The following is a 144179-nucleotide window of genomic DNA, read 5'->3' as shown; positions in this document are numbered from 1 at the left end:
CCTTATACGAAATTCATGTGGGCCATACCATTTAAAATCATGTGAAGACATGTCAAAATATATAAGATCACTTGGTGGGGCCTACCTGAGTTTTGGATGTTGCTGAAACTTGGTCTGTACCGTCATTTATATGGGACCCACATAATGGATGGGCTGGATTTGTGAACCACATTTTGATGGGCCCCACGTCCACCCCCATTCGGGTGGCCCTATAACAGGTTAGACGTCAAATAAACATTTCGGTGGGCTCCCTGCCCGGGCAACCTGATCAACAGGGTAGATGAAAAATAAACATTTCAGTGGCCCCTCGTCCACACGACCTATCCATGGGTTGTATGGAAAACAAACATTACAGTGAGCCCTATCTAGGCCCACGTGACCTTATGGGTAGATTGGATAAAAATAAAATAAAATAAAAATAATAATACAATGGGCTCTACCCTAGCCCACATGACCCTATGAATAGTTGGGTGGAAAAAAAAATAAACATTATAATGAGCCTTAGGTTGGGTGGAAAATGAGCATTTTGGTGGGCCCCACTTATGTAAGTATTGTAAACCACACCCTTTATTAGTGTGGGCTCCATCATGATGCATGTGTTTCATCCAACAGTCCAACCGTTTGGAGATAAATTAAGGCCCATTATGGAGGCCCATCTTCGTGCATTAGTGGTCCTTGTTGAGGCCCACTTTGATTTGTACTAGGCCCATATTATGAGGCCCATTGAGGCCCACCTTGATATAGATATGGGGCTCATGTTATGTAGCCCATTTGATGTAGTTGGGTCCTTGGGTCAAGGCCCAATTAGATGTACAAAAGGCCCATTACAATATGTGATTCATGGAAGGCCATTCCTTGGGAGCGATGTTGGTTTGATGTCCGCATTATAGCTCTCCCCAAGGCCCACTGATAGGCCCAAACTTGTGGTAAGTAGGCCGTCTAGGCCCATCTCCATTATACCTAGAACCCATCTCTTTATACATGTTTAGTATAGATGCATGATTCATGATCATTCGCATCATCTGTATGCCTGATGAGAGGAGTGACCGATCATAGCATATGCCTTGGGGCAGACTATTTATGGGCTCCCTGATAGGCGGAGTTGCCCATATAAGTGTATGGTACATACAGGACTGTTGCATGACTGATAGTGTGACTCATACACTTGCATTTGTGTGATTATAGTTATCATATGCCCTAGCGACATCAGGGCCATAGCCTCCATAGACACATCGTGGATGGCTGGGTTGGATACCGGAAATGTTTGGTTCTAGCATACGGGCGCCATAGACGTCCCTGGGTGAAAATCCCTAAACCCGATGGTACCAGAGGATGACTCCAACGTCGAGACCGAGTGGATATACGAGCGCATGAGGGCCGAATACCAGGAGGCCGCGTCTCCCACTGTGTCGTGGTCGGTTGGAAAGGAGTGTGGCCTTACTCGCCCGAGGGTAGGGGGCAATACTAGGCTGAGTTTGACCAGCTCGCGAATGGGTCCGCTATCGACGTGCCGGATAGGTATTGGCAGACTATTGGTTAGGCGGATAGTGAGGTTTCTTACGCTCACTTGGACTGTGCGGCTAGGAGAGCGACAGTGCCATTTGGAGTGTATTGAACCCCGGTGATTATTCAGAATGAGAACTGTACTGATACATGATGAGGATTGGCATGCTTGAGTTGCATCTCGCATCGCATGGCCGTATTATGGCCGATAGCATTCATATCTTGTACCGCATAGCCTTGGTACGGCTGATTGCATTCATGTGCTCATTACCATGATTTCCGCATTACTCTGACCTTGCATTTTTAGCACGTTTATATTGCGCACACACTTACACCACCCTCTAAGCTTTCTATAAGCTTATGCACGATTGATGCGTGCAGGTGACGCCAGGACGCAGTCGCAGCCATAGTCTCGCTGTAGTTGGAGCGTGCAGCTGAGCTTCTGGAGTTTTGCTTCTTTTGTTACATTGTATTTCCCCTTTCTGTCGCATTGTACTAAAAAGTTTTTGATCATAGTGGATTTTGTGGTGGTGTTCTTGTGGTTATTGTTTGTGGGTTATGCTTTTGTTATGCTCATTATGAATCAGACTGATGATTTGAAATCCTCCTTGTAGTATCCCAGGATCGGAACCTGGTGAATGGGTGTCGGGATCCGAAAATGGGGTTCTACGGAGGCTGTCGGCGCCGGATTCGGCGATCGAGAATTTTGTGAGCCCGGTTTCCGAGTTCGGGGTGTGACAAGTACTACATGCAAGGTGTTTGATCCTTGAGTTGAAATATTGGCAACGCATTATCATCATGATTAGGGGGCAAATGAGAGTTGACTGAAGCATGGGAGAGCATCGATCAAGCAACCCATGACAACATTACAAAAGGGCTCAATTCGACAAGTAAGTTGTCATTTATAAGAGTACATGTACACTCATTCCTTGTGTAAGATTGAATTTAGAGCTGAATTGCCAAACTCGATTAGGTTCTTGTGTGGGACTTTGGTTCTTGTGTAGGCCACCGGACACAGGTGTGTACGTGTTAGTATTCAAGGGAGCCTCCGCCAGGAGTAAACGTAGGTCCTTGGATTATGACCGAAGTTGTTGGTTGGTCGATAGAAAACAACTCAAGTCTCTTGTGGGAGCCTCCATCGGGAGTATACGGTAGGGTCCTTATATAAGATTATAAAGGTTAGAGGTGAATCTGATTTAAAATCTCTGATAGTGAAATCCGATACACTTATGGGTTGAGTGCATCCGCCAGGAGTGGAGTAGAGAAATCAAATCATTATACGTGCTTGTATTTGGGTTTTTCTTTGTGTACTTATTTAATTATACTTATCTGATGAATGTTTAATTATATGTATGCATGATTAGATAAGTACTATGAGTTGATAGGTAGCACATCCCATATACATATGTACACTATCATTTATAGACTAGTTGCTTGAATGTTATATCATTTGTAATTATGTGATTAGACATCTATTGGCTTAAAAGCCTTAGAGTTAATTGTCTTGCTAAGTTTAATTTGTATATTAGTTTAAGTAGGAAATTGTGTTTAAAAAGGCATAAATTTTATTTGTTTCTAATCACCCATTCTAGAATATAGCCTTCATTCTGTAACTCTACCAAGCTTCCGCGCATAGTTGTGGTATCCCACCATGCAATTTCACTTTTAAGTTAATTTAGTGAATATCTTAGTGTAGAAAAGAAGTAACTTTATATATGACATTGTCGGTTTAGTCATCATTCAAATTTAGTCTTACAAATTTTGTTACATGTCAGCTAAGTCAATTATGTCAATAATTTATAATGTGAGGTTTGTATTTTTAGTAAAGATTATATGTTTATTTATTTTTCCATGGAGAAAAAGTTAATCACAATTTTTTCATTAGTTTACTTTGATATATCGGGTTCAATTTTCATTGCTTATAATGGTTTTAAATATTTTGTCTCTTTTAGCTGTAACGCCCCAAATTTCAAGGGTTAAACATGTACTCGATTCCCAATATTCCAGGTGTTACTTATGCTTTTATAGAAGCATGAATTAATTGTTCTTTTAATTTGATACCTGAGCAATCATTGAACTAAGCTAAACAATTATATATATCTGAAATAAACGTATCTAAAAACAAGTAACAAAGCAGCATACACAATATACATCTATCCAGAGCATGGGGGCATAGTTGGGGTCCAATATACAATTCCAAAATAAATAAATAAAATGTGTCATGACCAAGTCTATCCAACAAAAAGAATATCAGCCTAATCCAATCGAGCGGTGAGACAACTACAACTGCCAATCGGATAACTGAACGTAGGAGAACTCCTCCTATAGATCTATGTACATGTCCTCCAATGCGTCCGCCTAAGTGACCCCTGCATTTACATCAATGTTTGATTGGTGTTTTAAAACACGGTCCCAGAGTGGGAGTGAGTGATCAACTTAGTGGTTCCATTAATTCTAAGTTACGCATGTTATTAACTCAATTAGCGCAGGTAATGATAAAATAAGTAAACAAACACTTCCTATCTAATCTTGTTAAGTGCATGAATGTTATAATGAAATAATGCATCAGCCTTATAATCTAACACTCCCTCAACAAGCGACTTCCATGCCTATTTCACATTTGCCAATACTCCCTCACCCAACGACTCTGACTCCATTCATAAATTACATATCCTAGTAAAATGTGGCTCGTCACCAACATTACCAATAGGTGCAAATGATATACGTGATTAGCCAGCTAGTTTTTAGGTCCCATTCATTCAACATAATGGGAAAACTATTTTACCGCCATTATATCAGGGTCTCATCCGAATCACGAGGCTCATAGGGGTAGTAACAACTACTCACCCGTGTCTTTTGATCCATTTTTGGGTTCATCATCCCATTCAATCACACATGGTGGGCAGGTTGACTTCTTTACTGCTCAACGGTCACTAAAATGAGGCTCTTCACCCAAACATAGGCCGATAACTTGAACATGGTGTCCCATACCACCATGCTCAGTTTATTAGTCTTATAGGATTGTAGCACTAACGGTTATAAGTCGATTCATTCAAGGAGAACAATGGTATCCTAGATTCAATCAAACGTTATCGAATATTATGAATACAACATGATCAACCACACATTAGGCTGATTTGATTGACATGTGAGAACTTTGGCGTAACCGGCATTAGGTACAAAGCATCTCGTGTAGTCCAGTTACTATTAGTCATCCGTGTTTAACCCCGGTCAATCGAACAAGCCTAGGGTGGCCAACCCAATGCGGGTCACCCCTTAACTCACGCATTTGAAGGTTGACCTCACAATACAATAGTTCTACAAATTAATAGAAATACTAAGTAATCACTAAATAATCTTGTCTAAGTTACGCAGAACCCTTACATCAGAAATTTTATTCATTAAGACATTTCATCAAACATTTTAACATTAGGAAACAAATAATGATAAGATTGACAATGATAAATGAAATCTAGCAATTATATGTAACACCCCGTACTTTTTAGTACTCGGGTGTTACTAGGTATACCAAACTCACTAACTCAAATCTAGTTTGTTTATACATTCACCTTCATTCTAGCCTAAATTGAAGTATTGGATTTAGTCTTCACCCATGGATCAAGCCATCCACCCGTTAACACTCTAGATTGACTCCCACTCCAAAACAAATCTTAGAACATCTGACCTTTAAAGTTTAAAAATCAGTAGTTGAATTCAAGATCAGCCATTAGACTCATCTAAATACGTTAAAGGATGCATGCACAGTTGGAGACCTATTCTGAAACAATTCAACCATTCAATTCAAGATTATTCAATCACTGAGATATAAGGTCATCTAATTACAAAAATAGCGGCTGATTCCCCTTTAAATTTAATTGCAAATCTTTATAACCGTTGGTGATCAATACAACTAGACAATTACTCAACAACTTAAAACAATTCAGCCATTAGACTTTAGCAACCGTCCATTAAATCCTGAAACCAGTCGTTAGGTTAGCTTTATAAACCTATTTAACCGCACAATGAGCCATCTAACCATCCAACATGGGCCATGAAGCATTCAGATCATCCGAACAAATTCCTAGGGCCCTTTTAACCGTCAATGTCCATGTTGGAACTAATCTGACCGTTAGATTAATGGAAATTAACACAGTGAGATCATAAACCCAGTGTTATGGCCCACCTTAGCTTTAAATCTGCCGAATCTTGAGTCAGAGGGCCTTACTAACTCCTCTAAAGTGAATGGATGGAGTGGATTCAAAATATACATCACAGTGGACCCCACACGAGCTTTGAGTGCACCAGGAACTGTACTCCGCAACACACCAAACTCGTCAACACGGTTTGACCGTGTTGACCCGTTGAAAATCGGAAAAGAGGATTTTCCTCTTCTTTCTTTCTTTAGTTTTCCCGCTAGCAACGACGTTTGAAAAAATGCTAATTCATGTTCCGATTTTAGGCCACCATCTGAGATCAGATGGATGATCTGAACCATTCATCTTGGAGAGCACGTAGATCTGACCAAAACCTAGCTCCTCCCACACGTGGAAGCATGTGTTCATGCACACGATCATGAGCACAATTCGGTCATGTGCGGTCATTCTTCCAAAAATGGAAAGCTCCGTTTCTTCATCGGTTTGCCAGGTTGGCAATCCGATCAAGGAGAAGCCCTTCAATACCAGCCGACCACCTAGACAAATTTGGACCGCACAATCTAGCCGTTTTAGGGCTTGTACAGTTGTGTAGAAAGGCGGAGGGAATCTTTCCCTTTTGAGGTGGATTTATCCTGGCCATTCGTGAGCTTCTAGAAACTTTTCTGAAGCATCAATAACGTCCATTCTAGGGCGAGCAACAACCTATCTCACGAAAATGTGAAACTCGGCGAGAAATCCTCCTCCACGCGAGAAGTCGCTGCGGCCGAAAATATCAAGATGGTCATTAGTAAAAGGATTTTGGCAGCATTGCAGTGGGTCTCACTGAACTCATTAGACTCATCCAGTCTGTTTAGAAGAACCGGATCAGAGGATATGGCCATAGAAGGAGATTCGCCATGATCGAACCCATCATCTCCTTCATCTGACTAAAAACACCCACCATCTCCAATGGGCCCCATCTCCCCATCAGAGCCATTCATCTGATGGATCATGGTATTAGAACCACATTTGTAGCATCAGATTGCAGCCATGCAGTCCAATCTAGGCATACCATCAGAAAAATCCCAGCAGTTTAGAGCCGTTAAGCCTCAACTAATCCTAAAGATTAGTAGCGTCTGAATCCTCTAGAAGAGGATTAATCTATTCTATAAATACCCCCTTCTTAGGGCTTCCCTTTTCGAAAAATGGAAAGTCATAAAAGGAGAGGAAGGGGCGCCGCACCTAACTGCCACACCTAGTCGAATCAACTCAGTCTGAGTTGTTGTAAATCGGGATAAGTCCAGTGTCCCATTCGAGCTTTCCATCAGAGAGAGAGAGAGAGAGAGCAAGGAGGAAAAGAAAGAAGAATATGGAGAGAAAGGAAACAAGAGAAGGAAGAGAGGCTTCTCGCGCTGAATCGGATGGGTTGGGCCAAGTCACAGGTTAAGTTCCGTCCGAGTCTGGTTTGCATCGAAAATGCTGCTGGACATTCCAGCAGAAGAGAGAAAGAAGAGAGTGAAAGCAGAAGAGGAAGAAGAAGAAGAAAGGGAGAAGAGAGGTGCAGGTGCATCCCTGTCACACTGTTTATGCCGCACTGGGTTGATTCACCTCAACCGGAACTGAGTCAAGTTGCCTGGACTCAGTTCAGGTCATATGTCAGGAGTTGCTGGTCGTGAAAGAAGAAGAAAAGAGAGTGCAAGAAGTGAAGGGCGTGCGGCTGTCGAGTCCGGCCGCCTTGACTCGATTCGAGTCAAGTTCGAGTTAAGAATCTGGATTAAGTCTAGGTCATGTGTTGTTGCAAGGAAGAAGAAGACGAAAGAGAAAGAAGAAGGAAGATAGAGAAGAAGAAAAGAAGAATAGAGAGAAGGAAGGAGGAAGAAGAGGGGAGAAGGCACTGCCGAGTCAACTCGGTTATCATCCCACCGAGTTTTGTAGGGAGGCCAACCAGATCTGGTCGACTTAGCTATGGAACGTCGGTTGGGGCTAACTTGGTTTAAATCGAGTTGGTGCCGAGTCGTGTCTAAGGCAGCTTAATCCACATCTAAGTGAGTCATCTCTTTAAAATAGTTTCTATTTGAATTTAATTAGAGTTTAATCTACATTAATGGTTTTAGATCCTGTAATTAGATATAGGGATGAAATTTCTAAGAGCTATTTTACTTGAAATCCGAATTGGGTCATGTTCGGTAAATCTCTAATCTCCTATTGAGTTGGAATTAGTGAATAATTTAGTGTAATAGACAGTTACATTTTGATTTAATAAAATTAGGCACCATCTTATATGATCTAATCCCATGTTCAAATCTAGTTTGAACAAATCTTAGATTATCTAATTGTTCGATTTTGGGAATTCTTGTTATGATCCAATTTGAAGCTCAATTTGAGTCTTTTCAACATTAGATCGCAACGTGACTTGTAAGGTGAGGATCACCCTTCAAGCTTTTCTACATCTTGATAATTAGCTTGCTCATTCACCTTTGTTTAATTACTTTATTAATTACTAATGTGGTTTGTTGCTTTTAGTAATTTTGATTTCTTGTGATTATTGATAAATTAGATTTAAATTCAATATTTGAATATGCAGTAAGATCTAGATACCTCGATTTTGATTTGAAATGAATACTTTGGATATGCATATGTTATATCGATATTATACATGATTTAAGTTATCATTCATGATCACTTGATGGAATGATGGGAGGTCCTAGAATTAGTGGCCACTTTGTCTAAATAAATTAAATGGAACACTTGATGTGGACTTATCATCTTATGGAACGTACATTGCCTAAGTGACTTTTGGGATAATCTATTTTTATTACATCCTTAGAATGGGTTGTTTGCCCTATGTGGCTTGATTTAATAATTGCCCTCTGTGGCTTTAAGGAATCGTCTTCATATAACCTTGCGATGGTAAGTTCCACTTGTAGAACTATAATTGGCCACTAGTTGTGTAGGTTACCTTTAAACATCCTATTTGTTACTCTTATGAGTTAGGGATGGTGGAATGGGATACTATACTTGAGCTGTCGGCCTATGCTGAGTGACAAACCCCCCATAGTGACCTTTGAGCTTTCTTAAAATGATTGTTTGAAATTGGAATAATAATGGTTAGACTAATCATGCATTTTCATAGCATATGGTCTTTTCCGGGTAGCTCCTTCTCCTTTGACGTACCTTTGAGTACTTTTCCGGGTGGCTAGTTCTCCTTGGGTGATCTATATTTTATGGTCTTTTCCAGGTGACTAGTTCTCATTAGGCGTACCTTTGAGTATTTTTTCGGGTGGCTAATTCTCCTTAGGCGATCTATATTTCATCATTTTTTTAGGTGGCTAGTTCTCCTTGGGCGTACCTTTGTGTTCTTTTTCAGGTGGCTAGTTCTCATTGGGTGACTCCATTGCATATTCTTCTTTGGGTGGCTAGTTCTCCTTGAGCGTAACTTGAGTACTTTTCCAGGTGGCTAGTTCTCCTTGGGTGACTTTTTACCAGCTGAATGTGCATCCCCAGGTCTGTGAGCATGTGCATGCATCCATGTATTTAAACAAGATTATCTTATGTAATTTATTTAATTAATGCGTTGTTGATGAACCTTATCTGATTTCTATGATAATTATTGTGTAATATTTGTTATACACTGTCCCTGATAATTATGCTTAATCATCTTGATGATACGATAAATCATGGGGGTTACAATTCACTGCGATAGCCATTGACGCTATCAAACCGTATTCAGTGTGCAGGAGACGTAGATTATGTGTATGATGATATTCATGTGGAACTGGAGGAGCCAGATGATCTTAGGACTCTCCATTTCTGACTTCATTTGTAATTAATTTTATGTTTTGTGAAAGTTAAGACATTGGTTTGTATAAGTTTTTGAGTAACCACTTGAAACCTTGGTTTTGTATATTTGGACTCCCTCTTATACTTGACTTGCTTCTGTCCAGCTAGATTACTAACTCTGATAAAAAGAATATATATATATATATATACACGTGGAATTTGGGTGTTTTCAAAGGTTAATGCTTGGGTTTTTGGAACACGAGTAGTGTACTTGGGTTTCGGGAACCAGGGTGTTACATTATATCATATGAAAACCTATTCACACCAAGAATTCATTAACTAAGGTTATCGATGGTTGATAAAAGGTAGCCTAGGAGTAATGGTCTGCATCTTGTAATGGTTTGTCCGACTTAGAGTTCTTCTAAGGTTAGGGTTTTAGGAAAAGATCGTCGAAACCTAAATAATTATACAAGATTTGTAAGATTTGGAAAAATCCAACCTAAATGATATAGACTTAAAAGTACGACTCAACCCTTACCTTCAATCACTGTCGAACAGACTCCGATGAAGGATCTATGGATGGTTAGTACGTCGATTAAAGAGGAGAATTACAAACCTTCACCTAATCGATCTCTCCGTCACTCTTCTTCTTCTCCTCCTCTTTCTCTCTCTTCCAATATTAGGGCATAAAAATTGTATGGAGAGAGGGTGTAAAAAAAGAGGCTATTTATATTGCCAAAATGGATGCAAATGACCCCAAAGGATGGATATTCATTATATTAACCCTATGGGAGGTCGTTATATATATATATATATATATATATATATATATATATCTATATATATATATATATATATATATAAAACAATGACTAGGCAAGACATATCATATGTTGTAAGTGTGATCAAATCACTTACAAGATCTTCTAGGGTTTCACATGTGAATGTGGTTATTTAGATTTTGTGATATCTTAAGGAGCATTAGGCTAAGAAATTTTATATAGATGGAATAATCACCTTTAAATTACCAGGTATCTTAATGTTGCTGGGTAGGTTTCTTGACTGATAGACAACCCTACTACTAGGTATTATACATTTGTTGTAGAAATCTGGTCATGTTAAAGAGTAAAAAGCAGAGCGTTGAAGTAGAATATAAAGCAATGGCTCATATCACTTGTGAGCTCATGTGGATCAAGAAATTATTATAGGAAATAGGTTTTACAATGAGTTTACTAATGCAGTTATTTTGTGATAATTAATCAACCTCTAATGTTACAAATGATTCAATTTATCATGCCAAAATCAAGTATATTAAAGTTGATTGTCATTTCATAACTGAGAAGGTCTTTAGTGGTGAAATTTTTATGCCTTATGATCTGTCTCATGATCAACTTCTGGTGTGCTCACCAAAGTTTTTAGACATGGTCAGGCTGCATGTATTTATTTTAAGTTAGATATCGACAATATCTATGCTCCAACTTGAGGGAGAATATTTATGAGTGTGGATGTTGGTTGTAAGATTATACAACCCACTTAGATTAATGTAATAAGGAGTTGTCCATTGGTATGACCCACATATTATTGATTTTGCCAATACATTCCTTTATTTAGTCTATTATATGCACTTAATATAAACACATCATCTTGTAAGTTAGTGAAGGGTATTTTTGGAATATTTATTTATTTTACTCAACATCTAAAAGGAGAGAGAGAGAGAGAGAGAGAGAGAGAGAGAGAGAGTAGCCCTAAATTACTCGCTCTACTCTCTTTTTTTATCTTTTCTTTTTTCTCTCACTTGTACATAATTCTACATAAATTAAAACAAATTACATTCTTGGTTAATTTAAAAAAGTAATTAAGAAAATCACATGTAGAAAAAGGTGAGGAATTTTTATATCCTATGACTGTTCACATAGAGTCGACTCCATGAAAAAGTGGGGTCCATATGGTATTTATACGCCACCCAACATTTCCATCAACTCACCCCTAAAGTTGTAGAGGAGCCAAAAATAAGGTCGACCTAATAATTAAGTGTAACGCCCTGAAAATCGGGGGCGAACATCGGCCCAACTCCCGAGTTCCAATGCATCACTTATACAACATGGATGATGATAATTAAATGTTGTCCATATTAATGCATTTAACATGAATGAGATTATACCAAAATAGTATATCATACTCCGGAGACAGTTATATTACGCAAGCGGAAGACTGTGAGAAGTATATAAAGTATGTAAGTGATTGTGAGTCTCCCAAGTTTGATCATGTTACCAGGTCGAATAGTTACAAGTATTATTTCAAAATACAAAATGTCAAAATGTGGTGGTCCACTACAAAGTATCAGCCCTGAAACCCCATCGATTCAGAACAGTCTACGAAAACCCGCCTGAATACTGCATATATGAGAAAGCCTCCTCATCATCCTCAAAGTTTGGCTTCGCCTTGCAGGCTGCGCCATCACCTGAAACTACAACAGGGTCTAGTTGGTATTTAAAACACCGTCCCATAACGTGGGAGTAAGTGATCAACTCAGTAGAGCTATAAAGCAAAGGTTAACATATTATCAATTCAGTCAAGCAGTAATGATAAAGCAGCACAATCAAACATCCCTAAATACTCTGATTAATGCAAGAATGATATGAAATAATGATGCATGCTCTCGCCTACTCTCCATCAGCGACTTCATCTCACGATCGTGGCATGCAATCCTTCCTCAGTACTTGACTTGCTACGCCAAACACACACGTAATGTGGTGCATGAACATGATTACCGAGTTCTTATTAGACCTTCTTCATACAGCAAGATTGGAAAGCTAAGGTACCTCCCTTATATCAATTCCCAACGATGATCCATTCTAGGATCGTCAGTCCTAGTAAATCTCATACCATGTTATGGTTCTAGGTCACTGCAAAGGGCTCGTCACCTGATCAGTGCTGTAAGACCCGTATCTTAGTCCGTACCGCTCCGTTAGCTTCCGCGGTCCTTCCGGTCAAATTTCGGCAACCTTCGCACCGTATCCGACGTTTGCGCGCGATCTTAAGCCAGGTCCCACACACCGACGTCGGCTCGATCCGAAACCTATGTCTTGGCGACCGCGTCGTCGTCGCGGTTCCAACGCCGTGACTTGCGCACCGAACCGATACCCAGGCAAGAAGATGTCGATCTGCATTTATTCCGAAGAAACACTGCACGTTGCGGATTTCGAGAGAATCTCTACAATTAGTCACATCAATCAACCATTAATGCAAGCCTTACCTCAAGTACAACAACCCATTCCCTCCTTTTTCAAAAGTCTACCCTCTTTCCACCTCACCACTCCTCTTTTTTCCATTTTCAACAACAACCATACCCCTTTTTCAAAATTTTCAACCCAACCCATCACCCATCACACCTCACCCATCCATATCACCTCTCTCTCTCTCTCTCTCATTTCTCAAATCTCCAAGCAACTCAAGCCTCTCACGTCCAAGCTTTCCTCTCCCTCCCAAGTGTGGTCCACCTTCTCATCTTTCATCTCAACCATCTAAACCCCATCAACATCCATCAAAGTTGAAGCTAAGGAGCATTGGAGTCTAAGGGACCAAGAAGAAGGAAGATAAGGTGGGTGATTTGCCATTATTTTAAATTTTAGGGCCCACTTGTTGGTGGGACCCATTTGGATGTATGTGATTTAATCAAGAGGGCCCATAGTGGCGGGGTTCCTCTATCTCACCGTATATCTCTCTCTCTCTATCTCTCTCTTTCATTGTAATGGTGTGGATCCCACCGATATGTGTTACATCTACCCCGTCCATCTACATCAGACGGTGTGGCCCACTCTATTACAGGTGATGATCCACACCATCCACTGTTTGGATGGGCCCAATGCATCTTTTTATATGTATATATATATATGTTATATTTTATATAATATATGTATATAATATATAATATAATATGTATTTATATATATATATATATAATATAAGATATATATTATATGTATATGTATATATATTGGTGGGCCACGTCCACGTGGGACCCACCATAATGATGTGAATATGTAAGTCGTCCAGCATCCCTGGACGCTGGACGTTGCAAACAGTGAAGTGTTAACTAGTGTGGGTGTGTACTTAAAAAAAAGAAGAGAGAAAGAAGTGGTGGGCCTCTCATACAAGCCCCACCTTGATGCATAAGTCAAATCCAAGCCGTCCATACTCTTCCTCAGATTATTTTAGGCGTTGGGCCGAAAAATGATCTCAATCTGAACTTATGGTGGGCCATAGTATAACGAACAAGTTCCCTACCATTGAAATACACCCCGATGTTGCCGTACGTCAAAAAACTATTCAATATTGGCCTCGATAGATTTGTATCGAGCCACAGGGGCTAATGACTGGTGTGGACCTTGCTGATGTGGGCCCCGCCTGTGGAAAACCACAGAAAAAAGTTAATTTAAAAAAAAAAAACCAACAACAGCAGCAACAGCTGCCGCCACTGACAGCAGGCGCAGGCAGTGCCTGCGCTGGACCGTTTGACGGACGGACGGACGGGCTGGGCTCACGGCCCTAGCTGTGGACCCCACCTAGGTGCCTTTCGACCATCAACACCGTGCATTTGATGGGTCCCCACGGACCATCCGTCCATACCAAAAATCAGCCTTATACAGAACTCATGTGTACCACACCATTTAAAATCATGTGAAGACATACCAAAACATATAAAATCACTTGGTGAGGCCTACCTGAGTTTTAGATGTTGCTGAAACTTGGTCTGGATCGTCAGTTAGATGGGACCCACATAATGGATGGGCTGGATTTGTGAACCACATTTCGGTGGGCCCCACGTCCACCCCCATCCAGGTGGCCTTATAAACAGGTTGGACGTTAAATAAACGTCACAGTGGGCTCCCTGCCCACGTGACCTGATCAACAGGTTAGATGAAAAATAAACATTACGGTGGGCCCCTCCCTGACCGCCTGGCCCTCTGAACGGGTTGGGTGGAAATAAACATTTCCAGTGGGCCCCAGTCCAGTGGGCCCTACCCCAGGTCCACGTGACCCTTTGAAAGGGTGGTGTGGCAAATAAATATTACAGTGGGCCCTACCTGGTCCAAGTGACCTTATGAATGGTTGGATGGCAATTAAACCTTACATTGAGCTCAGGTTGGGTGGAAAATAAACATTATGGTAGGCCCCACTTGGGACCCACTTAAGTATATATTGTGATCCACACCCTCTATTAGTATGGGTCCTACCGTGATGCATATGTTTTATCCAACCGTCCAATCATTTTGGAAAATATTTTAGGGCCGTGTGATAAGGCCCATCTTGGTGTGTTTGTGGCCGGTCTGTTGAGGCCCACCTTGATGTATTGGTGGTCCTTGTTGAGGCCCACCTTGATTTGTATAAGGCCCATATTATGAGGCCCATTGTGATGTATGCAAAGCCCACGTGACCAGACCCATCTTGATGTATTTGTGGCCCGTTATTGAGGCCCACCTTGATATGTATATACGAGACCCATGTATGAGGCCCATTTGATGTACTGGAGGCCCACGGGTCAAGCCCCAATAGGACGTACATAAGGCCCAATGTAGTGTAATTCCACCATGGTATGTGTGTTGATTTTGTAATGGGCCACACCTTGGGAGCAATGCTGGTTTGACGTCCACATTGAATGGATAATGTTGGTTAAATGTCCGCATTATAACTCTCCCTAAGGCCCACTGATAGGCCCATACTTGCGGTAGGTAGGCCGTCTAGGCCCATCTCCGTTATACACAGAGCCCATCTCTTTATATATGTTTAGTATAGATCCATGATTCATGATCATTCGCGTCATATGTATGCCTGATGTGAGGAGTGACCGATCATAGCATATGCCTTCGAGCGGACTGTTTATAGGCTCCCTGATAGGTAGAGTTGCCCCATATAAATGCATGGTACACACAGGACTGTTGCATGACTGATAGCATGATTCATGCACTTGCATTTGTGTGATTGTAGTTACTATATGCCCTAGCGACATCAGGGCCATAGCCTCCACAGACACATCATGGATGGCTGGGTTGGATACCGAAAATGTTTGGTTCTAGCATATGGGCGCCATAGATGTCCCTGGGTGAAAATTCCTAAACCCGATGTACCAGAGGATGACTCCAATGTCGAGACCGAGTGGATATATGAGCGCATGAGGGCCGAATACCAGGAGGCCGCGTCTCCCACTGTGTCGTGGTGGTTGGAAAGGAGTGCGGCCTTACTCGCCCGAGGGTAGGGGGCAATACTAGGCTGAGTTTGACCAGCTCGTGAATGAGTTCGCTATCGACATACCGGATAGGTATTGGCAGACTATTGACCAGGCGGATAGTGAGGTTTCTTACGCTCACTTGGACTATGCGGCTAGGAGAGCGACAGTGCCATTTGGAGTGTATTGAACCCCGGTGATTATCCAGAATGAGAACTGTACTGATATTTGATAAGGTTTGGCATGCTTGAGTTGCATCTCGCATCGCATGGCCGTGTTATGGCCGATGGCGTTTATATCTTGCACCGCATAGCCTTGGTACGGCTGATTGCATTCATGTACTCATCATCATGATTCCGCATTACTCTAACCTTGCATTTTGAACACGCTTATATTGTGCACATACTTACACCACCCTCTAAGCTTTCTATAAGCTTATGCATGATTGATGCGTGCAGGTGACGTCAGGACTCAGTCGCAGCCATAGTCTCGCCATAGTTGGAGCGTGCAGCCGAGCTTTTAGAGTTTTGTTTCTTTTGTTACATTGTATTTCCCCTTTCAGATGCATTATACTCAAAAGTTTTTGATCATAGTGGATTTTGTGGTAGTGTTCTTGTGGTTATTGTTTGTGGGTTATGCTTTTGTTATGCTCATTATGAATCAGACTGATGATTTGAAACCCTCCTTGTAGTATCCCAGGATCGGAACCTGGTGAATGGGTGCCGGGATCCAAGAATGGGGTTCTACGGAGGCTGTCGGAGCCGGATTCGGTGATCGGGAATTTTATGAGCCCGGTTTTCGAGTTTGGGGCGTGACAAGTGCAGGGCTAGTATGTACTCTTGTTGTTACGTAAAGGCTCGTCGCCTCTACGCGGTCTTAGAGTATGCTCGAGGTCACTACAAAGGGCTCGTCACCTTATCAGTGTAGGCCGACAGCTCAAATACAGTGTCTCATATCACCGTATTCGTCTCACAAGGTTGTGTTGTTCACTGGACATTATAGGGAGGCTCGTCACCCCAACGTAGGCCGACAGCTTAACCATGGTGTCTCATACCACCATGTCCGGCTCATGAGACTTAGCAGATCGAGGTACCAAGGTTAAAGGGGTTTCCACTGGTGAGTTTGGTACCTTAGATTCAAGCAGTAGTGTCCATACATGGTGAACATACATTGGGTCAATCGGGTTACTTGACGAGCTCGACTGGTACGAGCGTATATCGAATTGATCGACATGAAGTGCACAAGCACTCCGTGTGGCCTAACCACTGTCGACAACCGAAGTATGGCTTGGACTCATTGAACACGTCCTGTGGGGCGAAAACAACCTCAGCCACCAAATCAAGGCCTGTTACCAATTACCTGGACTATATCATTGTCTCAAGCGCATTCAACTTCAGCAGATAATCATATGAGAAGATCAAGGTGGCAATGAATCAATAATTCAATTCATACAATCATTTAAGCATATTAGGAAATACAACTTAAACATGACTTCACACATATACATTCCATACCTAAACAGACACTATAGTATAAATAGCTGGAGGAAATCATACACATAATTAAGGTAGTTGAGAATCATATCTCAATAATCATATAAAGTACAATTTACTAACTACTAGTTCATTCGGACATTTTTACAAACACTTAGACTACACTTTTTAACATACACGACGTATGTTGGCCATAACATATATTGGGGCAAATCCTTTCGCCAAGGAGTTGTTACACATACAACTAGTATAAACACACACCAATTAATCATGGCAAACACATTTTCAAATTCCATACGTATATGACCCTTTCTACAAGTACATGGAATACACTAAACTCAATATATTTCATATATATCAGAAATGTGACACAAACATCGTATTTGGCATGTGAAATAGTAACCACGTCAGTAATAAATCATTAACTGACATTGAAAGCCTTAAAAACCATAACCTATATGTTTGTAGTCCACACCTTACGCCGGTAAACACGTAACGGATTCATTTTAGACAGTCTTTGTCAACGGCGGATTGACAACCTATAGCATGAATTAGGTTAGCTATTTCATAACTTACACTATCTGAAACCCTAAAACAGATTAGGGTTAGGTTTTCTTACCCAAGTACGTTGTTGGAAACAATAGATTTGTGATACAGATAGTGTGGCTAAGTGCGTGGAGCAACGAGATTAAATCCCAGGATGAATCTCCAACTCTCTCTCTCTCTCTCTTTCTCTCTCTTTCCTTTCATTTTCCTCTCATCTCTTTTTTAGGGTTTAAAATTCGTACGGAATATAAGAGAGAGGGTTTAAGGCCCTTATATAGACCTAGAACTGATGAAAATGGCCCCAGGGCCATGGTATACTTAGGTTATGTCCAAAGATCGACTGTTCCGATCCAACGAAGCACTTCTGGAGCCTCCTTTTTTGCGTGTGGTCGGACTCAAGCTCCCTAACATTGGATCTAGGTCAGGTTGAGTTTTCGCTCCGATCGGGTTTACAGATCGACCGTGGCGGACCAGTTTCAGTTCAATAGTCACCATCACTCGATCAGGGCCACAAGTACATTGCCATGTATGGAAAATTTTCCCTAATCCGAGGGTATATTTGGGTCAGATTCTGATGGTCTGAATCCTAATATTTGGCCCGCAAGCGACACGACTCAGTTTACTTAAATTCAGATTTTATTTCTAAAGATATTCACGTTTCTCACACACTTTGCTCCGGGCTCAAGTTGTGCATTTCTAGACACAATTAAGACTTAATTTTTGAGGGTGTTGTCAAGTCCAGTAATGCGTTCATAGCTATATAGTTTGCGGTTATCGGACTTTCGACATGCGGTTCAGGTCTAATATGGAATTTCGGTGTGCTCCCGAGAGCAACCGGGTTTAGGGATGGATTCTAAATTTCAGTGTAATGTAGCATTAATGACTCTACACGTTTCGGGTCTTACAGATCATATTTAAAGTGATTAGTGCTAATTTCATAAGTACTTTAGTTTAACACTTACTAATCTTAACCTAATTGCTAAAGGTTCTAGTCCTGGGTGATTTCCGCCTGAGGTGGTACTCGAGTCCTTGTACGAATTTTTTCGAGACGTTACATCAAGTAGGCCACAAACCACAGAAAAAAAGCTCCATTACCAACAAGTTCAGGGGTTGCGTCCTACATGAGGTTGAAATGGCTATTTTTGAAGCATTTAAGCATCACTATATTGCACATCTAATGCATGGGTTAGATGACATAAACACACACACACACACACACACACACACACACACACACATGGAGTGGTGGATATACTTGCACACATATTGTTATGGGTAAAATGAGGTTAAAATAAATGTATGAGACAGATGAGTCGAGTAGCCAGACTTGATGACTATGGATTGCTTGAGGGCCGAAAAATCACCCCGACCTTTTGTGCCGACTAATGACTTTGGAGGTCGGTCTTGTCTGGCGACCTCAAGAGATGACCTCGACCTCAGATATCGATCTCTGCCTCGGGTATTAAGCTCGACCTTAAATACCAACCTCGACCTCGGATATTAACCACCAGCTTGGAATAGAAATATCCTTACAATATATAAAGATAGGATTACCCTCCAAGATCTTCGCTAATGATCATACCGATTGAGGATATTCTTGAAGTTAGAGTCTGACTCCAATACAGGACCCTCAAATTAACTTAAATATGCAGATCACCTAGAAAGCCTATAAATACACCCACTGTTATGGGTAAAGGAACACAACAAATATCATGATTCTACTACGCTTATTGTGAGTTCATACGCCTGACTTAGGTATCGGAGGGTCCTCAGCCTTAACTGGCACCCCAGTGTCTTCTCTTATTTTTCATTAAATTGTAGGTACTCGGTGGCTCATAGGAGGTGAGGCAAGATCGATCAATTTTTTGCATTAACAGTTGGCACCGTCTGTGGGAACGACATCAAAGTCGTTTCCATTTCATTAAATTTCTGCAATGGCAAAAGGAAGAAAGAAGACACTAGCAGCCATCACCACGACAGCTCCCACACTAGTCGCTCACCCGACAGTCGAGCAGTCCGCATATCTCTAAGGTTTGCCTTCAGAACAAGATGCCGACTTTGCTCTTTCAGCACCTGTTCATTGATCCCGAAATCGAGGTGGCCGTTTGGTCTCTCTGGAGAATTAGGTCGAAGCCTTAACCGGCAATATAAACCGGTTAATTTAGATACTGGAAAGGCAAACCTGTCCCCCGACCACGAACTAGAGGCGGGTGCACTTACCGAGCAATCTCGACCTCCACAGGCTTCTCATAACTCATATGAGGTCAAGCAATATCCATAATAGCATAACCACACACCCATCTGTACCACATGAACTACAAAACTCGCTGACTCTAACTTGTGACACACCTTGGACAAGAAAAGATGCGGGAAAGCACTCGAGGTAATGGCTGAGAATGAGGTTCCCTGGGAAGCCAAGCTCAAGGAGATACAGGGTCATATCAGCGATATTTGACAGGCTTACCAAGCTTGAGCCCCGACCTCAGTTGAGGCCATGTTGGAGGAGATAAAGCCACTATTTACTGACGACATCATGGCATTTACGCTTTCACCGAGGTTCTGGATGCCACGGATCACTCCTTACTCCAGAATAGGAGATTCTGTTAAGCATCTAGAGTCCTTTAGGGTGTGGATGGAGCTACACGGTGCAACTAGTTTGGTGATGTGCCGCACATTCTCCTTGACCTTGTCAGGGGCGGCACGAAAGTGGTATAGGTAGTTGAAGCCGAGATCCCTCAACTCCTTCATACAGCTCAGCAAAGTTTTCATCACTCAGTTCATCGATGGGAAAGATAGGAGAAAGTCATTAACCCACCTCCTTACGATCACTCAAAGGGAGGATTTGTTGCTAAAAGACTGTGCCATCCATTTTAACACTGAAGTTGTCCAAGTCGATGATTATTCTGACCAGATAGCTCTGGCCGCCATGGTGGCTGGCCTTAAATAAGGAAAGTTCTTCTTCTTTATTGATAAGAACTCCCCCAAATACTCTCGCCAACCTACTTAACCGAGTTAAAAAATATTCCAATGCCTATGAGTTCTTTAGTTCATGAAGAGCTACTTTCTGTCTAGGATACGCGTCGATCGCAATATATATGTAGTGTCCTCGCTCAACTGTATCTGCTCCCATCTGATAATGTGGGAAGGATTGAGAACGTATTTCTTCAGCATGGATACATGAAATACGTCATGCACGCCTATGAGTGGTGTCTGCCTCCACTTGATCAAGTATCTGGAATGGGCCAATGAATCTAGGCGTGAGCTTCCCCTTCTTCCCAAACCGGAGGACTCCCTTCATTGGGGAAACCTTCAAAAATACATGGTCCCCAACCTCGAACTCTAACGGTCGCCATCTCGTATTGGTGTAGCTCTTCTGTCTGCTTTGTGCTGCCAAAAGTCGGCGCCTGATAATGTTGACTTTCACTGAAGTCACCTGAACTAACTCTGGGCCAATCAGGCTCTTCTCGCTAACCTCTGCCCAGCAATGCGGTGCCCTACACAGACGCCCATATAGTGTTTCATAAGGAGCCATGCTAATACTTACCTAAAAGCTATTGTTATAGGCAAACTCTGCATAAGGAAGACAGTTATCCCAACTGTCTTTGAAATCCAGCACACAGGCTGCAACATATCCTCCAACACCTAATTTACCCATTCTGTCTGCCCGTCAGTATGTGGGTGGAACGCGATACTGAACTTCAACTTCACACCCATTGCTTCCTAGATACGAGTCCAGAAGATAGATGTGAATCACGTGTCTCAGTCTGACACGATCTCCAAGGGAACTCCATGCAGACGATAATCTCCTGGATGTACAGTCTGGCCAACTCATCTGCTGAGTTTGAAACTTTAATCGGGAGGAAGTGAGCCGATTTCGTCAACTGATCCACGATCACCCATATGGAATCATAACCCTTCCTCGTCTTCGGTAATCCTGAGATAAAGTCTATAGAGATGAAATCCCACTTCCATTCAGCTATGGGCATGGGCTGAAGAAGTCCAGGAGGTTGGCAATGCTCTGCCTTGACCTACTGGCATGTGAGACAATGGGACACGTAATCTGTTATGTGGGCCTTCATGTTGTCTCACCGTACGATCTCTTCATATCGCGATACATCTTCGTACTTCTGGGGTGCATCGCCATCTTCGAATTATGCGCAGCCTCGAGAATTTTCTGCCTCAGATCGTGAAGATTTGGGACGCATAGGCGGCCACGGTAACGTAAGCCCCCATCCATACCAACTCTCCACTCGGCGTCCTTATCGTCGTTAGCCTGCTCTCGAAGCTCAGACAATCGTCCATCGCCCTTCTGGGCCTCAATGATCCTATCATCAATAAGTGGTCGCACATGAATGTATGCGACGCTCTTGAACGACTCCTCAACGGTGAGCTTCTGCTCGGAGTATCGCACGAACTCTACCATACCCCATTCTGCCACCATTAGCGGAGCCGCAAACTCTACGATTTTTTTGTGGCTCAACGCGTCAGCCACAAGGTTAGCCTTGCCCAGATGGTAGGAAACCTCGAACTTGAAGTCTTTCAAGGTTTTCATCCATCGTCGTTGCCTCATATTCAGGTCCCACTGAGTGAATATGTACCTTTGGCTCTTGTGGTTGCAAAAGAGCTCGAACTCCTCTCTGTAGAGGTAATATCTCCAGATCTTTAAAGCAAAGATGACGGTTGCTAACTCCAGGTCGTGCGTAAGGTAGTTTTCCTCGTGTTTTCTCAACTGTCGCGATAGGTAGGCAATAATCATGTCCTTCTGCATCAAAACACCACCTAAACCGACACGAGACATGTCCATGTATATCGTATACTTGACCCCTTGCTCTGGCAATACTAGCACAAGGGCAGACATCAACTTATCTTTTAACTCCTGAAAAGCTGTCACTGCCTTTTCATTCCAGGTGAACTTAAGGTCCTTCCGAGTCAACTGAGACAAGGGTCTAGCTATCTTGGAGAAGTCCTAAATGAATCGTCGATAATAACCTGTCAACCTAAGAAAACTCTTCACCTCACTAACCGAACCGGGCTGCTCCCAGTCTTGAACTGCGGCTACCTTGGCAAGGTCCACGGCTATCCCTTCCTTGGACATCACATGTCTTAGGAACTTGACTTCCTCTTTTCAGAAGTCGCACTTCTTGTACCATGCGAACAATTGGTTCTTCTTCAGAGTATCCAAGACTGCTCGTAGGTGTTCCTCGTGCTCTTTCCGACTCTTAGAGTATATTAGGATATCATCAATAAATACAATGATGAATCAAAATAGAAACAGCCGAAATACCCTGTTCATCAGGTCCATGAACATGGCCAGTGCATTCGTAAGGCCGAACGACATTACAAGAAACTCATAGTGTCCAAAACTGGTCCTGAAGGCCGTCTTCTGCACGTCCTCATCCCTGACGCGCAACTAGTGATACCCCGACTGCAAGTCAATCTTCGAGAAATACTTTGCCCCCTCAACTGATCAAACGGGTCATCTATCTTGGGCAAATGATACTTGTTCTTTACCGTCACTTGGTTCAATCTGCGATAATCAATATATAATCGTAGAGATCCATCATTCTTCTTTACGAATAACACGGGTGCTCCCCATGGAGACACACTGGGTCGTATAAAGCCTGCATCCAATAGTTCATCGATCTGTTTCCTCAGCTCCTTAATCTCACATGGGACCATACGATAGGTCGGAAGAGATACAGGTGTCGTACTAGGCACTAGATCGATGGTAAAATCAATTTCGCGCTGAGGGGTAGTTCAGGTATCTTCCTGAACACATCTAAGAACTCTTGGACCACAGGAGTGTCCTCAAGTGTTGGACCATGAACATCCTCTAGCATGGAAGCGTAACAACTAATGCGATAGGGCCACCTGACCTGCACTGGAAATGTAAAGGTCGTGCCCTCTGGTCCACAGGTTGTCACCACTCTAGTATCGCAGTCAAGCTTTGCCTTCATCTCTGTGAGTCAATCCATACCGAGAATGACGTCATAATGATGTAATGGGGTGACAATCAAGTCGATGAGCACTGTCCCGCTCCCTATGTCTATCGAACACCCCTTACAGATCCTAGTAGCGTCCGAGAAAGTCCCTATGGTGCGCACGATATGATAGAGACAGTGGACCCGGTGTCCACTAACAAGAAGACTGAAGTACCTTAGATATGTGTCGTAACATCAAAAGCCATAGGTGCTGTAGGTGTTGCCTTTGATGCCTCAGCTGTAAGTGAATGCACACGAACCTGCTGAAAATGGTTGGGCTGAGGTACCATAGGTCACTGAGGCGGCCTAGATCGAATTGTGGGTGGCCAGAATGATGGATGAGTTGATGCCGACCATAGAGGTGGTGCTGATATAACCTGGGGATACTGGCGGTTGATCCTCTGGGGTGGTGAGAAGCCGCTATCTCTTCTCCTGGTGAAGTAGTTCACCTCTGTGTGGCCAGGCCTCTTGCAATAGGTACACCACACATCAGGTCACCTCACTGGGGCAGGTGGGGCTATCAGCCTCGGCGGTGAGTCTACACGCGGCCTCTTACCGAGGAACGGTCTACTCAAAAGATCAGGTTGCGGCCTGGGAGCCATAGGTGCTCGCATACGGGATTGCCTGTCCCCGTCCTGCTCGGCCCGCATAGATATGCTCACTAGCTCAGCATAACTGGGTATGCTAGCGCAGCACATCTTCGAGCGGATCTCGGGTTGCAGGCCCTCAAAAAATCGTCGCATCCGCATCGGCTCATCCGCCAGAATCAAAGGGATGTACCTGCCCAACTCCGTAAATCTGTTCTCATACTCTGCCACTGACATCCCTCCCTGTCGGAGGTGAAAGAACTCACTCTCCTTCTCGTGGTGATGGGTGATGGGATAGTATTTCTCTTAGAAGCGGGTCTCAAAGGCTGCCCACGTCCATATGTGTCCGACCGCAACAGTACGAAGGACACTGTTCCATCATAAGCTGGCCTCCTTCTCGAACATGAAGGTGACCAACTCCACCTGCTCAGGCTCTGTGCAGTTCAGTGGCTTTAGCATCTTAGAAATGCAATCAAGCCAATACTCGGCCTCCTCGGGTCTGTGAGTACCTGTAAAGGTAGGGGGCCGCAAGCGCTGAAATAGCTCAAAAAGGTCGCTAGCACCCACATTCCCAGCAGGGGGCATGGGTGATGTAGGTGGAGCCACGCCCATGCCCTGGGCAAAAATCTCTGATATGGTGGTCAAAAACTGCTACTGCTGCTGTTATTGCTGTACCTACTGCTGCTGTATCAACAACATCATCTCTCCAACCTATCAGTAGGGGGAACTGACTGAGGTCCAGAAGGCATCGAAGAGGACGCATGGTTCTGCTCTAGAACCGTACAACAAGTGTAGGCCCATTAGTGGGGCCAGTGGCCGGTTGAGAATCTGGCATGGTGTCAGAGGGAGACGGGCTCGAATTGGGGTTCGTATGGCTCTCACTTAGGGGAGGTGCCCCGTCAAACGACTGGCCAATAGTGAGATGTGCCGTATTCCGTGCGGCCTTAGGTGGCATTCCCTATACACAACATAGGGTGCAACCCAGGTCAGATTCAACATGCCCACTAACTCAACCCCATAGCATTCACACATAGTTTTAAGAAACTTCTTGCATTTCATTTACGAAAATTGTCACAATTACATGAGATACGACATTACATGAATCATGATAGGAAATGCATATGAGCTATTACAAGTAAGGCTGCAAACATTAAAACAAACTAATAAACACAAACACACTTTCTACCTACAATACTACTAGGCTCATCAACATTTAAAACACGGACATCCTAAAATAGCAACCAAACAACCTACAGGGCAATGACATGGACGACTAGACATCTGAGTCTGGCAACGGAGGAGGGGAGCCCTTATCCTGCAGGCAGCACATGATAGCTTTTAAGGTGCGAGTCACCTTCTTAAACTTGTACTTCATGAGGGCCCAGGTATCAATGATCTCCTGTCGCAGGGCAGCCTAACCCTCCTCAAGTCGAGTTAAGCGAACTTCCCTAGAAGCCCGATCAATGTCATGCTCCGTTGCCGTAGGAGAGGAACTCTCATCCGTGTCCTGAGCCTCCACTTCTTCTTCCTGTTCTTCCTTTATCTCTTCTCTGCTTTCCTCCTTGCTTCCATACTCCACACTAGCCGTCTCGTCCTCACTCTCATTGAGTCGGGCTTACCGCTACCATGGTCCAATTTCCATCTGATTAAGAGTAGTTTCGTTGATGTAATGGGTCGGCACCGGCATTTCCGCCCCGAGTCTATAGCCAAACTCATGTGCAATCTTGCATATGAGTCGGCCGAATGGGAACGAATCAGAAGCTCTAGTGGAGCGTGCGGTAAGAACTATTTGTCACAGAACATGCGTAGGCACGCACAACTTCTCTCCCTTCCCCACTTGGTACAGGAAATCTACCATCAGACAGGTGCACTTGCTGCGGTTGCTCCACCTGGGGTACACGTTGTACGTGAAGATGTGGTGGAGCAGGCAAAAGTCATCAGTCATATTGGTTGCTAGGGGGCTATTGTTTGGATTCCAGTGGGCCAGTTGTCCACAAAGGAATCGCGTGCGGCGATCCCTTTCACGTGCACTCCTCAAATTCTTCTCACTTACATGGGTCTTGCCAAGTAGCATTCTTATGAGTCAGGCTATCAAGCCAGCAATTGTGGCCTCCCGATCTCTACTCACTGGGATCTTGAACTGCAAGGGCTCCAGTGTAGGCTCTCGAATGTGGGCGTAGAAGGCTCGGACTGTGCCCACATTTGCGCTGTACTCACCCTCGAATATGGGACCTCACCCGACCTCGACTAGGCGGTCCATCATCAGATATTGCCCAAAGAGCCTCTCATCCACATGAGTTTTAAAAAGGACCATGCGACTATGAAATCTCCCATGAGACATATCCGTCAAAAGGATCCTTTCGAGGGGAGCCCTGGGATCAAGCTCCCACTTGGTCCTTATCTCTCGATCGACGCTTACACTTGCGGTGGCACCTCTCGGCCTCCTTGAACGATTAGGGCGACTAGGCCCGACTTCATCCACAGGAACCCTTTTCTTTCCCATGATAGAGAGAATGGTGAAAATCGAGAAAAAGGCCGTCACAAGCTCAACTAGAGCCATTGGAGTGGAATGATATGTGGGGAATAGGATGGGTTGTTGGACTTGGAGGAATATGAGACACAAATGAGAGATTTATGCACTCAAATTGAAGGAAAAGAGAGAGATAGGAGAGGGTTTTGATGAACAATGATGGAGGGGTGTGTGTATTGAAGGAAAATGAGAAAATGGGTGAATGGAGGGGAGATTTGAGAGAGAAACAAGGGTTTTTAAAGAAAAAGGAAAGCTTGGAGGGGTGGGAAATGAAGGAGAGGAGCAAATGGGGTGTTTCAAACCATCCATACATGATTCGGTGGGCCACATCAGCACCGGCCCGCGTTGGCCGACCGCCCAATCGGCGAGGCCTCGCCAGTCTCTAGACATTCCGGCGATGGCTCACCAGTGGGGCGATGGCCTCCCCCCCGAGGGTGCCGAAAACATGTGGGGCCCACTCTGGGTCCCCCCGATTTGTACGGTTTGGCCCCCCGACTCCATCTTGAGTCATTTCGGGTCCTATCTCATGTACATTCACATTCTCTGGGTCGTTTGAGGTTGGAATGGGTTAAATCTTCGTTTAGACCCGTCGATTAACGGTCTAGAAGTGACCCGGGATCATTTCACGTGATCACGGGTGTGTACGGGCCCGATCTCAGCGATCAATTTCAGTGAATTTCACCGATTGGCGAAACTGGGAATCCTATGCCTGTTTCTACATTTTCTCGCACCCTCTTAGGTCAAATTACGTCAGTGTACATCGTGTGACCATAACCTAGGTCTAGTTTAATCCAAATTATGCTCTAATACCAACTTGTAATGCCCTGAAAATCGGAGGTCGAGCATCGGCCCAACTCCCGAGTTCCAACGCATCACTTATGCAACATGGATAATGATGATTAAATGTTGTCCGTATTAATGCATTTAACATGAATGAGATTATACCAAAACAGCATATCATACTCCGGAGACAGTTACATTACGCAAGCGGAAGACTGTGAGAAGTATATAAAGTATGTAAGTGATTGTGAGTCTCCCAAGTATGATCATGTTACCAGGTTAAATAGTTACAAGTATTATTTCAAAATACAAAATGTCAAAATGTGGTGGTCCACTACAAAGTATTAGCCCTGAAACCCCGTCGATTCAGAACGGTCTACGAAAACCCGCCTGAATACTGCATGTATGAGAAAGCCTCCTCATCGTCCTCAAAGTCTGGCTCCGCCTCACAGGCTGCGCCATCACCTGAAACTACAATAGGGTCTGCTTGGTGTTTAAAACACCGTCCCATAACGTGGGAGTGAGTGATCAACTCAGTGGAGCTATGAAGCAAAGGTTAATATGTTATCAATTCAGTCAAGCAGTAATGATAAAGCAGCATAATCAAACATTCCTAAATACTCTGATTAATGCAAGAATGATATGAAATAATGATGCATGCCCTCACCTACTCTCCCTCAGCAACATCATCTCACGATCGCGGCATGCAACCCTTCCTTAGTGCTTGACCTGCTACACCAAACGCACACGTAATGCAGTGTATGAACGTGATTACCGAGTTCTTATTAGACCTTCTTCATACAGTAAGATTGGGAAGCTAAGGTACCTCCCTTATATCAATTCCCAATGATGATCCATTATAGGGTCGTCAGTCCTAGTAAATCTCATACGATGTTATGGTTCTAAGTCACTACAAAGGGCTCGTCACCTGATCAATGCAGGGCTAGTATGTACTCTTATTGTTATGTAAAGGCTCGTCGCCTCTACGCGGTCTTAGAGTATGCTCGAGGTCACTATAAAGGGCTCGTCAACTTATCAGTGTAGGCCGACAGCTCGAATACAGTGTTCCATACCACTGTATTTGGCTCACGAGGCTGTGTTGCTCACTTGACACTACGGGTAGGCTCGTCACTCTAGCGTAGGTCGACAGCTCGACCACGATGTCCCATACCACCATGTTTGGCTCATGATATTTAGTAGATCGAGGTACCAAGGTTAAAGGGATTTCCACTGGTGAGTTTGGTACCTTAGATTCAAGCAATAGTGTCCATACATGGTAAACATACATCAGGTCAATCGGGTTACTTGACGAGCTCGATTAGTACGAGCGCACATCGAATTGATTAACATGAAGTACACGAGCACTCCATGTGGCCTACCCACTGTCGACAACCGAAGTACGGCTCGGACTCATCGAACACGTCTTGTGGGGCGAAAATAACCTTAGCCACCAAATCAGGGCCTGTTACTGATTGCCTGGACTATATCATAGTCCCAAGCACATTCAACTTCAGCAGATAATCATATGAGAAGATCAAGGCAGCAATGAATCAATAATTCAATTCATATAATCATTTGAGCATATTAGGAAATACAACTTAAACATGACTTCACACATATACATTCCATACCTAAACAGACACTATAGTATAAATACATGGAGGAAATCATACACATAATTAAGGTAATTGAGAATCATATCTCAACAATCATATAAAGTACAATTTACTAACTACTAGTTCATTCTGATATTTTTACAAACACTTAGACTACACTTTTTAACATACACGACGTATATTGGCCATAACATATATTGGGGTAAATTCTTTTGCTAAGGAGTTGTTACACATACAACTAGTATAAACACACAACAATTAATCATGGCAAACACATTTTCAAATTCCATATGTATATGACTCTTTCTACAAGTACATGGAATACACTAAACTCATTATAGTTCATATATATCTGAAATGCGAAACAAACATCGTATTTGGCATGTGAAGTAGCACCCACATCAGTAATAAATCATTAACCGATATTGAAAGCCTTGAAAACCATAACCTATACGTTTGTAGTCTGCACCTTACGCCGGTAAACATGTAACGGATTCGTTTTAGACACTTAGTCTTTGTCAACGGCAGATTGGCAACCTATAGCATAAATTAGGTTAGCTATTTCATAACTTACACTATCTGAAACCCTAAAACAGATTAGGGTTAGGTTTTCTTACCTAAGTACGTTGTCAGAAATGCCAGATTTGTGATACAGATAGGGTGGCTAAGTGCGTGGAGCAACGGGATCAAATCCTAGGATGAATCTCCAACTCTCTCTCTCTCTCTCTCTCTTTCTCTCTCTCTCTTTCCTTTCCTTTTCTTCTCCTCTCTTTCTTAGGGTTTAAAATTCATATGGAATATAAGAGAGAGTGTTTAAGGCCCTTATATAGGCCTAGAATTGATGGGAATGGCCCCAGGGCCATGGTATACTTAGGTTATGTCCAAAGATCGGCTGTTCCGATCCAACGGAGCACTTCTGGAGCCCCCTTTTCTGCGTGCGATCGGGCTTAAGCTCCCTGACATTGGATCTAGGTTAGGCTGAGTTTTCGCTCCGATCGGGTTTACAGATCGACCGTAGCAGACTAGTTTCGGTTCAACGATCACCGTTACTCAATCAGGGCCACAAGTACATTGCCATGTATGAAAAAATTTTCCTGATCTGAGGGTATATTTGGGTCAGATTCTGATGGTCTGAATCTTTATATTTGGCCTGTAAGCGACACGACTCAGTTTACTTAAATTCAGATTTTATTTCTAAAGATATTCACATTTCTCACACACTTTACTCCGGGCTCAAGTTATGCATTTCTAGATACAATTAAGACTTGATTTTCGAGGGAGTTATCAAGTCTAGTAATGCAGTCATATCTATATAGTTTTGCGGTTATCGGACTTTTGACGTGCAGTCCAAGTCCGATGTGGAGTTTCGATGTGTTCCCAAGAGCAATCGGGTTTAGGGATGGATTCTATATTTCAGGGTAATGTAGCGTCAATGACTCTGCACGTTTCGGGTCTTGCAGATCATATTTAAAGTGATTAGTGCTAATTTCACAAGTACTCTAGTTTAGCACTTACTAATCTTAACATATTGCTAAAGGTTATGGTCCTGGGTGATTTCCGCCTAAGGTGGTACATGGGTCCTTGTATAATTTTTCTGAGACGTTACATCAAGTAGGCCACAAACCACAGAAAAAAAGCCCCATTACCAACAAGTTCAAGGGTTGCGTCCTACATGAGGTTGAAATGGCTATTTTTGAAGCATCTAAGCATCACTATATTGCACATCTAATGCATGGGTTAGATGACATAAACACACACACACACACACGGAGTGGTTGATATACTTGCACACATATTGTTAACACACACTGTGGTGGATAAACTTGCACACATATTGTTATGGGTAAAATGAGGCTAAAATAAACGTATGAGACAGATGAGTAGAGCAGCCAGACTCGATGACTACAGATTGCTTGAGAGCTGAAAAATCACCCCGACCTTTTGTGCCAACTAATGACTTTAGAGGTTGGTCTTGTCTGGCGACCTCAAGAGATGACCTCGACCTCAGATATCGATCTCTGCCTCAGGTACTAAGCTCGACCTCGAATACCAACCTCGACCTTGGATATCAACTACCAACTTGGAATAGAAATATCCTTACAATATATAAAGATAGGATTACCCTCCAAGATCTTCGCTAATGATCATACCGATTGAGGATATTCTTGAAGTTAGAGTCTGACTCCAATACAGGACCCTCAAATTAACTTAGATATGCAGACCACCTAGAAAGCCTATAAATACACCCGCTGTCATGGGTAAAGGTACATAACAAATATCATGATTCTACTACGCCTATTGTGAGTCCATACGCCTAACTTAGGTATCGGAGGGTCCTCGGCCTTAACCGGCACCCTAGTGTCTTCTCTTATTTTTCATTAAATTGTGGGTACTCAGTGGCTCATAGGAGGTGAGGCAAGATCGATCAATTTTTTGCATTAACAGTTGGCACCGTCTGTGGGAACGACATCAAAGTCGTTTCCATTTCACTAAGTTTCTGCAATGGCAAAGGAAGAAAGAAGACATTGGCAGCCATCACGACGACAGCTCTCACACTAGTCGCTCACTCGACAGTCGAGTAGTCCGTATATCTCCAAGGTCCGCCTTCAGAACAAGATGCTAACTTTGCTCTTTTAGCACCTGTTCATTGATCTCGAAATCGAGGTGGCCGTCTGGTCTCTCTGGAGAATTAGGTCGAAGCCTTAACCGGCAATATGAACCGGTTAATCTAGATACTGGAAAGGCAAACCTGTCCCCCGACCATAGACTAGAGTCGGGCGCACTTACCGAGCAATCCCGACCTCCACAAGCTTCTCATAACTCACATGAGGTCAAGCAATATCCATAATAGCATAACCACACACCCATCTTTACCACATGAACTACAAAACTCGCTGACTCTGACTTGTGACACACCTTGGACGAGAATAGATGTGGGAAAGCGCTCGAGGTAATGGCTGAGAACGAGGTTCCCTAGGAAGCCAAGCTCAAGGAGATACAGGGTCATATCGGCGATATCTGACAGGCTTACCAAGCTCAAGCCCCGACCTCAGTCGTGGCCATGTTGGAGGAGATAGAGCCACTATTTACTGACGACAACATGGCATTTACACTTTTGCCGAGGTTCTGGATGCCGCGGATCACTCCTTACTCAAGAATAGGAGATTCTGTCAAGCATCTAGAGTCCTTTAGGGTGTGGATGGAGCTATACGGTGCAACTAGTTTGGTGATGTGCCGCACATTCTCCTTAACCTTGTCAGGGGCGGCACGAAAGTGGTATAGGTAGTTGAAGCCGAGATCCCTCGACTCTTCACACAGCTCGGCAAATTTTTCATCACTCAGTTCATTGGTGGGAAAGATATGAGAAAGTCATTAACCCACCTCCTTACGATCACTCAAAGGGAGGACGTGTTGCTAAAAGACTATGCCATCCGTTTCAACACTGAAGTTGTCCAAGTCGATGATTATTCTGACCAGATAGCTCTGGCCGCCACGGTGGGTGGCCTTAAATAAGGAAAGTTCTTCTTTATTGATAAGAACTCCCCCAAAAACTCTCGCCAACCTACTTAACCGAGTTAAAAAATATTCCAATGCCGGGGAGTTCTTTAGTTCATGAAGAGCTACTTGAGAAGAAGATAACTCGGCTAAGGATAGGAAGCGAAGGGAAGAAGGAGAGCCATCTGCTGCTAATGCCAAAATAAAGAAAAAAGACGACCAAGACAAAGGCCAACATACCAAATGACATTCAAAAAGTCACTTCCATTGGTACACTCCTTTGAACACCAAGTTGGAGCAGGTACTTAAGGAAGTTGGATAGAGCAACAAAACCTGATGACCGAGCTGAACCAATCAACCAAGCTCGGTAATAAAGGTCATCGGCCAACCCTGACCTACTCGATAAAGGCGACCTCCCTCAAAGGGAAAAAGGTGCTCGGGACACTACTGTTATTTTACTATTTACTATGCTCATGCATTCTATAATAAAAGAACTTCCCCAGGTTAGGGGAACATAATTTCTTTTAAATGATTTCTTGACTATTCGAACTATATAACTGACTATGAGGACTTTCCTCAATGAAAGGGAAGAAAGTCTTCCACCGAGTTCTACAATGAAAGAACCTCCCTAGGTCAGGGGACTAGAATTTCTAAAAACTCTTGACTATTTGAGCTGTACGATCGACCAAAAAGGACTTCCCTCAATTTAAGGGAAGAAATTCCTTAGTGCTCAATCTACTACAACGTCTACTATTTGACAGTTGACCTATTAATTCTACCGTGCACGACTTATCACTACATACTCAACTATCATATCTACTAAGTCATCATACGCGACCATCACACATAAATGTAACAAAATCAAGGAACATACATGAAACGAGCTAACCTTCTCATACATTAGTTTAAAAGTTACTTCTCAATCTCATAAAGTATAGAGCTCAGAAGTAGGGGGCTACTGTTATGGGTAAAATGAGGCTAAAACAAATGTACGAGATAGATGAGCCGAGTAGCTAGACTTGATGACTATGGATTGCTTGAGGGCCAAAAAATCTCCCCGACCTTTTATGCCGACCAATGACTTTGGAGGTCGGTGTTGTTTACTAACCTCAAGAGATGACCTCGACCTTGGATATTGACCTCGGCCTTGGGTACCATCCTTGACCTCGGATATCGATCACCAACTCGAAATAGAAATATCCTTACAATATATAAAGATAAGATTACCTTTCGAGATCTTCGTCGAGGATCATGCTGATCGAGAATATTCTTGAAGTTAGAATCTAACTCCAATACAAGACCTTCAAATCAACTCAGATACGCAAACCGCATAGAAAGCTTATAAATACACCCGTTGTCATGGGTAAAGGTACACAATAAACATCCCGATTCTACTATGCTTACTGTGAGTTCATACGCTTGACTTAGGCATTGGAGGGTCCCCGACCTTAACCAACGATCCTAGTGTCTTCTCTTGTTTTCTATTAAATTGCAGATACTCAGCGGCTCATAGAAGGTAAGGCATGATCGATCAGATTTCTGCATCAACATATATAAACATAAATAAAAGTTTAAAAATTTAACCAACTTAAGTAGAACACAATAAGTCAGATTTTGGGTCATCTCCCAGTGATGCAAACCGTTTATATGACAACTTTCACCTTGTATTATAGAAAATCAATAAATACGTTTCCTCCATTCAATTATTTCAATCCTTTGGTAATTTAACTCTTTTGCTTTGGACTTGAACCCTCATCGTAATCTTTGATAATCAAAGGGTTCAAATATTAAACTTAAGGTTTTTTATTATTTATTTTCCGAGAAGCCCTTATCAAGAGTATCCCTGTCACATAAACAGCTTGGGTCATTAGAAAAACCCAAATCCGACGGCTAGAGTCCTAATGTTTCTCACTGCAATACCTCCTGATGTATTCGAGCAAACATCCAAGAGAAAAAAAAATACAATCCATATCAAATAAGTAGTGCATGCAAGTAATTGTATACATATCAATATCTTTGTGTACGTGTGGTTAGTTGGCTCCAGGCAATCTTGATCAATGCATGATAAATCAGTTTCTTCTATTATATATTTGGAGAGAGAGACTCATTTCCTACTGGAAGAAGACATGGCAAGATTCATGATAGTTTACTACCATTTTAAAATGGTGGTGGGTGACTGGTCTCTGTCACATGTGGCACTCATGTTCAGCTACCCTGAATATCCAAAATGCAGGCACAATATTTATGGAGCACATCTCTAAAATGGCATTGATTAAGAGATCCTGACCATATAATTGATGGCTATAAAATGAATGGCTATAAGTAAAATAGTGAACGGTTTAGATTCAGAGATGTGACGGTTGGATAGCTATAGAGTAAAAGGAGTCAAGCCCACTAACTATAGAGTGAAAGGGGATTTATACTCTGGGAGATTGTGATAATTGATGCTCAGTCACATAAAAATATAAAAACCATATATGTGAAATACCTTAACTGAAATAACTGCCCAAATTGTGGGGGCCACTGTAGAGAGGTTACCATCCAAAAATCAGATCGGTTGAACAATCTTAACCATTCATTTGTTTCATCTCAATCATTAAAGGTCTTTGAATGGACTGTTTAGAGAATTAAATTTGTGTAAATTTTAATATATGATCCACATAAAAGTGTCCCTCACCATTTGACCGGTTTATTTTATTTAATTATATGCTGCATTTATGATTTTGTAGTGCCTGAGTAGCGAACACCACACTCCGCCAGAGTATCAAAGATTTCCCAAATTAAAAAAAGGGCGCCCGAAGGCGGCCTTTATTATTCAGAAATTTACCATTGTAGACGCTACCTTTTATCGAGCGATTTATGAGGCATCCAAAACATAACTTACCAACTTAGACCTTGTATGTACGGACAGCAATTTTGAGGACGAAAATACCCATCCTTTTCACTGCCGTTGCCTTCACTTACGTTGCCTTCACTCCCTTTCCTCACTCCATTTCCACTAAAAAAGAGACAAAAAACCCTTTTCTCCAGCATGAAAATCCCTCCATTGGATCACACCATCCTCTCTATACATCAGCATTTTCTCATCTCCTGAAAATGGTTGGTCCACTGAAGAAAGCATGCACCACAGGTATATTTTAATATATTGCTTGTTGGATGGAGCTCAAATCTAGGCTGTTGGTTCATCTATGTATACATCATCCGATGAACATGATGGATTATAAATAAAACATCATTGTGGGGCGTAGTAAGCTTTCTACGGTTGAATCACTGTTTCCTTTCATATGATCCACCTGATATTTGGATATACTACGATATTGGGATCAAACCCTTAATATAGATGGAAAAACGGATGAATGTCATGGATAATCCACATACATTCAAGGTGGGCACAAATCAGTTAACTCAGTACGCTCTTATCGTACTATTCAAACTAATTTCAAATTTCAAGAGCTCTTGGTCTATTTGACCTACTTCTCGGCAATATGCTCGAGTTGTCGCCGACATTCCAGTTCATGATTGGTTGAATTCCCTGAGTAATTCATGAATTTGACAGACAAATGATAAATATATGACCGGGAACATCCACACATTCATGTGATGTTACGAAAAATTTATGAACCGCCTTGTCATTTTCATTAATTGCTCGGTTAACTTCACCGAAGTACTCGTTGAATTTCATGTGAAGCTCGTTCAATTATGTGTTAGGCTAGTTCAATTTCATTTCAAGTTCAGTAAAATTCATGTTACCCTTGCTGAATTTCATGTTAGCATCGCTGAATTTCAAGTTAGCGTTGCTGAATTTCATGTTTGCCCCGCTCAATTTTTAGGTTGCGGAGCACAAATTTCAGTTTGCCTCACTTAATGTTAAGTTTGCCCCGCTCAATTACTAGTTTGCCCTGCTCAATTTCTACGTTTTCCCACTCAATTTCCAGTTTGCCCCGCTCAAATAATAGGCTACCTTACTCAATTTCAAGTTTGCCCTACTCAATTTCCAGTTTCCCCCACTAGATTTCCAGTTTGCCTTGCTTAATTTCCACTTTGCCTTGCTCAATTTCAAGTTTGCCCTGCTCAATTTCCAGTTTGCCCCACTCAATTTTCAGTTTGCCCCACTCAATTTTCAGTTTACCCCGCTCAATTTCAAGTTTGCCCCGCTCAATTTCTAGGTTGCCCCGCTCAATTTATAGGTCGCCTCGCTCATTTTCTAGTTTGCCTCACTCATTTTGATAGTTTGCCTCGCTCATTGTCTTATATACATTATTTGATATACCTTATACCATTTCATGTTTACCTCGCTCAAATTTTAGTTTGCCCCACTAAATTTTATGTTTGCCCCGCTCAAATTTCAGTTTGGCTCATTGAATTTTATGTTTGCCCCACTAAATTTCATGTTTGCCCCACTTAAATTTCAGTTTGCCTTGCTGAATTTCCAATTTGCTCCGCTGAATTTCATGCTATCCAGTGAATTTCATGTTTGCTCCACTCAAATTTCAGTTTGCCTCACTGAATTTCCAGTTTGCTCCACTGAATTTCATGTTTGCTCTGGTGAATTTCATGTTTGCCCCGCTCAAATTTCAGTTTGCCCCACCGAACTTCATGTTTGCCTCGCTCAAATTTCAATTTGCCCCGCTGAATTGCATGTTTATCCTGCTGAATTGTCAGTTTGCCTCGCTAAATTTCTGGATTGGGAAGACGATGGTTGGCTACGTTAGGTTGATCATCCTTGTAGGTTATGGGCACATCCAGATGATGGCCACCAAATCAATGGTCTTTATCACTGCAAACATTTAACACTTGCTAAGCATTCCTCCATTTGAGCTCTGGATGAGCCTCATTTGGTTTTGGCTCATGCTGAAAAAATGAGTTGGCCAAATGGATGGACAGTGTGGATAAAAATGAGTTTCTGTGACGCTAAATTTTCAGTTTGCCCCGCTCAATTTTCTAGTTTGCCCCCCTCAATTTCTAGTTAGCCTTGCTGAATTTTCAGTTTGCCCCATTGAATTTTTAGTTTGCCCTGCTCAATTTTCTAATATGCCCCGCTTAATTTCTAGTTTGTCCCGCTGAATTTTCAGATTACCCCACTGAATTTCCAGTTTATCCCGCTAAAGGAATTCAGGTTTTATGCTTTGTTTTTCTTTAATGAGGTTATTGACTCAGTTTCCTGTACATGAACATGTACCATCGTAGTTGGGACGAAAGACTAAAAGCAGATGTCATGTATGTAAATTCCTAATGAAACAGCTAGCAACATGTTAGTTATATAAGGATACTATCTCGTACTTGTTGCTTAAACGTATAGCAAGCCTGGTTTCTAAAATACAAAATTCAGAACAGTTAGAAACAGATAAAGTGTTGGGTGCTAACTTCCTATTACCAACACATATACATACACATACATATACAGAGTCATTTGATACTTAGACAAAAGAAGTTGTCATGTATGTAAAGTCCTAACGAAATAGCTAGCAACATGTTAGTTATATAAGTATACTCTCTCATGCTTGTTGCTTAAACTATAAGGTGCTAACTTGCTATTACCAACTAGTGTAGGGTGCTAACTTACTATTACTTACCATGTTCAAAATATCGGTATCGCTACAAGTTTCGCTAGCTAGGGATACAGAAACAATATCGATATCGCCGATAGTATCGCTGATAACCAGAAACCACGAAAAGGTGTATGACATAAAGTAAGTAGATACTTACAGGCTTACCAAGTTCGTTATAAGACTTATCTGATCGCTTATATAACCTTTCAAGCCTTGAGTTGTAAGATCCTTGTTGACCTTAAGATCTCTTCCATAAATAAAGGATATGACAGAAAATAAATATCCAATAGTCATAAAAATGAACTATAACACCATAACAAAACGTAAACTGATAGTGTGAGTGAGTGTAACCATTTGCATCTATCAAAGAGAAAATAGACAACAGAAAAAAGTGCAAGAACTGAATACATAGAAATGATAATTGAAATGGAACTCACTTCTTAAAAGCATGGAACTAGAGAGTTATAACTACTACATTTACAATCTGGAAGGATTGAAATGATAATTGAATTTCAGTCCTTGGCTGATTAGCTAGCTCATATGGTCTATTATAAAGACTAGTCTAATTGATCTGCAACTCTTCGATATTGTAAATAGTATATCTTACTTGTCAGACTTATGTTTACCTATGTAGTCTTGTGTATAGGCATGTGGGCTATTGGGTGACTGATCAAGAATATAATGCTAAAAAAAAAAAAAAAAAAATTATCTGCTTCTTAAACTGTTCTCTCTTATCTGAGTTTCCTTCTTGGACAGAACTTAGAGGTCTATAACCGCAAACTGGTTCCTTTACCTTAAGACAAATTAAAGTTGTTACTAACAACTTCGATCTTTCAAACAAGATTGGTGAAGGTGGTTTGGGACCTGTTTACAAGGTATTCTATATACACACCAGCTATCCTGATCCATTGCATTCAAACTGAATGTAGGCATCTTTTCCTCATCAAAGTCATTTAGAGAACTTTATTACCCTAATGCAGGGCTTACTATCAAATGGTAACATATTCAACCATCCAACCTTCCATCCAAACATGCATCGACATTGCAAAATATCAACAATACATGATATTTCAACAAGAATTCCATCAATAATTGAAAAAAATGAAAGATTGTGGACTCAATATCACATATGTTGCGTAGTAAAATCATCATCCAAACTCTACTCTCACAGCACCAATAAATTCACCGATGAACACGTTCTCCCCAGGTCCATATAACATTAAGTCTGCGAAGGCGCCGTTGGGCAATAGAATTCGGAACTTGAACACTTCCTCTCCCACTCATCGGAGGATTCTACTTTGCCCCACTTAATTTTCAGTTTGCCCCACTAAATTTCATGTTTGCCCCGCTCAAATTTCATTTTACCCCACTGAATTTCATGTTTGCCCCACTGAATTCCATGTTTCTCTCGCTTAATTTCAAGTTCGCCCCGTTCAATTTCTAGTTTGGCCCGCTCAATTTTCAGTTTCCCCCGCTCAATTTCATGTTTCCCCCATTCAATTTGTAGTTTGCCTCGCTAAATTTCATGTTTGCCCCGCTCAATTTCATGTATGCCCCGCTCAATTTTCAATTTCCCCTGCTGAAGCTCATTATTTCAAATTTTGGATTGTTGGACCATGGACTCTACATGAACACAAGTCTTAACTCTTCAACAAATGCTTGATGGCCAGGAACTATAATTCCTATACAAACTAAGAGCCAACATGCTTAAAACCCTCGCATTTTAGGTATAAGACTCAAGCAACAAGATCAAGTGACAGCATGTGTCTGAATTTCAATAGGGTCACTTCACTCTTTAAATTAGCACAAGGCCCAATCCAGCAATCGTGAGGTTCAGGCCACTGCTAATGAATCACGAAACATGAACCAATACCATGGAAATATGAACAGACCAGCGAACTGTGGTTGAAATGTCACCAACATGAGTACACTACAAACGTGTAAGAGATAAAACCTAACTTGTCCATTGAAAACAAGTAGCTTTGACAAAGATATGCACCCTACTTGACATAATAATTAATGATAAGGAACCCTTTCCTTTTAACATGAATCTAGACCATGATACATGCACATACATCAAAATTAATCAAAGAAAATCAACTTGAAAATTACAATGTAGGCCAAGTCATTGCAAAACCCAGCCTAGTTATGTATGTCATTTACATCTTATTCCAAATTGTCATTGAAATAATAAATCTTCCAGGATGCTTCAAATGCAGTCTTGGGCAAAGTTTTCCTGCATACTATCCTGTTTTGACTGCAGCATCAAATGACATGAACGCTAAAATAAAGCAGATCTAAAAATTTGTGGGTCACAAAGGTTTTGAATCAAGCTATTATTTGTGTTGTCTTTTCATCCAAGTCTTTCTGACCTTATCAATAGGATAGATTGCAAATAAAAATTTCAGTGGCCCACAAGATGTTTTTAATGGTGGGTATTCAATCACCACCGTTTCCTGTGGTGTGGTCCACCTAAGGTTTGGATCTACTTCATTTTTCGAAGCATGCCTTAAAATGAGCCATCAAAATAAATGGATGAGTGTGTGTGAAAAAAATATTCATACATAAAAAAAGGAGTTTGGGGGGGTAGCCATAGGGGGGCCGCCAAATCGGTGTGCCCCACTAGACAAGCTAGCAAGTGGAAGGGGGGCCACCAATTCGATGAGCCCACCCCGATTCGGGTTCGATTTTGGGGGGAGTCTACCAGACTGGCTTACGGTAGCTAAGGCTATGGTTATAATCCGTAGCCATAGGTGTACTTTGACAAGTAAGGGTATTTTCATCATCAAATTCACTATCCGTGCATGCAAGGTCTAATTTGGTAAGTTAAGTTTCGGATCTATCATAAAAGATGCTGGATAAAAGGTGGCTGTCTAGGGGGTAAATTTCTCTTTATTATTGAGTAATATGATACTCGGGTTGCGGACGATGCTTGATACGCAGGCACTCAGAAAATGTACATGCAGCACATATTAACTGAAATAAAACTGAGTAGACTGTGCAGCCCACTGTCTCCAACTGGATTTTTTTCATTTTAACCGTCCAATAAATGTCCATCAATCCAATATGCAGATAATAAAAAAAGCTTGAATTTTAGTTAATGGTACATCTACAACGGGTACCATAATTTGGACGGATTGATTTGACTAATTGTATCCCAGTGTTCAATTTCTAAGTGCCAGTGCATCATCCATCACACTCTGCCAGAGTATCGAAGTTTCCTATTCAATTGTTTCCCACCCTTCACATTGGCTAAGGCTAAAAGCAAAAGGAGACATGTGGCTCACACAAAAGGGGTGATAAAAAGAATAGATGGATCAGGTTTTCCTTTTTGGGGACATGATATGGTAAAGCCGGTTGAACGGAATAGGATGGAACCATTTCACCACATCAAACTTGCCACGTTGAGGTATCGATTAGGACCGTTCATTTACTAGGCATCATCATGGATGAACGGCCCATCACTTTTCTTCGCTTCTTTTTCACCAAAATATCTATTGCTAAACTTTAAATGTTTTCTACCGTCTATTTAAAGGCCACAAACCAGATGATCAGGACCTGCCAATTCATGTGTATTTTCAACCATTTTTCATCCATGGTAGGGGCATTTAGATGGACGTATCAGATTGAACATTTACTGCCATATCTGCTGTGTGGAGAGATGGCTTTACCATATACATTCCCTTCCTTCGTCTCAGTTTTGTGTAGAGCCTGCCCGGACGGGTGAACTGAAAATTGGGAAATGAAATTAGTATGTAAAACTATGATTCCTGTGTAAAATTAATTCCCTTCCACCTTTCATTTCATCCCTTTGGATTTACATGAAATTGTAGAAATTTAATAAAAATATTTTGATGCCTGGCAATGCTCATGAGCATACGTAACCAATTATATTTATGTGCCATTTAATCCATTTATTTAAGGTCGTTTGGATGCTTGTAAATGAGCCAAGTTGTAAATGATTTATACATTTTATATATAAATAGCTTTTTTTGCATGTATATTATTTATAATATTTACCACATCTCATTTACAAGCATAAAATTGGAACATTATTTACAGGCTCTCTATTTACAACATAAGGACTATAAAAAAAAAAAAAAAAAAAAACAAAAAAATAGCCTTATTTATAAGACTTGAACAATTTACAAGTTATCGAAATATAGAAAATCATTTACTTGTACATCATTTATAATTTAGAGCCAAACATTACATGCTGCAAATAATTTAAAATCATTTACGTGCATTCAAGTGACTCCGTGATGTGTCTTGTCATGACGAAATCATTATCCAAAAATCATAGTATTTCAACACTAAAAAAAGCACGTGAATTAAGAGTAGAGTTTTTAGGTATAATTTTATGGAGTGGCCTACTTGACTATTGAAGTAACTTGATTTTATATAAAAGAGGCCGCCAAACATGATATGGTCTATCTGATGGATGGAGAGGATTTCTTACAACTTTAAGTCATTTTCCCCTTGCTAGAGAAAATAATCATGATAGAAACCTAATAAAGGCTCAAACATTTAATTTTTAGTTGGAAAGGGAAACACATTCACGTGATGGCTTGCATTACAAGAGAGGTGTAACCATCATACGGTGGCTTGTTAGGCTAGGGTCAAAAGGTTTTCATACGGGACTTGTTTGATTTTCATATTATAATATAAACGCATGGTAAAGTAGCCATCATTACCTAGATTGTATTTATGTCTCTTGGCTTAAGTTGACATTGACAGGTACAATGTTTTGGCGCAAAATAGTGGCTAGAAGATATTTTGAATGCCAAAATTGTGGAGCCCACCGTGATGTATATATGTCGTCCATTCTGCTAGCTCTTCTATGGGCATGACCCTAAAAATGAGGTAGATCTAAAGCTCAACGAAACATTACCACTGCTTGTGGTTACAGAAAATTTAGATTAAGCTGATTTTTATGTTTTCCTTTTATTAATGTATGTATGATTTTACGAATAGGTTGGATGACAAATAAACATTAGTGTGGCCCTAAGAAATTATTAACTTTCAATCGGTTGAGGTCCTTTAGGACCACCATTTCATGTGGTCCATTTGAGTTGTGGATTTGCTTCATTTTTGGACTCATGCTCTAAAATCAACTTGTGGAACGGATGGATGACATGGATATATGTAACATATTCATCACAATGGGCCCCACAATTTTTGTGTGGAATTCAATTAAGATTTACACAAATTTCAAGACTAAGTTTTTCAAAAACCAATCAATTGTGAAATTTAATAATAACCCATTTACAAGGCAGTTATAAGTAATTAGGAAAATCAAAAAAGGATAGGCAAGGCTTTGTGGGACCCATCGATGTATGGTTTTTATCCACACCACCCATCTATTTTTCCAAATTATTTTAGGGTATTGGCCCAAAAAATGAGGCAGATCCAAAGCTCAAGTGGACCATACAACAGGAAGCAGCAACACTCACCATTGAAACCTTCCTAAGGGCCATCGTGATAGATATTTGCCATCCAACCTATTCATAAGGTCATATAGATATGGATAAAGGGAAAACACAAATATTAGCTTGATCTAAAACTTCTCCAACTCCTAAGAAGAAGCTTTAAATGATGGGCATTCAATCTCCACTATGAGGTCCACTTGAGCCTTGGATCTGCCTGATTTTTGGGTTCATACCCTATAATGATCCGGAAAAATGGATGATGGCATGGATAAAAATCCATACATCATGGTGGGACGCGCAAATCCTTATATACCTGTACCGATCATGGACCAGGGCAGGATGAAATCCACTTCTTTCTCCTGATGGGATAGTTACACCTGTTTGGGAATGTCAACATCGAGTAAATGCGTTTCTCTTTCCACTCTAAAATGGAAAATGCTTGCCTGCCTCGATTAGCTATTTATCATGGTTGCTTTCTCTAGCGCAGAGAAAATGACTAAACATGCGAAATCTTCCTTATCCATCGGGAGCATTTCCAATTCCTAAAGTCGAAGAATTTGTAAAGCATTCATTGTTTGGCCTTAGTCTCAAAAACCAGTTGATTCATGGATAGGCTGCCACTTCACAAAATTAGATCCAAAAGTTCTTAATTCACATGATATGGCCTTCTTAAGTCTTCAAATACTATATGATTTTTGGGTAATTCTTCAGTCAGGACGAGACGCATCAAATGAATAGATTGGATGGCATATAAACATGCTTTGTGCAATACTTAATTAACATAGTATGGCCTTCCTAAGTTTTGAAATACTGAGATTTTTGGGTATTTCTTCAATCACGATGAGACACATCAAATGAATGGATTGAATGGCATATAAACATGATTTGTGCGGTACTTAATTCATATAGTATGGCCTTCTTAAGTTTTGAAGTAATGTGATTTTTGAGTATTTCTTCTATCGAGATGTGACACATCAAATGAATGGATTGGATGGCATATAAACATGACTTGTACGTACTTTATTCACATACTATAATTTTTGAGTATTTCTTCAATCATGGTGAGAAGCATCAAATGAATGGATTGGATGGCATATAAACAAGATTTGTGCGATTCTTAATTAACATAGTATGGCCTTCCTAAGTATTGAAATACTGTGATTTTTTGGTATTTCTTCAATCACGATGAGACACATCAAATGAATGGATTGTAAGAACTCTATGAGGTGGGCCTTACTTGTAAACCCCGTATCTTAGACCGTACCGTTCCATAGGCTTCCGCGGTCTTCCCGGTCGAATTCCGGCAACCTTCGACCCTTAACCGGTATTTGCGCGCGACCTGGATTCTCGTGCCGTCAACCTGAGTCGACTCAACCCAGGACTTATACCTTAGCGACCACGTCGTCGCCGCGGTTCCGATGTCGCGACTCGCGCGCTGATGCGATGCTCTGGTCGGGAGTTGTGGGCCAGCGTTCAGTGCGAGAAAACGCTGCACGTGCGAATTCCGAGAGAATCTCTACAAGGTGTCACATCAATCCCATCAATCCCATCATGTCAAGTACACATCACCTTTTACCTTTTCCCAAGCAAGCCCCAAAGTCAAAAAGCTCTTACACAACCCATGCTTTTCTTACACCATTAGCCACAAAAGTCAAAAAAATCTCTTACACTCCCATCCCTCTCTCCCATCCATCACTCCATCACCCATCACTCCCTCTCTCTCTCTCCCCCTTACAAGTCTCTCTCTCTTTTTCAACTTTCCCAAGCAACAAAAATCTCATACGTATGAACCTCTCCAAGCCCTCCTATGGTGAGAAAAATGCTCATGTGTGGCCCACCTTTCTATCCCTAGATCTCTCATCTCAACCATCAATTTTTCATCTTTCTCCATCAAAGAGAAGCACAAGGAGCTAAGGAAGCCAAGGGAGCAAGAAGATCAAGTGGTGGGTGTTTTGATAGGATAGTTTTTTATGCTTTTAAGATGGGCCAAGTGAGGCCAACCGATCAATGGTTTGGATCTCACTTTGGACCCTAAGATGTGGCCAATGGCCCACTTGGATCATCATGATCATTCCATGATGGGGCCATTCTCCATGGACCCCATCATGATGTTTATTTTCTTGCATATTTAGGGTCATCTAGACCGTCTAATTTAGTGGAGAAGGGATCTCCACCATTGGATTTAATTTTAATGGGCCCACATGTAATGGGATCCACTTGATGTATGATTTAGTGCAAGGGAAGGCCCATAGTGCCGGGGTCCCTCCATCACGCGGATCTCATTCTCTATCTCTCTCTCCTATCTTTTCTTTTCCTTATTTTCTTTGTCTTGATATGATTGTGTGGCCCACTTGAATGGACCCCACCATGAAGTAAGTATTTTACCCAAATTATTTATAAGTGGGGACCCACCTTATATGTGTAGTACCGACACAATCCATCAGTGGTGGCCCACCTGAGCAGGCCCACCTTGTATGACAGACCGTCCAGAACGTTTTAATGGGAAAACACAAATACTAGCTTGGTTCAAGCTTGGGTGGTCCACTCATGTAGGCCCCACCTTGATGTATGTATTAAATCCACACCATCCATTCCTTTCCCAAGTCCCTTTTAGGCGTTGACCCGAAAAATGGGATCAATCAGACCTTCGGGCGGGCCATACCATAGTAAATGGTGGTTTTCACCATTGAAATCTTCTTTGATTGTTTGTATGCTGAAATATACCCAATATTGGGCTTGTTTTGCCTGTCGTGAGGCATGGGGAGCTATTTGACGGAGTGGATCTGCAAGATGTGGACCCCACCTGTAAAATCCTTGGAAAAACAAAAAAAAAAAAAAATTTAAAACAAACATTACAGCAGCGCTGCCTGCGCCCCAGCGCCCGGGCTGGGCGGACGTACAGCCACCCACGGCTGTAGCCGTGGGCCCCACCTTGATGTTTATTAGCCATCTAATCCGTCCATATGGTGGGCCCTGAGGTCGGTGGACCACCCTCAAATTTTCAAGTTCATCCAAGACTCAGGTGGCCCACACCGGATGAAATAGTGGAATTGAACCTCTACCTTTGAAATCCTTTTGGGGCCCACAGAAGTTTTGGATCAGGGTGAGATTTGTTCCCACCCTCCATCTATATTTATATATATATATATATATATATATGTACATAATATTATATTATGTATAATATTGCAAGTGCTAAATATATATTATATATATTTTATTATATATAATTTGCTGGTGATGGGAGGCCCATCTCAGTACTTATGGCCCATGGTTGAGGCCCACTTTGATTTATATGTAAGGCCCATGGGTTGGGGCCCATTTAATGCATTAGGGGCCCATGGGTCGAGGCCCATTAAGATGTAATGGGGCCAATGGGTTAAGGCCCACTTGATGTACATATGGGGCCCAATTGGTGTGGCCCATTTGATACTCATAAGGACCATGAGATTAGGCCCATTTAATGCATTCTAAGGCTCACGGGTTATGGCCCATTGCAATGCACATAAGGCCCATTGGTGTGGCCCATTGATGTGGCTCACTTGATGAACATGAGGCCCATATGATACGGCCCATTTGATGTATTGAAGGCCCAATGAAATATACCTAAGGTGCATTGCAATGTGCAGTCCCAACATGATTTATGTAATGATGTTTACGTCAGGGCTATGCCTTGGGAGCAATGGTGGTTTGATGTCCACATTGCAAGTATAGTGTGGTTAAATGTCCGCATTATGACTTTTCCTAGGGCCCATTGTTAGGCTCGTACGTCTGATGTGTAAGCCGTCTAGGCCCATCTTTGTTATGATTATCATCTATCCTATATAACATGTTTAGTTCCATGATTCCATGATCATATGCATCATACATATGCTTGATATGAGAAATGACTGATCATAGCATATGCCTTCGGGCAGATTGTCTAGGGGCCCCGTACAGGGGTGTTGCCCTACATGAGCGCACGATACGCGCAGGATTGCTGCATGACTGGATAGTGTGATTCATGCATTCGCATTGTGTGATATGGTTACTGTACGCCCTAGTGACATCAGGGCCGTAGCCTCCACAGACGTATCGTGGTTGGCAGGATTGGATACCGAAAATCTTATTCTACATGGGGTGCTATAGATATCCCTGGGTGAAAGTCCCTAAACCCTTATGGTACCAAGAGGTTGCTCCAACGTCTAGACCGAGTGGGTGCATGAGCGCCGAGTGCCGATTACCAGACGGTTGCGCTTTCCATTGTGTCGTGGTCGGTTGGAAGGGGGTGCGGCCTTACCCGCCCGAGAGTAGGGGGCAATGCTAGGCTGAGTCTAACCAGCTCGAGGAATGGGTCCGCTATTGACGAGCCAAGCCCGATATTTGGCAGGCGGATAGTGAGGTCTTTTCCACTCACCTTATTGCGCGCGATGGGGCGGCAATCTGGCTTGGAGTGTACTAGACCCCGGTGATATTCCAGATTTGAGCTGTATTGATATGTGGACTTAGATGAGGATTTGTATGCTTGAGTTGCATTTCGCATTGCATGGCCTTGGTATGGCCGACATCATTCTTTGCACCGCATGGCTTTGGTACGGCTAATGGTATTCTTGGCATTCATCAGCATGTTCCGCATTACTCTGATACTGTATAACTGCATTACCACCTTAAGCATACACTTTCACCACCCTCTAAGCTTTCTATAAGCTTATGCACGACCGTTGCATGCAGGTGACGTTGGATTGCAGCAGCGCTGAGGCTTGGACGCGTAGCAGATCTTTTTGGAGCTTTTGGTCTATCATCATTGTATTTCCCTTTATGCTCATTGTACTTATAAAGTTTTTGATCATAGTGGAAATGTGATGGAGTTTTTGGTTGTTGTTTGTGGGTTATGCCTTTGGTTATGCTGATTACGAATTAAACTGATGTTAAAAATCCTCCTTGTAGCATCCCAGGATCGGAACCTGGCGAATGGGCGCTGGGAGCCGAGAATGGGGTTCTATGGAGGCTGTCAGCGCCGAATTCGGCGATCGGGAATTTTGTGAGCCCGGTTTCCGAGTTTGGGGCGTGACATTACTGATCAACGGTCTGGATTGTCTTAGCAATTGGACTAAGTGGTTGAGTAAACCAGTGGGCCCTACTTCAGGTGATTCGTTGTGCAACTCTGATTGCACAACCGTATGTATTAGGGTTGGAATGCTATAGCAGTCTTACGCAGACAGCAGTTGAGTTGAACTAGGACACAACAATGTGGAGCAGTGGGAGAGAGAGTTATGATGGGATTCAAACTCTCTTTTCCACATATTCTATATAAGAGAATGCTGGGTCCCCAATTCAACACAGCAACAGAACTCGAAGTCCCATATGATATTCTGTATAAGGGTGTGAAGGAAAGGAAGACTACAACAGAGGTTTCTAGTATTCTTATCTGGTATTTATGGTGTCTCAGTTAGGTGAGCCAACCAAACCCTTGATCCCATGTCCTGTGCACAGCGTTATCAGTGGGCCTATTCCGCATATCTGACAAGTCCCACAATTGGTATCAAAGACATTTGTGCATAGGTATGGATGATCGAATTCAACTATTATAGATTCAATTCGATTATTAGGGTTTTCTAAAGCGGAACCCATATCAGCTATCAGCAGATTCGAAATTAGAATCCCATATCTGCTATTAGGGATTTTGATATTCGAATCCCACATCTAGAGATTGGGGATTTCGAACCCTTAATTAAATTTGGGAATTTCAAATCTAGAAACCCCAAATCTAGACTGTAATTACGGTTTCCGAAATCTCAAATCTAATATTGGGGATTTTTGAATCCCTGAATTCAAAGACCATCAATTAGGGATTTCGAGTCCCAAATTTAGTATATGAGAATTCCAGAAATCCCAAATCCCTAATTAGGGATTTCCAAAATCAAATCCCCAAATACAGATTAATTAGGGATTTCGGTATTTAGATCCCCTCATATAGATTAATTAGGGATTTCGGTATTCAGATTCCCTAATACAGATTAATTAGGGATTTTTGAAATCAGATCCCCTAATACAGATTAATTAGGGATTTTGGTATTCAGATCCCCTAATACAGATTAATTAGGGATTTTGGTATTTAGATCCCCTAATACAGATTAATTAGGAATTTTTGAAATCAGATCCCCAAATACAGATTAATTAGGGATTTTGGTATTCAGATCCCCTAATACAGATTACTTAGGGATTTTCGAAATCAGATCCCCTAATACAGATTAATTAGGGATTTCAGAATCTAAAAACCCTAACCCACTTACATTGATCTGTTGGACCGGTAGCCATTACCAGCGTCTCGAGCTTTCACATTCGTCAATGGCGACCGATACCCCAGCCACAGCTGACGCTTTCGATGATGTTTACAAAGATGAGAGAAACCCAATCTCTTCTCGTTGCATGAGGCATACGCATAAAACAGCTAAGACTTCGTCTCTCTCCTTCCCTCTTTCCAGACGCTGCTTACATTAGGGATTTTTCTCTCCCTCTTTTAGACGTTGTTGCATTAGGTCATAAACGACCTGGTTTCTCGCGGTTCCAGCGTCCGAATGATGGCAGAGAGAGAGAGAGAGAGAGAGAATCGGGATTTGGGATTTTTCTCTCAGCTCGGGTGTTGTATGTTTTAATCCATCGGGTTAGCGGACTCAATTGATGACTTTCAGACCCGCTATCGACCATTGATTAATGATAATGGGCCCTGGTCTATTATCTGAGATCATTGATTAATAATGGTAGGCCCTGGCCTATTATATGAGCCCATTGATCAGGTTTTTTAGACCGTTGGATTTATTTCCACACTTAATCGTTGATCTGGGCACTGTATTTGTTCCATTATGGGCATATACCCTAGCTCATTCTTTAGGTAGATGATAGTGACCATTCATCTAATGAAAATTAAAGATTTGGGGTAATCTGTACATCTTATGAACACCCATGTATGAATTACCCATCTAATTGTATGGTTCTACGTGATCTGCCTATTATGAGAATATCAGGGGCTCGATTTAGTTATGCTTATTTGTACAAGTACAGATCAAACAAGAGTACTGATTCGCCCCTATTATTGGCTCATCACCCATCCTTAAGAGTTGATATGGACCATTGGAATATATAGTGTGAAACCTTTCCTTTTGTTTCACTATAAGGTTCCTTTATTTCTAAAAAGGGTTAGTACCAACTAACTTATGGGCCGCATCGGACTAATTAAGATATAATCCATAGAGAGGGAGGATTATGATCGCACTCCTAAATCTATATTTGTAGTTTTAAATTCGGTTGTGTTAGCCACCATAGTGACCTCAATCGATGAAAATTTTACAAATACAGACTTGTAACATTAGGATAGGAGGATTGCACACAGTTGCGTTCACATTTTCATGCGTATGGTGACGAAAACACAGACGATTACCGTTTGACAGTCATGTGAATGGTAAGTAAATAGTGTTGGTAATGTAAAGCTGAAAGACTCATCTCACCCACAAGTATTGAGTGTCTCAGATCTACATGACTGACATCACTTAGATTCATGTTCAGGAGGATCATTGACATGTTATTATTACCACCCACAGGAGGAATAATGATGATGTAACAGATTCTCATCAGAATGTGATAGTTGGACCCATCTTCATATTGGATAATTCAGTTGATGCCTCTCTTAGCAACTGAATTGATTAACTTTGCCTGTTATTTTGTTTACATTCACGAAATTACTTTGTGAAATAATAAACTAATGTGAGTATAAATGTATTTCTTCTATTTCAGTCTCAATTCCAACCAATACACATCAAGTCCCTTCCCTAAATGGATCTAATTATGCTTAGTGGAAGAACGCCACTGAAGTTGTACTGGGCTGCCTTAACTTAGATTTTACCCTGATAACACCAGAACCACCAAAACCATCTGATAATGCCATTAAAGCAGAATATAATCGATGAGAGGCATGGTTTAGATCAAATGATACATGCCTAAAAGTCATTAAATATTTGTTTTCTGAATTGATGAAGGATGTCATGCCTGAAACAGATAAGGCCAAAACTTTTCTAACTGAAATGGGAAAACGATTCAAGAAATCTGACAAGTTTGAAGTGGGTATTCTTTTGAATAAATTGACTCGCTCATCTTACGACGGAAAAGACAATATCCGTGAATACATTGTAGAGCAGATCGAGGTTCTTTCTAAGATCCGTTCTGTAGGGCTTGTATTCACTGATAATCAACTGGTTCATTTGATCATGAACAACCTACCTCCCCAATTTGGCACGTTTCTGGTAAATTATAACACTCTGAAGGACATGTGGACATTGGATGAACTTATCACTCAGTGCGTCTAAGAATAAGACAAGATCAGGCAGATGGTCAAAATTCAAAATGTTAATATTATGAACTCGGGTCATGGGCATGGGCAAAGGAATAAAGGTAAAAGGAAAAGGAAATAAGGTTCTAATAATAGATTCTCTAGTCCTTCATCTGGAAACCATGAGAATCAATCTAGAAATGGATCAAAACGCAAACGGGTTAAAGGTAAACTGTGCTTCTTTTGCAAAAATACGGGTCATATAAAGAAAGATTGCGAAGGGTTTAAGAATTGGCTCATAAAGAAAGATAATCATTTTGTTCTTGTCTGTTTTGAATCTGATCTGACCGATGTGTCAGCGGATTCCTGGTGGATAGATTCAGGAACTACTATTCACATATTCACTTCTATGCATGAATTACTATAGGCCAGGCCACCAATTGATGCAGAGCACTCAGTATACATAGGCAATGGTGTCAAGGTTGACGTGGAGGCAATAGGAGTCTATAAGCTTAAGTTGAAGTCTAGTTATTTTTTTGATTTACTAGATACATTTTGTGTGCCATCTATAAGACGCAATTTAGTTTCAATTTTTTGTTTGGATAAGTTGGGATAATCATTTCACTTTGGGAATAAAAGCTTTAGTATGTATCTTTAATTCGATTAAAGTTGGAACCGACTCTATAGTAAACAACTTATGCTAGTTAGATTTGATTGTCTCTCACGTCTATAATATTAATACCTTGCATGGAAATAAAGTGAAATTCAAACGAAGGTTAGACTATGAGAATTCCTCCATGTTGTGGCACAGGCGGCTATGCCATATATCCCATGAGAGATTAGACAGGCTTGTGCGAGAAGGAATTTTGCATTATCTAGACTTCTCTGACTATAAAGTGTGCATTAATTGCATAAAAGGAAAACAAACCAAAACTAGAAAGAAAGGTGCAACCAGGAGTATAAGTCTCTTAGAGGTGATACATATGGACATTTGTGGACCATTCCCTACAGCTTCATGGAGTAGACACAAATATTTTATCACCTTTATAGATGACTGCTCTCATTTTGGATAGCTTTACCTTATTAATGAGAAATCAGATGCCCTGGATGCTTTTAAAATCTATGAGGCTGAAGTTGAAAATCAAACTCGATAAGAGGATTAAAGTTGTCAGATCTGACTATGGTGGTGAATACTATGGCAGATGTGACGAATCAGGACGTAATCCGGGGCCATTCGCTAGATACCTACAGGATTGTGGCATTATCGCTCAGTACACTATACCTAGTACTCCATAGCAGAATGGTGTGGCTGAGAGACGCAATCGCACTCTTATGGATATGGTGCGAAGCATGGTCAACAATTCGACATTGCCAGAATCTCTATGGGGTGATGCACTCAAAACCACAATTCATATATTAAATAGGGTTCCCAAGAAAGTAGTAAGCAAAACTCCTTTTGAGTTGTGGAATGGGAGAAAACCAAGTCTCTGATATCTACATGTTTGGGGTTGTCTAGCTGAGGTCAAAATTTATAACCCGTATGAAAAGAAGCTTGATCCTAGAACCGTAAGTTGTTTCTTCATTAGATACCCAGAAAGCTCAAAAGGCTATCGATTCTACTGCCCTTCCCACTCTATCAGGATTGTTGAGATTGGGAATAGCAGATTCATTGAGGACACTGAAAACAATGGAAGCACGAATATCAGAAATTTTTTATTTGAGGAACAAAAGACTATGACTCCAGTCATAGTCACTTCAGATCACGTGGACATAATGATGCAGTTGATCCTACAGTCACTACAGAACACCATGTAGAACCTCATGTACAAACCATTGATGAGGAAAATTAAGATCACACCCAACAAGAAGAACCATTAAGAAGATCTGAAAGAGAGAGAAGGCCTGTAAATCGAGACGATTACATCGTATACTTATAGGAGCACGACTTTGGCATAGGGGTGGAAAAGGATCCTGAATCCTTTACACAAGTCAAACAAAGTGCTGATCCTTCTCGTTAGTTTGATGCCATGAAAGATGAGTTGAAATCTATGCGGGATAATAAAGTTTGGGATCTTGTAGAATTACCCACTAGAATAAGATCAATTGGTTGTAAATGGATATTTAAAACCAAGAGAGACTCTAAGAGTAATGTCGAAAGATATAAACCCAGACTTGTTACTAAGGGTTTTAACCAACGTGAGGGCATTGACTATAAGGAGACTTTCTCGTCAATATTTAAGAAAGACTCATTCAGGATTATAATGGCTCTTGTAGCTCATATGGATTTAAAGTTACATCAGATGGATGTAAAGACTACATTTCTCAATGGGGATCTGAATGAGAATGTATACATGTTATAACCCAAAGGTTTTGTAGGTAATGGCTCAGAACATTTGATTTGCAAATTAAAGAAATCCATCTATGAATTGAAATAGGCACTGCAATAGTAGTACCTAAAGTTTCATGAAGTAATTTCCTCATATGGTTTTGTAGAAAACACTGCAAATGAATGCATCTACATTAAATTTAGTGGGAGTAAGTTCGTTATGATGATTTTGTATGTTAATGACATTAAGTTGGCTAGGAGTGATACTAGAATGTTGAGCGACACCAAAAAATTCTTATCTCAAAGATTTGAAATGAAAGATCTTGGTGAAGCTTCTTACATCATCGGTATTGAGATTCGCCATGACAGATCACTTGGACTGTTCAACCTGTCACAGAAGGCCTATATTACTAGGGTACTCGAAAGGTATGACATGCAAAATTGTGCTTCTGGACAGTCGCCCATTGTGAAGGGCGACAAATTTGTCCTATTTTAGTGTCCAAAGAAGAATTTCAGTACGCATCAGTAGTAGGGAGCGTCATCTATGTTGAAGTCTGTATGTTACCGGACATTGTCTTTGTTATTGGAATATTGGGAAGATACTTATCTAATCCAGGAATGCAACATTGGATAGCTGTAAAGAAAGTATTACAGTATCTATAGAGAACAAAAGACTTCGGACTCACATACAGAAGATCTGATTTGTTGGAGTTGATCGGATATTCAGACGCAGACTTTGCAGGCTGTGTTGACACTAATAAGTCTACTTCAGGATACATCTTCATGATGGTGAGAGGAGCTGTGTCGTGGAAAAGTGTGAAACAATCTACAACAACTTCATCCACTATGGAAGCTGAATTTATTGCCTGTCATGAGGCATCTAATCAGGCACTATGGTTACAGAGTTTCTTCTCAGGTTTGCAGGTACTTGAGCATATCCCAAAACTATTGAGAATATTTTGCGATAATTCAGCTGTTATTTCCTTCTCTAGTAACAATAAGCATTCATTAAGGTCGAGGCATATCGACATCAAATATCTTGTTGTAAAGGAAAGGGTTCAGAATTATCAGGTATCTGTGGAATTCATCGACACTAAGCAGATGATTGCAAATCCGCTCACTAAAGGGCTCCCTATCACACCATTTCAGGAGCATGTGATATCCATGAGAGTCATTGATCCCATAGATGTTTTCTATTAGTGGGAGTTGAGCGTATTTTGATTTTCACTGACATTTAGAGATCTCGTTTTATACAGTTTATTTTTTAGATGATTTTGATATAAAGATTTATTTCTGCTTCTCTATATATATGCGCAAATTTTGAGTAAATAGAACTACATTCGTGTCTCGTTGGAGACATGTAAAAGCTTCAGGACCTCTTAAGGATAAGCACATATCATCACACTAAAGTGAATAATCCTCACACCACATTTCCTAGTTTTTAATCTATGTCGTTAAGATTGAAAGTAATTGTGATCGCGTCTAGCTTCACTTCACCTAAATTAAATGTTGTGATGACTACCACGTTTCAATACTGACAGTCTTGATGGACCAGATTGAATAGCATTACTCATATTGTCCAACTATTTCATTAGTTAACCATTTGGATGTTTTTTTAAAAATCAAAAGTTATTTTTAACATTATTCTATATGACAATCATTGACGTTGCTCAATGAAGCCCAAGTGGGAGAATATAAGAACTCTATGAGGTGGGCCTTACTGATTAACAGTCTGGATTGTCCTAGCAGCTGGATTATTGGTTGAGTAAACCAGTGAGCCCCACTTCAGGTGATGCGCTGCGAAACTCTGATTGCGCAGCCGTGAGTATTAGGGCTGGAATGCTATAGCAGTCTTACGCAGACAACAGTTGAGTTGAACTAGGATACACCAATATGGAGCAGTGGGAGAGAGAGTTATGATGGGATTCAAACTCTCTTCTCCACAGATTTTAAATAAGAGAATGTTGGGTCCCCAATCCAACACAGCGACAGAAATCGAAGTCCTATCTAATATTCTGTATAAGGGTGTGAAGGAAAGGAAGACTATAGCAAATGTTTCTGGTATTCTTATCTGGTATTCATGGCGTCTCAGTTAGGTAAACCATCCGAACCCTTGATCCCCATGTCCTGTGCACAGCGTGATCAATGGGCCTATTCCGCATATCTGATAAGTTCCACATGGATTGGATGGCATATAAACATGATTTGTGCAGTACTTAATTCACATGGTATGACCTTCTTAAGTTTTGAAGTGCTGTGATTTTTGGGTATTTCTTCAATCATGATAAGACACATAAAATGAATGTATTGGATGGCACATAAACATGATTTGTACGGAGTACCGCAACATTGGTACTTATGTATAAACATGATTGTTGTGGAACAATAAAATAATTTTGATTGGGTTTCCACACTTTTACATATCAATCGAAACAAATGAGACGAAGGATAGAAGAGAAACAGAAGAAAATTAGTTTTTAACTGGGAAATCCATAATCTTAGTTTTACCCTGGGAAAACCCTTTTCACCTAGTCCAAACAGAAAATCAAATTCAATTCAAGGAGGTTTGCTAAGACCACCCTTTTCAACCTATCCAAACACGAAGATCAAATTCAATTAAAAGAGGTTTTCTAAGACCACCCCTTTCAACCTATCCAAACTGAAAAATCAAATTCAATTAAGGAATTTTGCTAAGCCCATATCACATACATCCCTCACACATATACATCTCTGCTAAAGAAGCATACATACATATTTACATGATCTAAGCTTTCCATAATGTGGATCACAATGTCCACATCATCTGGCTGAAAATCAGGTTGGTTTGCTCCTAATGTGTTCCACACAGCACGCGAAATAAATAAACGGCTAGAAATTTTTTTATTTGACCTTCAATAATTTTCACATACTCTGGCCCACATGAGTTGTTAACCCCTTTGATTTTTGGATCTGATGATCTAATAAATGTGTCCCATCATATGAATAGCTCAGATTCTGTAACATTTCTCACATTGGCACATGAAATGTAGTTCGCATGAGCAAAACCGTACACTCACAGCTCGGTAAACTTCCCATTCAAACATGGATTTTCCAGCAAGCAACCAAGTATGATGTCAGTCAAGAATAGCTGCTCAAACCCACTATTAAATAGCTTGCCTAATCTTGCTCAAATGGGTTTGCTTATGTCTCCACCATAGAATGTAATTAACATCCCAAGAGCTTCTAAATGACATGTGGGACAGTCAATCATTGATCTAGACCGTCCATTCATTCATTCCTTACCGCTAATGGTAGGCCAAAATGCAAAATCACACCAATAGTCTTATCTATTCAATATACACACCACAGATTGCTTATGATTATGAAAAATCACTTTGGTTTGACGATACTGATCATTGAATCTATGACCCATAAAAATTAATGGTTTGGTTTCTTCTGCAAGGCTTCTCTGACTATTATTCTTATCTGGCAAGTATATTTCTCGAACCCAAAAGTTGGACAATAAGTAGGCTTCTATATATTACCAAGGCATACTTTCAGATTTGAACATATATTATTGAGGTATACTTGGATTTAAACACTTGACTATTTCTGCTCTAATATTATGTAGAATAACCACTTCTTTAAAAGTCTGCCGTTAAAAGAGGGCATATCAATGTATATCAAGGGAGTTTAACCATTAGCACCTCGAGCACTATTCTCAAAACCTAATTTTAACTACCATTTCCTTATATTCAAGTCTGATATCATCGTACAATTTGTTTATTTATAAGCTTTTGGAATACAAGGTAGTGTTACGAATTCTCAAACCCAAGGTATGATAATAGCTATTTCGCTATTGAAACTAACCCGTTCACTAAGTGGGCCGTCTAGATCGATGATATGTGGTCCTACATGTCAATCAAAAGCTTTACAAACATTTGTGGGTGCTTTGTGTGAAAAGCCGCTCATAAAAGTAGGCTTCCAGGGCCACCATTCCTACCTGGCCTAATAATTAGCACATCAAGAGCACTAGTTTCAAAACCCAATTCTAAAATTTCCTTAGATTTCAGTCCGATCTCATTGATACGATTTGTTTACCTATAAGCTTTAGGAATGCAAAGCAGCTTTGCACATTCTCAAAGACAAGGTATAATAATAACTATTTCTATTGAAAATTATTTTCTTTGCTAAGTGGGCTGTCTAAATCAATGATAGGTGGCTTTACATGTCAATCAAAAGCTTTAAAGACACTTGAAGATGTTTTGCATGAAAATTCTTACAAGTAAAAGTAGGTTTATTTTGATGGAAATGTCCGGATTGCATCAGCCTGGGCTGGACCATAATCCGTCCAGGCAGAGGCTCTGTGGGGCCCACCGTGGTGTATGAGTTTTACCCAAGCAGTCCATCCATTTTTCCAGATCATTTTAAGGTATGAACTCAAAATTAAGACAGATCCAAAGCTCAAGTGGACAACACCATATAAAACAACAATGGTAATGGCACCCACAGTTGAAATCTTCTTAGGGCCCACCATGATGTTTATTTTCCATCCAACCTATTCATAAGGTTATATAGAACTGGATGAATGCAAAACACAAATATCAGCTTGATCCAAAACTTCTGCGGCTCCCAAGTTTTTAATGGTGGGCATTAAATCCCCACTGTGTGGTCCACTTGAGCCTTGAATCAGCCTCAATTTTGGGGTGCGTAAGGGTATTTTCTTCACTTCCGTTAGTTTTTTTGTTTTTTTGGGTTAGCTTGTTAGTACACACCCATGCCAGTACACACTCCATGTTAGCCACCCCCGCTAGGGATCGATACCAGGTCCTCAAGTGTGGAAACGAGGTAAGCCGCAAAAACCGCTCTCTCCTATTTCATATTATTTAATGGAATATCACATTGGTACGAAATATATTCCGTTCATCATATGCGTCCATCTAAAATTGCTCTTGACCAAGAATCAAGTCAGTCAAATGTTGGTAGGTTACAGTTTACCAAAAATTTACAGCTGTAAATACTAGTTTTTTAACCATCCAACTATTTCTGATTTTTGCGGCTTACCTTTTGAATGGTCCAGATTTTTTTTTGAGAGAGGACATATCTACATGGTCAGAACCACCTAATGGATGGCTTGGATATTGCACGTGTCAGCCATGCTATCACATGTGGTGCATTTGCATTGATGGCCTTATACAAGCAAGGGGGCATAGCAAAGCTCATTATTTTTAATGACTAATTGCGTGTGTATTACCTTTCTTAATTATATATTTGTAAACTAGAAATACAAAATAAAAATTGGTTCCATCAAGGAGTTTTTTAGTCCGTTGCCAGCCTCAATATACCAATGGTCTGGATTGACCATGGCCCAACGTGAGGATTCAAGGTGGGTCTCTCTGATGGACAGAGGTCCAACCCTAGTAATACCATCCAAGTGGGCCCTCTCGTGGAAAGGATGTGCCCCAAAATTCAGTTGAGGGCTGATCCTAGCCGCTGATTTGCGGACTCCCCGGGGTTGGGCGGTTAGGAAAAATCCCAACAAGTGTCAACGTTTGTTGGGGAAAAAAAAAAAATCCCTTGATCAACGGCTAGGATCATTTGACTACCACGATTTTTGACTTATGGTGACTGTAGAGGGCAATCGATGAACCCTTCTGCTTATGAGGATGTTTAAAAAGACATCTGCTTGTCTGGTTAAAGAATGGTTAAATGACTCAGCGACTCAAACTGAGTCGCTCCAAGATCAGGACCGAGTCTGAGTCGACTGGGATGAGCTATATGGGACTCGGCCTACTCTTGTTATGGCTGTTCATGTTGGATTTTGAAGGGATGAATCATGGAACACGTGTCAACATCACACACTTCTATTAGGTGGGCCCAATCTTGAACATGCACTGGCTCAAAATCACTCAAATCCATTCATCAGCTAGGCTATATTGGTATACCAGAAAATGGACAGTCAAAATAAAATCACTAAAAGCCCAAGAGATTGCCCGTCGGGAATGGATATATAGTGGACCGCTTATTCTGACATGGTCCGCGAAGAAGGATCATTTGTATCATTAGTTAAGTATACATAATATTAATACATATCCAAAACTGACGTTGTAACTTGTAATTGCAGTAATGAAATGAATGCATCCCACATACCTTGTATTATATATTACACATGCCAATATTACATAAATCAGAGAATTGTAAATCATAATAGCTGTTTGGATCAAAGATGATCCATAATCCGGTTCGCGGGGTTTGGTGTGACTTAAATTCGGTGTATATTTATTTGTAGCCCACTTGAGGGGCGGACCGGCTAATCTAAGGACAACCCATTTTCACATAGAGCTGGATCTGGAGCACGGCTGGGTCCGGCGTCACTCAGCTTGCTATCCAGGCCTCAATACTGCACATGGCTTGATTGGGGCCAACTCAGCTTGCGACCAGGACTCAACACGCCATTGTCCATTTGTGCCCCCCATCCAATACCAGCTGGGCTTGGATTGATGGTCCATCAAAAGTCCTAACTAGGGTATGCAGGATGTTTAATCTCATCACCATTCTTTCTGTAAACCACCTAACCTTCATCTGTATCCTGAAAAACTAACCAAAACTCTTTCATTATCAATGCTCAATGGATTATTACTGACCTGATTTTTTTCTCTATTCACAGAAGACAGCAGCCACTTGACCTCGTCCGGTAAGGGCGGGGGGCTCGAGGCAATATCTATAGAAAGACTGCAACTTGGGTTTTCAGTCTAAGTGGGGCCCAAATTTAAGGGATCCAAACCCCTAATACAATTGCTCCACCCTGGATGGCCTATGCACTAAAACTCTCCCAGATTGGAAAGTCATAACCTTTTCGATTGGTGTCCAGCAGATGGACAGTTGAGAAAGAAAATACAAAGGTCCAAAGGTCCACATTCAATCCAAAAGGTGAAATAGTCACGGATTCGATGGCTATCATCTTCTAACGTGAGGGATTCCTTGATGAATTGAATTTCTAAAAGGCTGACTCAGAGATGGTTCCCAAAGCAATACAGTTTTTTTTTTTTTTTTTTACTGCCCATGTCAAAGCTAACCGAAAAGATAATGGCCGACTGAATTGGGATTTATTCTTGGAAGATACAAAAATGCAAAACTGAGTTTGTATTGTTGCTGCTGAACAAGATTCTGCCATTGCAAACCTCATCAGATTGCAGAAGATACTGGACTGGTCTAGTTGCCAACTAGAACTATTTTGGCCTAGAGGAATGGTATTTCCAGATACCCATCCTCAAACACAGCACACAACACAAATGCCCAACACACACCCAGTCACAAGTGTTAAACATGCATTAAATTCATGGGCGGTTCCCGCGTAGTTCTAACACTCACCAAATCGACTCAAAACACGCCGTATCAGCACAACAGCCAGATTTCGAGCTGAGTCTCGGGGAAAATCGGTCCTGAGCCTAACACGTTCTCAACTCATGACGACTCAACTACTCAGTTGACTCAACATGACTTGCAGTGACTGAAACTGAGTTACACTATAAACATTAATAAAACATAAACAGGGGAGTGAGATGAACCCATGACCTCATGTACAAGAACAGATGAACCTAACCAGAAAACCAAACGATGGCTAGTTGACAATTCTTGTATGTCATATTACTTAAGTATTTTAACAATGTTAAATATCTAATTCTATTCCTAATTTTTTAATTTATAAATTATTAAATATCAAGTAGAATTTTTGTCTCAATCCGACCCTGCTGATCATAGAGTCACATCGAGTTTTCTGGTTTTCAAACTATGGATTCCCACAGTAAATGTTCCTTGGCTACGGAAAAAAAGAAAGAAAGAAAAAAAGGGATTGCAAGGAAAATGATAGTCACACTAAAACCCAGCCAGTGGCTGGCCTGATTTATGACAGCACAATGCAGGCAAGGAACCTGATGAACATCCCAGATCCTGCACACGTGACATGTGCTTTTAGGGCTCTAGAAACAGCATTCCTCTTCAGTTGGTCAACATGCATAGTAGGCAGTATGTATAGCAGCAGTGCTCCTGGAAAGCCGATCAACAAAATCAAACTCAAGACTTGCTTATGCTGCAAAATAATGCCCGTCTAACAGATTCAGGCACTAATGGCCCGTCTGGATGCACCCTCCGAAAGGGCATTTGAGGCCCTAAACACCGTTCTGATCCAGAGGGCAGTTGATGTTGTGTGTTTGGATGCACTTTGCAAACCACTGCCCCATCTCTGCTTGACAAAATAGGCACTGACAATCTGACTTAGCAAAAAGTAGACTGAAAGCAAGCTTAAACCCCACCTTTTTTGGAAACCACATTTTGAGGAAGTGCTGCTAAATGGTCCCTGAGATAGTGTTAGTGCAATAATCTCAGCAATCTCAAAAACATGGAATGAATGTCATTGGTATCAGGTGTATCCCTTGAAGAGTGCTATTACAGATTTCTGTCTGAATTATTTGTTAGAAGCCAGGCAAAAAAGGAACTACAAAAATTGCAGTGTTTTACTAGTCTATATATAGTTACATGGTGTTCTAATCAGCATGAAAAGAATAACATCATGTGGGATGACCCAAAATAGGCATGCACATTATCAACAACTGGCAGCATAGGCATTCGATAACATGTTGAACTCAGCTGGTACAAAGCAAACCACTAGAAATTTTGGTCATTTCATGTCCTCTATATGAACCCGAACCTCATTGGTCCTTCCATTTGGTGTATGATTTCATGGCCTTCAATTCTCTGTATCGTCCATTGATCAAGTTCAAATCTCTTCCACAGTATATTTTCCCACATCTATAATAAACATGTAGAACAACACTTTTTAAAAAAAATAAAATAAAATAAAATTCTTAGCTTTTTCTTCTTTGTAATTTCAGCTGGTGTGGGAAACAGCAAATTGTAACTGCATCTACAATGACCCATTCCAAAGTCTCAGCCAGAAATGGGGAAATGTTCTGTTTTTTCAGTCAATCCAATCTGCGTCGCATTTGGGGTGGACCCGGAAATGGAAACTGCATTAGGCTGGCTCCCATTTCCTGGCTTATAGCCGCAAATTTGGGAACTTCCAAATGGGTTCTAAAATCAATAAAACAAGGGAAGCTCGTAGAAAGACTTAGTACAATTTGTAATAATATAACCACTGACCTCCTTTGGCATCAAGTGTGTTGGATTCCAAGTTCCCTCAGAGAGTCTGGGCTGACAAGGAATATGCGCCTTGGAGTTTGAAACCGGAATACTACAACTCCTTTATATGCTGTCCTTGGAATGCCATCCTGAAGAAATGAAAAGATTTGCTTTGAATTCAACACTGCCCCTTGCTTTGCTATGAAAAACTTCAAAAAAAATATTTTTAAAGAAAAGAAAATGAAAGAAAATTGTTTCTCATGAAGACAAATCCATTTGAATTGTATGAGCATTACCGATTTCTGGGCATCTGTCAGACACAAAAAAAGGGTAGCACATATGGGTGGCAATGGCAACCTGGCCCGACAAGCCCAACCAGGCTTTTAACTGGGCTTGAACCTATTAGCCATGCTTGACCTTACATGCATAGCCTGTTCAATATTTGGGCTGGGCTTGAGTTCAAATCTTTTAGCCCAACTGACTTCATATGTACAAGTGTTATATCCACCAAATACACCATTCCAATCCTCAATTAGGTAATCCATGCATCTTGAATGTAGACCATTGGCTTATTCCTTTTAAGTATCTTTTTCTTTGTGCATGTGGCCCACTTGATCAAGTGATAGATTAGGAGCATTCAAGTTGGAACTAGGGACTTAATCAATTTTCAGGCCAGGCCAGGTCCGACCCAGGCCCAACCAATTTTTTCCATGCTCTGGCTTCAGCCTACTAAGCCGCCGGCCAGGCTCAGACCTCAGGCCTAGCAGGCCCAGCCCAAACCCAAACACAGAATTTTTAGTTGCTTATGACAGAAGTAGGCAGACATCTGAAGACCAGGGGAATTTCAACCAATTTGGAAATCAAGGTTCACTGTCAGTCTTAACTTCAGCATGCACTTGAAATGAATTAAGATATTAAACTTCCAAGCAAGAAATGAAAGAAATGCCAAAGGATGCTGAATTGCCTTCCATTCTTCAAAAACTCCAAATTGGTGCGCAATTCGTTCGAAATCAGCCTGGTCATTGTACTGTACACGCACATCACCATCTATATTGTATGCCTTCAAAACAGCATCGGTTCCGTGGACATGCTTGGCATTCGCAACAAGGTTTGCAAAATACTTAGAGAATTTATCCTGCATACAGCAAAACATGGTTTACTTAACACACGTTGTCATCTGAATAAACAAGTAAAAGAAGAATTTACCTCTGACAGGTAGCTGAGATCCATTGATTTCCAATCAACCTTTGGTGACGATAGATCAAAACAAATCAAATGGTTAACATAAGAAAGATTCAGCAGCTAAAACCATAAGGAATCAATGTTATAACGTAAAGAGACATTCAGAAGCTAAAACCATGAGGAATCTACGCAAAAAAATCAGCTACCTACATTGACATCATTTAGCTTAATAGGCTCCAGATATTTTTTGAAGAACTGCCCCAGACTAGAGCCCTGCAATGCCCATATGCCAGTTATTAAAAGAATAAAAAAGTCAAGGATTTGTAACACCCAAAGTTAGGTGAGACTAAAGAGGAAGAAGTGTAGAGAGGCATTTTATTTGTGTATGGATGCCTGCATTGTATCCTTTTTGTGTATCCATGAGTACTATTCTATGCTCCTTTATCAGCAATAAAGTTTTTGCCCCTTCGGGGGACTAACACCTAAGACTATTGCCCTAAATCTCCCTCTTCTCTCATCTCCTCTTCTTCCCTTCTCTTCTCTTCTCCTTTCTTTCCTCTGCTTCTTTTCTCCATTAATTCTTCTACGTGGTATCAGAGACTCCACAGCAGAGAGGAGTTTTCTCCCTAGGACTATTGCGATTGCCAGCACCCATATGTATGAGGTCCCCTTGGAAGAAAAATCTACAGCATTTGACAAAGCATGGCTTGACACGATTTATGGTGATTTTTTGAGAATTACGTTTTTAAGGGTGTTTTAAAAATAAAAATAAATAAATAAATAAATAAATAAAAAAAAAAAGATTAGAGGAATGGTCCGACAATGCCCATTTTTCATTTTTTTCATTGTGCTGTTTAAGGTGGGACTTCTTGAGGCCGTTGGCCATTCATGTACGATCCATATATTATTTTGGATCTCCCTGGACTCGAACCATGGCAATTCATGGAGATTTCAAGCTTTGGTGATGATTCTTTGAGTTTCAGCTAGTTGAAAAAAGGGGTTTTGTGAATTGTGGAGAGGCTTTTTTCCATTTTGTATCGGTATTGGTGGTTTGCTATAGTATGGTGATGAAGTAGTGGGGTGATTTGATCCTTCTTGATACTCCTTGATATGAAACTGTGCCATGCTTAGCGGTATGATGGCTCATAGGTTGTTTTTTGAAGCTAGCATCCCACAATTACGGTGTGTAGATTCTGACTTCGGAGCCACAGGGTGAAGCTAGGCATGTATTAGGGTCCGTGACAATTGTGTGATAGTTACAGTCATTGTAGTACAATTGGAGGTACGTCTTAACATTCAAGCAATGTTTAAAGTTCCACAATGATTCCAAGAGGCATTATGCACCTGGCATGGGGGATAATCCCAGATGGCAAATTACCATTGTTAAATTTGATTGTGAGAACTATTTGGCATGGTCAAAATCAGCCCACATGTTCATCAAAGCTGAAAGAAGCTAGGGAACTCAAATGGGTCAATTAAGGAGCCTCCCAAAAGTGATCCATCACATGCTGATCAGGTAGCAGAAAATATGACCATAATGTCTTGGCTACTACTTTCCATGAAAGCCAAAATCAATGATACCTTTGTGTATTATGAGACTACCAAAGAGATTTGGGATCCTATGGCAGCTATGTATTCTCAAAAAAAAAAAAAAAAAAAAAAAGAAAAGAAAAAAAGAAAAAAAGAAGAAAGAATGTTGCTAGGATATTTCAGTTGACGCGTGACATCACCAATTTTCATCAGGGGAGAAGTCTTTGGCAGACTATTACACCACACTTTCGTCAGAGTATGAATTGTCATGTAACCTGTTCATACTCAGATTCTCAGTCGAGAACCTCCTTTTTCACTTGGGACCATCTTCGCTTCTTCAATAGGAAGAAAGTCGGCAAAAAGTTATGTTGGAGATTGTATCTACTGCTCCAGATCTCTTTGATCTGGCAAGTTGATATAGCAATGGACATGGTGTGCTGGATACCCAATCTGATAGTGGTGGTGGATTCGAATCTGGCTCAGATGGTGTGGGTCATGGCCATGGTGAAGTTGATGTGAGTCGTGGCCATAAGGACTTCGATTATGGTTGTGGTAGCGTGTCCGCCCTCACCATACTAAAGCATCATGTTGGGATTTAGTCGGTCGCCCGCCAAGGAAGGCCTAGAGTGTTGCTACTAAACTCCCTAAGAGGGTGCGAGCCGAGTCTCATGGTCTAGTGTCCCCAAGTGGTATCATTAGGGGTGTACACAAGTCGAACCAAGTCGAGCTTGGCACAACTCGACTCGGCTCAACCACTAGCTGACCCCAACTCGAACTCGGCTCAGCTCGGTCCTCGAGCCTGACTGGCTAGCTCAGCTTGGTTCGGTCAGCAGCGTGGGCCAGTTCAAGCCAAGATCGAGCCTCTGCGGCATTCTCTCAAACACATGGAATGCACCTTCAATTTCTCACAAAATGTAAAGCAACAATATCAGTTTACAGGTATTTCATCAAACACTCAGTAATCAACATAAAAATCAAGATACAAGGGTATTTGTTTCATATCCATACCTTCCTCGCCACCCGCCGACACTTCGTTGAGTCATTTCATCAAACACTTGCAGAGCAACATCAATATCAAAATAACCGAGTCACCAAACTGGTTTGATTTGAGTTCGATTCGAGTTGGGGTTCGATCCGAGTCAAGTCGAGCTTAGGCAAGCACGAACTCAGCTCGAAATTTTTTCGAGCTCAAAAAATCAGCTCAGCTCGACTCGACTCGAACTCAGTTTCGAATCGAGCTTTTTCGAGTCAAGTCGAGCGAGCTAACTCGGTTCGTGTACACCCCTAGGTATCATCAAACATTCAGGATGAGAAATTACTGACCTGCCTGACCATTCTTGAAGGATCATCCTCCCTTCATCAGTCTAGCACCAGCATCCACCCACAGTGTCTACATCCTCTATGAGTCTAGCCTCGATAATCGATTGTCATGCCTCAGATCACATGACAGGTACAAACTCTCAGTTTCATTCTAATTTCCTTGTGCCAACATCTAATAATAGAGTCAAAATTATTGATGTTTCTTACACTCATGTTGAAGGGATGGAAACCATCCATGTATTCCATCCATATCTTTGTCCTATGGTCTTCATGTGCCATGATTGCCTACTAATTTACCGTCAGCTAGTTGTCTCACCAAGTCCCTTAACTGCATTGTAATGTTTTTTTTTTTCTTCTCATTGTGTTTTTGGGGACCTGACAAGCCTTTATCTTCTTCGACTTACAAATAATGTTAGATCAATTTTCCAGACTTCCAATAGAGAAGGGTCACACGAATATAGGATTATGTATTGGCATCGTCATCTTGGACATATCCCAATAAGTAGCTTGCGAGTGTTATTTCCTTTTTTATTCCAATCTAAGGATGATAGTGTGTTATTATGTGAAACTTGTCAAATTGACAAACATTGTCGACCATCTTATCTAAATAGTAGTAATGAACAATGTTATGTGCTTTTGCTCTTATTCATTCTGATTGGGGTCCTTCACCAATTACTTCTACATTTGGTTATAAATATTATGTCTATTAAGGACTGGACTCAAACAACTTGGGTCTATCTTATAAAATCTAGAGATAAAGTGCTTTGGATTTTTCATAAGATGGTTGCTAATTAGTTTGATGCCAAAATCAAAATCTTGCGTTCTAATAGTGGTGGGGAATGTCTCAAATGACTTTCAAAAGTACTTGATGGAAAATGGTACTGAATCACAAACCACTTGTTCCCATACCCCTCAACAAAATGGGTAGCTGAGAGGAAAAATAGACATGTTTTGGAAGTTGCTTGTGCTCAGTTTCTGGAAATGGATGTTCCGAAAGGTCTCTAAGCTGATGTTGTTTTAACTGCTACTTATTTGATCAATAGAATGCCCGCCAAGATCTTAGAAGGAAAAGCACCAATCCAGGTTTTACAACTTGGTCAACCTCTCTTTGCTATTCCTTCAATGTGTTTTGTTCAAATTCCCCGTGTTCATAGAGACAAGTTAAACACCAAGGTTGTCAAATGTATCTTCTTAGGTTACCCATGCAACCAAAAGGGACACAAGCGCTACTCTCCTAACATTCTTGGTAGACAGCTTGTCTCTATGGATGTTACATATTTTGAAGGAAGATACACCATTTTATTCCCTCAAGGGAAGCCCCTCATTTCTCCATCTTCTATAGAATTCTCACCATCTTCATGTTTACCCATTCCTACATTTGACACTTCTTGTTCCACCTCTTATGTTAATCTCCCTCCCTCTTCATCTTTTGAGTTACTTCTTCCCAGTGTTTAAATTATCTCTGATATTATCTTTATCTCCAACTCAACGATACCGATTACAGTGGTAGTATCAGAAATTTTAGGTATTAGCAATGTATCGCTAAGTATCGCCAACATATCAATATCGCTAATGTAATTGCCAATATTTTTAACTATGTAAATTCTAGGTGTCGCTTGTATTGCCAATGCATCAATATCGCCAATATTTTCTACTATGTAAATTCTAGGTAATGTTTGTATCATAAGTGTATCGACGATATGTCAATAATAGCACCAACGTATTGATATCATCAGAATTTTGTTTATTAGAAAAAAAATTTTATTTCAACTTTTTTTCATGGGAACATGGTTGTATGTAGTGTTCAATTTGTCATTGATAATATTAATAACATCTCGATATTATTGAAATCGCAACATGCATGATATTGAGACCACAATCTTTCATTTCCTTTCCAATTGTTGATGATTTCTTGGTGAAATATCATGTGTTGTTGATATTTTGCAATATCGATGGATGTTTGGATGGTTTAATAGGTTGGATGGGATGGTTGGACTGATTTCTTATAACAGCACATGCTTTTAAGGCCCCATTAAATGGAAACATGTTATATACGCATTCTTTTTGCAATTTTTTATTTCTAAACATGCAAATATGTACATTTTAACATCTCCTGAAGTTTCGCTGAAAATTCCACTGTTTTCCCCATGTTTCCTTGCATTTCCGGTTATCAGTGATATTATTGGCGATATCAATATTGTTTCCGTATCCTTGGCCAACAAAACTTGTAGCGATACTGATACTTCAAACACTGCTTCTTCCTCGGCAGTCATGAATCTTGAAGACATATTCAACATAAGAAATATGATGATACTCGCTTTCACTTCATGCCCTTCCTGCACTAGGTATGTCTTCGCATTCATATTTGACTGATCTTCCTATTGCTCTTTGTAAAGGGTAGCGAGCATGGACAACTGATCCTATTGCTAATTTTATTTCTCATCATTATCTTTCTCCCTCATATTGTGGATTTCTTTCAAATCTCTCTTATGCTATGTCAAACATGCCCTTTCTAATAAGGTCTGGAAAAGTGCCATGATAGAGGAGATGTGTGCCCTGGAGCAAAACCAGACCTAGGACATTGTGCCACCCCCTCTAGGAAAAAGGCGGTTGGTTGTAAATGGGTCTTCACAATCAAGCCTACACCCAATGGAGAAGTGGATCAGTACAATGCTTGCCTCGTAGCTAAGGGATTTACACAAACTCATGGGCTTGATTTCTATGAGACATTTGCTCTAGTTGCGAAGTTGAATTATGTGCATGTGTTGCTCTCCTTGGCTGCAAATCTTTCATGGTCCCTTCACCAACTTGATGTAAAAAATGACTTTTTGCATGGGGATCTTTAAGAAGTGTATATGGCTCTTTAGGCTATCTCTATTGTTGAGAAAGAGTTCTTTTGTAAGCTCCAAAAAACTATTTATAGGTTGAAGTGATCTCATCGGGCATGGTTTGAGCGTTTCAGAAATGCTTTACTAAAGTTCAGGTACACTTGGAGTAATGCCGATCGTACCCTTTTCCTCAACCGTACTGTTGACCTCTTCATTGTTATTGTGTATGTTGATGATAAACTTGTCATGGGTGATGATATAAATATGATCAAATCTCTGAAATTGCTTTTAAGAAGTTTGATTTTAAGGATCTTGGCCCCCTTTGCTATTTTTGGGCACTAGAAGTAGCTAAATCTTGACAGGGGACTGTCATCTCACAATGAAAGTATACTCTTGAAATTCTATGGGACAACAATCTTCTTGGTGCTCGCCCTGTGGATCCACCCATTGAGCCGAATCATCATCTTCAACTTGATAGTGGTGATCCTCCGCCAGATGTTGGAATGTATCAACGTTTGGTGGACAAAGTTATCTATTTGCATATGTCATCGTTCGTCAGTGCAGTGAGTCCCCGGACATGTCATCTTGATGACGTGTATCGTATCTTGAAATTTCTGAAAGGTCCTCTAGGTCAAGGTGTTCTTTATTCTGAACGTGGTCATCTTTCAAATTGAAGCTTATACGAACGCGGATTGGGCTGGGTCTCCTGATCGCCGATCTACTTCTGGTTACTATACTTTAGTCAATGGAAACCTAGTTACTTAGAAAGCAAGAAGCAATTTGTTGGGGCCCAATCTGGTGCTGAAGTGGAGCATCAAGCCATGGCTCATGGTGTCTATGAGTTTCTCTAGTTGAAGACCTTGCTGATAGAATCAGGCCTTCCTGTCGTTGCTCCAATGAACTGTGACATTTAGCTACCATTCACATCTCTTCTCATCTGTCTATCACAATCGTACCAAGCATATTGAGGTTGATTGCTACTTCATCCAAGAAAAAGTGACCTCGAAGGAAGTTTCCATGTCATATCAGAAATTGAATGATCAACTTGTTGATTTTTTAGCTAAGGGGATCTGTTGTCATCAACTACACCATATTTGTTACAAGTTGGGCATGATCGATGTTCTTTCTGCACCATGATGGGAGTGTAGAGAGAGACATTTTATTTGTGTATGCATGTGCTTATGTGTAGTCTTTTTGTGTATCCATAAGTACTACTATTCTATGCTCCTTTATTAGTTATATATAAAGTGTTAGTCCCTTTTAGGGACTAACACCTAAGATTATTGCCCTAAATCTTCCTCTCTCCTCTCATCTCTTCTCCTTCCCTCTTCTTCTCTCCTCCTTCCTTTATTTCCTCCTACCACTGGAAGTAGAATATTCCAAGTCAGAACTACACCAGGAAAGCCAATGCATGCTAGTGAGTTGGGAATGATAAATACAAATTTTTACTCGAAGATCATGATTGGTTTAGGGCCCATCCAGAGGTTTCCAGATTTCAGAGGATAGGATGCACTCCGCCCCCATGGAAAGCGGATAAGAATCACTCAGAACCATTCCTATCTCATTTGAAATTTAAGGTGAAAACACCTGGAAAACTGAGCATTGCCCAAGCCACCATAAAAACAAGGTGGAATAAGTCCTGATTTCTGGGGATTTCCAAACAGCCTCTTTAACTTTATGGAACACCCATTTTTGTGAAGTATCTTCAAGGTTGAGATACATGAGTTTGGATGTGACTAAAAACATAGAGCATAATACATACATGTTCACCGAAATTGTATGTCCTGCAAACTTCTGGACGAATAAATTGTCGATCTTTGTGTACCTCTTTTAACCTCACCCAGTCATCCCAGTAAGTAAAATCTTGTCAAGGAAGAAAGTCTAACAGCAACAATGAAATGCCTCTAGAAGGATGATGTCTCATCCATTGTACACATGGCATGCATGTACGAGTCCAGACTGTCCAAATCAAGAGTTCCATTGGGAATGGAGAATAGATCACAGACACATTGAATTTGGACCAACCAATTTATTTTTCAGCAATCCATTTGATGGACACCATCTGAATGGTAAGATATGCTCCATCCAAAATGGACCCCACAATTCGGATGGCATGGGTTGCCATGCAAGCATGCGAATGCCATGTAAAGGGTGGATGAGTCACCACCATTTAAAATGGCGTGAATGAAAACCACAATTTAGATCGATGAAGATATCGAAAACCAAGGATATGCTTTAGGCCATTTTGGTGAGAGCTCATCCCATGTGGACTTTAAAAGCATCCATCCAAGCCCAGGAAAGAAATCTGAGCGATAAAGAACTTCTACAGAGTACAAAAAAGAAGTTTGTATAAACACAAAATCTGAGCAGTAAAGTACATGATTCTTGATCCTCGGAGGACAACAAATAAAATTGAAGTAGACTGGTGGTATCATATAAACTTACTTGGATCATGCACAAACTGCTTTTGTCCATTGTCATTCCAAGATGAAACAGCCATAATGGTCCTTTGATGGTATAGTATCAGAAAAGAGTGCAAGATGTTAAAAAGGGCTGATAGAGTATGGGCCTAAAATAATAATAATAATAAAGATAAAATAAGAATGTAACCGCTTCTTCTATGGAACATACTTATCATTGTCGAGAAGAGTTGCTGCAGCCTCAAAATAGTCAAAAAAATCTGGTGCAATCTCCATGTCATCTGTATTCGCAAAGAGATTGCTACTTTAATGCACGAGTTTCAAATGGTTCTATCGCATAATGAGGAACCCAAAGAAAATCATGCAGCAAGCCTTCAATCACCTTCTAGTATAATTACTCTGCTGAAATTATGCCTGTAAAATAATTCATCCAGTGCCCATTTGTAGTGACCTGAAGAAGCAAACATATCAGCAATGAAAATAAGAAAATGAAGACAAAATAAAGAAACTACACTTACGTGCAATCTTGTAGTATGCAATCATATCTCCAGGCCTTTCAGTTTGCACTGGTTCAAAATCCAAATGCTGCAGCAAACTAAAATCAGTCCCTATAGTATCTCTTTATATATATATATAATCTAGAAATTGGTTGTTGATAAGCTGGTTGCTTTAAACACGTTTCTGAAAATAATCTCTCAGCATGTCTTGTCACCACATTTTCTAGTAATAATTCTACTGAATGTATCAAAATGCATGAAAATAGGCCGCAGGCACTAATGTATCCATACAGCATCTCTGACAGGATGAAATGCTGAAATCATGGATTTTATTAACTGTATAACAATCCTTAGACACACTTTGTTAGCATACAAGAAGCAAACTATAATTTTCAAGGGGAAAAAAAAAGGAAAAAGAATAAAGAAAAAAAAAGGAAGCCAACTAAAACATACTTTTACCATTCACATGTTGCGGGGTGCATGTGCCCAAAAGTGGAGTTCAAAACCTACTCAGGCTACTAAGCCATGGCAGGGCTCTTATCTAATAGATCATCAAGCAGAATTGGCTTATTCTGATAACAACACTGATTTTATATTGATAGTAGTGAAAAAAAGAAGGATATTCAAAATCACTAAGGTTAAATATTCACTTGAAACCCGATAAGCAGGAATTGTGGAAGAGAGCTGTGATTACCCAGTATATTTGTTTGTCAACTAGATATGCATAATGTGTTCTTGCAACTAACAACGCATGCATGATTTATGGCTTTTAATACTCTACACATGCAGCCACTCATTGATTGTATGTACAAGAAGCAAAGATTTTAATTAGCAAAAAAGGCTTTGTATGTAAGAAACCCAGTTTGGCCAAGTCTGCCAGTTGACCCATAACTCGGGTGAGTCGGCTAGGCGTGCCACCCAAGTCAACCAAATCTTTACACCATGCTGAGTAAAGAAGTAGATTCAGTGGGGCAGAAAACTAATGTGATTCTGGTGAGTTTTCCTGAGTTATTTAATGACTTGGTGCTTGGCCGAGTAAAATACACTGGGTCATATCAGATTGTCTTGTTGGTTAAAAAGACCCATGACCATTAAAGTAATATATATCATCATCAACTAAACCTTATGCCAACTAATTAGGGTCAGCTACACAAATCCTATTCCAACATTCCACTCTATCAAGGACCATATTCTTAGTCAAGCCGTATGCCATCAAATTCTTTTCTTACTACCTCCACCCATGTCCTTCTAGGCCTTCTCTTTGTCCTTTTAAACCTTCAACTCGAACCCACTCACTCCTAACTGTTGCACAGGACCAAACCATATAAGTCTACTTCTAGGTTCCATCAGATGCATTCACTTCTAATTTTGTCTTTCCTCTAATTTTGTCTTTCCTCATCTTGCCACTCATCCTGATTTCAACTACACTCATCCTATGAAATCCCTTAACTGCCCAACATTCTGTCCCATAAAAGCATGGAGTCTTATAGCTTATAGCTATCATATTCCCCTCAGTTTGATTGGTATGTAAACACATAGAATTCCAGAGGCACATCTCTGCTCATCCACCCAGCTCTAATTCTATGAACAACATCCTTTCTCCGCTCTCAAAAACTACTGAAATGGTCATTTTGAGGTACTTCTTTGTCACCAATCTTAACTGTTTCCTCATTTACTCTTCTATTATTACTAAAACTGCGTTCCATACGGCCTGTTTTAGTCCAATTGATTTTAAAACCTTAGATTCTAAAGCATCACTCCATAGTTCTAGTTTTAAACTCACTCCCTCCCTCATCCGGTCAATCAAAACTATGAACTCTCATGCAATATATACCACAAAATATCTCCCTGTAAATGCCTCCTTAACTTGCTCATAACCAATGGAAAAATATACGGGCACAATGCTGACCTAGGTATTCCAAAACAGTTATGTAACTGCTGTAACATGTGTTACATAATGGTAACTATTACGCATTAAGGGGTCAGAACAGCCATTATGGAAAAATTGACCCGTAACAGCCCCATAACAGTCATGTAATGACCATAATGGCCTAGGTTTTTTTTATTAAAAAAAAATAAAAATCCATAACGGCCGTTATGGCTTGTATCATAACGGTAATGGCACCATTACTGCTACCGTTACCGTTTTGGAATACCTTGATGCTAACCTGTACTGTAACTGTGTAAGCCCACAATAATTGGGAACTTATCTCCCACTAGTAGTTCTTGTATTTGTTACTACTTCCTCGTACGTATTGTTAAACATGTAAATATATCCTCTTGAGACTCCTTGCTTTCCCAACATCACCAAATTATCTCCAGGGACACAATCTATGCTTCTTCTTCTTTTTGAAAATAGCCTTAATGCTTGACCTTCTAGCATGAATCCAAACTGATTTTTTGATACATTTGTCTCATGCCTCAATGTTCGCCAGATCACTCTTCCAAAGTTACCATAGTATGACTCAAAAGTTTAATGCCGCTACACTTGGTGCAACTATGCATGTCTACTTCATTCTTCTAAATGGTTACCATAGTACTTCTCCACTCATCTAGCATTTTCTTTGATCTTTCAATCTTGTTGAACAACTTTGTCAACCAAAATTGATCAATATCTCTCGTACACTTCCAAACATCTATTGGTATATACTTGGATGTTACCCTTTTAAAACTTGGACCTTTCAACCTAACAACTTAACTTAACATGCCCAGGGCAGGATTTCCTAAGCAGCATTGAGACCATCCACCACGACTCGGGAGACTCAATTTACGCTCCACACCAATCAAAGAGGTAAGGATGGTCAAATAACCTAAGCTAGATCAATTTTTAAGACAACTTATGTTGGCATTATTTCAAGGACTAAATCCTCGAGAGTCAACAGATAGCCAACAGGGTATCTCTACGTCGAAGACACATATTTAACCGTTGAAAACAAGTATCAAACCCCATTGACCAATAGATCACAACATTTGGGCCAAATTCAGCCCTAAAAGGTATGATCCCACCTGGGCCTCAGCCCCGCCCCAAACTGGGCCGGGACCCTTATGACTAGTCCCGAAGACAGTTGAGCGGGGCAGATCAAGCACCAGAGTCGTGATGAGCCCCCAAAGCTAGGTGCATATACACCCTAAACACTAGTGCACAATGAGCATTGGACGACCACTTGTGGTCAAATAGTGTTTGACTGAACTCAAATACAAAATTCTCAAAACCATTCCCGCCCATACCCTATTTGAATACGTTGGCGTTTGAGCTTTAAGTGGGCCACCATAGCTGTTTTCCGGACGATTCAAGCCGTCCATCTTCCTCATGGGGTTTGCCAGGCCAAAACGGTATAGCGATCCGGCCCCACGCATAGGGACTGGGATTTGTGTCCCAACCGTCCATTCCCTAGTAGATAGGATCAAGAGAGAGGAACCATTCGGTGGCGTGAGAGGCAAGCCACCGCCCCCCCTATCCAGAGGACTGAGGTCTACACCGAACTAGCTGAGGAGAGTCCCCTCGTAACCGACAATGGCTGAGAAAACCTTAAATGAGATTTCCATTCCGGCGGTGAAAGGCTCACACAGCCGTCGAAGGTCTCCATTTCCGACGGCGAAAGGCTGACACAGCCATCGAAAGTCTCCATCCTTTGCCTATAAAAGGAGCATTTTCGCCCTTTAGCTCCCTCACTGAAAGGAAGGAAATAAGGTGAGAAAAGAGAGAGAAGATGGGAGAGGGAGAAAACAGAGAGAACGAGAGCATCCTTGGTGAGCTTGGAGCACACTGCCCCAACTCAGTCCGTGAAAACCGGACCGAGCCGAGTCAGTGTGGGACCACAGCAACACCATCCGAGAGAGAAATAAGAGAAAGAGAAGAAGTAGGAGAGAGTGGTGGGTGTGTGCGTGTCAACCCAAGTTCGGGTCAGACCCATCTGTTGGAGGTGAGACCTTCTTTTCCATTCCTTTTCTCTCTAAAGATAAATCCAAAACCAAGGCCTCATCACACTTCACCCACACCTGTTCATGGCTGAAAAACACCCATCACCAGGGACCGTTCATGAAGCCAGAAACAGGCTCTGTTTTGAAAATAAACATGCCCTGCGTTTTAAGACCAAAAACAGACCTGAGTGCAGGCTTTGTTTGGAGCCAAACAATGGCGTGGGAATGGCCTTTAGCTGGGGGACTGAAGCTCAGTCCTGGGACGGCCTACAAATGGACTCTGTTAAGTTGCTGCACGTCCCAAAAATCAGACCGGAAACTAGAGAGAAAACGCCCCGCTTCGGCCGTTTTCTTGGCTAAAAGAGATGGCAGCCACCATGCCACCATTTAGGCGTCGATGTGAGCGTAACATGGCCAGGAAACGGGCCGTGTTTGAGCTGAAAAATAAGGCGGGAGCGGCCTTCAAAATAGCCTGCAACAGAGGCTGTTTCACGTCATTTGCTGGGGGACAGCCCAAAGCACGTTGCAGGGGAGCTGTATTGCATGTGGGCTTCACCAAAATACAGGTGGGCCCTGCACAAATGCAGGTGGGCCTCACCCAAAACCGATGGAATGCCCGAATATGGGCTCTGTGCAAGTGCTGGTAGGCTGCACCCTGCATCAGCAGGTGGACCTCACCCTACCACGATTGGTGGGCCATGTACGTGGCCCCACCTTGGTGACGTGGATCACCCAGGCCGTCCATCAAGGGACGTCAGGCCCTGGGCAGTCTGCCTTACGTGTTCAAAAAAAAAAGAAGAAAAAAAGAAGAAGAAGAAATATAATAATAAAATAATGGTAATCATAAATAACATATAAAATAATATAATAAGAAAACAGTACGTATATATAATGCTATATATGTTATGGTGGGACCTACGTATTGTGATTATATGGAGTCTCTCTCCATTACATATAACATATAATAAAATAATATGTGGGCCCCACGCACATGTGGAACCCACGTGGTTATAATATATACATGTATTGTATATATGAGGTGGCCCTACGTGGGACCCACCTATTATGACTAGCTAGAATACCATCTAGTGCATGCAGCATATAATAAAATATTATATGAGGTCCCACATCCATGTAGGACCCAACAGGAGCATATGCCCGCACATATAATATGTATATATTCCATGATGGCCGCACCACGTGGGAGGAGTTTCACTGATGGTCGTACTCCATCTTAGCCGTCTATCTACTTGTCGAGCTCATATTTATGGCAGTGGTCCATGTATGTGGACCCCACCCTGACATGGGTAATTCATCCAAACCAACCATCTGTGTAGTGGACCCCACCATGATATATGAAAATATCCATAGAGTTGAACGGTGGGTGTGTTTGGCAGGCATACCTCACGCCAGTTACATAACTGTTGTATGTCACCAGCAGCCTATGAGGCCCCGTACACAATGTTTGTGTTAGATCCAAACCATCCGCCCATTGATGGACCACCATGATGTATACATTGTAATCCTCACCATCCAAATAACTGGACAGTGGCCCCACACCGATACTTATGTTGCCTTAAGGTTTGAGGCAAAAATAAAACAGATCCATCAGGAGGACTGTAGTGCATAGTGGAGATTAAATGTCCAGCATTGAAACCTTTCAGGTCACAGAAGTTTTGGGATCAACGTGATAATTAATTATTTTCCCTGGTCCAAATCCTTGTGACCTCATGAGCGGCTTGTATGAAAAAAAAAACATGATGGGCCTTGTGGGGTCCAACAGTAGAGATCATTACCCCTTTTGAACTTTGTATAAAGCCATAGAAATGCCTAACAAATATGAACCATAATTTTAGAAAATTCCTCAAGCAACCTTGGACCACAAGAAGGCTCGGGCCAAGTTCAAGAACACTATTATACAGGTGATGACTTTCCCCTTGGGCTTTCCATTTCTAAATTAGCTTGTACTAGACCACCATCATTATGATACTTGCTCACATGCTAGTTCATCCTTGATCTTTATTCACATGACTTGGTAATATATTCTCCTTAGTTATTAATTCATGATGCTTCCTTACATGCCTTATCTGAAGTTATATATTATCACATGTTAACATGATTTGCCTCTGTACATAACCTCTTGATGCGACACATGGAGGATTCCATGATTGTATGCAAGCCACACTTGGGATGCAATTAGACAAATGTGTGGAAATAGGGACCTTGAACCGGTGTCATTTGATCAAGGTACCCTATTAGAACATCCCAAGGTGGAGGACCTCATGAGCCGGGGATGGTGGTAATGGGACACTATGCTCGGCCTACGCTGGGTGTTGAGCCCCCCGTAGTGACCATTGAGTTGCTTAAGTTGGTTGATTGTAATTGGATTAACAACGACTGGCTAATCATGCATTCATAGCATATTGGCGATGACGGATGGTTAATTCTGGATGCTGTAGTACGTGCCCTAGAGTTGTTGGGGTATCGTTTCGCTAGCTCCCAGACCATCGACTATCGACCCCTGTCCGACTGGATGATTTTCCCAGGTCGATGATTTGCATGGGTGACGAGCCCAAGTCCGGCTGGATGTGCATCCCCAGGCCGATGTGCATTCATGCATCCATGCATCTAATAAGACCGCATATTGCCTGTTTTGGATTGCTGTTTGTTTCCTTTTAACTATGTTTACTAAGGCGGAGATGTGTAATCTTGAGGGGAATTCACACTGAGCTGGCCACTCATTCATCAACTATCCAACCGTACAGAACATGCAGGGATGAACGTAGAAGGTGTCGATGCCAGCCTTGATGATGCCACCATAGAGCCAGAGGAGGAGTATTTCGAGGACGTGCCGCATCAGGACGCAGCGGCGTATTTTGGTGTTAATCAATAGTTGATACTTTATATTTTAGTGGTTTGGTATTTTGGACTTATAGATTTTTGTAACTAAGACCCCCAGCTGAGCGGGTCAAATTTTGAGCTCTCATGAATATGCATGCTTCTTTTGGCTATCGCACTCTGAGTTTACATTCCGCTGTTTCTCTGATTCATTAACTCCCGGATTTTTGAAAACGAGTCTCGTACTCGGGTTTTAGAAATCGGGGCGTTACAAAACATCTATTGGTATATCATGTAGTCCTAGGGCCTTTCTTGTCTTCATCTTTCTCCAAGCTTTTTTTCACTTCAAATATCCTAATCCTACAAAAGTATCTATGATCTCCAACCTCATTGGAGTAATTGATTACTTCCATTCCTAAGCTCTTAATTGGAAACGTCACTGCCTATCTCTAGGAGGCTAGTTGACTCTTATCAAGGCAGCTTTTTCTAATATGCCAGTATATTTCTTCTCTTTTTCTTTTTTTCTTTTTTATGAGCGATGGAAAATTTTACTAAAGACACGCAAAAGCAGGAAAAGAATACAAAAATGGAAACTGTCAAAAACTGAATCTTACAAGCGATCAGTGTTCGAAATATCGGTATTGCTACAAGTTTCACTGGCCAGGGATAAGGAAACAATATCGATATCGCGGATAATATCACTAATAACCGGAAATGTGGGGAAACATGGGGAAAACGGTGGAATTTTCAACAAAACTTCAGGAGATGTTAAAATGTACATATTTGTATATTTAGAAATTTAAAATAAATAAATAAAAATACATACACAACAAGTTTCCATTTAATGGGGCCTTAAAAGCATGTGCACTTGTAAGAAATCAGTCCAACCATCCCATCTGACCTATTTAACCATCTAACCTTCCATCCAAACATGCATCGATATTGCAAAATAACAACAACACCTGACATTTCACCAAGAAATCCATCAACAATTGGAAAGAAAATGAAAGATTGTGGTCTCAATATCGTGCATGTTGCGATATCGATAAGATCGAGACATTATCAATGACAAATTGAACACGATACAACCATGTGCGCCCATGAAAAAAATTGAAATAATTTTTTTTTTCTAATAAACAAAATTTTGATGATATCAATACGATGGCGATATTATTGAAATATCGTCGATACACTTATGATACGAGCATTACCTAGAATTTATAGAGTCGAAAATATGGGCAATACATTGGCGATATTGATGCATTGGCAATACAAGCGATACTTAGAATTTGCATAGTTGAAAATGTTGGCGATTATATTAGCGATATTGATACGTTGGCAATACTTAGCGATACGTTGCTAGTACTTGGAATTTTTTATACTACCAGCGTATCGGTATCACTACCAGTGTTATCGGTATCGCTGAGCTAGAGATAAAGATAATATCGGAGATATTTCAATAATATCGGAGATAATTTGAACACTGCAAGCGATTATAGGTAAGGAACTTCCAATCGGAAACCAACAATCATACCACCTGCAAAACTACTTCGAGGGAGAAGAAGGAATTACGAAAATGCCTACAATTCCTTTCATCCCAAATCGTCGAAAGCGTCAGAAGCTAGCTAGATCGGTCTTTCCTACTCCCAGTACCCCCATGCCATGCCCACAAAAGATCTTGAACTGATCCCGGCATGACCCAGTGATCCCCAAGAGTAGCTACAAAATAGTCCCAAATCTTAGACGTGAATGGACAGAAGATTAATAGGTGGTCGACGGATTTAGCCTATTGATTACACATGTAGCACCTGTTTGAATAACCAAAGATCTCTTTTGGAGGTTTCTATCATTAGAACCCTCTTTCTCCCCATTAACCAAGTGAAAGCTGATACTTTGGGCAACGCACCATAAAACCAAAAATGATATGCGTACTCCCCTTTACTTACACCATACTCATTCTGAATCAACTTGTAGAAGGATTTGATTGAGAATCGGCCCTAGTTGTGCACTCTCCACACCATGGAATCAACCCCACCTAGAGGATGAACATGTTGCAAATGGGCTAAAAGGGCTACAAATTCATCAACTCAATATCTGATAAGCTTCTTCTACAAAGAGAAGCCCAAGAAATAGACCAGTCACATATGGAGCAACAATCCACCACTTTTAAGACCTTTTTATGAGGCAAGACTAGCCAAATTAGGGAAATCGGGTTGTGGCGGAAAGCCACCACACCAAGTTTCTTCCCAAAATTTGACTTTAGACCCATCCCCCAAGGAGAATGAAATACCTTGCCAAAGCTTCGATCTAATAGCTAAAATGGATTTCCAAATGTGAGAGGCCGTATACAAGGAAGATTTTTGTTTCCTGCCTACCTACCTTAAGGTCATACTTGCTAGCAACAATCTCGCGTCACAAGGATTCCCCTTCCATCCCAAAATGCCATAACCATTTGCCAAGGAGGGCGACATTCATACTTCCCAAATCCCACAACCCCATCCTACCCTGATCCACAAGTTTGTAATCCTCATCCCATTTTAACAAATGGAACTCAAATCCTTCATCTGAACCTCTCCCAAGAAAATCCATTAACATCTAATCCAATCTTTCCCTAACCACCCGAGGGCACTTAAATAGTGACATAAAATATAACAGTATGTTGGATAAGGCTGATTTTATGAGAGTACTACGACCGCCTAGTGAGAGATCAGCTCTTCCACTTGGATAGCTTCCTTTTGAATTCCTCAACCACTTTATCCCATAAGTGCTTGGTTGGCTTGCCTATACATAAGGGGAGCCCCAAATAAGTGGAAGGAAGGGAACCATCTTTGCATCCGAAAATTGATGCGAAGCATACAACTTCTTCCTTAGGTAGAGATGAATTCCCAACATTTTGCTTTTCCCGGCATTAATCTTCAGCAGCATGTAACCACTTTCTGCAGATTGTCTACATGGATCCGCTTCACCAAAGATAATCGTGTCATCGACAAATTGAGGATGCAAAATCCAATCACCCATTCTAGACACTAAGAAAATGCTAATAAGGCCAAACTCTTGGCCTTTAGCAAGCATGCAACTGAAAGCTTCTCTGATAACAAGAAAGAGATATGGAGAGAGTGGATCCCCTTGTCTTAGCCCCCTAGATGGTTTGAACAAACCCTTCGAAGAGCCCTTCACAAGCATCGAAAAAGAAGGAGATCTGACACAAGCTTGGATCCATTTCCTCCACTTCTCCTTGCAACCCAATGTTTCCATCATGTAGTCTAAAAACTCCCATTCAACGTGCACATACTTCTTAACATCAAGTTTACAAATAATTCCTAATTTCTTTTCTTTAAAACGAGAATTAATACCCTCGTGAGCTATAAGCACATTGTCCATAATTTGCCTTCCACCCACAAAGGCCCCCCCTGATTGGGAGAGATAATTTTCCCCAACACAGCCTTAAATCTATAAGCGAGAACTTCTGCCAAAATTTTATATGAACCCCCTATTAGACTTAATAGGTTAAAAGTCTTTCAACCCTTCCACACCTTCTATTTTAGGAATTAAAGCAATGAAAGAGGCTCCCAATTTTGGGATTAACGATCTACCTCAAAAAATTCCTTGACGAAATCCGTCACATCAACTTTAACCATATTCCATAAGACTTGGAAAAATGCAAGAGGGAAGCCATCAGGCCCGGGCGCTTTATCTCGACCCAAACTATCCACCGCTTCTTTCACTTCCGCTTCGAAATAGGCCTCTCCAACCTCTCCAACCAGTATATTTCATGTAGCTCTTCAAATGTCCTAAATCGGTTTTGGATAGATTGGAAAATTTAAGAAGAGACAATTGAGGGCTGAAATCCTTTGGATAGATCACTTCATTGACCCTGACAAGGACTCCAGTCCTTTTCCTTAATGGAGCGTGGATAATTGCATCAACAGAATTGGCGTTAAAGAGGAGCGTGGATAATTGGACCGTTTAGAAGAGATATCTTGGCAACAATGGGATTGCTTGGTTAAAGGAGGAGATGCAAATACATCTCTTTTCTGCCGTATAGCCAACATGCATCGAAGATGGAATTTCATCATGTCAATGTGGATGAATGAGTCTCTAGTTGAAGATAACAGTGAGACAAATGAGGTGATGGTGAATTATTTTTGTCGGTTATGCTCCAAAGAAGTGCCTCTTAGACCATCTTAGGAGGGGATTACTTTCCAGAATATCCCACCCGAAGTGGCCGAAGGGATAGAGAATCCATTATGCAAGAGGAAGTTCTCTTTGATAGCAATAAGGCTCCTGGGCTAGATGACGTCACATTACCTTTCTTTAAAAAATTCAGGAATATCATTAAAGATGAGATTATGCTAGCCTTCTAAGAAGTTCATACCAGTGGCTGCATGTGTGGGTCTAAATGGACCTTTCACCATCTTAACCCAAAAAAGAAGAGGCCTCAGGAATTTCAGATTTTAGACAGATAACCCTTGTCAGCTGTGTACAAAATTCTTGCAAATGCTCTCACTAGTCAGTTGAAAGGGGTAATGGTGTTGATAATATCTTAGTTCCAAGGAGCTTTTGCCATCTACCACTAGATTCTAGATGGTATTGTAGTCGTCAATGAGTGTATCTTGAGGGAAAGATGCGGTATCCCTAGGAGCCTTTGCAAGGTGGATATGGAGAATGCTATTATTAAAAAGAATTGGTTTTGGACTAAATGGAGGAATGCACCTCCTTTGCTCAATTCTCAGTATAAACGGCACCCAAAAGGCTTCTTTAGAAGTTCTAAGAGACTCTAAAAACGTGATCCCCTCTCCATTTCAGGAAAAGCACTATTGCAGATGTGGCGCCCTGGATCACTTGCTAACAGTCTTGCAGCGATTTGGGGTGTAAGGTGGACACACTTCCCTTGAAGTATCATGACCTGCCACTTGCAGCCAACCTGAAGACAGCTACTTTTTTTTTTGGATGACGACAGGGTGTCCCCACCCCTTTAAGACGAGATGCCTGCCAACCACGTACATCAGGTAATCCACAGGGACAGGACTCAAACTCGTGCCTGTGGGGAGCAAACCCAAGACTGAAGCCATTCGCCCAAACCGTGAGCATGAAGAAAGTACTGTCTTTGGGGAGCCGAATCACTCTCATCAAGTCAACACAAGAGAATCTGCTGATTTATTATTATTATTATTATTATATATTGTCCAGAATCCCAGCACCAATTGGTAAAAGACTTCAAAAGAAAGTACTGTCTTTGGGGAGCCGAATCACTCTCATCAAGTCAACACGAGAATCTGCTGATTTATTATTATTTTTGTTATTTTTGTTTGTCCAGAATCCCAGCACTAATTGGTAAATGACTTCAGAAGATCCAACAGGACTTCCTTTAGGAAGGAAGAGGAGAATGTCGACTTTGATAAACGTATGTGGGCTCATGCATCAAATGAGACTTTCTCTTTTAAGGAGTTTGTAAGGGCATTATGCCCAAAGAATCCATTTCTCACTGGTCGAGCCAAAGTTTGGGATCTACGGTGCTTCCTACAGTTGAAGCTTTTGCTACATGACCACAACTAACAGAATTCTCACTCTTGACAATTAGAAGAAAACAAATTTGGCTTCACCAAACATTTTCTTTCTATAATGGAAAGGGAAAAGGAAAAAGTTAGTTGATCTCCTCTTTTTGCATTGCGAAATGATCTTTGAAATATGGAAATTTTTCCTCAAATCTTTCTGAGATCAGATGGGTAAAGCCGAATCTATGGCGGATCTCTTTAAGGGTTGGGCATCAATCCTTTCAAGTAGAAAGGCAGAGCCCTGTGGAGAATGCTTCCCCAATCCCCATGCAATTGTTTGGAATGTCTGGAAGGAAAGAAACAAAATAGTTTTCTTAAAAGCATGTCTTCATAAATTATTAACCTAACCAAATTAAATGCCTTCTTATAGATTGGGTTGGGCAATGCAAGTGGTTAAGGACATTTCTGTTACTGATTTAGATAGAATGGAATTAACGATTGTATGAAGATACCAAAGAAGACTGCAATTTGGAGTCCACCGACGACAAGCTTGTGGAAGGTCATGGGAGTTCAATGCAGGAATCCGGTGCAATCTCGGGTGGGGGAATTGTCAAGGATGACCAAGGCAATATCATTTTAGCTTTTTTGGGTCCACTGGGGGTTGGTGACTCAAACTAAGCAGAGGTGGAAGTGAATAAAGACAGGGATATTTTGATAAAGGCTACTGTTGGTTCCTTGGACCAATTAATCATTGAAGGAGATTCAAAGAGTGTTACTTCGTAGGCATCATAGCAAAGGTAATTTCTATGGAAATGACATTTTATTCTAAATGAAGTTAGAGGATTAAATTCTCCTTAATTAACTTCTTTTAGCTTAATTCAAAGAGAAGCCAACACCTAGTGGATTGTTTGGCTAAAGGTGTGGCCTGTGAATCATGGTGACACTTAACTATTACCTTAATGCATAGTGCCACCCATGGTTCAAAACATCATCCAATACAACTCAGTTCGGCCAAGTTGTCTCGGTTTAAGTGGGAAGTAGGAACTAGTAGGGTCGTAACAGGATACGGGAGCGTAACGGCCCGTAACGGCGTAAATTTTTTTTTTTGCCAAAAAAATATAAAAAAATATGTATTAAATCCGGAATATTCTAAGCATTCCAAATATGCATTCATTTATAAATTGGAACATGTTTATGATGGTGTAACGGTCCACTCTTTGGTGAGAAGCTGTATCGGACTGTCTGATTAATTTTTGAACCAAGTAACCTGAATTTGACTACAAAATGTATATATTTAATTTTCTAAATATCTAATTTATATACTTAACAATTTAATATCTTTCTCCTAGTAGTTCTTTAAAAAAATGAAATTAAATTTAGGTAGATGGCGTTGCCAATTTCGGGCTGACTTGGAGGACCAATTTATGCCCCAAATTAGCCTCAAATTCATGCAATTTATTGTCATTATCCCACTTATGTATTAGTGGACATTTATTGGATAGTGAATCATGAAAAAACCAAAAGGCCCTATTTTAAAAAATAAGAGTACACCAAATAACAATTAAAAACTATTCAAATAATTTGATTTTGGCATTGTGAGTTAGCAATTGCAGTTTATAATTTAATCAGTAAATTTTAAGTTAATATGTCTTTGGTACAATTTTTTATGGCCTCAAATTAGGTGAGACTTGGATTGTGAAGTGTAGCACACATGTCAAAATTTTTTGGGCCCCACGCATGATGAATGTGTTATATCTAAACCGTCCATTCATTTGATGAGATTGTCTTAAGACTTGACACGAAAAATAATACAGATCTAACTATCAAGTGGACCACACTGCAAAAAGCAATGGGGGATTGAACGTCTACCATTGAAAACTTTTTTGGGATCACATGACTTTTAGATCAATATAAAATTTGTTTTTCCTTCTAATTCCAGTCTTTTTGGTCTTATAAAAAGATTTGATGGAAAATAAACGTTACGGTGGGCACTACCAATTGGTTAAGGGGAAAATCATTATCTCCGCTGCTATTTGTAATGTGGTCCAAATAATCTTTAGATATGATTATTTTTGGATAATGCTCTAAAACAATCTCTAAAAATAGATGAACGGTGTAGATATAATAAATACATTACTGTGGGCCCATGTAACTTCGATCTCCTTTGAACCGTTCGTACAACTCGGAGCCGAGGAGCGTCAATGCTCGTCCTCGCACGACACGACAGCAGCTTACGTTGCCCAAAAAAAAAAAAAAAAAAAGAGGGAAGAAGAGAGGGAAACCGAAAAGAAAAAAAGGGAAAGAAGAGAAGAAAAAGAGGGAAAGAGGGAAAGAACAGAGAGGGAGAGAGAGAGAGAGAGAGAGAGAGGAGGAGAACAAGGAGGAGGAGGAGGAGGCCGCAGCCACAGCCGCAGCCGTAGCCGCAGCAGGCCGAGAAGAGGAAGAAGAAGAAGAAGAAGAAGAAAAAGAAGAGAGAGAAGAAGAAGAGGAAAAGAAAGGAAAAAAGGTTAGGGTTTTTTTATTTATTTTCTTTTTTTTTTTTTTTAAGGCCCGTAACAGCCGTTACGGGTCAGTAACGGCCGTTACGTGTACAAAAAAGCGACTCAAGGTGTGGCCTGTGAATCATGGTGACACTTAACTATTACCTTAATGCATAGTGCCACCCATGGTTCAAAACATCATCCAATACAACTCAGTTCGGCCAAGTTGTCTCGGTTTAAGTGGGAAGTAGGAACTAGTTCTATATGGACCACCAGTCACAAATGTACAGTTGTGAAAAAAATCAGCCAAGTTTTCAAGCTTGTCAATTTGTTTACAATATCAAGGCACACCTATTGATGGACCATCTTTTTCTTTGGTGCTAACATCTATGCAGTGAGATCCACTAATGGATGACTTGGGTATTTCACTTGTCTGCCATGCACGCAAATGTGGCGGCATCTGCATTAGCTGACTTGTGCACGCATGTGGGCTTAGCAAAGCCCTTTATAATAATCATAACAAACTAATTAGGTTTGCTTGAGCCATAGAGGACACACTGGAGTCAAACTCTACAGGTTGACCAGGTTGAGGCCGGGTCATGGGTTTGCCAACCTTGCATCAAGCATTAATAGTCAAGTCCGAGGAAAATTGGCATAGCAAGATGATGTTCATTCTGCAAAGCTCTTGCGCATTGGCATGGCAAACACATGATATTTCTCAGTAGGGAGCTATAATTCAGTTGCAGATACAGAAAAAGATGACACAAATGCACTGTTCTATGTTGTCTGACAAGATGTGTTAGAGTATACAGTCTTCGACATATGTTGCAGCATATTTGTGGGTGTGAGCACAAATATATTCGGTTGTCCTGTGTTTCACCATATCCATGGAGATAATAGTGTATCTTTCTTTTGAGTGTCCACCGTCCATCCCCCTCTGCTTAACCTTGCATGATGATGGAAGAAAAGATTTACACTAATCATCATCACACCATCCATCCCCCTCTTTTAGATTTCATTTGCATTTGTTTTGAGCTTATTTCTTGTAACTTATTACTATTATAAATGAAGGATTCTAACGGAGGAGGAAAATACAAACTCTCTCGCTCTCACTTCTCTCCCTATTTATACATGGTATCAGAGCCATTTGGCTAATCTTTCTTTTGAGTGCCCATCGTCCATCCCCCTCTCCTTAAGAAAATATTTACACTAATCATCATCACACAATGTTTCACATCCATCTCCCCCCCCCCCCCCCCCCCCCCCCCAAATAAAAATAAAAAAAGAGTCATTGCCCGGTAAATCCAACCACCATAGCAGCTCCACTCTTTGAAACCACCAACTCCGCCGCCTTTGCCACAGCCACTATTTTTCTTTTATCGGATATGTTGTCTCTGATTGAGCCTGATCTGATTGTTGTCAAATTCACTATTGTCAGCCAGGAAAAATGCTTTAACAGCCCTATGCACCACCATCCCCAAACCCATCTCGGAAGTAGATCTGTAACCCAAATCATTGTCAGCCATCGATCCATCATCAATGCTGCTGTAGGTTTGGTCATCCATCTGGTCGCAAAATCCTCAAACTCCTCCCACACCAGATCTGCTCACTACCATTGTGGTGTGCACTTGTTGGTTCTTATACATGTTTGCTCAACCCATTCATTTGCATCTGCACTTTCCCACCACCATTAGCAACCATCTACATTGCCGACTACATCACCACTCCGAAGCCCAAATCATCAGTAACCCGTCTCCAACCAGTGTTGTCTTTGTATTGTTGTTTCCCACTCCAACCAATCCACCGTCAGCCACTTCGATAGGCTGATACCCTTATGTTCCCTTTCTTAGATTGGTGCTCCGTAATTGCATGATATTTAGCACACCTTTAGATCCAAGGGGCATAAATTTCCTTTTGAGCCCTTTTCTCATGGCATGATCTCCGGGTGAACATCATTCAGTGCAAACTTCAGAGCCCTATTTAGGCACAGACATTGATGACCCCTTCTACTAGTATGCTACTCATCACTGCATTAGCACCGTCATTGTTGCTAAATCATTAGAAGAAAATTCTAATTCAGAGCTCTTTCGAGCTTCTAATTAGAACCAGTAGCACCATCAATTTCCTACTAGAACATTCTACAGCCACCAGAAGTGTCCCAGTAATGCAAGGGCATTTTCATACCCGGCTCGAGTGGGGTTGCATATGGGATGCAATGGCACACTTGGGGTGGGTAGCCCATGTGAGGCGGGCCCCATCTGTATGAAGCAGGTGGCTCATGTGAAGCAGAACCCATGTGAAGTGGGGCCCATGAGGGGGGTTCGGTCAAGGCCCTAACCCATGCGATGTGGAGCCTAGGATATGAGATAAAGGGATTAATTCACCATGCTCTATCAGTTCGAGCTTTTAAAGCAAGTGGTTAATTGTCATGCATCAAAGTAGTATCAGAGCAGGAGGTCTTGTGTTCAAGACTCCTCACCGGGGGTGATTAATGCAAGGGCATTTTCACATCGAGCTCGAGTGGGGTTGCTTGTGGGATGCGGGGGCACACTTGGGGTGAGTGGCCTGTGTGAGGCGGGTGACTCATGTGAGGCAGGCCCCATCTGTATGAAGTAGGTGTCACGTGTGAAGCAGAACCCATGTGAAGTGGGGCCCTCGAGGAGGGTTCGGCAGAGGTCCTAACTTATGCAATATGGGGCTTGGGCTATCACATAAAAGGGATTAATTCACCATGCTCTATCAGTTCGAGCTTTTAGAGCAAGTGGTTAATTGTCCTACATCACCCAGCCACTAGAATAGCTAGTGATTCAAATCCCAACCATAGTTGTCAAAATCCTATAATTTACGATTTTAATCGAATCTTAAGCAAAACAATTTGAATCCCACCTTGAATCCCTTTTTAGATGAGCCTTATGATTTAGGATTCAAATTATACTTGTTCTCTTCTATTTTAAGCTTTACTTTGGCTTTCATTTTATGTTTTTAAATTGGCGGGAGCTCTAAGAATCATTTAGAAGAGGTCAATTATTTTATTATGTTCTTTATAAGAGATTACATGAATCCTATTCTAGGTTAAACTGTATTGCATTTTCTTATGATTTCCAACTTTTAAATTGGTCAAAAAACACCAAATTGATTTATGACTCATCTGGTATGTTTTTATAGATGGTTGCAATCATGTTGACCTATATGCAAGGAATTCAATAACGGTATTGGTGGCCGTAACAATATGGGCCGTAATGGCCATTGCGACTCCTATAATGGCCATCATGGCCTTTGAATAAAAAGGGCATTGGCCCGATAACGGTTTTAATACCTTGCCTAATGTATTGTGATAATGATGGTTACAAATCAAAATATCCTTTTTTGTTGGTCTACTCTACAAAATCAAATGCTGCTTTTCCAACATGATTCTACGATCAAGAAAGGTAAAAAGAACGTAAATTATTAAAGAATTCTTGTATGTTTAAATTAAATTTCTTGAATGACAAAAATAAAGGAAAGACGAGAATCCTCTAACATTATCATGATAAGGCGGTATATTAGTTTGTGCATATTGATGGGAAATAGATGATTGATGAGTTTTTTTTTTCTGATTTATTTATATTTTTGCAATTTTTTTCATTTTTTAAGAAAATCATTAAAAAAAATCTTATGATTTGCGATTCGATATGATTCAATCCTTATTAAGATTTGCAATACATTAACGATTTTGACAACATTGATCCCAACCATTTGAAGTGCCACTAGACCCTTTAGCAGCCACCGAATGTGCCAGTGGCTCCTTTAGTAGCACTTGCATGATCCTTCTAGCTAGGTGCCACTCCCACTTCTTACCTATTTATACCTGAATACATTTTGAAACAGACGCTTCACAAGTCCTGCACCCGAATCTATTGCCACTGCGATTCACACTTCATGCAACTATAAGTGGTTCACATCCCAAAAAGTCATCGAAAAGTGCAGTCAGCCTCTCCCACTTTTGAAATCATCAGCAAGATGGGCATGCATAACATAAATGCTCCAGCTTGAGGGGCAATGTTAGAGTATACAATCTTCGACATACTTTGCAGTATATTTGAGTGTGAGAATACAAATATATTCAGTTGTCCTGTATTTATTCTGAGCTTATCTCTTGTAACTGATTAATATTATTATTATTATTATAAATAGAAGATTCTAGAGGAGCAAAACACAGGCTCCCCCTCCCCCCATTTCTACATGCTACAAAGATAAGATCCAATTGAAAACCATCAACATCCATCATGAAACAAAAATAGAGTCGCAATTTCACCTGCATATAGGTTAGCTGACTGTAGCTTAAAGCTTTACTTTTAACACTTTGATCTGGCCCATCCTACAAAATCAGTAATAGCATTAGTTGAACAAAGACTTTACGAATCTTAAGGCCAGGCCAGGAGAAGAAATGTATCAAAATGTTCCCATCCGACAACTACTTATATGGGTGTCAAACACAATAATTTTAGAAGTAAATAAATACCTGTGATACGAAAAGCGGAAATTTGGAAGCAACAGTGCTTTGATATCTGGAAAGAATCAGGATTAGTGGCTCAGCTAAATATGTGATCATTTCATAAAAGAGAATACATTCTTCCATATAAAATTGTTTTATAAAGAATAACAACAAATTGGTGAACATAAACCATACTTTAAGATGGATTCGATTGTCCTTTCCAGATAGTCTGCACGATTGCATGCCATTACCACAACAGCTGCTACATGCACCTGAGAATTTGAACGAGCGGGTTAGGTTGGATTAATTTATGTGATGCCATTCTCAAGAAATCATAAGACAACAAGGAATCAAGCAGTGTTGCATCCTCCACCTCTTTTTTATCAATCAATCTCTGTAGACCCCTCTCTGCAGCAAAAAGACAAATCATTACATGCTGTAACTGATACAAGGATGGATTGTTTGGTATCAAACATTGGACACAAGGCAATCAACATGTTGATCTCATCAGACCCGATATGCCGATGCATACAGTCAATCAATAATGATAAAAGATTGACAGTAATAACAATACATTCTGGAGAAATAACTGCTTATAGAATTTGTCAGAAAAATCATTCCCTAAACTTGAATGAAAAGACAAAAGGCCACGGAGGAATTGCAGAATCTGTGTCAAATTCATGGATTCCCAATACCAACTTTTCACAATTATTTGCCTTTTAAAACTGCAATTCTCCTCATTGGAAATGGTGAATTCTGTTTGATAATAATACAAGTGTGGACACAACAAAGTACTCCATAAGGAACAAAATTAAATTAAATAAACTCCAACAAAAGGTTGTTACTGAGAAATACAAGTAAACATACTTTCAAGATCTTGAACAAGAGCCCTCAAATGCCCACATTCTTCATCTTGTCTTTTCTTTGCTTCTGAAATTCAACACCACATTAGGTTTATAAAAAATAAATAAATAAGACTTAAAATTAAAAAAAAAAAAAAAAAATTATTCTATTCTCTGACAAAAAGAAAAATAACTAGCACAATATGTTCCCTACAAACAACCATCATGTTATCCACAATCATTCAAGGCCACGGCTAAAGATAATAAGCAATCATTAAACCATGCCATGTCGAGGAAGAAGTAAATGTTACATGAAATGAGATGTTTGAAAACATTAGGAAAGTGACGAAAGATGTTTTTAGGAGTATCCAGAGGGAAAGCCAATCAAATAATGAAACTTGTTGGTGGCATGATGATGTTAAAAAAAAAAAAAGCTATTAACAAGAAATGTTCATGTTTCAAAGCTTGGCAAGGGATTAAAACAATAAAAGTCTTGAACAAGATAGAAATGCCAAAAAGATTGCTAAGAAAGTGGTAAGTGACACAAAACTTAAGACTTGTGATGATATTTACAATAGATTGGCATTAAGAGAAGGTAAGAAAAATGTCTTCCAAACTGCAAAAATGAAAGGGAGAGGAAGAGCAGGGACCTTAATCATGTTAGATGCATTAAGAGTGATGACCAGAGGGTAGGAGTAAAGGACAATGAGATCAATAAAAGGTAGAGTAGCTATTTTCAGAACTTTTTAAATGACAACTACTTTAAGAGCATACATATAGAGGGAACTACAAACTCAAGTGACATAAGAGTCCATAAATACTTTTGTCAGATTAGGATATTTGAAGTGAAAGAAGCTTTGAGAAAGATGAAAAAAGAAAAGGCCCTTGGACCAGATGGTATACCAGTATAGGTTTAGAAGGTATGGGAGATATTGGGTTATTTTGGTTGACAAAGTTGTTAAATAAGATTGTAAGATCAAAGAAAATGCCATACGAATGGAGGAAAAGTATGGTGGTACCTATTTATAAGAATGACGGAGATAAACAAAGTTACACTAACTAACATGGGATTAAACTTATGAGCCAAACTATGAAACTTCGGGAAGGAGTGATTCAGCAAAGACCAAGGCATGAGACAATTGTATCAGAAAATCAATTACGTTTTTATGCCAAGGAGGTCTACAACTAAAGCTATTAATCTCCGCATGGTCTTTATAATATTGACTTGATAAAGATTATGATAGGGTCCCTATAGAGTTAATCTAGTGGATGTTGGGAAAGAAAGGAGTTTCAAGAGGATATATTGACATGACTAAAGATATGTATGAGAGAACAGTGACAAATGTGAGGACCATTAGTGGAGAGACATGTGAGTTCCCAATTATTATAGGCTTACACCAAGGGTCGACATTGAGCTCATACCTTTTCGCATTGGTTACGAACAAATTAACAAGGCATTTGCAAGAAGAGATCCCATGGTGTATGTAAATTAGTCGAACTAAAGTAGAGTATATGGACTGCAATTTTGGTCAGAACAGGTGTGTTAAAATGAGGAATTAGTTAAGATAGTTGACTAAAAAGTTTCCCAAAATGACCACTTTCAATACATTGGGTCAATAATTCATGAGAGTAGAGAGATTGAAAAGGGCGTTGCCTATAGAATTCAAGTTGGCAGGAAGAAATGGAGATGTGTCTCTGGAGTTTTATGTGATCATCGTGTACCACTCAAACTAAAAGAGAAAATTTACAAGATAACTAAAAGACTAGCCATGCTTTATGTGACAAAATGTCGGTCAGTTAAAAACGTATTCATAGGATGTGTAGCTAATATGAGGATGTTAAGATGGAAGAGTGGCAAAACTGCAAATGATAGAATTGAAATGAATGCATCTGAGGGAACTTAAAGAGTAGTATCAATGAGTAATAAGATGAGGGAAACCAAACTTAGATTGACGCAAGACAACTAATCACTTGCTCTAAAAGATTGAACGGATAGAGCATGGCAAATCAATCCCTTTATGTCATAACCTAGGTCAGGCCCTCAGCTGAACCCCCTCCTCACACGGGCCACCTACCCTGAGTGTGCCCCTACTTCACATAGGCCACCCCACTCGGGCCCGGTGTGAAAATGTCACTGCATTAATCACCCTCGGTGAGGAGTTTCGAACACAAGACCTCCCGCTCTAATACCACTTTTGACACAAGACAACTAACCATTTGCTCTAAAAGCTTGAACTAATAGAACGTGGTGAATCAATCCCTTTACGGCAAGCCCTTAATTGATTGCCCATTGCCCAACTAGAACTACTGCCACTAGTCTTGTCTTCAAGCCGAAGGCGAAAGCAGGCGACAACAATTGCTAGCTACAACAACAGCTATCTCATAGCCCAGATCAGGCCCTCAGCCGAACCCCCCTCGTAGGCCTCACTTCACATGGGTCCCGCCTCACATGGGCTGCCCACCCCGAGTGTGCGCCCGCTTCACACAAGCCACTCCACTCGAGCCCGGTGTGAAAATGCCCTCGCATTATACATGGTTTGGTCAATGGAGAGAGAACCATGCCAGTTATGAGTGAGTTGGTACAAGTTGAGCTATTAAAGGGCTCTAAAAGTGAAAGGGGAAGGCCCAAAAGGACATGGATAGAGGAAGTAAGAAAAGACTTGATGACCTATGGTATAACTGAAGATCTAGCCCTTGATAGAGTGGTGTAGCGGAGTAGGAATTCTTGTTGCCGACCCCAATTAATTGGGATAAGGTTTAGATGATGATGATACAACACTTTACTTTTCTTTTTTTTTCTTTTTTTTTTTACTATTCGCAATAATATCACGTTAATATCGCAATAAAACGTGATATTTTTTAAATTTTGCCAATATTTTGAAATCTTGCAATAACATTGTTTGGTGTATTTTTTGACACAAAGGGTCAATCTGGACCATAAATTAGGCTTTCAATTTTTTATTTTTTATTTTTTGAATAATGAAGAAAAATCTTATTCACAAAGGTTGAAGCCAAAATATACAAATATACGAAAAAAAAACCCAAAAGGGAAATTACAACTAGATGCAATTAAAAAGAAAATGATCAACAACCTTAGATGCAAATACCCATTCCATTAAATTTGATTTCACCCTATTAAACACCTCCGAGACTCACCCCGCCTGACTCCGGAAACAACGGTTGTTCCTTTCCAACCAAATGAACCATATCCCTGCAAGCAAATAAAGCCGCCACACTTTTGCCTTGCTTTTTCCAAAAGCATCGTTGTGCCACATCAATAAGAATTGATCTATGGAGCGTCGTGAAACCCATGCTATATCAAACAAGTTAAGGAAACATTCTGATGAGGACATCCAACCGTCTAAAGTTTATCATCGACAGAAGCGGGCCCCACAAGCATCACTATGGATAGGATGAGATTGAAGATTAAGAGAAGCTTATTGCAGAATTTTTTATTTTTTATTTTTAGTTTGATAGTCTTATGTTAATTTCCTATTGCAGAACTTTTGTTAGTTTCCTGTTTAGGTTGTTTCTAATCTAAGTAACTAGAGGTATTTGGGTATATTCCATTTTATTTGTAAGTTCTATTTAAAGGGAGTTAAGCCCTAAACATTATAGTTAATTTTATTTTTTTTAGAAAAGAATAAAGCTACGGAGCTTTTCCACAGCCAAGCGTGAGACCTTCCTCTTCCTCCTACTCCATCTTCTACTTTCTTTCTCTAGTTAATTATTCTAATCTTCTTTTTACTTCTTCTTTCTTCCATCTAGTTTATTTGCAAAAATCTAAAATTCTATTTCTGAATTTCCTACTTCTTAGACCTATACAAACATCCCCAACTGATAATCCTATTTAATCTAAAAGTTTGTTAAAGGATTAGATCATCATGTTGGATGGTTGAATTGACCCTTTTGAGACATGAAAGTCTTATCTGTCGTAGGATCCACTTTTCATATTTGAATCTTTAGTACTACGTGATTATAATGGATGGCCATGATCATTAATGAGTTTTCTTTCAGATAATTCTTATTTATGATGAATAACCATGCTGAAAATTGATTGTTTATTTTATGTTTATCTTAAATTCTAATTCTACACATCTAGCGTAGATCATGTTGTCCTACGTCACATTCCCATACAACTCTTGCAAGAGAGCGATGAATAAATAAATGATTTACAGATTCTTGGTCTTGGTAGCACATAACACATGTTCGGAAGCATCATCTTCCTCTTGCGAAGATTGTCCATTGTTAACACTTTGTTATATCCCACTCATGGTGTATCGTAAAGGCCATTGCATGGGCGTAAAGGCCGTTATGTAAAGGTAATGGTGGCAACTGTTACACATTGCGGGGTCATAATGGCCATAACAGTTGTTATGGAAAAACAGAATGATTAGTAACCACCGTTAATGGCCCGTTACGCGCCCCTGTAAAGGTCGTAATAGCCTCGTAATGGTCTATTATGGGGCAGATACAGGTTTTACGAATTATTTTTTCAACATTACAGGGCAGATATAGGTAGTTCAAGTTTTTTATTTGAATAATATATATATATATATATGTGACCGTGACGGCCGTTACGGGGGTCGTAACAGTCGTTATAACCCATATTGTAAAGGTAACCATGGTGGCCATTTTGGCCACTGTTACCATTACAGAATACTTCCCACTAACCATGCGAAGGCAACAACCTTTGGAGGAGCATCATAACAACATATGCAGGTGGATTGACCAATTCTGACATTATTCCTTACATTGCTTAAAACCTTGAAAAAAGATCTTACTGAGAACTTCCTGGACTTCTCTTTTCGCTAAATCATCGAATCTGGTTTTTATTAAGCATCGGGCAAACCTTGGATAGAACTTTAACAAATTGATGAGCTCCTCAAATTCACTCTCATCTAAATTCCTCCTGCACGGCGGTAACCATGTAACTTCCTCACCTTGCAAATGAAAACATGCCACCGAGACATTTGCCTCTATTGCAAACCTTGCTAGCCTAGGGAACACCTAGCTCAACTTTTGATCCTCCACCCATATGTCCTCCCAAAACATTATCTTTACTCCATTACCTAGTGCAAAATCTACCCCTTCCCACACCTTACTTTTAATAGACGCTACCGACTTCAAAAGAAAACAGGACCTATACAATGACGATTGTTGGGTTCACCATCCCCCCTCCCACCCCATATTTCCTACCCACCACCTCCATTCATAGACTACCCTCTTCAACCCATGCTGTGTCATAAAGGCTGTTATGTAAAGGGCCTAAATTGAGTTAATGAAAATCAAGATCATACTGACAGTCCAGATGAATATTCTAGACTGGACCAATGGTCTGACTAGGTTATGGAACACACCAATCCAATCAGATGCCCTTAATTGATAACTGGTTGGTTAAAGTTTGCGAGGGCATATAGACAAAGGGTGAAGTATATATGGGGGTATTGTACAACTATACAACCCTCATGGCCACATGGTTGTGCATGAAATTTCTTGTATCATCTGGACTTTGCCAATTGTTTCTTTATTTGGGTATCTCCCTTTCTTGACTTTGCCAATTGTTTCCTTATTTGGGTATCACCCTTTCTTTCTATAGCCAGTTAATTGGAAGTAGACTGATTATTAGAGGCAAGTATTTTAGACCCAAAAAATTTAAGATTGGGTATTCTTCGAGAAGCCTCCTGGAGTTCATATTGAAATCTGTATAGGCCAGACAGACGACTCATGCTGTGACTATTCGATGAGAATGAGATTCTCATTTGATTATTAGTTTAGACTAGTAGGTTATTGGGATTATCCTCTAGTGATAAGGACATCGTGCACACGCACGCCCGCACACCACCACCCCTACGCACGTACGTACGCAGAAGGAGGACCCCACCATCGATCTGGCTCGATGACGATGTCCAGGGAGGGCCTTCTAGCTAGAAGACAAGTTTTGGTTCAAAAAAAGTGGGCCCGATAGTAAAGAAAAACCCATCATGAGATCTCATGATCGTGGCACACTCGTCGGATTGATTTCATATTTTAGGTTTTGCTTATTGTTATTATTTAGAACATTGTGAACACTTTAGATTTCTCTATTTGGTTTTTATTTTAGTTTACTTCATCGCCAAGTAATAGGTTGTGCACATGGTGCGAGTTTTTGAGGTATAAAGTTTTCCCTATAAATAGGCACCCCTTGTAGTTCTTTTAATTCATTCAAGTTTAATAAAAATTCCTGCTTTATTTTTCTGCTCTCTTCGTGAGTTGTGGAAGAATTCAAAAGTGGGTGCGAAGCCCTCCTAACTACCGTGGTGCGAAGCCACATCTATCCCCATCCGCCCCTACCCTCTTCCATCCATATCTGTCATCTTCTATCATCATTATTGCTTTGAATTTCCCAGCTTTTGCAGCTATTCATCCCCCTACAGCCAGTTTCCAAAATCTGGACCTGTAGGAGGGCTGAAACTTCAGCGGAGCACTACGCCTCGACCTTACGTCGGATCGTCGTCAAACTTGGAGGGATTGGATGTCTCCCCTGGCCGACCAAGGCCTAGGTGTCACTTTGGGGAGACGGGCTTCCATCAAACATGCGGCCAGCCCACCCGCGCACGTGCATCAGCCTCGAGTCACCATCTGCACGCAGAAGCTTTCTCTGAGTCAGATTTTCCTCTGGTTTTCCTCCTTTCATTCATATTTCCTAAACCCTAGCCTTAGTTTGCATTAGCCTTAATTTATTTGCCCATTTTTTTCACCCTAGGGTTCCTTGAATTGAAATTGGGGAATCCCTTGGATTAGGGACTGATTTCTGTGCATGTGTGGTTGATTTCTATTCCGCTTTGACATCGTTTGGTTTATAAATTTTATTGGTCCAGTCCTAGCCTGTGTCGGCCTAGACCCGCATAGATTCTCCTTTTTAATTGAATGATTTGGATTGTCATGTGAGATGTGGAATTTGTGTAACTGTTTCTGAATTGGTATGATCTAAGCCTGAATTCTTGCATCTCATACTTAAATTTCATGTCCTGCATCATCCAGTCTCCCTTCACTCTAACAGAGGGTTTCTTCCTTTTTCTAATTGAATTAAATAGAAGACTGTTGGGATGTACAGCCAAAGTCCATATTTTGGGGCTAAATATCAATTTTATGACAACAATTGGAGCGTTTGATCATCTGCAAGTGTTACATATTTAAATCTATTTTATCGTCGTTTGATTTTCCAATTGAGCTACATTAGTGAGTGCCTCGAATTTCTTAAGGCGCCCTCTTAAATTAATAGACACTAGCAAATCCCGAGCATGGGCACTATAATGGAAGTGAAGAGGCCATTCCAAATAGATAGCCAGTTTAGTAGTCCCCTCGAGTTGTAGTCCAAGAGGACATTCTGCCCCCATTAGTTGCAGAAATAAGGGTTCACAAACAGTGCACATCACATTTTAAAGTCGGTAGGTATCTTAAGGCCACCATTCCCTTTCCTCACTAATAAATGTATCCTCCCAACACCATTTAAAGTTTAAATTAATACTTCCTCATGCCTTGGAATCAAACTTATTGCCATTTCATCCCATAACATGAGTTGAAATGGGCGAACCATAACATTAAAAGCATTAACAGTGACAATTGCAATTGGGATACGAATGGTACTGTTGCAAAATATAAAAGTGGAAAAAACGATGCACAATAGACAGAAAACAGTTAGAAGAATAGGCTCAAAAGAATTAAATGCCCCACTTAATCAACCATAAGCAGAATTCATGGCTTCATAATATGATCAGCAGAAATGCCTCATGAGCGTATGTGAAATATTTTATGGCTCAATGAAAATAGGAGCGCAAGTATCTTTACTGAACCACCCACACATAAATAGGTTTCCAAACACACCACTGGCAAAACGCATTTTAAGTTTACATTATTTTCTGAGAATAAATTTACATAAAATGAAAAGAATCAAAGCCATTAAAAAAAGAATGTTCTCACATTCAATCTCACGAAATACACTTCCAAGTTCCCTATCAATGTAACTATTGACCCCTTTTGCATTAGTTTTATCATGGAAGCACCAAATGCACATCTAACATGGATGAAAAAGAAAAGCCTGCTAATGTATCAACTAATATGGCCACACCTTCTAAGGCCACAATTCTTCCTTGTTGCACGCTTATTTGGTCAATTAATAACCGTGTTTGACTCGTACAACGGTTCTCAGATTCCACCTGTTACAAAAAAGTCAATAAATTCCATGCAAGTTGTGTAAATAATTGTAAATAGAACACAGGAGAGAATATGGTACCTCGAAACAATTTTTCTAACTACTATCTAGTGGCTAGAAGAACTGTCCAATTTGAGGAGACATACACAGTTATTGACACGAAATGTTTGCTTGAGAGAAATTATAATTATAACACGATATTCTCAAACAACATGAAATCATAGAAATCACAACATTCGTAAGGCTATAGTTACTGTCAGGGCTGTCAATGGGCTGGGCTAGCTTGTCAGGCTTTCAGGTCTGGCCCACTTCAGCCTGGGCTTGGGCCAGAAAATAATTCATCAGGTTTGTTAAAGAACCCATCAGTCCGGCCCAAGCCCAGCCAGACCATTTAGGATTTCAAAGGCATTTTTTACATATATCATGCATGATAGGGCACACTAAATGGAGAGCCCAAATCTTGCAAAAGTGGATGGCTGGGCTTGGGCTTAGCCTTAGGTTCAGGCTGTTCATATTAATCACAGGCCAAGCTCAGGCCTGTTTGTTTTAGCCAGTCATGGGCCTGGGATGGGCTCTGGCCTTGGTTCTACATTGTGGGGGCAGGCTTGGACAGACCTCGGCGCCGCCCAAGGCCAGGCCATTGACAGCCCTGGTTACTGTATGTTAGGAGGAAGTGACTATGGTTATTGGTTTCCAACAACTTCAACCATTTAGAAAAGGCCCTGTTTCATAAGGCAACATTGGGTGATTGCCAATTTTAGATACTATTATGATGCCATGGCACAGATGGGCTTTGTCAACCAAGATGGTTTTTTTTTTTTTTTTTTTTTTAACCAAGAAATTCATCAGGCCATATCAGGTAGAGAGCTGTTTAAAGAGTCTTTAACCAAAATAGTGATCCAAAAACTTGGAGGTTGTCCCTTCCAAAAAAAGGAGAGCCAGACCCTCTCCCAATTCTATCAGCAGCAGTATTTCCTTCCCCCTATGTGGTCAACCTCCCATGAATGGAACCAGTTCAGTGCAGTCTTGCAATAGACAATGATGTTAGTAATCTCCCATGGGAGCACATTTCCATCTTTCAGAGCATTAACCTTTAAGAGGGAGTCACCTTCTTATTAGAATTTTCTTAATTTGAGCTCACAGGCTAATTCTAAGTCTTATAGAGTGTGAGGGCCTCCATTATGAGTGTAGAGCCCTCCCCCGGGTCTAGGAAGCCCACAATAGATTCCCCTGTATCAGCTTAGAAGAAACCCGATATATATCGTTCTGTGTTTCTGTTGCTGGCTCTCTATTGAGGTTTGTTTTCCAAACCTTTGGAGGCAGGATTCCAAGTTACTGTTAGGGTACAACTTGCCTTAGGCTGGCTATTAATACCCATGCTAGATTCCATCAGATCTCTTAGGATATCCATTAACTCAGCAGCTTGGAGAGCTCTATGAGTAGTTCTTTTTGGATTGCTGGGATTGCTATATCCAGGGATTTCACCACCGAGTTTGTTTGGCACACTTGGCCAATCCTGGGATTACGCCCGGCCAATCCCTTCCAATCTATCCAACCAAACACGTCCCAGGCAAAATAGACGGGATTAGGAGGGATTGGGTGGATTTCAAGGTAATGATGGTAATGCCAGTGGATTGCTGGCAATCCCATGGGATTGCTATATCCTGGCAGAAGTTTAATTGAGTATGTTTGGCATCCCCGGCCAATCCTTGCCTTAGGCTGGCTATTAATACCCATGCTAGATTCCATCAGATCTCTTAGGATATCCATTAACTCAGCAGCTTGGAGAGCTCTATGAGTAGTTCTTTTTGGATTGGGTTTCACTCCCATTGAATAACAATCCATTCCTAGTTTTTCCATAGCTTCCAGCAAATGAAGGGAACAGATCTGAGCCTCTGTCTGTCTTCCTGCCAGGCCTTGGAATTCAAGTTCAGCCAGTCTGCGATTACTCCCAAGGTTTCCACCGCTAGTGTTGGCACCAAATCCTGGAATAGGCACTCTTCCCCATGCGCTTTGATTCAGCATGGTTAGTGGTCTCCTATTTGGAATAGTCGCATTCAGTGTTACCTTGATTCCTTATTCTTAGAGTTGAAAGCCTCAACATGACATGAGGAAATTTGAGATCCTTGCCACTGCAGATTTGTTGAGGCTCACCCTACCAGCTTGTGAGAGGAGCTTAACCTTCCATCCCAGGATTCTCATCTCAGCCTTCTTCAGCAAGGGACTATATTCCCTATGATGTTCCCTGACCCTGAGTCATAGATTGGCTTTATTTTCATGCCAAAGGCTAAGCACAGGAGGGTGTGCATGATGATCGGAGTGGCTGTCATCAACACATTATGTATATATCCCCAAAGTTTTTAAATGACACATCAGGTGACCTATTGTTGATTTGAACCATTCCTTCATTCATGCAACTAGGAGCAAGCAATGATGCAAAAATCACCCCAATTGGATGATCGTAAACATCTGATCAATGGCATGGAAAATGGACAGTTGAGAATAAACTAAGAAGCAAAATAGGTCAAATCATCAACTTGAAACATCTATTTGATAGATCCCACTTTATATTGCTAATGATTCCAAAGTAGCACTTTGCTTTGATGATTCTAACCATGTGATCCATGGCTCATAAAAAACAGGCAGTTGTAACAAATTGGCCCCATCAAAATAGTTAGGATCATCCAATTGGCGTAATTCTTGCACCATGGTACTATTGAATAAGCCATACCAATGAAGATCGGGCATGGGCATCCCACATGTCATTCAAAAGGTCTGGGGACATTACTAAAGTCCCCATAAAGGTGGAGATGTTAACAAGACACACACCCTCCCACCCACACACATACACACACTATCATGATCAAATAAATAGCAATCGACATTTGAACTTTGAAGATATTCACAAAAATAAGGTAAAGCTTGACATACTGCAGATGCTAGGCGATCCGCATACTCCGACTGTGTTGCAAAAAGGCGCATCTAGGGAAAAGAAAAAGAAAAAGAAAAGAGAATATCGATAATCATCAAAATATAAAGAGAATAATAGGAGTTGAATAAGAAGGCAAGTTGCTCATGGAAGTTTTTCTTTTGGAAAAATAGATGGTGCAATTTATCAAATAATAGAAGAAAGAATGCATAAATGACTAGAAAGCAATTAACAATTTCATATGCACATGGATGGCAGCAATGGAGGAAAGGATTAAAAAAAATCATATGATAGAAAGACATGGAAAAGCACTTAAGAATCATGTCACAAAATAAAAATAATATAGAATTGACAATTGATAGAATTGAATTGTCAAGCAATGTTTCTATATCATTGTCACGTAATGTATTGTACCCTTTAGGATATGGATACATATCAGTTATCACATGGGATATATTGGTTATATCGGGTAATGTATCGCTATTGTTAGGAAACATGGGAAACATTGGGAAATTGGTTGATATTTTCAATCAAACTTCAGGGATTGCTAAAAAAAGACATCAAAGACATCAATACACACTTATAAATTAAAACATCAAAAAAAACAAGTGCACATAATAGGTTTCCTTTATATGGGGTATATTCAAAGTCAATTTATATAATTTATAAATGTAAGAAGACATGTATGGACACACAAGCGATACATTCAAAAGCAAAAGAAATTGGAAATTAGAAACATACGTGTGAATAATGTGTATAGTTGTGGCTCAAATCCATATAGAGCTACACGGTGGCTCAAAATCACCATCTCAACCTCAATGGGGCTAGGCATAGTATTGTTGCTCCACGAACTAATAATACTATGCTCGGCCATAGTACAATGATACCAGTGAAGATACTCTCTAATATAATATTGGTGCTCATCCTCTCCAATTTGAGAAACTTTGAAAAAAAATTTAACTTTACCCAATTTTCTGTTAATTAGCCCATCTTCCCCCAAATCTCAAGATTAGAGCGTATGAGAGAATGATTTCATCAAAAACTCCTAAATACTCTGAAATAGGGGCCAATTGACCATTGATCTAAGTGGAATTTTTTAATATATATATATATATATATATATTTAACATTTTTATTATTTTTAATTAAATATTTTTTTCTAAAAAATCCCAAATTGCCAAGAATCATTAGATTAGGTTACATAAATGTTTGATTTCATGTTTGGACACTAAGATTGCAACCGATCTAGGAAAATTTGTAGAAATTTTAAATTTTTCCTAATTTTCTGCAAATCAACCCTTCCCCCAAATCCCAAAATTAGAGTGTATGTGATGATGATTTCATCAAAATGCCTGGATACTCTGAAAAGAGGGCTAGTTGACCGCTGATCAAAGTCGAATTTCGAGAAAAAAAATATTTTTTTTTTAACATTTTTTAATTAAATTTTAATTTTAAAAAATATTTTTTTTCGAAAAATCCCTAAATTACCAAGAATCACTAAATCAGGTTACATATATATTTGATTTTGTGCTTGGACACAAAGATTGTAACCGATTTGAGAGAAATAGGTTACAATTTTTCGCAACTTGGCCCATCTCCCCCAAATCTCGAAATCGAAGCCCCGATTCATTGATTTGTACTCATTTGATATCGATTTAACATGATTTACAAATTTTTTTAAAAAAAAAACACTGTTTCGTATCGCACTACCTGTGCGTTTTATATCACATAGGTGGGATACAAGATATATCGATTATCAAGGAATATACCAGCCAACACCGTCGATAATGAAAACATTGTTGTCCAGTACCAATTTCCTTTTAATCACAATAAACAATCAAAGCATTCAAGCGGGAAAAAGATAAGGGAAATAGCACAAAGCACGAAGAAGTAATGGGAATCAGTATTAAAGCATCTAATAGAAACATTCTACTCAAACCGTTATAGTATGGCGACTTTTTAGCATATGTCGTAGTAACAAATGTCAAAATACCTAACCAATATTGCAGAAGGGAAAGCAACATAAAACTTGATAATAAGAGATCTCTTACAAAATCTTAAATAACCATCACAATGGTCTATACCATAGCAAGCATATTGAATAGACGTGGATTGCCTACTCACACTACCAGTAGCGACTCGCTACTGGATGGTGCTTTGTGGGCCCCACCATGATGTATGCATTTTATCCATGCCATCCATCCATTTTGCTAGCTCATTTTAGCACATGAGCTCATTATTTAGAGTATCCCAAATATTACGATAATATCCCCAATATTATCCATATCTCCAGCTCAGCGATATTGATAACACTAGTAGCATTAGAAATTCCAGGCATCAACAATATATTGCTAAGTATTGTCGATGTATTGATATCACCAATTTTTGATAATGTAAATTCCAAGTGTCACTTATATTGCCAATATTTTCAACCGTGTAAATTCTAGGGGGCGCTTGTATTGCCAATGTATTGGAGATATTTCGATAATATCACCAAATGTATCAATATCGCCAAAAATCTATTCATTAAAATGTTTACATTTCAATTTTTTATGGGCACCTGGTTGTATATGATGAAATGCATGCATGTATATGTGTATATGTATGGATAGATGGATCATGGATGGATGGATGGTTGGATAGTTGGATGAATGGGGTGGTTTGATGGATGGATGGACACATGTTTTTTAGTTCATTTACTTTTATATATCTTAGTTATTGTATGGTGCCTGTATTTGTATTATATAAACTCATTTTTTGTTACTATTGAACTGATTTCTTACGACAAGATATGTTGTTAGGCCCCCATTAAGTGGAAACTTATCATGTATGCATTTTTTTTGCAATTTTTTTAATTCCTAAATACGTAAATGTGTATTTTAGCATCTCTTGAAGTTACGCTGAAAAATTCCACCATTTTCCACATGTTTGCCTGCATTTCCGGGTATCGAGGATAGTATCGCCAATATCGACATTGCTTCTATATCCCTGGCTAGAGAAACTTGTAGCAATACCGATACTTTGAACACTGCATGAGCACAAAATGAGGCAGATCAAAATCCCAAGTGGACCACACAAAGGAAACAGTGATAATTGAAGCCCACCATTAAAACTTCTTGGGGGCCACAAGTTTTGGACCAAGCTACTATGTGTGTTTCCCTTCATCCAAGTCTTTATGAACTAATTGACGGGTTGGATGGTAAATAAACATTATAGTGGGCCTTAGGAAGTTTTTAATGTGGGCATTCATTCACCGTCGTTTTGTTGTGGCGTGGTCCACCTGAGATTTGGATCTGCTTCATTTTTGGGCTCATGCCCTAAAATAATTCCAAACTGGATGGACGATGTGGACAAAACACATACATCATTATGGGGCCCACAAAGCACCGTCCAATAGCGACATCGCTACTGGCAGTTTTAGTACGAAATCCGCGTCCAGATTGAATGCATCGAGGTTTTGCCATAATTAGGAAACAACAGTTGTTCCCATGAATGCTGCCTTAGTTGAATTATCTTGCCAATAGGAACCATGTAAAGCGGTAAAGCTTGCTTCACCTTGGTTGCTCCAATCAAATTAAGATCAATAAAAAAATTAGGAGACTCCACATCACAAGATCATGGTAATGCAACAAGGACTTGCTAAGCCTAAGATTATTATGTAACTGGCCAAAAAGGAGCGACTCCCCTAAAATTGGTTTCACTTTCTACCACATTCTAAATTTATTTATTTATTTTTGAAAGGAGACTTGAAATTGTATTAAAAAAGAAAGGGAAACAAAAGAGGAGAAAGGCCTGCTGAGATAGCGAGCCAATGGTCCAAAGAGAACGAAAGCAAGTTACAATCCATGGAAGAAAAACGAAATAGAGACCCATTCCACTATCAGATAGTGAATTCTTCTCACTACAAACCCCACTTCATGAGACTCCCCTTCGAAACATCGACTGTTTCTCTCTTCCCATATCGCCCACTAGGTTGCTGCTTAGGCGAATCTCCAGACTTGATTTTTTCTTCTCAAACTGTGTCCCATGCCAAGCCTTGAGCAAGCAACCGGAGGAATTGGGGAGGACCCATAGAGTCTTGAACCAAGCAAAAATAACCGGCCATATCTTAATGGTGAAAGGACAGTGGACGAACAAGTGATCCACTATTTCAGCCCCCGCCATGCAGCACAAACAAACATTCGTGATGCACATACCTCTTTTCCTTAGATTATCAACCGTAAGGACTTTCCCGAAGCTCACCAGCCAAACAAACACCGTAATTTTTGGCGGAAGCTTGTATCTCCAAACCTTGTGAGCAGGAGAATCTGCAGGAACGATGAGTTTCTTGTAAACGCTGTTGCAGAATGACTTCACCGTGAAGATGCCCTTTTTATGTAATCTCCAAATAGGTATGTCATTGTCCTGCTGGTCTTGGATTCTGGAATTGAGGAGAGAGAAGGGCCGCGAGCTCGTCAATTTCGTTGTCTAGAAGATTTCTTCTACAGGGGATGTTCCATATCTTCTCCGCACCGCGAGAAGAATAGCTATCAGCTACACTGATGAGACGATAGGGGGCCAGCCAAAAGATTTTAGGAAAGGCTTCTTTTAAAGGAGCTTCTCCCACCCATAGATCCTCCCAGAAAAGGATATTCTTACCATTGCCTAGCGAAAACCGAATACCCTTTAGAATGTCCTATTTAGACTGCAACACACCTTTCCACAAGGAAGAAGCTCTATAGGCAGCAGAATCTCTGGTCCACCAACCACCAGTAGATTGACCGTATTTACATTTGATCAAGGAGTTCCATAGTGCACCTGATTCAGACACAAGACGCCAGTTCCACTTACCGAGGAGGGCCCAGTTCATGGTTTTCAGACTTCTAACACCTGCACCTCCGTCATGCATATGTTGACACACCTGATTCCATTTAAGAAGATGGAATTTTTTCTGATCACCCTTACCGAACCAAAGAAAATCCCGTCTGAGTCTTTCATGCTTGTCTAGCACCGATTGAGGACATTTGAATAGAGACATATAGTAGAGCGGGAGGCTAGACAAAACCGCTTTAATCATCATCAGCCAACCCCCTATAGACAAATACTTGCATTTCCAAGAAGCAAGGTACCTTTCAAATCTTTCTATGACCCTGTCCCACGAGCTCTTTAGGGGGCTGCCCACGCACAAATGAAGGCCTACAAAAGTTGTAGGGAAAGATCCTATCGAACAGTTAAGAATCTCCGCAAACTCAGCAGTCTCAACTTCTTCCAAGTTCACTCCGAACAGAACTAACTTTGATAGGTTTACAATAAGACCCGACACAACCTCAAAACACCTAATGATGGTTCTAAGGTTACTTGCCTGATCTTGATTAGCTTCGCAGAAGAGGAGTGTGTCGTCAGTGAACTAAATGTGAGAAATGGGAGGCATCCCTTTGATAGAGCAGCCGGAAGAAATACCAACATCGATGCCTTTTTACAGCATTCCGGAAAAAGCATGTCCCACGATTAAAAAGAGGAAAGGGGAGAGAGGATCTCCCTAGCGGAGGCCCCTAGAGCTGGCAAAGAACCCTTTAGGGGATCCGTTGAGAAGAATAGAAAAGAAAGTCGTCCCCACGCACTCCTTTATACAACCACACCATCTGTCTCCGAACCCCATCCTTCGCATCATGTACTGAAGAAAGTCCTAGCCACGTGATCGTATGCCTTCTCCAGATCTAGTTTGCAAAGGAAACTTTTGGTCTTGGCTTTGTGGAGAGTCGAGACATTCAAAAGCGATCAACGCGCTGTCAGTGATCTGCCTTCCATGGATGAATGCACTCTGGTTATCTGAGATGAGTTTGCCCATGACCCCTCTCAAGCGGGAAGCAAGCACTTTTGCTAAAATTTTATAGGGACTTCCTAGCAGGCTGATCGGCCTGAAGTCTTTCAGAGATTCTGCACCCGGAGATTTCGGGATCAAAGCGATAAAGGCTGCTCCCAGCTCCTTTGAGAGGCAACTTCTATCGTGAAATTCGGATATAAAGGCCATAATGTCCCCTTCTAGAACTGCCCAAAAAGAGTGAAAGAAGGAGAGGGGGAACCCGTCAGGCCCTGGAACTTTGTCTCCGACCAGCGATTTAACTGCCTCCTTGACTTCAACAGCCGAAAATTGAGATTCTAGAGCTTTGGCTTCTTCATGGGAGATTTGGTCGAAGTGAAGGAAATCCAGCTTTGGTCTTCGCCAATCTTCTTTTAGCAGGAGATTTCTGAAGTAATCTAATGCTCCCTCTATGATCTCTTCTTGCTTATCTGTGCGGACCCCATTGATAACCAGCGCCTTAATTCTGGCTCGAGAATTAGCAATATTATGGAAAATTTTTGTATTTTTGTTGCCTTCCAAAACCCATGTGGATCTCGATTTCTGCTTCCAGGAGATCTCGTCTTCTAGAATTCTGGAGTAGCTTTGAATGAGGTTGGTTCTTTTGATCCAGGTTTCATGGGACATCGGGATTGTTTCAGCGGCTAAGTCAATAGCATGAATTTCTTCCAGAATTGTCGTAGTGTCCGAGTGTCTTTTACTGAGATCATCTTTCTTCCAGACCTTGATCTTCTCCTTCAGGAGTTTGAGTTTCTTGAAGAGCCTGAACCCTACAAACCCTTCAACAGAGAGGGCTTGCCACCATTCCGCAACCATCTGATGGAAGCCTTCGATCTTCAACCAGGAGATTTCAAACCGAAATGGTTTAGGGCCCCAATTATCCTTGATAGTGCTGAGAATAACTGGTCTGTGGTCGAACGTGGGTCTTGGAAGCAGAGATTGGGATAAAAGGGGAAATGCCTCGATCCACTCAGTGGAAACTGGAAATCTGTCTAATCTAGCACATATCGGATCAGACCTTTCATTAGACCAAGTGCATTTGCCCCCATCAGGGGAAGATCGACCAGAACCTGGGAATTGATCCACTCCGAGAAGCCTCTCATAGACGTGGACAGTTTGGCCTCACTAGATTTTTCCCCTAGGTAACGGATGATGTTGAAGTCTCCTCCTATGCACCACGGCCTGCTGAAGTTCTGTCTAACTTGAGATAACTCCTCCCAACAGCCTTTTCTACTAGCTGCTTTGTTTGGACCATACACATTCGAAATAAGGCACGAAAAATTAGAACTGACTACCTGCAAAATTACCGAAACTAAAAATTTACCAACCCAACTCCTCTGCAGGGACCAAGCAAAGGAGTTCCAAGCCAAAACTGCACCTCCCGCACTACCATCTACATTTAATGCTACCCAGTTCGCATCTTTAGTCTTCCAAAGGGAACGCATAAGGAAATCACTGAATTTAGGAACCTTTGTTTCCTGCAAACAAATAATATCTGCTCTGCTTCTGGAACAAATGTCTTTTATCAAACTGCGCTTCTTCCTGGATCCCACCCCACGCACGTTCCAAGATAGCACTATCATCTAAGAAACTGATCTTCCCCTTTGGCACGCATGGGCCGATCCCAAATTTCTCCCACAATTTTCCAATTGGTCAGGCTGAAGACTTTGGAGCTCTCTGTTAGAGTGGAGCTTGAGGCGGGCCTGTCTCGGGGACTTAGACGGAGAGAGCGGACGCCCTCGGGCCTCTATGCAGTGAAATAACGCTTTGAAGTCATCCGGATGATCTCCAAAGGATAGGCCAATAGATCTACCAATATGGCTCAATGCATCCCTGATCCAACGCTTTTTTTGGACTTCGCTGGGAATCTGTTCTTCTAGTCTTCTAGATCCTGGGAACAACTGTCGTCGCCTCTCATTACGTCTGCAAGGTTGGCTGGTCTCATTTGCAGCGGTTCGGCTTCGATTATACCTTCACCGGATTCTTCTTGGAATGGAAGTAGGGCTTGATCTAATTCTGAAGTAGGGAGAGATCGTTGGGAGTACATATCCGACGTCTCTGACCACTCCAGAGAATGCGAAGGAATCCAGAGTCTGTGTCTGCAGGGTCCAAGTCGGAAGAAGAAATGCAAACTCGAATGGGAAACTCTATATCTCCAGCCATGGGGACAATCTTGTGCTCTATCCTCGGTTCGGCTCGTAAAGAAAGGTTGATATTCAGAGGGAGGGGCCCTGAGTCTACTTTTTCAGAAAAACAGGAGGTTCGGGGACTGACGTTGCCTATCCGAGCCTCCCTATAAGCAACACGATTACACCTCGAGTCTCGACGATCCGGAGACGCGCAACTCGTGCACACTCCTTGGACGCGTGGCAATGTCTCATGTCGGGGAACTGTCCCTTCCTAGAGATGAAACAAATACCACCCCAATTTGTAAGGGCCTGATTGGTAGATGCCTAAAAATGAGTTTTCATCTCATTTTAGTTAATAGTAATTATGTATGAGAGAACATGGTTGTTGGTAATTAAGATTATTTTTAATCCTTACCACAAAGAAATATGACCTTTAATATACAATTACAATTAAATAAAATGAGATGAATCATTTTTAGGCGACTACCAAATAGGCCATAAAGGTTGTTTGGATCAACACCTAATTCATGAATTTAGCACCCTAATTCATGAATTTGGCAGTTCTTAATTTTCAAATCCATGAAGTGTGCTACTGAGGTGTTTGGACAACATATTTTACCGGATTCATGAATTAGGCAATAAATAGGAGTGTAATTCATGAGGCAAGCAATTATTAAAAACAAGAAGAAAAAGAAAAGACGAAATTTCATCCAGTCATGAATTCACCAAATTCGTTCAAAATGGGATTGTTAGTTTCATCAAATCAAAGTGATTCTTCAGAGGTCACAAGTAATCAAATGTGAAGTCTTTTGTTGATTAGTGCAAATCAATTATTGGACCTGTGTAATCAATGTGTATCATCAATTATTTTTGTCATCAATCAAATCATTAGCAATGTCCAGTCAAAGTGATTCTATATGTGATATGGACTATTGAAGGTCGGAAACATAATGAAAGTCTAAACCTGTGTTTGGACATTTTTCTGTCATGATCGATCATGACAATGCATTCAGTTGGCCATCCATCAGATGGTTACAATCATTCAATGGAAGTGATTATGGAGAGACATTCAATTAACGGTGGTTTCCTGCACTCTCAACAATTAGACTTTTATGATAAATATGGATCGTTCATTGTGTTGACTATTGCATGTAATCAAGGTAATCATGAGAGATATAGGCAATCCAAGGAGGGGCCCACACAGAATGGTCTAGGCTAATCAGTAGAACTTTCTTTTCAATCAATTTGGACTTTTGTGCAACTAGCCATCAATTAGACGGTTAGGATCGTCATATCGAAGTAATTCTAAGGAAAAATGGGCAATCCATAGCAAAGTCCATGTAATGGTTGGTCCAAATCCATCTTCACTACAATGCCAGCTCCCCCTCTGCATAGGGAAGCCATGGGTGGGGAATGGTTTGCATTACCATTGTGGAGGGGAAAACCCTAGCTTGGCATCCAAAAATCCCTACCATCTGCTTAACTTCCTCCTTCGACATAAGCACCCCCAACATCTCACCTTTTGCAATATTTATCTTTAGACCCGAGACTGCTTCAAAACATAATATCATCATATCCTTAACTTGGCCATGATAATTTCAATTGCTTCGCAGAAAAGCATGGTGTCGGCAAACTGGAGATGGGAAATTGGGGTGCTCGCCTGTTAGCCCTGAATCCACAAGTGATGCCTACATCATGACCTTTAGCTAACATCTTGCTCAAAGCTTATGCCACCACAATGAACAGGAAGGGAGAGAGGGGTCATCGTGCCAAATCCCCCTTGATGACCTAAAGAAACATTTGGGAGATCCGATGACCAAAACTGAAAATTTAGCCGACTAGATACACTCCCTCATCTAACCCCTCCACTACGGCTCGCATGCCATTCATCCTAATAAGTAGTCCAAGAACTTCCAATTGACGTGATCATATGCCTTCTTTATCTAGTTTACACAATATGCCTTTCGCACCTTGCAACAAGAGTCGATGCACTCGTGGTCTATTAATGCACTATCTAGAAGTTGTCTGCCTACAATGAACGTGCCTTGGTTCTTGAAGATAATGATGGCTAACACCGCCCTAAATCTGGAAGCCAACATTTTTGCGAGGATCTTATACAGCCCCCCAATCAAGCTAATCGGCCTGAAATCCTTCAAAATTGTCTGGGGCTTCAGGAAAATGGCAATGAAGCTCCTAACTCAGTCGACAACCAACCTCTCTCACGAAACTCCACCATGAAATCCATGATATCACCCTTCCCCATATCTCAAATTCTTAGAAGAAAGCCAACGTGAAGCCACTAGATCCCCCCACCTTGTCCCTCTCCATGGAGTCTACTGCCACCTTAATTTCATCTTCCAAAAAGGGTTTTTCAAGAGAGGTTGCCCTTAATGTCAAAAAGGCACTCAAACCCTAGATCATTAAGAGTGGGTCCCGCCCTCCCATCGTCGATGAGAAAGGATCCATAGTAGTTAACCACCGCATCGCACACTTGCTCTTTCTTTTCAACTTTTCTGCCATCCAACACCATGCTTTCAACCTTATTGCTTCTAGCATGGGTGCAAGCAATACTGTGGAAGAACTATGAATTTTTGTCCCCCTTCTTAAGCCAATTTTCCCTCGATCTTTGCCTCCATTTGATCTCTTCCTCCTTCAACTGATTTGAACAGTCTTAAGATAGCTTCCACCTAAGGGTTTTTTTTTCCATCCTCCGAAAGCTCCATTTCTTCCTCCTTTAAATCCAAGGTCTGAATCTTCACCAGAAGATCCCCCTAGCTCACTTTCCCGGCAAATACTACTCAATTGATGCTGATTTTTTTAACATGATTGGTTTCCCAGCACCCTTCTGTGGAGTTTGGTATCATCTAAAGAAATTCAAGCAGGGTTATGAGCCTACAACGGAGTTATTTAATCTCCATCATTCATCATTGCGGAATGCCATAGAACATGCCTTTGAAGTGCTGAAGGCCATGATTTCCTATATTGAGGACAGCCCTCGTGTAAGACCCGTATCCTAGTCCGTACCGTTCCGTAGGCTCCCACAATCGTCCTTATCGAATTCCGGCAACCAGCCACCCATAATCGGCGTTTGCGCACGACCCTAAGTCGCATCCCGTATATCCGAGACTGTACCATTGCTGCACCGTCGCCACGGTTCCAATGCCGCGTCTTGCACACCAATGCGATACCCAGGCCAGGAGTTGTGGGTCCGCATTTATTTTGAGGAAAACGCTGCACATTTGCGAATCCCGAGAGAATCTCTACCCAACATCACATCAATCAATCAATCACTAGTCAAGTACACATCCCATCACAACCCATGCTTTCTTTCTCCCCAAGACAAGCAACCCTCCCCAAAGTCAACCCTCATGTCACTCAAACCCATCACTCACACCCATCACCCATCACCTCTCTCTTACAACCACCCTCTCTCTCTCATTCTCTACCCATTCCGCAAGCAACCCAAAGAGAGTGGCCGCCCAAGCATTCCAAGGAGAGAAAGAGCTTTGTGTGTGGCCCACTTCCTACCCCCAAATTTCTCATTCTAGCCCTTCAATCCTCATCATCTTCTATCAAAGAGAGCCAAGGAGTTTGGCATTCCATAGAACCAAGAAGATCCACAGTAGGTGTTCTGTAAGATTAGATTTTAGTTTTTGTGATGGACCAAGTGGGGCCTATCGATTGATGGTATGGATCTTATTTGGGACCCATCTTGATGTATGTATTGATGCATGTATTAAAGGTACCCATAGTGGCGAGGCCCCTCCATCACACCGTTCTCTTTTTCTCTCTCTCTCCCTCCTCATTTCATTTTTTTATGTGACGATGTGTGTGGCCCATCTGATGTGTCCAACAATCTAGACTATCCAATTTTTTTTTGGACGTCCAGCGAATGGGGCCCGCCTTGCTGCCCGTTTTTGGGCCAACCAGGATGAAGGGAAACAAACAAACATCAGCTTGATCCAAGTCCTGGTGGGCCACGTCCCCGTGGGACCCACCAGATGCAACGTTTCATCCAGGCCGTTTGTCCGCTGGACATCCAGCTGGCCTGGACCAGATGAATACATAAATATCAGCTTTTCCAAAAGCTAGTGGGTCCCACACATGTGGACCCACCTTAATGTATCTTGTATCTAGGCCGTCCATCTGCTGGACAGCCAGTAGCTATTGCTGCTGGATTGACGCCAACATGCCCTGTGGTCTCATCATGAGGTACGTGTTATGTCCATACCGCCCATCCATTTGGTGTTTGTGTGGGGCCCACCCCACACGTGCTACACATGTGGGATGGGACCCACCTTGATGAACGTATTCTATATCCACACTGTCCATTCATGGACGTGCTATGTGGGGCCTGCCTTGATGTATGGGTCCTATCAACTGCTGGACGGTGGGGCCCACCTTAGTATATGTGTTTTATCTTAGCCATCCATCACGTGGACCCCATGATGTATGTGTTCTTCCAACTGTATGGACGTCAGCGAGTTCAATGGGTCCCATCTGATACATGTGTTGTATGCACCGTCCATCTGTATGGACCACAAGTGATGTATGAGTTTTATCTGTACCGTCCATTTGCTGGGGACCCCACCTATATAGCTGTTGTATTGACGTTAGCAAGCCCCATGGGTCTAATCATGAGGTATGTGTTATATCCAAAACATCCATATCTGGGACGTGGGGCCCACACATGTGGCATCCACGCCGTCCAGTCCCTAGACGGGGGACCACCTTGATGCATGAGTATTCTCTACACCGTCCAAACATGTGGACCCCACCTTAATGTGTGTGTTTCATCTCCACCGTCCAGCGTAGGACAGTGGGGCACACCTATTGTATCTATTGAATCCGGGCCGCCCATCAGGCCCACTATGATGTGTATTTAATCCAAGCCGTCCATCGATTGGGCCGCCCCGCAGGCCTAATCATGATGTATTTATAGCCCATTTGGCGAGGCCCTTTGTGATGTATTTATGGCCCATTTGGCAAAGCCCATTGTGATGTAATCGTGGCCCATGGGTTGTGGCTCATTGTCATGTATTTGAGGCCCATGGGTTGTGGCCCATTGTAATGTATTTGAGCCCCATGGGGTTGTAGCCCATTGTGATGTATTTGAGGCCCATGGGTTGTGGCTCATTGTCATGTATTTGAGGCCCATGGGTTGTGGCCCATTGTAATGTATTTAAGGCCCATGGGGTTGTAGCCCATTGTGACATATTTAAGGCCCATGAGTTGTGGCCCATTGTAATGTATTTGAGGCCCATGGGTTGTGGCCCAATGCGATGTATATGGGGCCCTTGTATGAGGCCCAATGTGATGCATGTGAGGCCCATGAGTGAGACCCAACGTGATGTATGTGAGGCTCTTGTGTGAGGCCCAACGCGATGTATATGAGACCCGATGTGATGTGTGATTCCACCATGACATATGTAATAGTGTTTATGGTACCCATTCATCTTCCTAGTTGGTTCTAAATGGGCCATGCCTTGGGAGCAATGATAGTTTAATGTCCACATTGTAAGAGCAATGATGGTTAAATGTACGCATTGTAACCCTTCCTGAGGCCCATTGTTAGGCCCATTCTCATCTTCCCTTAGTGGGCTAACCTAAACTGTTGGGCCCCCATAATTGTTAGGCTCATCCTTGATATGAGTAGGCCATCTAGGCCCATCCTTGTTATAAGGAGAGATTTCATCATCGTATAACATGCTTAGTATGACGTCATGATACACGTCCATACGCATCATATGTATGCTTGATACGAGAAGTGACTGATCATAGCATATGCCCTTGGACAGATTGTTTATGGGACTCCCTGATAGGCGGAGTTGTCCCACATGAGCGCGCGGTACGCGCAGGATTGCTGCATGACTAATAGTGTGATTCATGCATCTCGCATTTGTATGACATGATTATTATACGCCCTAGCGATATCAAGGTCGTAACCTCCACAGGCATATCGTGGATGGTAGGATTGGACACCGGAAATCTTTCTCTACTTGGGGTGCGATAAATGTCCCTAGGCGAAATTCCCTAAATCCCTATAGTACCAGGAGGTCGCTCCAATGTCTAGACAGAGTGGATGCTTTGAGCGCAGAGTGCCGAATAGCAGGAGGTCGCGCTTCCCACTGTGTCGTAGTCGGTTGGAAGGGGGTGCGGCCTTACCCGCCCAAGAGGGGGCAAAGCTAGGCTGAGTTTGACCAACTCGAGGAATGGGTCCGCTATCGACGAGCCGAGCCCGATATTAGCAAGCGGATAGTGAGGTCTCTTCCACTCACCTTGTTGCACGCGATGTGGCGGCAATCTGATTTGTAATGTACTAGACCCCAGTGATATTCCAGAGATGAATTGTATTGATATATGGATTCCCATGAGGACTGACATGCTTGAGTTGCATTACATCTTGCATATGACATTCGGCCAGGTAGGCCTTGCATCGCATAGCCTTGGTACAGCTGATAGCATTCATGAGCATGCCAGCATGTTTCCGCATTACTCTAATATTCTATACTTGGCACTTGCGTTGCGCACACACTTACACCACCCTCTAAGCTTTTCGTAAGCTTATGCACGACCGTTGCGTGCAAGTAACATTGGATCGCAACAGCGCTGAGGTAGGAGTGTGGCAGATCATCTTGGAGCTTTTGTCTATCATTGTATTTCCCTTTCCGCATTGTACTCAAGTTTTTTTGATATAGTGGATATGTGGTAATGTTGTTTTGTGACTTGGTTATGCTTGTGGTTATGCTCCTTTACAAATATATATATATATATATATATATATATATATATATATATATATATATATATATATATATATATATTGGAAATCCTCCTTGTAGGATCGCAGGATCGGAATCTGGCATATGAGTGTCGGGCAATGTTGTCAAATAGCATATGCGATCCTGTGCGATTGCATGTGCGTGTGCACATATGCGATCGCACAATCGCATATGCGGTCGCATATTTGTATTTTTTTTCCGCATTTTTTCAAAAAATGAAAAAAAAAATGAAAAAAATCAAAAAAAATCATTAAAAAAATCATAAAAATTAAAATAAATTATTATATGTCATTAGGACATGAAATACATTTAATTTAAGTAAAATAAAAATAAAACCATACTCCATACATGATAGTTGATACATCATACATCATACATTTACAATTTAGTAATTTACAAATTACAATATAATTAACTTCTTAAATGATCTTAAATAACATTAACAATTAACATTTTAGCTAGTAGTTACATTACATACTTACATTTAACAATAACAATTAACAAATATCAAATATCAAATATCCATATTCAACATTCAACACTACATGTACATGATACTATGATAGTGATACAATACATAATATATCATGTTATCAATGATTCAATATCAAGTTATCAACAAACAATCGACAACATCAACACACTTAGACTTATGAGACAACCATTAAACAAAATTAAGTAGTTATGTATTTATTATTTATCTAATCAATAATCATGATTCATGATATACATTGATCTAGCATCCATTGTGGCACATCACCACCAGGTCCACCACCACCACCACCATCATCATCATCATTCGAGTCATCTCCTTCTTCCACATACGCTTCTTCTTCTTCCGTTTCTTCGTCATCTGTACGTACTAATACTTCATCAACATCCAATGGTGGATGATCTTCAATTTGATCATCATTATCACCTTCTCCCTTCTCCAATCTCCTCAATCTCATCAACAGGTTGACGGCTACTACTCGCCCCCCGGCTTCCCCTCGTCCTTCGCCTTCGAGTGGTACTACTACCTTCACCAGGTGTCAATCCATATGCGGCATCTTCAACTTGTGCCCATGTCAGATCCTCTCCAGCAAATACCGGGTCTTCCGTCTCTACGAGCCACTTGTTATCTGCATCCAACTCATCTAAGCAAATAGAGTCAAAGAAGCCGAGCTTTTCTTTCCTACTTTGGAATCGTTCTCGCAATTTTTGATTGTATTGAACGAAAACCAAGTCGTTAAGCTTTTTTGGCTCAAGGCGATTCCTTTTCTTGGTATGAATCTGCAAGAAAGAAAGCGCATTTGGCATTAGCTATTTAGGTAATTAATTTAGCTTAGGGTCTTAGGCTACTAAAAAATTAAAGTTTACAAAAAAACAAAATAATTACTAAACAGTCTAAACTTTTACTTACCGACTAGAACGTGCTCCAATTGTGCTCGCAACCACTGGCAAAACACGTGAGTCCAAGAATCTTCATAGCCAGCTTCTTTAGAGCTGGATCCTTCCTGTTTGGGTCCACTCCATAGGCAGCCCACCAGTCAGCTGAGAAAAACAGTTTAAGTATAGGTTAGAATCGTTAGATCTCTTAGAGACACTTTGTAGAAAAACTTTCTGTAAGAGTTCAGTACACAGTTGACAGTGTACACTAACATTCATTCATAGAAGTACTTACTGAGTAATTTCATTGTCCGATGTCTTATTACGATATCCCTTGAGAATATCCCTTCACTTTTTGTGTAAAAGTCCAGCAAAGTTGAGATCTTGTCCTGTTCTCCTCTATCTGGAATCATTCTTTCCAAGACATCAATAAATCCAACCATATGCATAGTTAGTGCTTCTGCTGGATCAACAGAAGCGAATAAACAGGCTGGGTTAAGGATGTAGGCAACTGAATACAATGGGGATGACATTTGGCTGCCCCATCTTCTATCTATAATATCTAAAATTGGCCTGTAATCACGGTCTCTATAGTTAAAATGGTCCATGATCTTATTTTTCGCCCTCTCCATCGCATCATATATGTAGCCCATTGCGGGCTTCTCATCCCCTTCCACCAATCGCAACACAGAGACTAAGGGCTTGGATGATTTTAGCGCCTTTACCACCTGAGTCCAAAAACTTTGAGAAAGAATTGTTTGTTGAACCTGTTTCCCGTCAGCCTTCTTTGACCAAGGCCCACTTGTAAAACCGGCCGACACTACAAAGCTTCTAAGTTCTAATTTCTTTGCATGTAGCCTTTGTAGTGTTAAAAAGGCTGTAGCAAAACGGGTGACTGTTGGACGTAACAAGTTACCCCCAATGTGTTTTCTCATTCGATTGAGAAGAGCGTGTTTGTACATAAAGACCGTGATTCTTCTAGCCCTTGCAATAACGTTTATAAATAATCTACCTATATCTTCTAACATAAGATCAATACAATGGGCCGCACAGGGGGTTCAAAATAAACGTCACCTCTTCTCCATAAGAAGACGACCAGCCATTACATACGAGGCTGCGTTATCTGTAATTACTTGTACAACATAGTCCTCACCTATTTCTTCAACTACACTATCTAGTAAGTTAAACAAATATTCTCTTGTGTGTAAATGGCCCGACGCATCCACTGACTTCAAGAACATTGTCCCAGCTGGACAATTTACCAAAAAGTTAATGAGAGACCGACCGGATCTATCGGTCCATCTATCGGCCATTAGTGAACAACCATATATTTTCCATGATTCCCTATATTCAGCTATGAAGGATTGTGTATATTCAACTTCAGTTTTTAGGCATGTCTCCCTCATTTCATGATATGAAGGAGGTTTAAGCCCAGGTCCAAATTGACCTATAGCCTCAATCATTACCTTGAAGCTTTTCGATTTAACGGCGTTGAAAGCAACGCCGGTTTGGTAAAACCACTTAATATATTGAATTGTGGTTTTCCTATCTTTTTGTTTATACCGGTTCTCTAAAGTTGTTTGAGCCGGCCCTTTCCCTCTACCCCTTTAGTCGACCACATCCTCGGGGTGTGGTCTACACCATCTATCTATGGGCCCATGCCCTCGGGCTCTTTTCGATGGTTGTACTTGTGGTCTAGACTGGCCTGTTGAAGTAGGGGGAGTAGGACTAGCTTCATCTACATTAACTACATTTATATCTTCATATGCATCTTGTTCCATATATTCCTCCTGACGTAGGGCACCATCGTATTTCTTTTTTGATTGTTTTTCCATATACTCCACAATCTCCCTTCGAATTTCTGGAGTAATTTTGTCGTATGCTTTTGCATTTGACCCCGGTAAATGTGCAAGGTGTTGTTTGTGCCTTGCAATGCCACCGGAACTCACAAACCCACATAACTCACATACTATGTGAGTCTTTTCGGCAGCACTACGGTAGTGCCCATACTTCCAACCCAGGTCATTCAACTTAGGCTTCAAAGAGGAAGATTGGGAAGAAGACATTATGATGGTGGATAGTGGTGGTGTGTGTGTATTATTAGCACTAAAAAGTAACTAGCTAGCTACTAACTATAAACTAGAAAATAAACTACAAATAAAAAGAAAAGTAAAGTAAGAGACTAAGAAGTATAGGAAGAAGAACTAAGAAGTACGAAAGAAGTACATCTAAGAGAGTAAGTAAGAGTAAAGAGTACTAAAGAGCCTAAAGAGATGGGACTTGGGAGGGAGGGAGAGAGAGAGAGAGAGAGTTACACACTTACACTTACACACTTACACTTGTAGAAACTAGAAAGGAAGAAGAAGAGGGAGAGAGAGAGTTGAGTTACGCTTACACACTTACACTTGTAGAAAAGGAGAATAAGAGGGAAAAGAAAATGAGAAAAAGAGAGAGAGTTGAATTACACACTTACACTTGTAGAAAGAGAGAGAGAGAGAGAGAGTTACACACTTACACTTGTAGAAACTAGAAAGGGAGAAGAAGAGGGAGAGAGAGAGTTGAGTTACACACTAACACTTGTAGAAAGAGAAAAGGAGAGAGAGAGAGAGAGAGAGAGAGATTTACACACAAATAAAAGTAAAATTACAAATGTAACAACTAACAAATCTAAAAGAGGTTCCCAACTTCAAATCTTGTTGTAACTAGACTAACTTCAACTTGTAGTCTTGTACTTGTAATCTTGAAATCTTCTTGAACTTATTATAAGTTGTAACTTGTAGTCTTGTAATGTAAGTTGTAACTTGTAACTTGTAAGATGTAACTTGTAGTCTTGTAATGTAAGTTGTAACTTGTCTTGTCACTTCACTTGTAAGTTGTAACTTCAAACTTGTAAGTTGTCTTGTAACAACTAACAATTAAGAAAGTAACAACTAACAAATCAATTAACAAACAAAATATTTCAAAAAAAAAATTATAGAAAGAAGTTGTTAGAAACTTAGAATTAGAAACTTAGAACTTAGAAAACTTAGTGGATGGAGATTGGAGAGGACTAGAGGAGTGAGGAGTCTCTTGACTCTTGTCTTGACTCTTGATCTTGAATCTTGAATATGGATGGTATGAATAATGTATCATGTAACATGTATCTTGGATTCTAGATTCTTGATTATTGTTGTACCCTCTTGATTCTTGAAAGTTGAACGAAAAGAAAAAAACAGAAATATGGAAATGGAATATGGATGGAGAGGAGTGGATGGAATGTAGAATGTAGATTGTAATTTGTAAAATGTAAAGTGCTTAGTAAGAGAGGATGTAGTAAGAGAAATAGAGAACAGAGAGAGAGTTTGAGCTTTTTTTGTAAGTAGGAATGCTTAGAATGCATATATATAGAGTAAAAATCCGGATTTTTTTTAAATTTTTTTTTTAAAAAAGGTCAAAAAACGGTCAAAAATCTGACCGTTGGCCAATATGCGATCGCATACATCGCATATGCGATCACATATGCTGGCACATGTGGCATATGCGATCGCATATGTGCAGTGATCGCATATGCCACTGCCACATATGCTATCGGGCCAAATATATGCGCATATGCGATCGCATATTCGCATATGCGACCACACATGACAACACTGGTGTCGGGAGCTGAGAATGGAGTACTACGGAGGCTGTCAGCGCCAGATTCGGCGATCAGGAATTCTGTGAGCCCGGTTTCCGTGTTTGGGGCGTGACACCCCGCTTATCAAATAAATACACAAGTCAATAAAGTTTTTGCATGTTATTTCTTACCCAACCATATTATGAACAAGAGTCATGATCTAGAGCCTGATTTAGGAATTATCAACAAAAGCAATGGCGAGGAAGATGGAGCTGGTGTGGAGGAAGACCAAGGTAGTAAGGAAGAAGTTGAAAATAGCTAGGAGAAAAATGAAAGTGCCGAGAAAGCGAATTCACAAGAGCTAGGAGGGAGAAATTGAGATGGAAAGCATTTAGAATAGGACTTACAGCAGCTAACTGCTGACCTAGATAAAATGTCAATTAATTGTTTTTCGAAAATTTTTCTATAACAATGTAAATCACAACTGCGTTGTATGAATTAATTGTTATTTGGAATATGAATACATTGTTTTCTTATTTTTATTGTATGTTATGTACTATTCCTAACACCGCTTCTATCTTGTTTCTTTGTACCTTATCCTACTTGCAAATGTGAAAATTTTTAAGGCATGTCGGCTATAGCAAGTTTTAAAAGCAAGCAGCAACAAATGCAAGGTACAAGTCAACTGGACTTCATATATGGACGAACATATGGTAAACCTATTGGTTGAGGAAGTAAATTTGGAGAAGTAGTTTGGCCATTGTTTTGGGGAAGCTATAATGAATAAAGTAGCAAAGGCAAATAGGCAATGGAAGAGTCGTTTTGTGTACATGTGGTTGCTGAGAACTACAAGAACTGTTTACAATATCTAAAGAAAAATTACAATTTTGATGAAGACTGCCACGAATAAAATTGACTTCAGTTGGGATGATGAATGAAAATGCGTGATTGTGGAGTTCCAGGTTTGGGATGAATTTATTAAGGTAAGTTGAAAGAATATTTCATGTCCAAGACAATTTTTTACTTTTAAAAGTATGAACAGTGTTATCAAAATCGTACGATTCATATCATATCGTATGGGTGTACGATTTGAATTGTACACCCAAATCGTAAATCCCAAATAATCGTACGAATCGTACAATAATCGTATCAAATTGTATGAATCATACGAGAATCATAGATTACATAAATGGCCAAAAAATTACTTAAAAAACAATTTTTATCCAATTTTTTCTTCTGTCGTTGTATCCTTTTGCTCATAAATCATGAAAAAGGCCTCCCCTATTAAATATATCCTCATTTTTTTCTTTTGAGTGAGATAAAGAGAGAGAGGCAAGAGGAGATTTAGGGATTTTGATATTCAAAAACCCAAAACAAAGAAATCAAGATACTATTCACAATGGATTCGAATGTCATTTTTTCTAACATGATTTTACAGTTAAGAAATGTACAAAAGAACAAAATTATTAAAGGACTAGTGTGTTTTTTGAGGTAAATTTTTCGAAAGACAACAAAAGAAAACAAAGGAAAAAGACAAGAATCCTTTAACATCATGATATGTATACCATATACATTTTCTCAATTGATAATATCATGATATGTATTACTTTTTTGGCACATGTTGATGGGAAATGGATTATTAATGAGTTTTAAATCTTTTTTTATTTACTTATATTTTTTCATTTGCTTTTTATATGTATATTTTTAAAATCAGAAAAAATCTTATGATTTACGATACGATTTCGATACGATTTGCGATTTGATACAATTCAACCCCTTTTACGATTTGCCATATGATAACAATTTTGACAACATTGAGTATGAAGAATATCTCATTTCTTATCTCCTATTATTTCACAAACAAAACCTGAGGTCCGAAAAATAAAAACCAAGGAATTTGAGATTATATGCAGAGACAATTATGCTAAAGGAAACACATCACACACTCCTGCCGAAACTGACGAAGAAGAGACCTGACCATATCATTCAATCCCCATACCCCTCCGGAGCATATATGCCCATGGATGATACATATTTGGATGGCACCTATCCTCAACCTCAACAATCAGGGGAAAGCATCCAAATGTAGGAACCTCAACTCCAAGGCCAACAAAGGAAAAGAAAGCGACTCCCATGGCGAGTTTGGTGCAGAAGTTGAATCACTTTTGCGATTCAATGACAATACATCGGCTTTAAAACCAAAATGTTAACAAAGGTATGGAAAGAGTTGGAGAGTATGGGAACTATCGATGATGAAATGTTGTTTAGGGCCAACAAATACCTTACAAAATGGCACATTTAGCTATGGTGCTCCTTAAAGCTAAGTCTAGCATTAAATACACAGGGTTGGAGAAAATGATTTCCTAATAAATGTTTTTATGAATGTGCTATGATTTGTTTTGGACCATGGTTATTAAAGTTTATGTTTGGACTTTTTATTACTATTATTAATTTCCTTGTTGCTTGTATTTAGTAACTGCTCCACAATACAGGTATTTTGAATATGTTTGTCCACTTGTGTGGCCCACCTGATGATTGATTTAGCTTAAAAATCAACTCAAAGATTTATCTAGATGGGCTCAACCTAATGGCATTTGGTATATCAAGCTTTTTTTATGAAATTTAAAGATTTTTTAGCGATTTCTGGCTTCAAGCTATGTTTGGTGTGTGAATATAAACTTTCTTACCTATAAACACTCTACTAGTTAATCCAAACACAAAAAATGTTTACCTATAAATACTTTACAACTTACATCCAAATAGGCAAGCATGTAAATAACTTACACCTGAATGTGACTTACAAGTGTAAGTAAACACTTTCAAGTGTAAAGTGTCATTTTATCACTGAAAATTGTGATTTTCGATGATTTTCAAAATTCATACCGTTTGCTAGATGCAAAAAATTAAGCACTCAATTTTAATTTTCATTGAAAATTCATTATTTTTTCAGCTATCAGCCATCCACTAATCACCTGTCACTGAATGTGGTAAGTGATTTTCCTTTAAACTTTTGAATAGATGTTGACATTTAAACTTTTGAATAGATGTTGACAAAAACATCCCTACCAACAATTTAAAATGACAACATTACCCTCCCGGGCTTTCAAAACCTACTAAGTTCACTCCCTCTTTCTCATCTGTTCCATCCTATGAATATTGCCTTAGCATTTGATAGTTTTGGATTGTGTAGATGTGGTGTGGATGGGCCATGATGTAAGGTTCCATATTTTGAATGGTTTTCATTGTTTACATGAGATGAGTCATATACATTTATAGTTTTGACGAGAGAATCATTACAGATATTACAAATACCTTGAGGTCCATCATAGTGGACTCAGATTCACTGGGATGATGGTGTTCACCTGAGATCTTACATCACAAGTTACATACCATCCATATGGATCCATGGGCCATGGTTGTTGGATGGAGAGACAACGTGTAACATTGGGGTTTACAAGCTTGGAGAAAATAATGGTAGAAGGGGTTCATGCCCACGTGGCCTGGAGTAGGGCCCACTGTACAGATCTAAGCCTGCACAAGGGGTAACATATGGCACCTATTTCCCCCTTTTGCAAGTCACTTTGGAAGTTTCATATTCCAGCTTGTTTTCCCTTGATTCTCTCTCTTCAACCAATTAGCATATTACCCTATTGAGAGGTATTTTATTTCTATTAGGATATAATGGCTTCCTAATTCATGTTTGCCATAGATTTTTTTCAAAAATAAATATGGGATGTATGTGGGGCCCACTTGAGCGCAAATCCAGCCCATCCTTGTGCATGAGATCATGCGTCACCATGTGGGCCCACTTAAATTGTTTTGCAAGGCCCACTTGGGACATGTGACTTGTGGGTCATGTGGGCCATGTGTAGACATGTGACGTTTTGGACGTGCAAATGTCCTGCACACGCCCTTGTTAGACATTGCTAGACAACTAGATTGCAGCTCACATTTAATCCACTTATTGTGATCTAAACTGAAATATTAATCGTGCATCTTGTAAATACTCATCAATACCTTCGTAACGAGTGGTCGCACGCCCCAAACGGACATCGAATGGTTGAGATCTAGCTAGAACAAGTTTGGTTGTCCAGGTATAAGCGCCCCACGATCCAAGGTGACATCAGTTGACTTGTGGCCCACTTTTCGGCAATCTAAAGGTTCCTATTGGGACATCTAAGTCAATGGGAATGTAGTCCCTGATGCCAACTTCGAAATATGTGGCCGTTTGCCCCGATCAAAGTTCAGACCGCATAGTTATTGGATGGATAAGATTGACTCTCCATTGACCAAGCGATGGCCTACATTAGGTGAGACATATCTCAAAATCTAGTGATCTGATTGCGATGAAATTTTATTGAATTGTTATTTAGGACGTGCGTGTGGGATTGGACAAACCAAATCGGGCACTAGGTGTCCAGATCTAGCCATAGAAATCCAGGACCACCAATGTTAAAAGTTTATTGGAAAAGAATTGTTTCGATCAGATATGTTAGATATGAAGGCAGATTGGGCCCAAACTTGATCCACAGCCCAAAGTGTGCATCCTAGAATTATCCATTGACTCATATTAGTCAATGAGGTGCTCGATCATGGAGATCCAATCAGATCAGTCCATGGACGTAGATTGATTATTTTTGGATAGTTGAATTTGATTCATGTTGCTTTGATGATCATATGAACGTGTGTTTTGATCCTTAATTGATTTGTGATTAGTGACCACACATGTGGCATATGTAGGGCCCATCCACCCTTTGTGGGTGATGGCCCCACATATCCAGCCCATGATGATCGTGTGGGGCCCTCATTTTGATGAGCCTGCCCATGCGATCATGTAAGCAACTTGTACGATCAGATTGTCATCCGATCACCTAGTTACAAGCTTGGCCATGGTGGGCTTTTCTCTCTCTGGTGAACCTTGTATTATGAAACAATAGGGGCAAATATGACAATTTGCTAATTTTCAGATATTTGTGGTTTGTGTTTACCAAACAAATTTTTGTTATTAAAAAAATTAAATAATAAATAAATAAAGTGTTTATTTTCAGATATCATGACTTTTTTCAAACAAAATTTTTTGTATTTGAAAGTATTAAAATTCAGAACTTTACAATTTCGGAACTTAATTTAATTTCCAGACCTTATTTTTCAGTTTACTAAACAGCACCTAAGCCATTTACAACTTAAAAACTCACAGGCATCCAAACAACACCTAAAACTTAATAGGCATCCAAACGACCCCTGATCTCTTCCCAACATCAGGAAATTCATATATCTCATTCAAAGCCCATTACTGCAGACCTCAAACTTAACTAAAACCCCTTCTTCTTTTCTAGCCAAGGTTGTGTTTTGATTCTCAAATCTAACCCAACTACAATTTATTCCATTCACATTAATGATCAAATCCAGCAGCAACTAGCCTACCACTTGGCTCATTTATTGATTATCAAATCCAATTATCATGTTTTGATTCAGTCGAACATCCAAACTCGGTCTAAGATCATCACTGTCGCTTCCGCATCTACTCTCCAAACTCGGAATTTCTAAACTCTGCAGTCAATTTCAAATATCTCTTTCCTGTTAAGAACCCCATTTCGAGTTTCCACCGTTTCATTCGTTAAATCCAAGATAAAAACTGAAAATGTAAGATCAAAAATACAGACGAACATCCACAGCAATTTACAACAAAAAAAGAAGACTGATTACAGAGGAAAGTTTCAAGATCCGGAATTGAAAATAAGTGCGAATTGCGCTACATGAGGATCATCCGGGAGCTCAGTGGCAAAATCGTGATTTTCTCCAACAGAGAAGATGAATCTGAAAGAAGGAGAAGAGATTGGAGCGAAAATACCTGGATGAAGAAGAAGGCAGCTGCAGCAACGATTAGAAGGATTCGGTAATCGCAGAAATTTCTCGCCATTTCTTCTCTTCCTCCCTCTCTCTCTCTCTCTCTCTCTCTCTCAAATGGAGAAGTGGAGTCTCGGTCTTCTGACGTTCTGGAAACGTAGAAGAGAAATGGGGGCACCTCCACGTGCCGGTCCCGTACGTGCGCATGTGGTACGTGTGAAATGGTAGGGCTGTTCATCAGTTGCCCTGGAATGTGGCATATGTTAGCCCCGAGCCGTACGGGGGACAAACCTGCATAACGTGCGTCGCGACACTTTCACCATGGATTGTAGAAATCAGTCCAATTCAAGAGTTAGGTGGGCCACACCATAGGGTACGGTGTAAAATCCCACCAAAAACCTATAAATTCATGTGGTGTGGACATTCCTGGAATGTCCTGATTTTTGGATGTCCTTTTAATTGGTGTGGCGCGTTGGATGATTGGATTGGATGGCATATAGACACCACAGTGGAACCCACACACAGCGTGGACGATTTTAGTGGTATGACTTGCATGTCAACTATTTTCCCATGGTGTAGCTTATCCCGAGCGTTGATTCGGCCTGATTTCTGGGCCTTGTCCCAAACAGAGGGTGGGTCACCTGATGGACGGGGTGGATCTCATCCACATGAAGTCTTTCATTTCGAATCCAACAGCAAGAGTTTCTATGTATCTCATTGCACTACCTGCTATTGTAGTAAATCTCAAAGTTTAAATATAAATGCATTAATTATTTAAAAATTAAATAAATTTTGCAACAGTATAGCGATATCTTCACGATAAAAGTTACAAATTGTTGAAAATTTGAAAATCACGTCTCTGGCTCATTAGGGGGCGTTTGGGTCTTAAGTTAATGAAGATGAGTTACTTGTGCCTTAAGTAACTTATCTTAATTTCTACTTATAAAACAAAAATAATTAAATAACTTTAAATAAAAAAAAGCTCTTTATATGAGTTACTTATGCCTTAAGTAACTTATCTTAATTTCTACTTATAAAACAAAAATAATTAAATAACTTTAAATAAAAAAAGCTCTTTATAATTGATCTTAAACCAAACTTACTTATCTCAATTAAGTTATTTTTGTATCGCTGTGGGTAAAGAAAGTAACTTATTTAGTGGTATCATGAGGGCCCTAAATGAGCTAACAAAAGACCATATGAGCGTGTTATTCAAAGTTCTATCTCAGGCTGTAGATTGTGTTACCCTTTTTTAACATTACTAGAAAAAAAAAATTACAAAAAATAAAAGAAGAAGAAAAATTAAAAATCTCATGATATTAGCACAATGACCTCATTTGATTTAAAAATCTTATGATTAGTACAATAACATCATTTGATTAATAAATAAAGAATTTTACAACAAAACTCCTCGGCAGTTTAGATTTTAGCATACAGTGCCACGAAGGAATAAAATTTATGGATGTTACTTTATGTTGGGTGAAAAAATAGTTAAGTCGGATAGGTTGACTTATGGAATGGGCCAACTCTACTAAATAGCATGGGCCCTTTTGGTATCCAAGCCCCAAGGGGCGTATACATCCAAAAACAGGCCGACCTCCCAGTGGGATGATGCAACTATGAGGACACTTAAAGAGGAAGCAACCGTAAGTCTACTCAAATGGCCAATTGTGAACCTAATCCATAGCTCGGCCATATGTTGGATATAGATCGGCAATTGGTCTGGTTGAAGCTCGACCAGAGCTCAGCTATAGGTCGGGATATCCTCCGAGAAAAGGAAATTGTTTGTTCCATGGAAAAGGTCAGTAAACAACCAATCCCCGATATCAATAGTTCGACGATCTCTCTAATGGCCCGGAGATCTCTGCCAAGATCTTCGAATGATCAGATCGAATCCCGAAAACCTCAGGATTACGATAATCTTGCAAAAATTCTAGATCCAAACAGATTTAACTCCAGCATATCAAGGAAGATTCCTTACGCCGCCAACTTCCTTTTATTATAAATAAAGGCATCCTTAATCATTGTAAGATATGCAAATTCATACCCTAGTACTCGACTAGTGACTCTTTTCCAAAGAGATCCTACCCTATTAAAGACTCAAAAGTCTTGACTTAGGCATCGAAGTGTCCCCTGTGCAAGCCAGGGTCTCATTTGTCCCTTATTCTTTTTTGTGCAGGTCTAAACGAGTTAGCCAGGGAGGTTCCCTCGGAAAACTGCGTAAACAATTTGGCATCGTCTGTGGGAACGACATCTTAAGTCGTTCTTGCTCTACCAGAGATAATCTGTGATGGCTAGAGGGAAGAAGAAAGCTCAATCTCCTCTGGTTACAATTGCAGTTCACGTTGCAATCCTGCCTGCACCTGATTGCATGCCCTCGCCCCCTAGGCAGCGGGAATAGCCCGAGCAACAAGAAAGCTATTGGGGCTCTTCCTCGCAGCTTCAAGGCAATTCTGGCTCCCGCAAGCGGGTCAGCGATCTCGTGCGAAAGGAGGTCGACTGAAAACCCTCGAAAGAGAAGTCGGGGGCATAAAAGAAAATATAAATTACATAAGGCAGATGCTGGAGCGACTGCAGCCTCGACATGAAGGTGAACCATGCGATAATGCTCCTCAACCCTCCTGTATGCACGCCCCTTCCGATCAAAGCCAATAGGATAGCTCGGTCAATGCCACTCCATCCCATGTGTCTGGGACAGCACCATTACCCGCCTCCAACCTACGCCATAAACTAAATCGAAAGAAGCTGTAACACCCCGACTTTTCAGGACCCAAGTACACGACCCGTTTCCCAAAAACCTAAGTGTTAACCTTAAAGGATAATCAAATTCGAGTTTTTTTAAAAAAAATATCAGAGTAAGCAGATGAGCGTAGAATGGACAAATCATACATAATGGAAATTTTCATTTTTATGTTTAGGATGTACAAGAGGTTGCCCATAATAACTTATACAAACCAATGTCCCAAACTTACAATTACAAAGTAAAATGATATTACATATAAACAAAGCAAATTGTAACAAATCTGGAACTATAAAACCATATAGCAACTCTTGACAATATAATCATGCATCTTCACAGTGGTACTCTGCTCCTCATCAGTCTGAACCTAAAAATCAAATAAGCCACTTGTGCGACCTGTATGGTCGTATATTTGATGGATGAGCGGCCAATTGAGTGTGAATTCCCCTTAAAATTACACATCGTCGCATTAGGTAAGAAATAGTATAAAAAATCCAGGCAACCAAAACAGAGTAAATGCAGTCTTATTATATGCATGAATGCACGAATGCAATCATTGTCCCAGGAAAAACATCCAGACGGACATTGGGCTCATCACCCATGCAATCATCGACCCGGGTAAAACATCCAGATGGTCTGTGCCTTGGGTAAAACATCCAGACATGCAAATACGTATGATGACAATAGATGATGGTTTGTGCTCCAGGCAAAACATCCAGTCAGGCGAATCCGTATGTCACGTATGACAACAATAGATGCTAGTTTGTGTTATGCATGCATGATTAGCCAACCCGTTATTAGTCCAATTGCAACAAGCCAATTTAAATAAGCTCACAGTCACTACGAGGAGTACATAGCCCAGCGTAGGCCGACGGCTCAGGCATAGTGTCCCATGACCACCATCCACAGCCCATTAGACTACCACCTTAGGATGTTTAATGGTAACCCGTCGACTAGTGGTCACTCATATTACAGTGTATGGGGCTTACCATCGCATGGTTGCATAGTATAAAACATCAAAATCATATAGGAAAAATACCAAAACAAAGCCACGTAGGGCTAATATCAGAACAAGCCATATAGGGCAAATATAAAAAAAAGACACATAGGGCGAGTATCAAAACCATGCGATAAATACCATCATCGAAAACTACTTAGACACAACAACCCTGGATGGTAGGCCCACATTAATGATCCATGTAGACCACAACTCAATAACCATTAAGCCGAAGGTCCATTTCAATCACAACCAGTTAAGTTACATCCCAAGCATGCGTGTAAATTTATAGGTGGGGGTTTTCCACTGATGTACCAGTTTAAGTTCCATAATCAATCCATAAATAATTCACAAGTATGAAATAAGTATGCAGGATAAACATTAAGCATAAAATATAGCAATTCAATTTCCACCCGTTAACACATGTAATTATAAAATGGAGATATCAATTATAAATTAAAATAAAAAAACTATAACTTAAGCTAATGAGAAAATGGAAAGCTCAGGGGGAAGAATCATCACCTTATAATTTGAACTACTTACCAGTGTTGCTAGAGAATGTGTGTTTCCTTATAATCAAATCCTAGTCGACTCGGTTGAGTCAACTCACCTTGGCTTCGCTTTAAATGTGATTAACCCAACCTAAGTTAACAGCCAAAATCCCCAACTCTAGATCCTCATGATGTTAAACTCAATACAAATTATTGAGCCACTCGGTAATGAGTTGAGCCATCTAGATTGGGTTTTAACTTAATACACTCGCCACTAGATGATGGTGCAACAAATTTTGTGGAGCTAGAAATCAAATTTAGATCTGGATGATTAGTCAGGATCACATAGGGACTGAGTCGACTCACTGACATAACTCCAGTGAGTCGATGTAAATCAACGTCTCTCCCTCTCTCTTATGCTACCCTAAGTTCAGCCAGGTTCATTGAACCCAACTTGACTGGACTCAGACTCACAAAACTCGGCCCAACGAGTTTCAGCTGATTCAACTCACGTACTCTCTCTCTCTCTCTCTCTCTCTCTCTCTCTCTCTCTCTCTCTTCTCCTTCTTCATGTTCTTTTCTCCTTTCTATCATTCCTAGGATGACCTAGGCCGAACCAAGCCCAAGCCTAAGCTTACCTAACTGGACTAGGTTCCGAACCCGACAGCCGTTGCCTTGGCAGCGAGTCAACCCGACGACAGCCCATGAGTTGGGCAACGTCGACGTTTCACATGCACACACTCCATATCTTATCACTCTCTCTTTCTCTCTTCTCCCTCCTTTCTTCCTCTCTTTCTTTCTTTCATTGCTGGACTCTCAGACCAACTCTTGAATGAATCAGAGGATGGCCAGTGAGTTGACGAACTCGGATAGGCCTAGACCGAGTCCGAATGCGCCAACAACTCGGCAGTAGGTCTACAACGTTGCAGCTGCGCCACCCTTAGCCTCTCTATCCTTATTTCTTCCTCTCATTCTTTGCTGAAACCCATCAGCACTGTGTGGACGTGATTCAGCTTGCCTAACACAGCAAACCAGCCCCAACTCCATGGCCAGAATGCCTATTCAGTTAGGGCGAACCCAGTCAGAACCTAACTCGGTTTGAGCTAGTGTAGTCGAACCATCCCCACTCTTCCTCTCTCTTTCTTCTTCTCTCTTTTCTTTGCCCTTCATGGAGCTTGGACACAACTTAGACGTGGCCTGAACCCAGCAGGCTCTGCCTGACTTGGCCTGGACTTGGCTCAGACTCATCCTGAACTCAGACAGAGTCCGGGTGTGGTGGTGCGGCACAATGGCTGCACGCCCCCACCATCTTCTTTCTCTTTTCTTCCTTTCTTTTCTTCTTTTCTTTCACCCGCTGTAGGTCATGCGGAATCACGGGACCCCGGATTCGACCCAAATCGACTCTGTTTGGTGTGGCTCAAACGAGGAAGAAGGAGACAGCTCTAATTGCTCTTCTCTTCAATCTGACGATATGAGAGGACTCTCAGGGGTCCAATAGAGCTTGCGAATGCAGGCAACTGAAGGTCCAAGACCGTTTCATCGATGGGTTTGGAGGAAGGAGAAAATGGCTGATTTCTAAGGTTGTTGTAGGAGCAAGCGGTGAGATGGGTCTGCACTCGATACCAGCCCCTCTTATGATGCCTCTGGCCCTTCCTAGACCGTTGGATGAAAATCAGACGATGGAGATTTATCTTTCTCAAAACCATCTTCAAATACGGTGGGCAAAAACTGAAACCGTCCATGGTTTTATTTGAAACGCCCCAAGCAGATGGACGGTCGAGATATCGTCGACTTGGATGATCCAGATCAAGCCAGACGCGCTTCACGCGGATTACTGAGATGGCTAGGAAGGGCAGTTTCCCTTTTAGGGAATGGTGTGTTTGTATGGCCTCCTTGTGTCGAGGATTGTGTACCCACACGCACTGAAAAATTTATCATAACATTTGGGTTTTAATCAGCTCCACCCTCTGAAGCTGATGGACGGTTCAGATCGTGCCCATGTGCACGATGGTGGGCCATGTTTGCAACAAGCAGTCGGCCTCCGTTTTTTTCAAAAAAGCCCACAAGCGGGAAGGTAGGAGAGGCCCTTTCCTCTTTTGGCTAGGCACGGGTCAGAGCCCGTCTGACCGTACAAACGGTCTGGTGCACCTCGAGTGTACACCAGGGTGCACATGCACGCTACTAAGTGGGGCCCGCCACGACATTTGTGATAAATCCACACCGTCCATTTACTTCCACAGGTCTTATCAAGACCCCTAACTGAATCTGTAGCAGGTCCTAAGCTCCGATGGCCCTTAATCACATGAAATTTATGGTTTAAGTGTAATTCTGACGATCCGATCACTTCTAGGTCCGATCTTCAGGGTTCCTATAAGTTCGTAGCCCATTTAGGGGAAATTTGACAGTAGTTATCTAACTGGGCAGTTGGGTTGCTTGGTTTAGCATCAACTTGTATGATTTGGGTATGGGTCGATCACTAAACTATTGGGACACGATGAGTGATGTCTCTGATGACCTAGGGCCCGTTATTTACAACAGAAGGCTTGTTTTTGTCTATCAAGCGATTATGATTCTAAAAATAAGTTCCTTTGATGCTCTGATGGTTAAGACCATTTATCCCACGAAATTCCCATATTGAAAGTCCATTTTAAAGTGAGTTTGTTTCAAAGTCCAATGTCGACAATGGAAGGTTTGGTTTGTACATTAAAGCGATTGGCCCACCAGGGTGGTTGGAATCCTAAGAATAGAGTCACTTGGTGATGTAGCAGTCTATCTTCAAAATTTACGGATGGGCGGCCTAATCATGAATATGGATCACTTTCAACTGTCGAATTTTGGGCTAGAATGCACGTGAACATTTGCTTAATCTAGGCTTGCATTTATCCTAAATCTTGGTTTTACGGTAACACCTGAATACTGAAAAGTTCGGGGTGTTACAGAAGCGCAGCAAAGCTCCGGTCGAAACTACTATTAAAAGTGGGGAACCGTGGAAGGCCGAGCTAAAAATTTTACGAGATCAGATTGGGAACATATAGTAAATCGTCCGAGCTAATGCACTGACACAGACCGTGGTGGAAGAGACCGAATCTCCATTTATCACCGACATCATGCGGGCGCGATTACCTGACAGGTTTCGACAACCCCAAATCACTCCATTCTTAGGTAAAACCGACCCATCAAAACACATAGAGTCTTTTAGAATCTACATGGAACTCCACAATGCTTCTGATGTAGTCATGCGCCGAGCTCTCCTTAACTTTAACCGATGCAGCTCGACTGTGGTTTAAGCAGTTGAAGCCGAACTCCATCAGTTCGTTCTCTCAATTCAGCCAGGCTTTTGCCACGAACTTCATCGGAGGAAAGAAAAGGCTCAAGATGTCGGCCCACCTTTTTCATGTTATTCAAAAGCCTGGTGAGCTCCTGAAGGATTACATCAAGCGCTTCAACCTGAAAGCCTTACAAGTCCGTAAGCACTCAAAGAGGTTGCCCTCAATGCTATCATGAGCGGGTTGAGGAATAAACCATTCCTCTTCTCATTGGACAAAAATCTCCTACAATAATGGTTGAGTTATTGAATAGGTCTCAAAAGTACACTAACGTTGAGGAGTCTCAGATCTTACAGGAGGCCGTCCAAAACAAGGTCGCCCCAACTAAAGAACAACGAGTAAAAGCATAACCGAATTCAGCCGGTACAAGCAGAAAGAGGAAGGACGACCGATCTCGGGACGACTGTGGGCAGAACAAGTAGCCTAATAGTAAGTTTAAAACCTACACTCCTCTCACCAAGACCCCGGAACAAGTTTTAATGGAGATCAAAGATAAGCGCCTCCTCCATTGGCCGAACAAGCTGAAGTCCAATCCCGGCAAGAGGAGCAAGAACAAATATTTCTTCTTTCATCGAGATCATAGACATAATATGAGCAACTGCTTTGACCTTAAGCAAGAGAATGAGGCACTCATCCGTGACGGCCATCTCGGGGAATATGTGAGCCGCAGAGGAGATCAGGTTGCAACGACAAATGAACAGCCGATCAACAATCAGCCAACCGGGGAAATCTGAACCATCTTCGGGGAATATAGAGTCAGAGGTTGTTGGTGCACTTATTTGCACCCATGTTTGTCAATTACATAACTAGTTGTGTCTTGTAGTCAGATATGTTCTTGGCAAGTGAAGACGGGCGACACAATTGGATCAGAAGCATCAAAGTCACATTGAAGATGAATAAATGCTTTTGCGATCATGACCTTGCAAATAGATGATCCCAACCTAAATAGGAATACCTACTTAGGTCATCTATTCTAAGCCCATTCTAAGCCAATCCCAAGTCCATATTTCCTATCTTATAGTGTTAGCGTTCGCATATCCCAAGTTGTTGAAAGATTAAAAGGACAAAAAATAAGAAAATTTGCCCATCTTCAGTAGGAAGAAGGTGTCACCGAATGTCACCTTCGGTATCACCAAAAATACCTTTGGTGTTACTAAAAGTACTCAAAACTGTTTAGCAAACTCATGACTATAATTCGGTATCACCAACTGGATAATTCAATGACACCGACTACCACCGATGAACAATGTTCGGTGCCACCGAAATGGACATATTTTGAACAATAACTTAAGGAATTTAATCGGTACTACCAACAGATAATTCGATACTACCGAAGCAAGTTCGGTGGTACTGAAGGTCACTTCGGTAGCACTGTAAACTAGCCATTTTCTATCCATTAGAAGCTTTTATCTATAAAAATGGCTTGTGGGAACTTGCAAAATTAGTGAAAATATGCACCATAGAGTCTTTAGTGTATCCCAAGCTTATCCTAACCTACCTAGACTCTATCTATACGCATTCATATTCTCTTCATTGTGATCCTTTACTCTTATGAGCATTCGAAGCTCCTAATTAATGAAGAACATGAACTTGTACCTTCTCTAGAGTACAAAGACCAAACCAACATGAATATCATTGGTTCTTTGATACTCTAGAGCATCCATAGGTTGAATCTCTTAGGAAATCCACTCATTATCTTAGATAGGAGATTTAACCAACTCTCATAACCTTGGTCACCTTTTAAGTGCATCTTATGCAAGATTCTTGATCGTGAAGCCGAGCCAACAAGCAAATCTAAGCTATGCGATCGGGGGAGCACCGGAAAGCTGATTCAAGCTTGAGAGCACGAAGATCTAACAACCAGAGACAAGGTAAAAGAAAGAACTCAATCCAACAAGTAAGTGTCATTTTAAGAGTTCAAAAGTTTAGTCTCCTTCCTCATATAGGATTGACACTAAGAGTTTGCTATTGTAATGACCCAAAAAATTTTGTGCCAAGACTCGAGTACTACCTCTATTTTTACTTAGTAGTTAATTGGGGTAATTAGCGTTAAACTCGATTGCTTGTGAAATTAGCATCAATCACTTTAAATTTGATCTGCATGACTCAAAACCTGTAGTATCATTAGCGCTAGGTTACTCTGAAATCTGGGATTCATCGCTAAATCCAGTTGCTCTTGGGAATTTTTGAAAGTTCTGGATCGGACCTGGACCACGCATCGTAAGTCCGATAGCGATGATCTTAGGCTGTATTGGTCACCATGTTGGACTTGGCCATCACCTTGAAAATCAAGTCCAGATGATGTTCTGGGTTGATTTGATTGAGTCCGGAGTGAAGAGTGTGAGAACGGTAGAAATTAATAGGTGATTTTGTGAAATCTGAGTCGTGTCGCTTGCACGATGATTTTAAGCAATCTGACCGTTGGATTATGACCCAATTTCACCCTCTGATCAGGAAAGATGGCCCAGGCATGTCCTTGTGCTTGTGGACCTGATCGAGATTCGGTGACCATTGAATTGAGTGTGGTCCACCACGGCTGATCTGAAGATCTGATCGGTACGAAACCTCAGTCTGACTTAGATCCATAGTCAGTGAGCTTAAGTCCGACCTCTCGTGGAAAAAGGCCCACCAGAAGTGCTCCATTGGATCGAGAGAGGCCTATTTTGGTTATAACCTAAGTATACCTTGGCCTTGGGGTTATTTTCATCAATGTTAGGCCTATATATATAGACCTTAAAACCCTAGCTCTCTTTTCCATACGAATTTCCTAACCCTAGCTAAGAAAGAGAGAGGAAAAGAGAGAGAAAGTGAGAGAGAAAGTTGGTGAATCATCTTAGATTCTTTCATGTTCTTCTTCATCCTTAAACCATCACTTTTGAATCATTTTTTCGGCGATTCGAAGTTCATTCTTGGGTAAGTTAGCCTAACCCTAATCTATTTTAGAGCTTAGAATAGTTTATGTGTGTTGTAGCTCATTTCTATTCTTGCTTTAGGTTATCTAGTCGCCGTTGACGAAGACATATCGTCTGAATCAGTTCGGTGTTCCATTTCTGGTTTAAAGTGCGGACTTTAATTGTATAGGTTATGGTTTTCAAGGCTTTCAATGTTAGATAATGGTTTATTCTTGTTATGGATGAAATTTCACATGTTAAATGCTATGTTTATCTTGCGTTCCTGATATGCATGTGTTATATTGCGATTTGTGTATTCTATGTATATGTAGGAAGTACCGTATACGTATAAAATATGAACCTGTGTTTGTCATGATTAACTGTCGTATACTTGTGTTATTTGTAGGTGTGACAACTCCTTGGCAAAAGGAATTATCCAAATGTGTGTACTTCAACATACGCCATGTATGTTGTATTATGTATTCTAAGTGTTTGTAAAAATGTCTGAATGATCTAAAGTGTAATATATCAACCTAGTATGGGCGTTGAGAAGCGATTCTCAACTCTCCTATTAGCGTGTATGATTTCCTTCATGCAAGTTACATTCCTTGTTGTTTAATTTCAAGTATTACTTATGTGAAAATCCATGTTAAGTTGATATTCTTCAAATGCTTACCTATCACATGATTTGAGTTGTTATTCCATTACTATTCTAAATTGTCGATATGAACATCTGTTGTAGTGGAATGTGTTTGGGACTCTGAATAGTCCAGGAAATCGGTAATCAGCCTTGAGATTGTGGCTGAGGCTGCTTTCGCCACAAAGGACATGTTTGACGAACCCGAGTCGTATTAGAGTTGTCGGCAGTGGTTTGGCCACACGAAGTGTTTGCACACTCTATGTCGTTCAACCCAACGTGCGCTTGTGCTAGTCGAGTTCGTCAAGTAACCCGATTGTCCGATGTATGTTCACCATGTATGGACACTATTGCTTGAATCTAAGGTACCAAACTTACCATTGCAAATCCTGTTAACCATTGTACCTTGATCCGCTAAGACTCATGAGCCGGACATGGTGGTATGGGACACCGCGGTCAAGTTGTCAGCCTACGCTGGGGTGACGAGCCTCCCCGTAGTAACCAGTGAGCAACCAAACTCGTGAGCCGATTATGGTGGTATGGGACACTATATTCATGCTGTCGGCTTACATTGATTGGTGACGAGCCCTTTGTAGTGACCTCGAGCATGCCTGGATACCGCATTGAGGTGACGAGCCTTATTGTAGTAATGAAGGTATGATAGGCGTGCATTGATTGGTGACGAGCCTTTTGCAACGACCTAAAACTATATGATCGTATGAGATTGTCTAGGACTGACAACCCTAGAATGGATCACTGTTTGGACATTGATATGAGGAAGGTACCTTAGCTTCCCAATCCTGCTGTATGAAAAGGACTAATAACAACTTGGTAATCATGTTCATGCACCGCATTTGCATGTGCTTTGTAGACGTGGCGCACTTTGAGGCGATGTCATGCGTAACGTAAGATGAAGACGCTGAGGGTGTACGCGTGAGGGCATGCATCATTCTACATGCATCCTTGCATTAACAAGAGTATTTAGGACATGTTTGATTATTCTGCTTTATCATTACTGCTTGATTGAATTGATAACATATTAACCTTTGCTTTATTGTTCCACTGAGTCGATCACTCACTCCCACATTCTGGGACGGTGTTTAAACACCCACCAGACTCTGTCTTAGTTGCAGATGTTGATGCGACTTTTGAGGCTGAGTCGGAGTTCGATGATGATGAGGCTGCATTTTCTTTCATGCAGTTTTCAGACGGGTTCTAGTGAGCCTTGTTCTGATGCGCGAGTTGCTGGGATTTCTTTTGGGATTAAATGATGTAATTTGATACTTGTAATTTTGATAGTAACACTTGTAATATGACCTGGTATGTATATGTATTTCAGGGATGTGCACATGTACACATATATTTCTTAAAGTCTTCCACTTGCGTTCTTCACTTATCCCTGAATTATATTTGCAGTTTGGCTTAATCTATTCCGTGTTTTATGCACTCATACAGACAACATACATCCATCATTCAATATGTTGCATAAGTGATGTTTTGGAACTCGGGAGCTGAGTTATGCTCGACCCCCGAATTTCAGGGCATTACAGCTATCAACAAACTCGATTAGGTGCCTTGTGTGGGACCATAGCCGGTGGACCTAAACTGTAGGTGCCTTGTGTGGGACCTTGGCTGGTGGGCCTAAACTGTAGGTGCCTTGTGTGGGACCTTAGCCGATGGGCCTAACTATAGGTGCCTTGTATGGGACCTTGGCCGGTGGGCCTAAACATGGGCTCTAGGTGTAGAACCTTTGCTCCTGCAGAGAGCATAAATTGTGTCCTTAGTGTAGGACTGTAAAGGTTATTGGTGAACCTATTTAAAACCATTGATAGTGAAATTCAGGAGTGGAGTAGGCACGTAGCCAAACCACTATAAAGGTCTCCCTAAGATCAGAAAAAGGAGAAGGTTGTGTACGGTGATTGTCTAAAAGGCAAACTGATAAAAGTTGGACATAAAAAGACAACCACCGCAGCAACTTCCAAATCTCTTGACCTATTACACATGGATTTAGTGGGACCTAATAAAGTTGAGAGCCATGGAAAAAAGAGATATTTTTTTGTAGTAGTGGATGATTATTCAAGATTCACTTAGGTTGCCTTTCTTCAGAAAAAATCTAATACATATGAAGAATTCCAGAAGTTGTAAAAAAGGATTCAAAATGAAAAAAGGGTATTTCATAAAATGAATCAGGAGTGATCACGGTGGAGAGTTTGAGAATGATCAATTCAAATCATATTATGATAAGAATGGAATTAGACATGAATTCTCAGCTCCAAAGACACCTCAGCAGAATAAAGTGGTAGAAAGGAAAAATAGGGTATTACAAGAAATGGGCTCAGTTATGCTAAACAGTAAAAACATGGCTAAAAGTTTATGGGTTGAAGCCGCCAACACAGCTTGCTACATAATTAATAGAGTATATCTCAGGGTAGGATTGAACAAGACTCCATATGAATTATAGAGTGAAAAACAGTCTAGCGTAAAATATTTTCGTGTCTTTGGTAGTAAATGTTATATTCTTAAAGACAGAGAACATCTAGGCAAGTTTGACTCTAAAAGCGACGAAGGTATTTTTCTTAGATATTTTACTAACAGTCGCGCTTATAGCGTATACAATTTAAGGACACTGACCATTCAAGAATTTGTCAATGTAGTTGTTGATGACCAACCACATGATAAAAACAGTCCTGAAATTGACTTAGAGGATGAAGTGAACTCATGTGCAATAGGTAAACCAGATAATAAAATCCACCTCACCCCCTGAGCCTCAACTGTCGAACAATTTACAATTAATTAAGGATCATCCCATCAATCAAATTATTGGAGATTCTGCTGATGGTGTGAAAACTCGACGCCAACTTGAGGGCATTATTAATCATCTATGCTTCACCTCGAAAATAGAGCCCAAAAATGTCATAGAAGCTCTTCAAGATGAATTTTGGATTGCAACTCTGCACAAAGAGCTCTAACAATTTGAAAGGAATGAGGTGTGGTGGCTAGTTCCTAGGCCACAAGATACAAACATCATTGGAACTAAATCGATTTTCAAGAATAAATCTGATGAATCTGGTAATGTAGTAAGAAACAAGGCTAGATTCGTGGCACAAGGCTGCTCACAGATTGAGGGCATAGATTTTGATGAGACATTTGCCCTTGTAGCTCACCTCGAGTCCATAAGAAATCTCTTATCTATT

General features: G+C 40.7%; 1 protein-coding gene across 5 annotated transcripts; it reads right to left on the bottom strand.

Annotated features, from left to right (window-relative positions):
• Positions 1–60264: 60264 nt before the first annotated feature.
• LOC131243341 (alpha-1,3-mannosyl-glycoprotein 2-beta-N-acetylglucosaminyltransferase) lies at positions 60265–130065 on the bottom strand. 5 transcript variants are annotated; one of them, XM_058242637.1, is made up of 19 exons: positions 129908–130064; positions 104346–104396; positions 101331–101418; positions 93246–93308; positions 92752–92786; positions 92574–92650; positions 92406–92451; positions 92199–92261; positions 73192–73258; positions 73056–73124; positions 72885–72954; positions 72699–72760; positions 72487–72576; positions 72016–72110; positions 64786–64848; positions 64600–64638; positions 64358–64528; positions 63415–63542; positions 60265–60844 (listed from the first exon to the last, which is right to left on the bottom strand). In XM_058242637.1, the coding sequence occupies exons 1-18, from the start codon at positions 129974–129976 to the stop codon at positions 63426–63428; spliced, it is 1335 nt and encodes a 444-aa protein (XP_058098620.1). In that variant the 5' UTR covers positions 129977–130064; the 3' UTR covers positions 60265–60844; positions 63415–63425. The 5 variants fall into 5 exon arrangements, with proteins under 5 accessions (XP_058098620.1, XP_058098618.1, XP_058098619.1 ...); XM_058242635.1 differs by lacking the exon at positions 60265–60844 and adding an exon at positions 62646–63009; XM_058242636.1 differs by lacking the exon at positions 60265–60844 and adding an exon at positions 63115–63246.
• Between the last annotated feature and the right edge of the window lie 14114 nt (positions 130066–144179).

This window comes from Magnolia sinica, chromosome 4, assembly GCF_029962835.1.
Source record: "Magnolia sinica isolate HGM2019 chromosome 4, MsV1, whole genome shotgun sequence".
In the NCBI taxonomy this organism is placed as follows: domain Eukaryota; kingdom Viridiplantae; phylum Streptophyta; class Magnoliopsida; order Magnoliales; family Magnoliaceae; genus Magnolia; species Magnolia sinica.
This window is presented reverse-complemented; position numbering and strand designations above follow the sequence as displayed.

Excerpts from the sequence above, each read along its gene's own strand:
- LOC131243341 (XM_058242637.1), bottom strand. The coding sequence starts at position 129,976 with ATGGCGAGAAATTTCTGCGATTACCGAATCCTTCTAATCGTTGCTGCA. Across the intron at positions 92,262-92,405 it reads TTCCGCTTTTCGTATCACAG|GATGGGCCAGATCAAAGTGT; the intron begins GTATTTATTTAC and ends CTGATTTTGTAG. Across the intron at positions 73,125-73,191 it reads TGCATACTACAAGATTGCAC|GTCACTACAAATGGGCACTG; the intron begins GTAAGTGTAGTT and ends TTGCTTCTTCAG.